Here is a 144179-nt window from a genome sequence, read left to right as displayed (position 1 = left end):
GTGACTCGACAAGTAGGCTCCAAGCCCAGTTAGAAAGAGCTTGCTGAGAGGAGGATGACTGTTCTAGAACCTAATCCCAGAAAGTGTGTCGTAGAAGCTCTGAACAAAGGGGATGAGTTTGCTGGCCAGAGAGGCCAGGATCTGAACCACACAGCCCTATGAAGGAGGGCTGTGGGGCCTTGAACCTAGGAGTGGGTAAAGAGGGCTCTTCTGGAAGTTGGGCTAAATTAGATCCCAAGAGAAGGGGAATATTTTAAAGAATTTTGAGTGTGATTGGATTATTTCCAGGGGACTGCAGTAGAATGCCATGCTTGGAGACGGCACCCTTTCTGTAGTAATGGTGCCACATATGACATCTTGCAAAAAAGCACTGAGGAACTTTGGCTTATTAGACAATAGTCATATTTTTTAAAAAGTAAAGGATTTCTTAGTTATATTTATATTTAACCTGCCACATAGAGCTGAGTAAACTTTGGTGTGTGAAACACTTTGCTAAAAAAATGCAGATTTGTGTTGATTAAAACATTTTGCAAATCTGTGTTGAATTCACCCAATTGTCTTGGCTGAGTGTTTTTTCCAAGAACTCCCAAATATTTTGTTTGATGCTTTCTGAAGAAAACATTTCAATTTTTTAAATTTGAAATGCCATTTAAAAACTTACTTCAGTTTTATTAACACTTCAAAATGAAATGAAACATTTTTGTTTTGGGCTGAATGAAACATTTTGTTTGACCTGAACCAATTTCTTCTTCTCTCGCGCATTTTAAAAAAATTATTTTACAGCCAGCAAACTGAAAAGATCTGTTCACACAGTTCCACCTCCAAAGTCAAAGTGCAGTCACAGCTACAGGAAAACCATCAGCCTAAGATTCCAGAGCTCACCAAAATCCAGATTAGTGTGTAAAAGCATAGTTCATAATACACTGTAGTCTCACTACTGTAGTGAGCTGTAGTCTCTGACCAGTTCAGCACATGCTGAAATCCTACTAACCTAAGCAAAGCTAAATGAGATCAAGCACTTTCCTGGAGCCCTCAGGTCAGAGTTGGAGGGGAAGGGTTATTGACCGTGTACTTCTGTGGAGAGAAACTGTAGGGCTCTTAATCTGGTACTCTTTATAAGAACTATATTAACATAAAACCCATCATAATTTATGTGCCCCAGATGTGATCTTCTCATGTCACATTCTTTTCTAACATTAAAAAAAAATCCTTTTCTGACAAACAACCTATAAATAAACACTTTAAACAAAAACTCCTTGCAATGATTACAGCCTTCCTTAATTCTAGGTCAGACCTGCTAAGGCCCCCATTCAACAAAGCACTTAATCCTGCAGTGAGGCACATCTTTAAATTATGCTTCAAGTACTCCATCAGATTATAGAATGATGGGTTTATAATGTATTCTAAATCTGTCACCAAGGATTACATAGAAAGAGAGAGACTCTCCAGTCCGTTGTTTCAAGAAGTTAATTCCTTTTTGTTTTTAGCAGCAAAATGAATTATTCTACACCTCTACCCCTGATATAACACGACCAGATATAACACAAATTTGGATATAACATGGTAAAGCAGTGCTCCGGGGGAGGGTGGGGCGGCTGCGCACTCTGGATCAAAGCAAGTTCAATATAACGCGGTTTCACCTATAACGTGGTAAGATTTTTTTGGCTCCTGAGGACAACGTTATGTCGGGGTAGAGGTGTATTTGGAAATGTGCAAACTCAATTTTATCTGGGAGGCGGTTAAATTCTATGGTGATAGGTATTGTAGGAAACCCTCACCTAAAGTTATAACAAGACATTGCATACTGTGTGTATGCTAGATAAAAACTCATTGTACTGGTGGCTCTCGGCTTATTATAATTAAGTGACCTTAATCCTTAATACAGTTGCAGCTATATATCCAGGGTCGGCTCTACCATTTTTGCTGTTCCAAGCAAAAATAAATAAATAAAAGCCGCTTGGACTGTGCCGCCCCATGACTGGCTGGATGTGCCGCCCCTTAGCATGTGCTTCCTCCACTGGTGCCTGGAGTCGGCCCTGCATATATCCCACTCCAGTATAATGATATCACATCATGCACACACCAATTCCTGCCCCTGAGTGCATTCAAACATAGAAGACAAGCAACACACAAAGAGTGGGTTGTAGGAGAGCTAGTAAATAGAAGCAATGCTAGGTGTGTATTTTATATACACTTTCTTGTAATAAACTTTATCAATTTTAAGTGAAATTCAGAAACTTCTCCCCCACGTAAGTAAATGTCACTTACATGGGCAAGCAATTTCCTGCACATAGACAGATACACAGGAAGAACTGAAGGTTATGCTAATGAATAAATGCCCCCAAACTTACCCAGCATCCCTCCTGGAGTACTAGAGGAGTGTGTGCTACAACAGCTATTCCCTGACCCTTAAAAGGGGGCAACATATGCTCTCCCTGTGTACTGCCAGTTTTTCTAGTTGTGGTTCCTCATACCCCTATGGGAGGCTATCACAGCTGGCAGGACTGGCCAGGAATAGGGCCTTTGTTGCCAGCAAGCACCTGCACTGGGGCACATGAGGTGGAGGAGGAAGACTCTGTGCAATTCTCTACCCACTTGCAAAGAACCAGCCTTTTTTGGCCCTATCGTGGCCGAGGGATTGTGTCTTTACTTGTTTTATGAGGCAACCAGCACACTTAATAAATGTGCTCAAAACAAGAAATGATCAGAAAGTTAAATCACCATTCATTGCTTTTACAAGAGGAGGATAGATTGACTCTGAGAGCAAAGGAGTTACCGGTATTACCTTTTTTAAAAGACAATTATTTTATGTGAGAAACAATAAAAGTTACATCACTTATTCAAAATACTGTTCCTACTTCCTTCGCAAACTAATGAGACTTCCATGCATTGCTATTCAGTATCAATCATACATAAAAGCCTAAATTGCCAAAGTAATATCAGCTATGGAGACTTAAAAAAAATTAAAACGGTACCATTTATGTGGATTATGGTACAGTCTTTAATTACGTGAACATGTACTATTTTTCACACAGGAGCCTTACCTCAATGAATGAATAGTGATTTAACATTTTTTATCTTCATGCATTTAATGCACACCATTTAAACCCTTTAGTGAATATTAAATTGCATATTTTCTCATGGGTGTTTATTGTGCTCAGCCCACTGTATCTGTGCATCACAAAAATGAATTTAACTACACAACATCCCTGTGAGATTGTGTTATCTCCATTTTACAGCTGGGAAAACTGAGGCACAGAAAGAGTAGGCCAAAATTGTCGGAAGGGTCCACTAATTTTGGGTGCCTAAAGTAAACTACTTAGGGCTTGACTGTTTGTTTGTTTGTTTCAGAGCACTTAGCACTTTGTACATTCAAAGCAATGGTACAGTTTATTTCAGTAGCAAATGAGAGAATTTAGCACTTCTACAAACATCGGCCTTCAGGTATCTCAGGTTGGACACCCAGGAAATAAGAAATGCACAATTAGTGGCTGCTTGTGAAAAAGCTGGTTTAAGTGAGTTGCCCAGCATCACACAAACTCATGGCAGAGGCAGGAATAGAATCTAATTCTCCACGGTGGCATTAAACCACCCTCTTTTCTCTTCCTGCAGTACCCTACCCCATTCACCACACACCTTTCAACCACTGCAACAATTCAGGCAGGGACAACAGCCTCTTTCATTGCACAGCCTTGATTCCATTCTGGAGGATGGTCCTTCCTCTGCATTGAATGACAGGGGGATCCTATGAGAAAAGTAGGATGTGATCATGTAATAAAAGACTGCACTGTAATACATACACATAAGGGAATGAGTTATGGTTGTCCAGGCAACCTTAATGGTGGCATTTCCGATTTTTTTTAGTGCTTGGTTTAGCAACCTTATGTTCTTTTAACATAGTTCTCCATATTGCTTTAGACCTTAACCATATAGAAACAGCTTTTAGTTTACCAGTAAATTCATATTGATCTCAACTAAGGTTTTGAGTGGATGTTTTCTCCAGTCCAGCATGGACATTTGAAAGCAAAAGATGCACCATGTTGATCTGAAAGTGGCCATTTCAGCACAGTTCCTACTTGTGAAAACCCTCAGAACATTTTGCTTTTTGTTTCAATGCAGAACAAAGACAAATTTTGAAATCTTGAAAGCTGCCATGAACAGCCAACTTCCAGTGACCTGCAACATACTTCCCTTTTTCTACTGAGTTTTTAAATGAACAACATGCACAGTAGAAAAGTCGGAGCCGCCTTCTTAGTGGCTGATACCTGGGCTCAGGTCCTAGTGACAGACACAGGGCAGCCTCTTAAACAGCCCTTGAGTGCTGAGGGGAAATCCTAAATCATCCTGCAGTTCAGCATTCCAGTCTCAGGCTCTGAATTCCAGGTTGTAGTTGGAGTTTGGCTCCCAAACTCTCCTGTCTTTCTGGGGTTATTTCCATTCCTTTAGTAAACAAAAGATTTAATAAATGATTACTAGACGTTATAAGCATGTTATAGATTGTTATGATCACCCCAGTGGGAGATGCTGTGAGTAGTTGTAAGTAACCTGTTGACCTCTTGGATGCTAATAATTTATTAACGTCGGTTAATCATTTATTAACCCTTTATGAACTCATTGTAAATGAAACCTTTTAACATATTTCAGTTACTCTTTATATTATCAACATTTCACATCTGATGACTGAGAGCAAGGGTGCATGGAAAGTGCTCTTAATGAGAACAGCACTGTGCCCGATTCTAGAGAGATGAAGAAGAAGATATTAAATCGATTGATGTATGCTGGATAAAGGGAAGGATAAAGTTCAGTACATCATGACACAGGCATTTTTTTTTTGCAATGGCATAACCAGGAACAATTTAATTATCTGCCAAATGATATTAATCTCTTTAAGAGACGCTTGAAGTGAGGGAAACACAAGCATATGCATTGTGATAACCATAGGGTGACTGTGTGTGCATGTGGACCTTGACCATGAAGAGAAAAGAAGATGATGGGGGGGTGGGGAGGGCGGTAGCAGAAGCTGAAAGAGAATTGAGCAATTCTATATTCTGAGTTCACTGAAGAAGAAAAATACAATAATGTAAAATTCTCAATTCACAGATCAGCTGGTGGTTAGACAGGTGGTGAACTGTGGTGCTTACTGTGAAAAGCTTGCTTGTTTCACTGTCACTGACTCTTCTCATCTCTCTCATCTTCGTTTCATTCAGCTGTCAGTATCTTGTCATAAAACCAAAATAATAAGCTCTTTTGAGCAAGAAGTGTGTCTCTACTGTGTGTCTGCACAGCGTTTAGCACAATGGGGCCATGAGCCCTGATCAGCACTACTGTAATACAATAAGAAATGCATTGACAGGTGAGAAGTTTATTTTAAAGAAGATCTGTTTACTTCAAGTGAGTAATGGGCATTAGGAACAGATGAAGTCCCAAGAAACAGAGATCCTGTTTCTGTGTGCAGCCCATAGTAATCTGAAAACCTCACCAGGAGAAACATAGATGCCTGAAATGTAAGCAGAATAGTGACTGAATAGAATATTCTTTGAGGCATCTGGAGGCTAGATTGATATTGATAATAAGGAAGTTCAGCAGTTTCAGGTAAACTTCTTTGAATTTCTTATACAGAGCAAACAGGCAGAGACCTAAACCCTCCTTCTTGTGAAAGAGTAACTCTCTAGATTTTTCTTGTTGAGATAGCCAGCAGATGCTTGGGCCAAAACGTTCAAACTTGAATGCCTAAAGTAAAAGCACCAAAACACTGAAAAAGATTTGTGGGTTGTGGGGGACAATCAACTGAACATGAGCTCCCAGTACTAGACTGCGGCCACAAAAATGAAAAACGAGTAATTTCTCCTTACATCCTTCTTGATAACTAACTTTATTATGTGATATTCTTTTCATTGCCTGTATCTAATTTATGATGATGTCTTCAACACTGAATTCCAGTCCTATAATATTAGGTAAGAACCCAACAAATTAATACACATAGGGGTCCGACGCAATATTTTCCTGCACCTTTTAAAGTCACTTACAACAGTCCAGCATGGATGGGTGTAAAACTCTTCCATTCATATTTGATAGGTATTTACAACCACTTTGCACTGGTGTAAGTGACTGCCCAAGATACAGGCATGGACATAATGGATCAGACTCTTTGTAGCTCTTCTTCTTTCTCATTTTCTTTAAGGGACTTCTCAGTCGGTTTTTGTATCAATTGGTGTTTGGTTATAAGATAATTAGTAAACAATGTTGAGTAGATAGGAAAACTGTACTGTTCATCATTATTGGTACTGACAGTCCATCGTTTCCTTTTCTTCCAGTGGTGAAGCATCTGCTAAAAGGACAAGGCCTACTGTTACAGAGATAGCACGTACTCGAAGAGTTGATAGCGGTGTTATATAGCAGGGGAAACATGAGCCTACCCACTCATAGTACCATACAGGATATCAGCTGAATATATAATATGGAAGACCTTTAACTGAATAGATGTAGGAAAAGCAGTAGACTGAAGGTCCCTTCAAATGGGTGTGTGACAGCAGAGAGTGGAAGAAAATCTTTTAAGATTAAACAAAAGGAAAGTATCAAGTCATCTAAAGATATGTGGCAGGAGACCCCAAAACATGCAAGTGCCATCAGATATGTGAAAACTTGTATGTATTAAAATAGCATATATGCTTAAAGCAGGGGTCAGCAACCTTTCAGAAGTGGTGTGCCGAGTCTTCATTTATTCATTCTAATTTAAGGCTTTGCATGCCAGTAATACATTTTAACGTTTTTAGAAGGTCTCTTTCTATAAGTCTATAATATATAACTAAACTATTGTTGTATATAAAGTAAATAAGTTTTTGAAAATGTTTAAGAAGCTTCATTTAAAATTAAATTAAAATGCAGAGCCCCCCAGACCGGTGGCCAGGCCCGGGCAGTGTGAGTGCCACTGAAAATCAGCACGCGTGCCATAGGTTGCCTACCCCTGACTTAAAGGTACCTGAGGGGATAATGAAACAGCAGTGGAACTTGTGGCACAAGTGTAGTCCATATTGACACATCAGCACTCCTGTTTCACCTGCACAGGCTATGCATCCCAGCCTGAAAACAAGGCTCTCCTCTCAAGGGTGCAGTAAAATGCTTAAATTGAATCCCAAGTTATTGATGCCTGCAATTCGCAGGAGCAAAATAAGGAGACTAATGGTTGTAAACCTGACCCATTCTGTGGAAGAGTTGGTGTGGGAAGTGCAGGCAGGGAAAGAGGAGCGGTTAGATAAAAGTAAGTGTATTCATCCTCTCTGGCAGTTACAATAATGCAGTGAGTGTAGCAGTGACTAACCTCATTAACTAGGAAGGCATCTGCTTTAATGCAGACAATCTCTGGTGGGGTGCTGCCATCCAGGTAATGTACAGTATCTGCACTTGCTCAGACACTCAGATTTGCAGCAGGCAACACAGGTCTCTTAACACCTTTCTCTGAAGCATCTGCCACTGACCTCAGACAGGATGCTGGACCAGATGGCCCGGGGGTCTGATCCAGAATGGCAATTCCTGTGTTCCAAGTATTTAACTAACTGCTGCCAGTTAACACAAGCATGCAGGTGTGGTATGACCTAAAGGAAGGGGTGTGTGTGTGTGAGAGAGAAAGAGAATTCTCTGTATGTGTGTCTCCTCACGCTATGTTTCATTCTACAATATTGATGTGCTATGTACGGGGAGAGATGATCAGATGAAATGCTGGACTTGGCACTCTGCTTGCTAGGGGTGCTTAGGTTAGTCTAGTCTGAAAGGGTTGTATCTAGGTAGACAGGCTGCCAAATGGCATCTCTGGAATGCCAATAGTTACTTCTCATGGTAGAGCAGCACTTTAGGTCTCAGGAGGGGCAGAGCACTGCCTATTAAGGTTGTCCAGCCCTGCCGACTAGACCTTATTTTCAGTTGCTTATAATTTTTTGGCAAACTTTAACTATTTGGGCTGAAATTCTTATGCCAGGTGTCTGCCTGAATTTTTGTTTTTAAAAAAATCTGCCACTAATGGTCAATGTCTTTCTGAGATGAAGATAAGTGGAAAAATACATTTTGCCCATCTTAAACTATTCTAGTGATATATTCTAGATAAAATGGTCTTTTTTTTTTTTAATAGCTTTGCCTTGGTGCCAGGGATGTGCCTTTTGTCATTCCTGTGAAAATTCATCCAAATTTGGCCAAATTATATGTCTTTGAAAAATTCAGACATGCTCAGTAGAGACATGCTAAATTCATTGTAGATTCCATGTGCACGGAGCATACTTCAGCCTGGGCTTGAGTGGGACTTGCTCTGCAATTGCAGCTCTGGGCCGAAAGCAGGTAGCCTGTTTCTCTTGTGCTCTCAGTGACCATCCCCTTTCTGGGCCCAGGCAGCCTAGAGGATGAAGCTGCTTATTTCAACTGCAGAGGGGACAAGAGCTGGATGTGTTGGGGAGTAGATGGCGACAGGGCGCCTGGGGGGGAACTGGAACTGGAGTCTGGCAGCAGTGGGCGGAGGGAAACACAGGCAGCCTTAATTCTGGCTTTTCCTAACTTTTTTGAATGACTGGCTTTGCCTTCCTAATCGTCTAATGCAGGTTTTCTGTTTTTGTTTTTCTCATGCATGTGTATTCGTATTTCTGTTTGAGATTTGGGCAAGAAACAACAAAGTTTTGCAAGCATCCAATTATTACTGAATGGGGTTTTGCATTGTATTGCATGTAAGCTTCAGCAGTGCTGGTGGAATACTCCTGAGAGACCAGGTCTGAAACAGCTCCCTGTCGTGTACTATGGGTTATGCTGAGACTCAGAGGTCCACAATCAACTACCTTCCAATATTCCAATAACATTAAAAGTCTGCCCAACATACACAAACAAGGGCATGATCCAGTATACAAAAATGCCACTCTGTTCTGCAAGAGCTATGTACTAGTAATGACTGCCTGATTGGATCCTATAAATGCATTAATCAGAAGTTTAGTAGACTCTTTTCAAAAAAGATGAACTTACTATCCAACACTTTTCAGCTACTAGAGATGCTTAGTTAGGTATCAAACAAATATGATAGTTTTTCAGATATCTTGTTGCTGGATGACAGCTTTATCAATACCACCTCTCAGACAGAAAATCCAAGTATTGTCACTTTTAGACTAATTCTCCAGTATCTAACTTTCTTGAAACCAGAAATATTTTCCTTTTTACGATTAACCATGACAGCTGCAACAGAATCAATCCCAGCTTTAACCAAATTAATTTTTAAACCCCTCTTGGGAATATCTCACTACTTTAAGATTCCCAGTTATGGATTCCAGCTTTGAGAACCTAGGGGCATCTCTCTCCATCTTAGCCTCCAAAGTGGGTAATCACAATAAAAAAGGCCTTTAAAGAAAGTTCCCCGGCGGTGTTTCCACATCAAAGGGCTTTGTACTTAACAGGTGTCAGAGAGAATGGAGAGACACTGCTGCTTTCAGCTGACTCCCTTTCTCCATTAAGTCTTAGCTTGAAGAATGGATCCAGGGAACACTTTTATTGGTGAGGCGCCTTTGGTAATTCCTGCTGCTTTTGTAGATTGTAAGAAATGGCTGCCAGGTAAATGAACCAAGAAGCAAAAATAACCCAGACTAGGAAAAGAACATGGACCAAATTCAGCTCATACTGACTCCAGTGTAAATCCACAGTAACTTTGTTAGAGTCAGTGGAGTTACTATGGATTAACACTGATGCATAATGAAGAGCAGAATCTGGTCTGATGAATCGATTATGTGCAGGGTTTCTCAAACAGGGGTCGCCACTTGTGTAGGGAAGGCCCCTGCCGGGCCGGGCTGGTGTGTTTACCTGCCCCGTCCACAGGTCTGGCTGATCGCGGCTCCCACTAGCCGCGGATCGCTGCTCCAGTCCAATGGGAACTGCTGGAAGTGGCACGGGCTGAGGGACTTACTGGCCACTGCTTCCAGCAGCTCCCATTGGCCTGGAGCGGCGATCCAGTGGCCAGTGGGAGCCTCGATCGGCCGGACCTGCGGATGGAGCAGGTAAACACACCGGCCCAGCAGGGGCTTTCCCTACAAAAGCGGTGACCCCTGTTTGAGAAACCCTGATCATGTGAAATTCTAATCCAAAGTACTGCTTCAGAAAGAATATATCAGATGCCAACAGCATCCGTTCTATGAATACATTACCTCACTCAGGTCTGTAACATTCAGTGTGCACATTCACCAGCTTAGCTCCCTCTGAGCACCACATTTAAATATCTATAAAAAGTTGTTAACACTCTAATGGAAATATGTAAGCAATTAGGGTGGGATCCATAAAGGGATGTAGGCAATGCAATGCTCAGTGTTGCAAAGCTTAACTTTTAGGTGCCTAGAAAAATTACAGGCATAACACTGCAATCTATAAAGCCAGTATACTAGGAGGGGAGCTGCCTAAGCTAGCCAAAAGGAGATGCCAACAAGAGGGGGTGTGTGTGTGCTAAACACTACTCATCTGTGATGGGGTATCCTCCTCCCACTTGCCCTGAAAGGGTTAAGGCAGGCCAGAGGGGCCAATTAGCCTATTATACAGCAATATGGGGGAATTAAGACTGAGAGAAGACTTAATTAGAAGCTCACCTGTACAGGAAATGGTGTGGCTTCTATAAAGCCAGTGAGCTGATAGCATGACGGGGCTGCAGGGAGGTAGTCTTCAGTTGTTCCCTGGGAGAAGGGAGTTGTGTTTGGGGCTATAGAGACAAATAGCCTATGGTTGTTGCCTGGGAGTAGAGAGGCTGACAAACCTCAGGGTGGGAAGTGCCTGGGTAGGAAGCAGCTCAGGGAGCAAGCAGCAATGTTGGGGACTGAACAATCCTGGCTGCATGTTGTAGGGTCTCTGGGCTGGAACCCAGAGTAGAAGGTGGGCCTGGGTTCCCCTGCCTGCCCCTGGGGAAGTGGCACTGGTGGGGCAGTGGACTGAAAGACAGGTTAGATCACTGTGGGAGTGATCGAGATTTTGAAGGACTCTACCCTGGAAGGAGGGAACACTGAGTGACCTGACTGGAGGGCTGAGTCATGAAGAGTATGCTGCAGTTGCTGGTGTGCGAGAGGGGCCGCGGACCAGAGAGAGAGAGAGACAGAATAATGGCATGTGATTGCAGGAAGGGGTGTTGACCTCATGAGCTAATCCCCCAGAGTGGCCAAGAGGAGGTGCCAGCCCAGTGGTGAGTGGAGCACCCTGGCACACCATCTCACAGGGAGAGGAACATATCTCTGTGTGTGTGATCCACAAATGAGAACATTATGCCTAGAGTCAGGTGGCTTATGCACATAAGGCACTTCTTGCAGGAATGAGTTAAGGGCATGCCTCATGCTGCACAAAATGGATGCTGTTGGAGGAGGAGGCGGTGCCCCCACTAGTGCTCACCTTATAACTGTTAGTCCAGTGGACTGAACACTTGTCTGGGATGTGGGTAATGCACCTCTGTGAGAGGCGATACCTATCTTGATGGGAGAAGCCCTCATGTCAACATAGCACTGTCTATACTGGGGGTTAGGTCAGTATAACTGTGGATTTTTCTCACCCTTGTGTGATGTATCTTTGAAAAGTCCTGGAAGATGGGATTGATTCCAGATGACTGGAAAAGGGCAAATATAGTGCCCATTTATAAAAAGGGAAATAAGGAAAACCCGGGGAATTACAGACCAGTCAGGTTAATTTCTGTACAAGGAAAGATAGTGGAGCAAATAATTAAGCAATCTATTTGCAAACATCTGGAAGATAATAAGGTGACAAGTAACAGTCAGCATGGATTTGTCAAGAACAAATTGTGTCAAACCAACCTAATTGCTTTCTTTGACAGGGTAACAAGTCTTGTGGATAGGGGAGAAGTAGTAGAAGTGTTATATCTTGACTTTAGTAAAGCTTTTGATACTGTCTCGCATGACCTCCTCATAAGCAAACTAGGGAAATCCAGCCTAGATGGAGCTACTATAAGGTGGATGCAAAACTGGTTGGAAAACCATTCCCAGAGAGTAGTTATCAGTGGTTCAGTCATGCTGGAAGGGCATAACGAGTGAGACTCCCCAGGGATCAGCTCTGGGTCCGGTTCTGTTCAATATCTTTATCAATGATTTAGATAATGGTAGAGAGAGTACACTTATAAAGTTTGTGGACAATACCAAGCTGGGAGGGGTTGCAAGTGCTTTGGAGGATAGGATTAAAATTCAAAATGATCTGGACCAATTGGAGAAATGGTCTGAAATAAATAAGATGAAATTCAATAAGGACAAATGCAAAGTACTCCACTTAGGAAGGAACAATCAGTTGCACACATACAAAATGGAAAATGACTGGCTAGGAAGGAGCACTGCAGAAAGGGCTCTGGAGGTCATAGTGGATCACAAGCTAAATATGAGTCAACAGTGTAACTCTGTTGCAAAAAACATCATTCTGGGATGTTAGCAGTAGTGTTGTAAGCAAGACATGAGAAGTAATTCTTCTACTCTACTCCACACTGATTAGGCATCAACTGGGGTATTGTGTCCAGTTCTGAGCACCACATTTCAGGAAAGATGTGGAAAAATTGGAGAAAGTTCAGAGAAGAGCAACAAAAATTATTAAAGGTCTAGAAAACATGACCTATGAGGGAAGATTGAAAAAACTGGGTTTGTTTAGTCTGGAAAAGAGAAGACTGAGAGGGAACATAACTGTTTTCAAGTACATAAAAGGTTGTTACAAGGAGGAGGGAGAAAAATTATTCCTCTTAACCTCTGAGGATAGGGCAAGAAGCAATGGGTTTAAATTGCAGCAAGGGAGGTTTAGGTTGGACACTAGGAAAATCTTCCTAACTGTCAGGGTGGTTAAGCATTGGAATAAGTTGCCCAGGGAGGTTGTGGCTCTCCATCACTGGAGATTTTTAAAAGCAGGTTAGACAAACACCTGTCAGGAATAGTCTGGATAATACTTAGTCCTGCCATGAGTGCCAGGGACTGGACTAAATGACCTATGATTCTGTGTAGTTATACTGATGTAAGTTTATAGTGTAGACTTGGCCTAAGGCCTCGATCCTGTAAAAGGCCGGTCTACAGAGGCAAGTTGTTTCGCCAAAAGGCAGCTTTTGACGACAAATCAGCACAGGTGTAAACACTGCAAAGCCACCCTTTTGTGCCAAAACTTCTCAGTTACAGCACTGTAACAAAACCACCCCGACAAGAGTCCTAAGGTTTTTTCATGCTGAGGCTTTAGAGCCATAGTGCCAGTGTAGACACCATTGATTTTTAACGCTGTTGTTGGCCTCCGGACGATTTCCCACAATGCCCATCCTGACCGCTCTGGTCAGCAGTTTCAAATCTGCTGCCCTGACGCCAGGTAAACAACTTTCTGCCCCTCCTCCTTTAAAGCCCTGGGAATTTTGAAATTCCCCTTCCTGTTTGCTCAATGTGCAGAGCTCACATCGCATCTTCCCAGCTGAACAGGGCGGCTCCACGCAGCAAACAATCTGCTAGGACCACGGGGGAGCTTCTGGATCTGATAAGTGTTTGGGGAGAGGAGGCCGTCCAGTCCCAGCTGTGCCCAAGCCATAGGAATTTTGATACCTATGGCGAGATTGCACGCAGCTTGCACAAAAAGGGATTTGACCGGGATATGCTGCAGTGAGGAGCATAGGTGAAGGAGCTGAAGAACGTGTACCACAAGACAAGGGAGGCAAACCATCACTCCGGTGCTGCGCCCCAGACCTGCAGTTTTTAGAAGGTGTTGGACGCTATCCTAGGTGGCGACCCCACCTCCACCACAAAGAACACCGTGAATACTTCGGCGGGTCTGGAACCAGTGGAAAGTGGACTTAACCCAGAGGAGGAAGTCATTGATGAAGATGTGGAGCCCACAGCAGGGTCACCTAGTGGTGTGTCCAGTCAAAGCTGTTCTCCACTGCAGAGGTGTCTAGCCAGTCTCTGCAATTGCTCTCTGGCAAGCCAGAAGCAGGAGAGGAGACCCCTGGTATGTGGTTTTGCTTTGTGAAGTTCTGAAGCAGGTTGAGGGCAGGGAAATGTAGAAGTCTGGCTTTGTTTCTGTGTGCTGGGCATTTTCCCCACACAACTAGGCAGTATGTCAGAATAGGGAGTTGATGCACTCCGAGATTTCATGGGAATCCTCCAGAGAGATCACTAGCAAACTTTCCTGGAGGTATTCAGCAATCGTCTGCCAGAGGTTCCTTGGCAGAGCTGCTTTATTCTTTCCCCCATTGAGAGACACTTTCCCATCCCACTCTGCAATTACTTGGGCAGGGACCAAAGCTGCACACAGATGAGCAACATAGGGACCGGGCCAGAAGCTGCAAGCATGTAGCAGATGCACCCTTGCTTCCCTGCTTATCCTCAGGAGCGAGATATATCCAATAGTGACCACTGCCTGTGGAAAATGGTGGGAAAGCTTAGAGTGTTGCGCGCACACACCCCTATAAGTGCCCTGCAACCTTTTCAGATTGCAATACACAAGGCCTCTACCCTGGAGTCCACTCACCATTCTTGGGGTCTTCTGCCTCATGTGTGCTTGTCTAGGGTCATTGAGATAGTGATAGGTATGTTACCAGCAGTGTATTAATGTTAGTGTTTAAGTGCTTTGTGGGTAGTTGACAATAGCGCTTCTGTTTATTGTGAATTATGCCTCTCCAGTCTTCACCTTGAGAACCAACCCTCCAACAGCAGCTGAGCATCTGTGCAAGATAAGAAAATGGCCAAGACGGACCTGGGAAGATACGTTCAGGGGGTGCTGCAGCAGTCAGAGGCAGAAAACACTGAATGCAAGAAGTGGAGGGAAAGCGACAAGCAGAAAAGACAAGAGAAGTATTCTTACAACAGGGATGCCACAGAGAGGCTGATTAAAGTTCTGGAGTGTCAAACTCTCATGTTCCAGACTCTCATAACACTGCAGACCGAGCAGATACATGCCTGCCCTCCCCTTCATAACATTGTCAACTTTTTCCCATGCACTGCCCAAACTCCCTCTGTGCATTCCTTTCTGCCTTCTGGCACTTTGCGCTTTCCTTTACACTCCACCCCCATGGACAGGTTTTCAAATGAAAGCTGGACCAATACTCAGCTCTGAAAATCAGCCCTCCTGCCCCCACCTTCTCCCCCACACCAACAGTGTGTATGTGTGTGTCCGTGTGGTGTAGTTTATTGGGCAATAAAATCAACGTTTTTTTTTTAAATTATAAGCACCCTTTATTTGTTTCTATACAAGATATAATACCTCATGATGCCTGAAAATCAACAGGCACTTTAATTAGTTCCTTACATTGAATCCTAGGCCTTAACAATCACAACTACTTCCTAGCCTACCAAATGTAATTAACCTTTGCAGCCCCATTAATAGCAACAAAAAATTGCTGGTTTTCATCTTGGAAGCATTGTCTCAAGGCATCCCTGATTCTTATTGCCCCTCGCTGCCCATAGCCCCGGGATCTGGCTGCTCAAAATCATCAGCCAGGCATTGTGCCTCACAGTTCACTCCTGAGTAAACCATTTGCCCTTCCCTTCACAAATATTATGCAATGTAGAACACACGGCTATAACCATGAGTATATTTGCCTCATTCAGGTGTAACCTGCAATATAGGCATCACCAGCATGCCTTTAATCAGCTAAACACACAGTCAACGGTCATTCTGCACCTACTCAGCCTGTTGTTGAACCTCTCCTTACTGCTATCTAGGTTGCCTGTGTACGGCTTCATGAGTCATGGCATTACGAAGTAGGCTGAGTCTCCCAGGATCACTATGGGCATTTCGACTTCCCCTATGGTGACCTTCTGGTCTGGAAAGAAAGTCCCTGCTTGCAGCTTTCTGTAAGGGAAGTGTTCCTAAAGATACATGGATCACGCACCTTTCCGGACCACCCCATGTTAATGTCAGTGAAATGCCCATGGTGCTCTACAAGCGCCTACAAAACCATGGAGAAGTACCCCTTCCAATTGATGTACTTGGTCGCAAGGTGGGCCGGTGCCAGAATTGGAATATGCATGCCATCTATTGCCCCCCTGCAGCTAGGGAAACCCATGTCTGCAAAGCCATCCAAAATTTGACGCACGTTGCCAAGAGTCACGGTCTTTCACAGCAGGATGCAATTACTGGCTTTGCACACTTGCATTAACACAGCCCCAATGGTTGACTTCCCCACTCCAAACTGGTTCCCGACTGACTGGTAGCAGTCTAGAGTCACCAGCTTCCACACTGCGATCGCCACACATTTCTCCATTGAGAGGGTAGCTCTCATGCAGGTATCCCTGCACCACAGGGCTGGGGAAAGCTCAGCACACGGCTATAAGAAAGTGGCTTTCCACAGCTGAAAGTTCTGCAGCCCCTGCTTGTCATCCCAGACTTGCATAACGATGTGATCCCACCACTCTGTGCTAGTTTCCTGAGCCCAAAAGTGATGTTCCATTCCGTTCAGCTCCTCCATGAATGCCAAAAGCAAGATAAGGTTACTGCTTTCCGTGTTGGATCATGTCAGGCAGCTGTGACTGCTGTTACCTTTGTAACTCCACTGCCACTCACGATGTGCTACTGAGAGCTCGGAGAGCAGTGCGGGATCCATTCCTGCTGCTAGATGTGGAGGGGAAAGCAGAAAACAAGGGATGTTGAAAAATGCCGTGAACTGAAAATGGAAGCACATGGAATGCTGGGACAGAAAGAAGTGCATCACAGGGCATTGAGCCCGGACCCACTATGCGCCACAATCCCCTCCACCTTCCCACAAGACCTAGCGGCAGAAGGGGGAGAGCTGCAATATGGAATAGCTACCCAAACTGCACTGCTCTTATTGGCGCTGCAAGCGTGAACACGCTATGCCGCCAGTGGAAGGCAATGTGGCCACACAACAGCAGTTTTCTTTAAATGCTTTTTTATCAGTGACAAAGCTCTTGGCGAAAAAACTCTGCCAGTGTAGACATACCCTTACAGTGTATAAAGTTAAGCATGTGCACACATCATTAGGGTTGGCACATTAGTTCCCAGTCCAGCAAGCCACTTGTGAACTGCTTAATTTTAAACATATGAATAGTTCCATTAACTCCACCAGACACTGCTTAAAGTTAAGAATCTGTCTGAGTCCATGATCCATCTAATTGTCTGCCTGAACAGCTACTTATGTCAGCATGGAGTCCCAATGAAAACAACAGAGCTCCACATGCATCCAAGGGTGAAAATGGAATAGAAGCATATCTTGTCCAACTAAAACTATGCAAACTTTGAATTGTGAACATCGGGTGAGTCATGAGAAATCCAAAGGCTGAATTATGTTTGCATAAAACCCTTGCCAAATTTCACACAATTAACAAGGTCCTGAAAATCATGATCTGATTGTAGATAATTTGTAAATAGTTAAAAAAAGCCTCCAGTAGATTACTAATTGGTCACTGGAGCTAGCTTGCCCATTTCTAGTAATTTTTTTATCATCACTGTAGCCTAAGATGGCTTCCTTTCATGCAGCAGCTTTTCAGGTTTGTAAAGGTACTGTATCTCTGTGTGATGCATCACAGGAGCTGTATGGTAAAATTGAAAGCTTAAGGCACTCCTTGAAGCTACAGTGGAAAGCTTTTAACTTTAGAAATGGTGTCAAATTAAATGTGTTTTCAGTGTCTCTGTATGTACCAGAGATGTTTTTAAAAAAAAAAAAACTTCAGTGAATACAATGAATTCAATTCACTGTTTTCTGCAACATTTGTCACGAGCAATTGTTCTTTTCCAGAGTAGTTAAGGCAGATTTCGTTGATTGCTAGCAATTAAACCCATAAATTATCCTACAGCACAAGATTGATTGAGTTTTCATTATGGTTTCATTGATTGATTCTTGCAGTAGATGCTCATGCAAAGTAAACAGCACCATTAAATAAAGATTTGTTTAAAATGTGATCAGAGGGTAATCTGTTTGCTGTTACCCTTTCTCCAGTCAAGAGAAGCTGCGGGCGAGAACCTATTGTTACATTAACAGTACTATGGGGACAATCTAAAACCAGCTGTTGTAGAAAATATTGCTTAACATGACTAACCATTAGAGATGTAGGGCCAATACCATCACTGGTGTAATTCCATACATTTCATTAAAAGCAGCAAAGAGTCCTGTGGCACCTTATAGACTAACAGACGTATTGGAGCATGAGCTTTCGTGGGTGAATACCCACTTCGTCGGATACATTTCATTGAAGCTCCATCCACTTACATGTCTGAATTTGGCTTGCTCTATTTAATAGCTTTTCCCTACTCCATCTATTTTCCTCTGTTCTGTCATTGTTTAAAACTGGCTCTCTTCCATCTGTTCTGGACTTTTTAATTTTTATTTTCACTGTGTTAGTTGCTCTCTCTCCTCCCTGCCCTTTTGGCGCTAGATGCTTGCTTTTATTCTACTATATTGTATTGCTTAATGCCAGGATATCATGCAGCCCCTTGGTAAACACAGGAAGGAAAAGAGACCCAGCTTTTCTGAGTTGTAGCTGTAAACTTCTACACCTTCCTAAGAGAACTTAAGGAAGAAGTATATATGGGACAGCAAGGGTGGAATCCATGGCATTACAACATTGAGTGTTGCAGCACCTAGAAAATCCAAGATATATCACTGAGGTCCTTGAAGTGGTTAGGCTTCTTGTTTGATGAATAGCACCCAAGAGTGTGATCTACGAAAACTAGCATGCTAGTGCAGAGCTCCCTATGCCAGCCACTAGGAGATGCTGACCGAGGGGGATGGGTGCTGAGCCCTGCCGCCATAAATTTTAACCTTAAATAGTAGACACTGAGTGAGTTTAGGCACCTACAACGTATGGATGGAGTTTTGTGGATTGCAGTGGAGCTAAAACTGGGATGTTGGCACCTTGGTACTTTTGTGGATCCCACCCCATGTCCTTACTTATTGCCAAATTCTGCTCGCATGCACATCACTGTAAATCTGTAATAAATCCCTTCACTTTAGTGGATTTAATCCAGGTTTACTCCAAGAGCAAAATTTGGCTCTAAATCAGTCCTTAGTCAAATGGCCCCCTGAAGCCAATACGAATTATGCCTGAATGGGGAATTCAATAACTGCTCAGTATGAATAAACTGTACCTGCTGGGATACATTTGCTGGGTCCGACTTCACATAAAACTGGAGGAGGATAAAATGAGGTTAAATGAGTTTTGCACTTTACAAATCCTTGGGCCAGCTGGGGACCAGGCTGGTTTCTAGTATAAATCAGAATACCCTCAGGACTGTTTAAACTTATGCCAGCTGCCCAGAGATCCAAGAGCCTGTTGTGGCAGCAAGGGATCAGTTGAATGCAGTAGAATCATAGCTCCCTTTCCCTCAGACATACACCTCTATACTACAGGTTAGGGAATGGTGTAGGTGTTACTACGATAAGTTAGGAGTTGCCTGTAATAACTGTAATAACTTAGGAATGCTGCATCTTGACCAGGTTATTGTGATGATTACTTAATCCATATTTTGAGTTAATTCAATAGCAGAATTGTCAGAAAATATACACAGGAAGGGGATTGGAGGTGGATCCTAATGTATACTTCCTAGAAAAGGACAATACAAAAAAGCAGATTTTGGGGGGGCAACTTTAACCATGATTCCAAGGGCTACTTAGGCACCTGAAAACTCTAGGGTTTTTTTGCAGATAGTTACTTAGAAATTAGCTGATAGGGCACTGTATCTAATTCCTATATAAAAAAAGAGGATTTAATAAATATTAGACCGACTCAGCTCTATACTAACATGTTCTCACATCTTATGTCAAGTCACTTAAAGGACACTGGTTAGGTTTAAAATTTTAATGCATATTCGTTGTTACTAATTCTTGAATACAACAATTGAAACAATTGTAGAAAAATCTAGATGACTTTCTATCACTTTTTTGCAGTTCATCAAGCTTGGAATAGATCATTCAACTTTGGAAACATCCTACTAGGGCAGGGGTTCCCAAACTTGGTTCACAGCTTGTTCAGGGTAAGCCCCTGGCGGGCCGCGAGATGCTTTGTTTACCTGAGGGTCTGCAGGTATGGCCGCTTGCAGCTCCCAATGGCCATGGTTCGCCGTTCGCGGCCAATGGGAGCTGCGGGAAATGGTGACCCGGCCCACATCACTTCCCGCAGCTCCCATTGGCCGAGAATGGCGAACTGCGGCCACTGGGAGCTATGAGGGCTGAACAAGCTGCAAACCAAGTTTGGGAACCCCTGTACTAGGGCAAGGCACCATGAGTTTATACTGCAGCTGCCTGGGGCTCTAGAGGTGTTACCTCACTACAAGTAATAGACTTTCAAGTCACTTTCACAGTATTGCCAATCCCAAATGTTCAAAAATCATGAATCAGGCTCACGAAAAATCATGAAATTGGCTTTAAAATAATGAGATTATGTAAAAATACCTGACTTGGGGTTCTTTTTATTTGATGTCTGCTTTTTGGGCCTTTAGGGTGCACTGGGGTCACATTTTGAAGCTGTCTCTACAGCCACAAGGACTAGAAACTTCATTTTTCTTTAAGAATGAAAGCTGAAATCATCACATATCCATCTTCTAGTCCTTAATCGAGTAAAACTTCTATTGCCATAAGTGCCTCCACTCATAGATTAAACATCACAGTGAACATGTGATAACATGTGTGGTCAATAACTATACACTTAATACTTAAATATCTGACCCATCTTATCCAAAGTTACACATCTTGTATGCATTGGAGCAGGGACTGGATTTTCTGGCATATTCTGAACAGTGCTGAGCACACAGATGGTGCCCAGTGAATAATGCAAATCATGACAATAATTGTTGACTTTATATGGACGCTGCGGATGCAGTTTCTGTTCTTTGTTCTGGAACAGGCCTGAATACAACTGAAACTCTATGAATTTGAGGCACAAACACATCTGATACTCATACAACAGTTTCTCATTCCTTCCTTTTCTCAAACTCAGAACAAAAAATGACCGAACAAAATGGTTTTAAGTTAAAATGTAAAATTGCACAGCATTGCTGTACAAGTCAGCATGGGCCAGAACCTGCCACACATTGGGAGTTAAGTGATCACCTTTCATCTGACTCTTATTCTCCATCCTTCCTAACCTCTGTGCTGCTTTTCATGCTGTCAACCATGACATCACTTAAGGGACACTGGTTAGGTTTAAAATTTTAATGCATATTCTTTGTTACTAATTCTTGAATACAACAATTGAAACAATTGTAGAAAAATCTAGATGACTTTCTATCACTTTTTTGCAGTTCATCAAGCTTGGAATAGATCATGTAACTTTGGAAACATCCTACTAGGGCAGGGGTTCCCAAACTTGGTTCACCAGGGTAAGCCCCTGGTGGGCCGCGAGATGCTTTGTTTACCTGAGGGTCTGCAGCTATGGCCGCTTGCAGCTCCCAATGGCCATGGTTCACCGTTCGCGGCCAATGGGAGCTGCAGGAAATGGTGACCCGGCCCACATCACTTCCCGCAGCTCCCATTGGCCGAGAATGGCGAACTGCGGCCACTGGGAGCTATGAGGGCTGAACAAGCTGCAAACCAAGTTTGGGAACCCCTGTACTAGGGCAAGGCACCATGAGTTTATACTGCAGCTGCCTGGGGCTCTAGAGGTGTTACCTCACTACAAGTAATAGACTTTCAAGTCACTTTCACAGTATTGCCAATCCCAAATGTTCAAAAATCATGAATCAGGCTCATGAAAAATCATGAAATTGGCTTTAAAATAATGAGATTATGTAAAAATACCTGACTTGGGGTTCTTTTTATTTGATGTCTGCTTTTTGGGCCTTTAGGGTGCACTGGGGTCACATTTTGAAGCTGTCTCTACAGCCACAAGGACTAGAAACTTCATTTTTCTTTAAGAATGAAAGCTGAAATCATCACATATCCATCTTCTAGTCCTTAATTGAGTAAAATTTCTATTGCCATAAGTGCCTCCACTCATAGATTAAACATCACAGTGAACATGTGATAACATGTGTGGTCAGTAACTACACACTTAATACTTAAATATCTGACCCATCTTATCCAAAGTTACACATCCTGTATGCATTGGAGCAGGGACTGGATTTTCTGGCATATTCTGAACAGTGCTGAGCACACAGATGGTGCCCAGTGAATAATGCAAATCATGACAATAATTGTTGACTTTATATGGACTCTGTGGATGCAGTTTCTGTTCTTTGTTCTGGAACAGGCCTGAATACAACTGAAACTCTATGAATTTGAGGCACAAACACATCTGATACTCATACAACAGTTTCTCATTCCTTCCTTTTCTCAAACTCAGAACAAAAAATGACCGAACAAAATGGTTTTAAGTTAAAATGTAAAATTGCACAGCATTGCTGTACAAGTCAGCATGGGCCAGAACCTGCCACACATTGGGAGTTAAGTGATCACCTTTCATCTGACTCTTATTCTCCATCCTTCCTAACCTCTGTGCTGCTTTTCATGCTGTCAACCATGACATCCATCCTAGGACCGTTTGCTGGAGTCTCAGAGATCTGGACGCCTTGGTTTTGCTCCCATCTATCAGAGTCCTCTTTTTTTGCAGCATGCAGCAGAGAGAGGGGCTGATCTGCTGGATAAGGAGCTAGCCCAGAAAGACCTGGGTTCTACTTCCCCCATGGACTTCCTGTCTGACACCAGGCCAGTGCTTTAAGGACAGAATTTCAAAGGTTTTTAGGCACTCAAAAATGCAGCTAGATATCTAGCGGGGTTTACAGAGCGCCTAACCTTCTAAGTGTGTTTGAAAATCTCACTAGGTGCCTAAATACCTTTGAAAATCTGGCCTTTAGTCTGTGTGTGTCTCAGTGCCCCATCTGTACAATGGGGATAACAGCACTGCTCTATCTCTCAGAGGGGCTGGGAGGAGAAATAGGTTAGACTTTGTGAGGCACAGCCTCAGATACCATGGTGTTGGGGCCACATAAGTACCACAGGTAGAGTGGGACCTTCTGTATACACTGCTAGCCCTTCCCTGGGTTTGACCCCTGCTTTTCACCTATGCCCCCAAATCTCCCCCTTTTCTGAACATAACCTTGGCTCAGTTCTTTGCTGTATTTTTTCTGAGTCCCCTGTGTTCTCTCTAAAACAACCCCTCCTCCTTCTCCCCCCTCCAAAGAGGGATTCCTTTTTTACAGGCTAAACTTCCATATCCTTAATTTAATCCCTAGCCCTTTCTTATCTTAATCACCCTGCCTCTGTTTGTAAACAAAATACTGACTTCCTGCAGGTTTCAGAGTGGTAGCTATGTTAGTCTGTATCAGCAAAAACAACGAGGAGTCCTTGTTGCACTCTAGAGACTAACAAACTTATTTGGGCATCAGCTTTCGTGGGCTAAAACCCACTTCGTCTGATGCATGGAGTGGAACATACAGTAGGAAGGTATAAATACACAGCATATGAAAAGATGGGAGTTGCCTTAACAAGTGGGGAGTCAGTGCTAATGAGCCAATTCAATTTAAGTTGGAAGTAGGAAATTCTCAACAGTTGACAAGGAGTGGAAATCACTTTTGTAGTGTTAATGAGGCCAATGTAAACAAGGTGGTCCAACCGTTTGAAATGATGTTGATCAGGGTAGCTCTACTCACTACAATAATTTGGCCTTATGTGTACAATTTTGGAAGAAGGTGGTTACAGAGAAGACCGCCAAGTGTTCATGCAGATTATGGTAAAATGAGTCAGATTGAGCTGCTTTCGGGAAGGTGATAATGGATGGCTTATCATCTTGGTTATTAAAGGATGGGTGTTTGGAAAAGATAATGAAAATGTTTTAAAGTGCTGACCAACAGTGGGAAAGGGGTAGACTTCCTCATTGGGATACAGACTGATTTGGCAGCAAGAGACATCTTTTTAGGCTGCTGGATCTAAACTGCTTAGCCATGTGTCACATTCTGGGGTGCAATCCAGACCAGCGAGGAGTTGTCTTTACCTGCCCTGTAACAATGGAGACTTAAATGCTCTGCTATTTGGCTAACAGCCTGGACACCAACAGCAAGAAACAGACGCACTGAATGCCTGTATGTTAAGCAGCTCTAATGCAGCAAATTTGATTTCAGCCACCTGCTTGTTACACCCCAGAAACACTCTGGTATACAGCAGCTTGGGTTACACCTAGAAAGGTGACACAAACAAACCCCAGTCCTGAATTTTCCTAAAACTGTATGTTCTGCAATATCCAGCCCTTAACACTGGATTAGTCAGAGGAATAACATGGTTCCTTTGTTCCTCTAAAGAGACAGAATGCATAGCTTATCACTTTAACTGGAATTAACCACTTCAATTCAAACACAGCAGAGGGCTGGTTCAGATTAAAAGTAAAACAAGTTTGTTAACAAAAGCATATACTATGAAGTAGAAGAAATAAAGTTAGAAAGGATAACAAACAAACAAAAGTTAAAATATGCATTCGAATGCTAAAACTTTAACAAGCTATTATCTCTGTATCAGATAAGATTCTTACTACACTTTCTTTCAGCGCTATAGCTGACCACCTTTCTGGTCAGGAGCTCTATCTAACCAAACACAACATGATCGGTTTCTGCGTCTTCTTGGGTGAAAGATAACTCAGGTTCTTTGCTCCTCTCTTTCATAGTCCAGTGAACCTTTGAAATAGATTCTTCTGAAGGCTACCCTCCAAAATGAAGTTCATTCAAGCTGTGAGAAAGAAGACATGGAGTCTGGTAGAGAAGGAAGTTCTATGCCGGTTTCTTCCACCACTGCCATTTGCTAAAATGCAAATTGATCTGTTCCTGCCTTCTCAGATGCAAATGATGGTCACGTGACATGTGATTGTTAATCAGCTCTGATGATACCTGGAGGCATTGATTTGTCCTTTGTCTTGGAGAAACCTGTTTACCCACTCTCCGGACTTGTCTGGTAAATACATTTTAATTCCATGTTTCCTTCTCTTGGCGATGTACCATACATACATCATGGAAAAATATGAATGATCAGTATGTTATTAGTTTTCCAGTGACACCTTATATGACACTTATCAGATACAGTTTATGAAATTAATGAATTGGGATACAATCAACTGGTCAAGCGAGCTGAAACTGGCTACCAGATACCAGCAAGCCTCTTGCATTGCTGTGCTGTGAGGGTCACACCTTGCTGTAGATAATATTTCCATACTCCATAAAGCAAGTCTTGTGCATCCTATTGGTCTTAATGGAAATCCTGGGAGGTGAGCGGACACAAGCCTGCCCACATCTAAAGGCCCCTCCCCAAGCCTGGCGGAAGGGACCACTGGACCTGGGAAACCAACTGAATTCGGGGGACAGCTAATGAGTAACAGGATCAAGAGTGAAGGTATGCATCTACTGGTGCTTGTAGTGTCCTGCTGGATGCGATTATATCCAATTATGTCTTATTTTGTTCTGTTTTTCAAAAGTTTACCAATAAAACTTGCTTGGATTTAGGATCTCCTGCACTGAGAGAGGGAGATTGTGTGGGGGGGTGGAGAATTGCTGTTAAGGTCATCTTTTGAGGGTCAAAACCTGAAGAGTGATGTCTGGGGAATGGGACCCCGTGCAGAGGTGGTGACAGCATCCAGTCAAGGGCACCAGACGTTCCAACCTGTCCATCGGCTGTTCTTTCTCAGAAAATTTAGGCAAGTGTTTGTTAGCTACTGTTCAGTGTCTGTTTGATTATTATACTGAAATATATGGTCCCTGAAGAAAAAACATAGCTTAAGTTACATTATTAGAATTGTTCTTGAAAATTAACACAATTGTCAGAGAGTGGCTGACTTAAGGGAAGTCAGGGCTGGTCTATCTGTGACACGGTTTGTTAAGGAGGACAAGCCCACCTGTAAGTAACTAATTGCCCAGGTGGCTGGTAGGCAGCTAATGACTAACAAGCACCTGAACCTAATAAAGGTTACCAGAACTCAGCTGAAAAATAGTGCTTCCAGGGAAAGGAATGGAGTAGCACCTCACAGATACTTGCAGGATGTTCAGGCTATGAGGAGCTGTATATTACTGGGAGAAGAGCTGCAGTTGGTAGGAATCCACTGGCTCTATTGAAAGAAATTAAGACCAAGAATACCTTGTAGGTAAAGGGTCTGGATATCGGACCAATAGTCTTAGATGGAGTCTGCTTCCCTGTTGAGAAGCCTGGGTGAAGGTCTTTCTTGGGTTTCTTTTGAACTTTCTGTTAATAAATCAGCCCATTGGAAGGGAGGTACTGTTTGGTGAACTTACTGGACAGCCAACTGAGAAAATTGTTGTAGTGCACCTGTTGTGCCGTACCTCTCCACAAGAGAGTGCATGGGGATGACAAATACCTTTTACAACAAACATGCATCTCTTTAGAGTGCTAGAAATAATTCATTTAGTCAAATTCTCCATTGGGGCCTGCCCCAATAATGTGCTAAGTATGGACAGGCCCTTCTGCCAGCCTGAAGCCCCATTAAAGTCTCTGGGTCTTGGCATGGGAACAAGGATAGACTTACATAGAATTAATTGTATGGTGCTGGTAAAAAAGAATTTGTGGAACAATTAAAAAAAAACCGCTCTTAAATCTCTGGTGTCTAAATAGTTGAAATTCCAGGGAGAGTTAAAACAGGCATCAAAATCGGATGCTAGTCCCACCATATCTTGTTTAATGGGAATAACACAAGCAGCCTCTTATTTTCCTTGTCTTTCAATTCTCTGTCATTGTCTGTCTGTTTCCCAGGATAGTTAACCCGGCTTTCTGTGCAGTCTCTGTAACCTGTCCATTCTCCATTGATCTGGAACCTAGCAGGTTATCTCTAGATCTTCATTAATTCTCTTTCATAGTAAGAGAAAGTGCTCTCACAGCTATAGAGGTGAAGGCCTAATAACATACTAAAATATAACAAATTCCTTCATAGTCCTGATTTCTTCTATGTAAAAAGCAATCCTTGGTGTGGTTTATATGTATTAAAGTACCTTGTTGTGGTGCGTGTAGATATAAAGATTTATATAATGCTCATAGCAGTGCGTCATTGCCATAGTACAACAGAGTCATGTAACACAATTGAACATGTTAATATTTCTCGAAACCACTTTAATCTGGGTCTTAGATGAAAGATTGCACTGGGAAAATAAATCCTGGGTGCTGGGAAATTAATCTTTTTTACAATGCTTATGCTCATTGATGGAATCCTTTCAAAGGGGATTTAGGAACCTAGATACCATTCACTTTCATTTAGGCACATAAATATGCAGATAGGTCCCTAAATCCTGTTGATTTCAAAGATTTACTGAGGGTGGGTTTTTTTAAATTCAGTGTTACAGCTGATACTTTTCAAATTGTCCAGAAAGAACTGGGACATATAAGCAATACTACTCTATAAGATTATGTTTTCATTTTACTGGATATACTTTCTCTTATATACAGCAATGACTAGGAAATAAAACTGCTTGTTTTAATTCCTTAGGCTTTTCTCTAGGCTTAAATTATATAAAAGAAGCTAGAATCTGATCACCAGGAATCCTGCTATCCCACTCTTGCAATAAAACAACAGAAATCCTTATGTGTTGACATGTCCCCTCCAATGTGTGACAAATAAATTACAGCTATGATCCTCTCTCCTCAGCAGCGGGAGGGAGGGCCTACTATCCCCCACAAGACACCCTCCCTTTCAGGTATAATTGTACAGTACTGGTGAGTGAGATGAAACACCTTTATGTAATGCAATTATTGTTAGAAGGGAGAGGGGAGGAAAAACCTTGTCTTCTAAAGGAAGAGATCTGTATTCTCAGTCAGCCTCCTCTTAGAGGGAGCAATAAACCAGGTTTCTGAACAACTGGCAGATTTGACGCCAGTAGGAGGATAAACCTAATGAAAGTTTATCAAGCTGTACAGAGGTATTAGAAGTTCACTCATGATCTAGGATGTGCCAGCCTTCTGCCAGCATGGTTGTGTGGGGAAGAACCCCTGTTTTTGTTTCGGGGACGGAAGACATCTCTGCACTGAGCATTTGGTTCCTGTGCTGGATGGAAGGGGAAGTGTGACACGCCCTGAAGTCTAGCTCTCTGCCTCTTCTCCTCCTTCACCCTATTATTTCCCTCTCCCTTGCTCCAGTCTAGGTGATGCAATAAAAATAAGACAAAAGATGGTGCTTGGGGGATCCACTGACTTTTGGCCTCCTGTGAGACCAAATTGTATTATCAAATTAGAGAATAAGTCTGATTATTCCTACTTCACTGCAAAAATGTCTAGTGCATCAGGCCCTGATTTTTTTTAGTGAGGAAGGAGAGTTGTCTTATTTTCTATTCATGCCACATGATTGGGGGTGGTGGTGGGGATACCATGATGGCCAAAACTTGAAAGACTCTGGTAGGACTAAGGTGCCAGATCTACGTTTTTGCAACATTCATGTTTTGGAGTGTAGATCTTTTTTGAGGGTGGGGGGGGGGTAAGAGTGAGTTCAGTAGGAACAAGTAAACTTCAACTAAAAAAAAAAGTGCTTAAGTGACTTACATAAAAACTGTCATACTGGGTCAGACCAAAGGTCCATCTAACCCAGAATCCTATCCTCCATGAATTTGTATAGTTCCTTTGTTGAACCCTAGTATAGTCTTGGCCTTCACAACATTCTCTGGCAAAGAGTTCCACAGGTTGATTGTGTGTTGTGTGAAGAAATACTTCCTTTTGTTTGTTTTAAACCTGCCTATGTCCTATTTTCAAAAGCAAATTGGGCACTTGGAAGTTTAACTCCCATAGAAAGTCAGTGGGACTTAGGCTCCTAAGTAGCTTAGGGACAGTTTTTCAAAGGCATTTAGGTGCTTTAAAATTGCAGATAGGCAGTTTTCAAAATCTCACTAGTCAGCTAACTCCCAACTCTAGAAACTTTTGTAAACCCTACCAGTGGACTATCTGCATATGTAGATGATAAAATGCCTTTGAAAGTCTGGTCCTTAGGCACTTTGGAAAATGTTATTGCTATTCTCTTTTCATGGTCAATTTGGAGGCTTAGAGATGAAGATCAGTAGGATCCACCTTTCCCTTTTATCCCTTGGGTATCTTGCATGGTCTTAATGTGTGTGAACTTAAATAGATATGCATCTACCACCATGGATTTGTTATGTCACCTGGATCGATGGGTCTTCAGCTATTGTTAAGACTGTGCCGATCACAACACGTCCACCATTCTTCTCGCATTCTTGCCTTTTTCTCCACGTTCATCCGAAACGTTTAACAGTGCCATCTTCCCATCTTCTTGGAGGCCAACCAGGTGGTCTTTTCTGTTCTCGTGGGTACCACTCGGTAATGATTGTGGTCCACCTATTGTCCGTAAGCCATGCTATGTGGCCCACCCATCGTACCTTATTATACCTGCTTTCCACGACAATATCTTTCACACCACTGTGTTCTCTAATTATTTCATTTGGGATATGATCCAGAAGGGAAATTCCCAACATAGCTCATTCCATTGCCTTTTCAGCTACCGACAGCCGCTGTTCCTCTCTCTTTGTCAGTGCCCACGTTTCACTGTCATACAGCATGGCTGGCAGCACTGTTGAATTGAAGATATTTGTATGTATGGTCTTGTTGATTTTTCCTTTGAGGACATCCTTGATGGAATTAAATACACACCATCCTGCCCGAATCCTTCACGAAAGTTCTCCATTCGTGTCTTGGTGCATATTAACTTCTTGGCCCAAATATGTGTACTGTTCCACTTCTTCAATTTCTTCTCCTGTTACCATTATTTGAGATTTTCATAAAATGTCTGATTGCATGTATTTCATTTTGCAGCAGTTCATTTTTAGACCAACCTGACTGCTTTTCTTGTTGCGTCTTCACAGCTTGCTCTGCAGCTGGTTGGTGCTTTTGACAATTAGTACGATGTCGTCATCGAATCTGAGATGAGATAACTGTTCTCCATATATGTTAACACCACTCCTCCAATTGATCTTCTTCACAACCATTTTGAGGCAGGTGGTTAATAGTTCGGTGAAATCGTATGTCCTTGCTTTACGCCTTTCTCGACTGGGATGTGGAGGGGAGTTTTGAGGAGAGTAATGTCTGTTGTACATCCAGTATTCGTTTCCTTCAATAAACTGATGTACTGCATGTTAATGCCCTGCTCTGTGAGCGCCTTTAATATTGCGTTGAACTTGACGCTATAAAAGGCCTTTTCATAATCGAGGAAAGCAATGCACAGCGGGAGTTTGTATTCCCTCACTCTTTCTAGGAGCTGGGTAAGGGTAAATATCTGGTAGATCCTGCTGAAATTTCTTTGAAACCCTGCCTGCTCTCTCGGCTGTTGTTCATCCAGACTCTGCCAGAGTCAGTTCGTTATCACCTTTGTAAAGAGTTTATAGATATGAGAGAGCAGGCATTTGTTATGCCTCCAGCTTTATTTTTGTTAATGAGTCAAAGGGGGGTGGAGAAGCTAATGATTGCCTACACCATGCCGGGCCACTGCCATCCACAACAGTGAGAGCACTGTGAAATATTATTTTCGCCCAGTCCCTGGGGGTATGTCTACATGGCAGCAAGGAGCCAGCCGCTCCCGGGAGTAGGCAAACTCGGGCTAAAAATAGCTGTGTGGACGAAACTCTTCACTGCCAATCCCATTAGCAGTCAGGAGGCGTGCGGGTGCTGAAGCCATTGCGCTGTCCCTCTCTTCTCCCCAAATTTCAGGCTCAGGAGGGGGTGGTGGGCAGGGGACTAGTGAATGCGGGAGTGGATCTGGAGAAGGTTTCGTGCCTCCAGGAGCAGTGGGTGCCCCCCAGGATGGGAGTGTGGGGCTGGCTCTCTCCTCCCTCTGGCAAATCAGCCCGAGAGGGTGGGGAAGGAGGGAGAGGGGCTTGCTTCGCGCGCTGAAAGTGGATGAGCATCCCTCCCCCGCTCTCCTCCTCCCCTTCTCCTCCTCACTCTCTGCCTGTGGAGCTGGGACCCGGGCGCGTTAGATGCTGGACTCCCTCTCCGCCTCCCCTCCGCCTGCGTTGTCTGGGATGTACTGAAGCGGGGGCAGCTCCCCCGGGACTCCCTGCTGCGCCCCGCTCGCCTCCCTTCGGGGCCACTTGTAACGCGTCTGCAGATTGAAGAGCCCGGTGAGTAACCCGGCCGGCCGGCCGGATGGAGCGCGCGGGGTGGGGGCGCGCGGATGCTCCAGGGTTTGTCCCCGCGGGAGAACCGGGCTGGGGGACCCTTCCCGACGCGGGTTGGGTTTTTTTTGGGGGGGGGGGGAGTTTGGGCGAAGTGGGAAAAGCCTCTCGCTGAAGCATGAGTGTGGGGCTGCTCGTGTGCCGGGAGGAGCTGTACGTGCCTGGCCCTGCGGAAGAGGGGGAAGAGGGACCCCTATAGACCCAGTCTGCCAGAGAGACAGGATGCTGGGGCTATATGTGCCTGTGTGATCCCGGCGCCCTGCCCTGTCTCTGTGTGACCCGGGCTATATGTGCCTGTGTGATCCTGGCACCCTGCCCTGTCTCTGTGTGACCCGGGCTATATGTGCCTGTGTGATCCTGGTGCCCTGCCCAGTCTCTGTGTGACCCGGGCTATATGTGCCTGTGTGATCCTGGTGCCCTGCCCAGTCTCTGTGTGACCCGGGCTATATGTGCCTGTGTGATCCGGGCGCCCTGCCCTGTCTCTGTGTGACCCGGGCTATATGTGCCTGTGTGATCCCGGCGCCCTGCCCTGTCTCTGTGTGACCCGGGCTATATGTGCCTGTGTGATCCCGGCGCCCTGCCCTGTCTCTGTGTGACCCGGGCTATATGTGCCTGTGTGATCCCGGCGCCCTGCCCTGTCTCTGTGTGACCCGGGCTATATGTGCCTGTGTGATCCGGGCGCCCTGCCCTGTCTCTGTGACCCGGGCTATATGTGCCTGTGTGATCCCGGCGCCCTGCCCTGTCTCTGTGTGACCCGGGCTATATGTGCCTGTGTGATCCTGGCGCCCTGCCCTGTCTCTGTGTGACCCGGGCTATATGTGCCTGTGTGATCCTGGTGCCCTGCCCTGTCTCTGTGTGACCCGGGCTATATGTGCCTGTGTGATCCCGGTGCCCTGCCCTGTCTCTGTGTGACCCGGGCTATATGTGCCTGTGTGATCCGGGCGCCCTGCCCTGTCTCCGTGTGACCCGGGCTATATGTGCCTGTGTGATCCGGGCGCCCTGCCCTGTCTCTGTGTGACCCGGGCTATATGTGCCTGTGTGATCCCGGCGCCCTGCCCTGTCTCTGTGTGACCCGGGCTATATGTGCCTGTGTGATCCGGGCGCCCTGCCCTGTCTCTGTGTGACCCGGGCTATATGTGCCTGTGTGATCCCGGCGCCTGCCCTGTCTCTGTGTGACCCGGGCTATATGTGCCTGTGTGATCCGGGCGCCCTGCCCTGTCTCTGTGACCCGGGCTATATGTGCCTGTGTGATCCCGGCGCCCTGCCCTGTCTCTGTGTGACCCGGGCTATATGTGCCTGTGTGATCCCGGCGCCCTGCCCTGTCTCCGTGTGACCCGGGCTATATGTGCCTGTGTGATCCCGGCGCCCTGCCCTGTCTCCGTGTGACCCGGGCTATATGTGCCTGTGTGATCCCGGCGCCCTGCCCTGTCTCCGTGTGACCCGGGCTATATGTGCCTGTGTGATCCCGGCGCCCTGCCCTGTATCCGTGTGACCCGGGCTATATATGCCTGTGTGATCCTGGCGCCCTGCCCTGTCTCCGTGTGACCCGGGCTATATGTGCCTGTGTGATCCCGGTGCCCTGCCCTGTCTCTGTGTGACCCGGGCTATATGTGCCTGTGTGATCCCGGCGCCCTGCCCTGTCTCTGTGTGACCCGGGCTATATGTGCCTGTGTGATCCTGGTGCCCTGCCCTGTCTCTGTGTGACCCGGGCTATATGTGCCTGTATGATCCCGGCGCCCTGCCCTGTCTCTGTGTGACCCAGGCTATATGTGCCTGTGTGATCCCGGTGCCCTGCCCTGTCTCTGTGTGACCCGGGCTATATGTGCCTGTGTGATCCCGGCGCCCTGCCCTGTCTCTGTGTGACCCGGGCTATATGTGCCTGTGTGATCCCGGTGCCCTGCCCAGTCTCTGTGTGACCCGGGCTATATGTGCCTGTGTGATCCTGTCTCTCTGGGTGGCTGGGTCCGTATGTCCCTGTCCCCAGCTGGGGTGAGTGTGTAGCAGGGTGGGCAGTGCTGGGCGGGGCCAGGTGCCCTCCTCCCCACTTCCTTGTGGGTTCTCTCAGGGGTGGCACTGCCCCAAGGCAAGGCTTTGCCGTGGATCCCAGCAGGAGCCTCCCCCCTTTCCCACACCCAGCATGTGTTCCACAAACTTCGCTTTTACCCACCCGCTTAGTCCCGCCTCAAGCTTCTTCTCCATGGAGGCAGTTAAGGTGCTCCAATAGTACAACTCTCGGGGGCCGGGGGGCTAAGGGACGGAAGGCATTGTCGTCTGAACTGTCGCTGCACCCGTGCACAGAGATGTCTCATCCCTCCTCTCTCTGTTCAGGGTCATTTCTGCTAGGACAGTGTCCAGGTAGCTGCCTCCTTCTGGGGGAGGGCGGGTTTTATCAAACAGAATTGGAGATTTCCCCTGCTGATAAGGATGAGTATCAAGTCTGGTTCGATCTTGCCTCACCCTAGTAGCTCCCAGAAAGATTGTCTGACAGGCAGAGAGAGATCGAGATCTTGTGCATTTAAACTGAGATTCCTATTTACAGCAATGTGAAAGCTGTTCTCTTTCTGTGGGAAGGGTGACAGATTTTGCAGTGTGTGTTAATGAGACACAAATCTCACTCCTATTTTTTATTTTTGAATTTAAATGATCACAAGTTGGTAGTGGTGGCTACAGATGTTTCTTTAGACACCCAGTCTTCCTACTCAGCATCGCAAGGAAAAGGGAGGTACCGGCATCAATAGACTCTTATTCTGTATGTGGGTGGAGAAATAAATGATCAAGAATTAATTTGTTAAAGGGACACTGCTAGGTTTTTTTGTTTGTTTGTTTTGTTTTGTTTTAAGGTCTTAAATGAAGTTCCTGGTCCCACACCTGCCCCTGAAACCACCTGCCAATGTCTGTGGCTTTACAATCACATTTTCCTTCATAAAATTATTATAAATGACTTTTTCACCCCTTCTGCCACCCGAATGCCTCACACAAATAACAGGGGGAACTGATTACACAAGTTGGGAAGAGAAACTGTCTATGGCAAAATGCTGTCAGATGCACTAAAAAAGCATATAGGGAAAATAGATGTTTTTCTTTAATCTCTTTCAGTTTGTAGATTCATAGATTCTAAGGTTAGAAGGGACCCCTGTGAATATAGGGATGTAATATAATTACAATAGGGGTCACTTGTAATAATAGTAGGTAAACAATTTTCAGAGAGACGTGTGATTTTTGTTTTGTTTAGTTTTTAAGTTGATGGTGTGTTTTTAACCACACCGGTGCCTCTGAATGAGGAGATGTGGAATATCATCTAATCAAAGACCTAAATCCTGCAGTCCTTGGAACAAAACTCCCATTCACTTCAGTGGGAATTGTGTCTCAGTCAAGAATCAAAGGATCTAGAAAAGACCTGTTATGTCAACCAGTGCACCTCCCTGTCAGAAATGGATTATCTACAGTAAATTGACACCTCCTCATTTATATGGCTGTTTTTTTAAAGGATAAGCCTGTCCTACTTGGTTTGTGAGAGTACTGCATAAACCTGATGTGTGTCTGCAACACTGTTAAACTTGTTTGTGTAGTAGAATGTGAGAAAACTGAAAACATGAAGGCTGTTTGGAGAATTGCACTTATTGTCGTATCCACTTGTTGAACCACTTTTATTCTGCATGAAATATTGAATACTTCTACGGACAGCTACAGCTATGTATGTCTGTAGATAGATAATATGTGGGTATAGATGATTGACAGACAAAGTCTTTTTATAAATAAGGTTCCAGTCAGAGTTTGAACAGTCTTCCCTTCTGAAAAATACTTTCTTATTCAAAATGTTTCTTATTTTTTTCCCCTAGTGCTCTGTAAAGAAAATCTTTAGCCATGGATGTATTCATGAAAGGGCTTTCCAGGGCTAAAGACGGAGTTGTGGCAGCAGCAGAAAAAACCAAACAGGGTGTGGCAGAAGCAGCAGGAAAGACGAAAGAGGGTGTTCTCTATGTAGGTAGGTGGGCAATAGAAAACAAATTGCTTTTAACCTGTTTGCTTCTGTTTGCTGAAATGAATGATCAGTGAAGGGACAAGGATCCAGAGTTACCTTGCTATAAGTATAGAGTAACTCAATAATAAAGCTACCACAATGGAAATGAGATCAGAACTGAGTCCTAAGTCTGGAAGTAAAACCTCTGTAAAGATGGACAATAATTATTGCTAAATCCATTGGTGTATCATTGCATTGTTGATAGCCACCCATTATTTTAGCATGGTGCTAAAACCATAGTACCATACCATAGATCTGTGCCATACATGGTACTGTACTATAGGAGACATGTGCCCCAAAAATGTGGCTCACTGTCCAAGAGCCCTAACAGTTTAAGGGCACACAGGCTGCTACAGTAATGAACAATATACAAAGTGTAACCCTTCTGCCAGGCCGAACTGATAGCAGCAAGGGCCGGGTTCAATACATAGGGGTCCCTTCCCTACAGCATAATGCAAAACCAGCTCGAGCCCCCACCCAGTGACCTGGAAAAATCTTACACACACCCCTGGGTGCCTCGAAGGGGCAATACTTCCCCTCTCACAAGCACAGAGTCTCGGTGTAGCAGAAAAGGTTTAATTACATGAGATAAACAACAAGCATTAAATTGGGAAAACACCTCAACTAGAGTTCAGAGACCAAACCGTGAGCAAAGACCCACCCCAGGAAATTGGGCCGTGTCCTTTTCCCTGGGCTCTTGAGTCCAGCAACCCCCAAATCACCCACAGTCCCAAAAGTCCCATAATCCAGAAGTCTCTGTCCTGGGTCAGTGCAGCCCCAGACTTCGAGAGTCTATCTGCAGAGGTCCCCCCGCCAGCCTGGGTAGAAAGGGGCACCTTACGCGGTCCGGGACCAATTGCCCTGCCTCTCCGTGGGGTTCTGCTTCCGCCTTCTCCACGAACTGCTCCGCTCTCCCAGCCACTCCACTCTGCTCCTCCAGCTGTCCTCACAAACTGCTCCGTGATCCGCTCCAGCCGTCCCCGCAAACTGCTCGGCTCCGCTCACTCCGTGGGCCGCTCCACCCATCCCACAGCTGCTCCGCTCTGCCAGCTGCTCTGCTCCACCAGCTGTCCCATGATCCGCTCCAGCCGTTCCCACAAACTGCTCCACTCCAGTCTGCCAGCTGCTCTGCTCCGCAGTATAGCTTCAGGCTCCCCCACTAGTTAGCACAGTATTCAGTGCTCTCAGCTCAGCAGTTCCTGCTCTTTAGTAATTTCAGCTCTTAGTGATTTCAGCTCACAGTAGGGGAGCCCCTGTGCTAGTGCACCATTAGCCCAAAGTGAGTTCAGCTCAGTAACCTGTATCTAGATTCTTAAGGGAATCAAAAATCAACTCTGATATTCCACAGTGGAGAGAGTAGGTGGAACTGGTGCTTCTGGCTCACAGAAGGCGCCTACACCACCAAGTACAGATACCTATCCCCAGCCTCTCTCAATTCACTGGGTTTTGGAACCCACGTCCCTTGTCTAGCAAGTGCTATTTAGTTGATAGTGAAATCCTTTATCATAAAACAGTTTCGTAGTTCCTCATTTACTTAATCAGGGTGACAACACTTTATTCCTCCTGCCCCAATAACAAAGAAATTGGGGCTCCCACAGCTGTGAAAGTAACCATTTTAGGCTGCTGTGGGCTATGCTAGGCGGAGTGGGTGTGCCTATGCAAACACAATCAGCCTCTGAAATTCTTTTGCACCCTCGCCATAATTCACTTCCAGATGTCAGGGTAGAGCTCATCCTGACTCTGCTTACAAAAGACAGTGTGACAGGTGGCTTTATAACCAGAATGCTACTGAATGTGGATTTTAAGGAGTTTTATTTTTAAGAAAAAGTCAGTTAATTTGGCAATTTATCCAACCCTATCCTCCCTCACTGTATAAAGCAAAAAGGATTCAATAGTTGGAAGGGAATATAATCAGTTGCTTTTCAAGATTTTAAATAAAGATTCCTGATATTCATCATTCTGTGTATAAGCATCTCATTCCCTTACCTCCCTTGACTGAGTTTCCTTAATGGATACTTGTTACATTGTAGGCCCACAGCACCTTCCTTCCATGGATCGTGAAGGAATGACCACAGCAACCCTTTGAGACAGGGGAATTACTATACCATTCTTACAAATGGGAAAATTGAGACAAGGAGATATCAAGTGACTTGCCCATGTCACACAGGGAGCTTGTGCAGAGCTGGGAATAGAATTCACATTTCAAATTCCTGTCCAATGCTTTAACCACAGGTTTATCCTCGTTGCTTAGCAGGTTCCTAGCTCTAGAGAACTGTGTCTTCCAAAGGCTGTGATGAAAAATTCATAGGAAGAGCCTGTAAAACACATGATGATTAAATGGTTGGTTAGTTAAAATAAACATATGCCTCTGTTTCCTCCTAAGTTAAATTAGGTGATGGAAAAATGTGAACGAAATAATATATTCCTTTCAGTATGTCCTTTCTCTTTTTTCATGGTTTTATAGGTAAATACTGGTACAGATGCTGTGTGTACCTAGGGAGTTGTGCACAGATTTCAGAGGATGGTTGAAAACTGGAATAATTTCCTTGATATGGAAGTATTGGGTTTGCCACACACTTCTTCCCCCTCCCCCCACCCGAATCCCAATACCCTTCCAGGTTAGCATTATTTTTGAACAAATTATTTCTGCTCCAGATACATTATACTACACATTTTAGCCCATCTTGAACATTCTTTTCCAGTTAAGCAATAGCAAATTCCATTCCCGGGTAAACACAGAAAGCAGTAATTTTGCAAACTAAATTTAAAATGAATATATGTTTCAATGTATGTAGGCATTTTTCACAATTATCAGAATATCTTTCAGTATTTCATTGTCTATTATTACTTTTCAGTGGTGTATGATTTATTTCCTTGTAGATCATGATAGCACTTCCATGATTTCTTTTTATTAGGTATGCTTATAAAATGTATGCTGAGTTAATCTTCATGCCTTTTCCATTTGCTGTGATACTAGGAATGCTGAAACCCAATCCTGCTTCCAGTGAAATCAATAGCAAAATTCCCATGGTCTTCGATATGCTTAGGTTGTGAATTGTTGGGGTTAGGGTCTGTATACTAATAATTAATAATAGTGCAGGAGTGATCCCACACTGAACTGATTTCTTTCATAAAGGAAACATAAACATATATGTAGTTTCACTGTAACAGGTAAGAAGCTACTGGCAAAAGATCCACTCTCCTTCAGCCCTTGAGTAATGATAGCTAGTGTGTATTGCCTCTGGAAGTTCATCTTCCCTGGCTGGAATTGTAGTTAAAAATATCAGCTGATCTAGGTTGGCCTGATTCTCCTTCATGCCCTGATGTGAAAAGAGAAGCCATGTATCCCTCTTTTTACCTCCCCAGCACAGGGCAGTGGTAACTTCTCTTTTCTCCTGTTCAGCCAGATCACAGGAAGAGGAGGAGAATGGCTAAATTCCTAAAGGATTAGTACAGCGGAACTCATTTATAATGGAGTGAAATGCATTGAAGCAGTTGAGGATTTTCATTCCACATGGCTGTATGTGGAGTTGCAGCTATAACTGGGTGCCTTACAAATGGGTTCTGTCATGCTACTGGTTGATACCTTCCTGAAAAGACTCTATTAAGAACAGAATTGAGAGGGTCTCGATAGTAATTTTTAAATTTCAGTAGTCAGCTAGTCAATGACTCTTTGCCATCAGTTCTTGGGGAGGAATTAATGAGAAGCTAAAGTTTTTTCTGTCCAAATTACAGCTACCTGTTATTCAGAGCATTGTAAAAAATATCTAGTGCAAAAAAAGATGGTGAGAGAATTCCATGGGAAAATATCCATTGTCTAGGAAGCAGTGGAATCATTGTAATGGCTTAATCTTCTAGGACACAAAGGAACATTTCTATTTGTGGGTCAGAGGGCTACGGAAGACTTGAGAAAGTTTGGATTTTATTCTTCTTCTTATCTTCATGCTGAATGCCGTTCTCCTCTCCCATTGTTTGTTTCCTCCTTTCTTAGCCCCTGATCCAATGTCCGGTGCAGTCATTGGAAAGTCCTCCCGGATGGGTTTTGGATTAGGCCCTGAGTTAGCTTTTTTCTTACCCTCTGTGTTCAGAGTCTTAGCTTGTGGGCGTCAGCATAGGTCCAGTGAAATAGATGGAGCTACACCGATTCGCATCAGAGCCTTCATAGTTATGGTATAACATACAAAGGAACCGTGCTGATTAGTGGTTACTAAGAGAAGGGGACTGGGATTCAGCAACCAAACCTGGGTTCTGGTTTCTGCTCTGCCACTAACTTGGTGCATGGCCTGTGCAAGTCACTCAGGCCAGATTGTTTAAACTTGAGTCCCACTGTCTTCATTAGAAGTTATGGGTGCTTTGCACATCTGAGTTTAGGAAGCTAAATATGGATCACTTAACCATGTTTATCTTTATGCAAATTTCATTTAAGTGAGTAAGGGCTAGATTCTGATTTCAGTGAGACTGTGTGAGGAGTGTGGTACTACTCAAGGCAAGTAAGAGTAATTTAATCTGACTTCGAGTATAGCTTTGATGCTCTGAATCAGGGACTGCAGTGTGCTAATCTTGGCCTCAAGCTTTCACTATCACCAGGGAAAGGGATGGGGCTTGTCAGGAGATGGCATGTGGCAGAGTGAAGCTTTGTTGCTCTGGTTTCTCTGCTTGTGTGTGATCTTGGTGTAGGACAACGTGCCCCCCTCTGCAGCTTTAACTTACTTTTGGCCTGGCTAGCTCCGTATCAGGTAGCTGGGAATGGATCCTCTCCCGGTCAGCTCCTACTCTCCACTGTACCCAAGCTCTGGTGTTCATATTTGTGTAGATTTGATCTGACCCACAGCAGGTGCACAGCTACAAAACTGTACCTTCCCCCTATTGTTTAGATCATAGAAATGCCTCTGCTGCAGCCTTCTCTCAAGACATATGTTGTTTTTCTTTGGCAGTAGAAAAGCTAGTGAGATAGCAACAATATTCCAATTCTGTCTGTTGGAATAATGAGCAACCTAATCCCTGCTAAAGTCCTTGTGGAAACAGTTCCCTATAGGAACACTCAGAAGCAGAAGCAATAATATCTCCTTCTCTCCAGTGGGGTCATGCTTCCCTGTCCCCAACCAGCTGTTGCTTAAAGTGGTGCATACACCACTGCAGAAAGGGCCTTAGCCAGCCCGATAGCTGAATGAGGCCCCAATTCAGTGAAGTGCTGAGAATACTCGGCACCTGTAAAGAAGTGCTCAGAAATTAACGCCTTGCAGGATTGGGCCTCATAGCCAGCACAGAAAATAGCTACTTAAGTTTAATAGTGCTGATAAATACTGTTGAAATGGGAAGGAAGGGTGGTAGCTACTATTTTTTACTCTTCATCCGGTGGTCCATATTCTGGCTAGTGCCTGAAAACAAGAGTAATGTCCACCCCACCCCCGCTCCTGTGTGGTCACATGAACAGAGTATACAGGAAAAGTAGTGTGCATGTGTGCCACTATTCTGCCTGAATTGTGTAATCTGTGCAGAGAGGCCATTGCTTTATCAGATAGTACATGCAGACCATGTTTCTTGACTGCTAGTTCATGCCCTTTATCACCCTTTCACGGCTCCTGTCAGACAGAGCATGAGGAGTGGCCAGAGTAAAGACAGCCACTTTCCGTCATATGCTCCCACTACTGGCTGCAACTTTACTTAGGTGAGCCCCTGTGCTTCTCCAGCCAGAATTTGTCCCTCAGAATTCAGCCGTTGTCCTTACAGAACCGTATTCTGACACTGAGCAAAGTCTAAGAAAAAGAGAAGCTGTGTTACAACACAGCACAAGTAAGGTATGAACATGAAGTGTGAAAACTGCATAGATAGCTGGCTACTATCTACTGCCAAGTATGAATTTGCTTATAAGAATCTGTACTTTGGGTGGATCCACTGGCCAAACTCTCATGTGGGCAATGGGCCCACTCCCCACTCTCCATAGACCTGATTCTTTATCTCAGTTGTAGTAGTGTAAATCAGGACTAACTTCACTGAAGTTAGTGGAATTATACCTGTGTAATGCTAGTGTAAGTGAGGTAAGAATCAAGATATATGGTATACTCCTTTCTGGAGATATCTACCTTTGAGAATTCCTCTGTAAGGATTTTTTGCTGCTTTACCCCATCTCTCCCCACCCCAGTTGAACAGTTAAACATAATTACCAGGCTCTTATGTACTTATGTACAGTATGTCACTCGAAGGATTTAGCCCACAGTAGCTAAGGAGTCAATCCAGCAAGGGGGTGGGCGCTCTGGCTCCAATCCAGCAAAGCACTTAAGCATGTGCTCAATTGTAAGCACGTGAATTGTCCTATTGAAGCCAGTGAAGTGCTTTGTAGGCCCTTTCTACAAGTCAATGGAATTGCTTGTATGTTAAAGTGAAACATGCTTTGCTGGATTGAGGCCAGAGCACCTATGACAGGCACGATCAAGCCCTGATGACCTAAAATGAATCCTTACACACTGAAAGCACTTCTTCCGCTTTGTTTTTAATCAGATCGCTCAGAAACCTTGCAATGATACCATTTGGAATGGAGTTTTTCCTTGCACAAATTGAAGAATGAATATAAAGAGGAAAGGACACCATTTCTTCGCCCTTTGTTCTGATCATTAGCTATTTACTTCATTTTCAGACAGGGAGACAATCTTCTCCAAAGTACCCCGGGCAAGTCTGGCATCTTCATTTTCCAGGCTAGAGCATGAAGTCATTTCACATGACACAAAGAAATCATTCATTCTCTCTCTCTCACGTGATTCTTATTCTGCTCTTACTCTTTAGTAACAAGACATTTTCAATGATGTAAAAGTTCATAAATCTGATAGTACAGATAATAAACCCCAGGGTTTAGGTTTAACAAACTGGCACCAGTAAAGTATGAAACATAATGCTGATGGAAACTATGTGCTGTTCTACAATATTTACATTTATATTAGTGAGGTGCCCTAATGTGACAACTCTAAGAATCACTGACCGTCTCTTTCTTCTAACACTAAACAAGAAACTTTATTAGAATAAGGAAAACGATATTAAACCTAATGCTACTTTCTCGCTGCTTCACTGTAGAGCTTCTGCCTTGAATTTTCCCCAGATCCTCTTGTTTGGCTTCCTACTACAGATTTAAAGAAACAATGCACATACACACCGTTGAAAAGCCCTGTACATAAAATAACATGCATATACTGTGTGTGTGATACATAAAAATTATCCAAATTAATAAAATAACATAGCTACAAGTCTCTAAATACTAACTCCTTGGGGAAATGTTTTCTTATATAATAATGCATAATAAAGAAACTAAATGCTTTTTAAAATTTAGATCTCAATACTGTCCCTCAAAGACCTAGTCCAATGGCATTATAAAGCTATTACTTTGGCTTCCATGGTATGTATCACATACCCATTCTCTGCACTGTAAATTGCTAAGCATTATAGGCCAGAGATGGGCTCATCCCCTTCATGTGTAGCTAAGTTATAGAACCAGAGAACTAGAAGTCCGGAATGGAAAAAGACATTGAGGGTGGGATTTTCCAGAGCACTCCCTGATTGGTTTATTTCTGCTCCCACTGACATGAATGGGAGTTTTACCAATGACTCCAATGGAAACAGAGCCCATTTCCTTTCCAATACAGGAGTTTTCCCTAAAGAGCCAAGATATATTTGCATATGCATCCCAAAATTGATTTGGTGTTTGTGGCTGCCACATCACACTATACACTCATGTCCTGTATTATATCTATTACTGCTCACTGTTAGCTCTAGGTATCTCTCAGCATAACTGTTTTCCAGATTCCACTCTCATTAAACCATTTGTTTCAGATTACTTCCCACAGAAATATTAGCTTGCATTTTTCCAAAATGAATTTCATGACCATGTTTCTATTACCACTAGGCCCTTTTATATCATTTTCCTGCCCTCACTCTTTGCAGTTCCCCCTGATTAAGACCAGAGTAAAGACTGCAGGATTGGGTTGTAAGTCACACATGCTAACCCCTCGGTCCTGCGGCTACACAGCCTTACTCATATGAGTAATTTTATGCATGTGCGACATTAGTGGAACTGCTCACATGAGTGAGGTTATTCATGTGCAAAAGTCTTTGCAGAATTGGGTGCTTACTTAACAAGCTGTTTACTAGAACACCTAACATGGATGCTTCCACCACTCCACAACTCAAAACGTTGCCAGTTATCTTCACCCTTTATTGATGGTTCTCCAGGCGATCTTCAGTCCTTATGCCATTGCTTACATCAAGCCCGATATGAATTAATTTTAAGCATTTTGTGAGACACTCTGATGATTTATTAAAATCTAGCTGTGCTATATTTACTGCTTTCCCATCACCCACTCACTTGTACCAGTATTTGCCAAGTGGTATTTCCAATGCTCATAACAAAATGATTTTTGCTTTGTTTAGGTTCCAGGACTAGGGATGGAGTTGTTCATGGTGTCACAACAGGTAAGCACACATGCACATTATTTCAACTGTCTTTTTGTCAAAATCGGATGGCTGATTTGTCATAATCTGTTAAATGGGGTTTTCGTCTTTGCACAGCCTGCACCATAGAGATTGACAGCCTTGTTTGGGCAAGTCTCTTTCTCCTTGAGCCTGGGCAAGGAAGGGCACCAGGTGTCGAATGTGGGAGAGGGTGAAAGGAAATGTATTTGGGGGATATGGGGTGGAGTGGGATGCTTGTGTATCAGTCAGGAGGACTGAGACCCATGCTGCCGGATGATTTGGGGGATGAGGGTGTTGTAAAGTGGGTGACGGTTGGCTTGGGGGCTGATGCTACCTGGGGATTAGGGACTGGGACCAACACGACCGATGGCAGGGAGTGGAGGATGCAGAAGCTGGTGGTCAGGAGGTCACTCATATGCGGGATTGTGCAGAGTGGGAAGGAAAGGCTGTAGGAAAGTAGGGAGCGTTTGAAGCATACAGTAGAGACCAGTGTCAGCAGTCAATGAGTGGTGGAGTGTTTAGGCAATGCTGGAGCTGCTGTGATGTGTGCTTTCACCTTGTGCAGATCTACCAAGGCCCCAGAGGAGAATACATCTGGGGTCTGTATCACAGGTGGCACCTCTGCTTTTTGATCCTAGCCATGACCTCTTTTTCTTGTACTGTTCTCAAACCTGAATGAGTCACAGGGTTTGAAACTCTTCCATGGCACTAGAGGATATGGAACTGGAGGATGGTTCTCTTTGCACCATTTCAATATATGAAGGAACACAGTAGAATTGGACTCATAAGGCCTGATCCAAAGCCTATGAAAATCAATGGAAAGAGTCCCACAGACTTCATGGGGCTTTGGATTGGGTCCATAATGAAGAGTGGAAGTGATATTTTCCCAATTTTCTTCATATGTCTGTAGAGCTATACCTGTCTGAATTTGTATACAGCAGGTGATCTTGTGTTTGTTTAATCCAGGGGTTGGCAACCTTTCAGAAGCAGTGTGCCGAGTTTTCATTTATTCACTCTAATTTAAGGTTCCACTTGCCAGTAATACATTTTAATGTTTTTAAAAGGTCTCTTTCTATAAGTCTATTATATACACTTCAACCTCTCTAACCACTCAGTGACAGACTTGAAGGTGGCAATTTTGCAACAAAAAAACTTCAAAAACAGACTCCAAAGAGAGACTGCTGAACTCAAATTAATATGCAAATTAGATACAATTAACTTAGGTTTAAACAGAGACTGGGAATGGTTGGGTTATTACACCAATTGAATCTATTTCCCTATGTTAAGTTCTCCTCACTCCTTCTATGGGTCATCTCAATTATCACTTCAAAAGTTTTTTTTTCTCCTGCTGATGATAGCTCATCTCAATTGATTAGACTCTTCCTGTTGGTATGCATACTTCCACCTTTTCATGTTCTCTGTATGTATAAAGCTCTCCAGTGTGTTCCATTCTATGCATCCGAAGAAGTGAGCTGTAGCCCACGAAAGTTTATGCTGAAATAAATTTGTTAGTCTCTAAGGTGCCACAAATACTCCTGTTCTTTTTGCGGATACAGACTAACACAGCTGCTACTCTGAAACCTAAACTATTGTTGTATGTAAAGTAAATAAAAAATTTAAAATGTTTAAGAAGCTTCATTTAAAATTAAATTAAAATGCAGAGCTCCCCAGACCGGTGGCCAGGACCCGGGCAGTGAGAGTGCCACTGAAAATCAGCTCACGTGCCGCCTTTGGCACACATGCCATAGGTTGCCTACCCCTGGCCTAATCCATTTAATCTATCTGAAACTGGAGTTCTAGCTAGCAGATGTGGGTAAAGGTGTCTAAGCATTTACATTCTATTGCTCTGTTTTCAACTGCTCAGAACTTTACAAAACTGTCACTTTTTGGCCTGAAATTTACCAAAATTGGCCTCTTCTTGGGGATGATTTTTTTTTCCTTGAAATTTTGAGCAAAAACAGTTCAGCCATTTTTGAGAATGAGAGGGGAAAATAACATTTCTCCCATTATTAAAATGATTGTGATTTTATTTTTAAGAAAAATCAGGTCTGGCACTGAAGTAGGCAGGAATAGGAAGCTAAAAGCTGACAGGAAAATTGCCTTTTGGGAGAAGTGCCTTTCAAAATTGTCATGAAATTTGGTTTGAATTTTTCACAGTTATGAAGATTTGAAAATTGTACTTTGCACACTTACAGTCTATTTCAACAACATTAGTACTTTACAATTTGAAAAATAGGCTTCATGGGGCATGCACATGGCCTTATTAGCTGTACAGTTTAAAAGTCAGTGAATCTGTGCATTAAATTGATTTGAACAATAACAGGTGTGGTAAGGCAAAAATCAGTAAGCAATATGGTGCAATAATCAGTAAGATGCAAAGTCAGTGAAACTCTATGATATCCACACAGGGCAGTTAGGACTTAAGCTTTTCAGCTGTTTGAAAAAACTGCATAGTACACTGAATTCCATGCAATTTATCTTCTTTGGAATAATTGACATGGGGAATATTTACACTGCAGCTGGGTGCGTGCCTCCCAACTCTGGCAGATAGACACACACTAGGTCTAACAATAGCAGCGAGGATGATGTGGCGTGGGTGGTGTCATGAGCTAGCCACCTGACTATGGGGTACAGCGGGCTGGTACTTGGGTGGCTAGTCTGTGCCACGAAATCAACACTGCTATTTTTAGCAAGCTATCTCGAGCAGATCTAGGGCATGTCTGTCTATGCATGCTTGTAGACACGCTTCCAGCTGCAGCATAAACACTCACTTAAAGGCCTGTGAAGATACCTGAGCAAGAATTTCAGAGGTTCTGAAGACCACTGTGAAAGTTAATAGCTCAGATAAGGAATTAGAAAAGAAAGAAGTTTGGAGTAAGACAAAGACTTTTTCTATTGCCTACTGCCCCACAGAGAAGCCTAGAGGAGATAAATAGGAGTTGATTGATGCTCAACTATACAAAGTCTACATTTTCGAAGAAAAACATATTGGGAGGCTTATTTAGCCCTGTTTAACATCATATGCCAAATGAATGGTTGAGGAATAAGCAAGGAGGGTGTTTTAGCAGCTAAACTAAAACTACAGCTAAGCAACCAGCTCTGACAACGCTGCAAAATTTAACCTTAGGACACATACTGAGGCATTCTGAGTTGGTACAAGTCCTTGATATAAGGTTTGCAGCCTGACATCAATCTAAGCTGGCCAGAGTTCAGTTAAGGGTTAACAGGAGGAAGAAAAGGAAACTCCACTTGAACTAGCAGAGGATCTGTGGTGACTTGTGTGTCTGATGTGTGGCGTATCCAGACAACCAGTATGGGCATCCAGATAAAAAAGTGGTGGTGATGATGACCAACTGGACTTGAACTTGAAAAGTCCAAGGAGACTTTGTGAACCTGTGGAATCTGTGGCAACATTAGAGTCTTTTTGTGCAGCAGCCTAGTAGGGATTAAAGCCACCTATCATGAAGAATGTAGAAATGATTCATTATGAATCCTGTGAGTACCAGTCTATCTCTGATATTCATGAGAAAGAGGATTCCAGTTGGATGCATTACATATTTGAGAGGTTTTGGGGGGGAAATGTTAAATTTTGTTTGTAAGACAAAGAACATGGACAATGATGCAAAACATAAGGGCATCAGTTCCGCTAAATGCTACTTCCATGAAAAAAATTGACCATAAAAGGATCATTATGAATTTTAGGCAAACCAGACTGGAACATCATAACTGACTAATGATAGGCTTCATTTGGCTCAGGAAATGGCTGACACCAAGCTGAATGGACAAGGCTTAGGGTTACTGATAGTAATTCCATAATATTTTTGTTTAATTCTGTGCAGTTAAGCTCCAGTAATAGACTTGGGTTGTTGAATGTAAATTAAAAATATGAAATGGGTAGTAACTTTGTGCAATTACAGTGACTAGAGCAAACTTTCTACAAAAGCTGGAGAATACAGGTTCTAAAGTGAAGCAGTATAGTTTCATATGGAGTAAGTGACTAGAGAACTTGCTCCCTCCAGTACAAACCGAGGAAATTGGGTTTAAGAAACGAACCTTTGATATCTGAACAATTGGTCTGGAAAGCAAAGATAGTGGGTGAATTCAGATTTGGATTTAATTATAGCTAATGATTGTATAATATATGCTAATAAGGTGTCTTGTAGACCAGTCCATGGAAATTAATCCTGATAAATCATGCTATTTTAATCTAAATGTGTGATTGAAATATTAAATGTAATGAGTTGTGTCATCTTGAATTGCATTGGAATGTTTCATGTAACCCTGTGTTGGAACTAGAGGGGAAGAGACTGACTATTACTTAGCTAATAATTCAGGCAAGCTGCCTTAAGTAGCTTCAGAGTGTACTCTCAACATTAGCGTCACCCTGGAGTAATTCTGACTCTCAGGTTCCAGCCAAATAGCTGATACAGCGAATATCTTGATTAGCATCAGAAGGCTTGAGGCATTTAATATACATTGTCAGCTGCTAGTACTGGGCGTAAGATGGTTTGATTTTATCAGTAATAGGGATGTATTATTGAGAAATGGCCTGGAGAGGACTGACGTTATAATCAGTCACTGCTGGTTGGCACTTTTTAGTCAGATTACCTGCCTTGGAGATCAACTTGAGGGGACTTTGCTCAGCCATGGACTGGCAGCAGCCAGGTGATTGTCCATGATTAATTTGGCTGCACCAGATCTGCAATAACCCCGTGGGGCTTTTAGACATGTAGAATAAAGCTGTACAATGTGGCCATGGATATTTGGCACTACGGACCCTCGCTGTCTAAGCGCGCTGTTGCTATATTACTGTGGGGGCTGATAGCTTAACAAGACTGCTACATAGAATCTAAATTACTACATAGAGTTTTACATAGGATATGGTTTGATCAACCTGATTAGCTTAATTTGATATTAATCCACTTCATTCTAATTCAATTTGTTTATGTTTATAAACAAATCAAATAAATGTGTGTGCTTTTGTTTTGTTATTTAGTATGGATAGTAAAATGATATCAAACGGAAGCTTGTGTGGTTTGGATGGTTCTTCCTTAGAGTTAGAGTCCCTGAGGAGTTCCAGGGTAATAAAAGAGACAACTCTTTGATGCACCTACTGGTGGTGCATAGAACTACCTTGTAGTTCTGTTATAACTGGTGCCTGAGCAGGAATCTTGGTTTCTGAGGGAAAATTGACTTTTGTATTGCCCATTTCTTTCAATAAGCAACATGGGCTCCAGAAACTGTGAGGGCTTGGGATAGACAATATGAGCCCATCAACTTAAAGGCTAACCAGTTCCCTGTAATCATATCAATACTCCTTACAAGCAGGTAAGAGGAAATGCTCACTCAGTCTTTCTCTGCTTTTAGCAGAGGAGGGGATGTGCACTTTGACATCTTCTCCACAACTGCAGTTTGCTGCACTTATGTGAAGGGATCTGAGAGATCATTGTCTCAGCACCTCTAGCAACTGGTCTAATGCCAGGAGACACCTAACCTGCGTAGGTGCTTTTGAAAATCCCACTTGATATCTAGCAGCATCTTCAGGCACATTTGTAAATCTGCACTAAGTTACTTTTAAAAATTGGGCTTAAGCCTCACGTACATGCTTTTGAAATTTTTATACCTGAATATTAGCTAAAAGCTATTCTTGGCAAACCCAGTATAATACTAACATGGTATTTCTGGGAGTGAACACGCTTTGGGTGGTATACTTTACTCATGTTCTGCAGAAATCAGCTCTGCTTATTGTTTTGAGATGGAAGCACTTCAAATGAATATTTGTCTCTGGAGAAAGCAGCTTTCCCGGAGAAAGCAGCTTTCCCCAGGAAAACTATTCAGCAGCCTCTCATGATTGTCGAGTTCTGTATCCCAGCCCAGATTAATGATTTGGCAGTGGTGTCTGAGCTAGTAAGAGAGAAACTGGCAGATGGGGTATTCTCAAGCCTTCAATTGTGTGCATGGAGGCAGGCTCACATCAGGTTCAATGCTCAGCATTATCATTTTCTTGTGCAATGTGTTTTATTCTTCTCCCTCTGAGCCAGCAGGATGCAATTACGCTGTGCATTTCTGTTAGTTTGTCTTCCTGTTTCTTTACATACACTGGATGCTATTAAATATGGACCTAATGCAACAATTTCTCCTGTAGATTGTAACAACAAGCTGTTTATATTGTTCCACAGTAAACAGTAAATCTCTTTAATGGCACCTATTGTGTGTCTTCTGTCAAATTAACCTTGATACTCGATAGTGAACTCTATAGCTACTCTTCTGGTTCCCATCTTTATTATATATTTTATGATTATATTACTAAACCCAGTGACAGCAGTAAGATTCCTTGTCCCTTTTCCTTGTTTGCATGCATGTACTAAGCCTTTCCTGAAGAGAAATGCATCCCTTTTCAGGAAAAGAAAACATATGCCCAGAGAGAAGGCTTTCTCTATACACTGTAACATTAGCAACTGTAGTCAGTAGGTAATCACCCTTGCTATACATCAACTGTTGTCACCTTAATGTAACCTAAGAAATGTGGTTTTAATAATGGCATTGTGTTCGAGCCATTGTATATCACAACTGCATTAGTACACCTGTGGGGCCCCAAACTTCAGTGTATTTTTCCTTGTTTTGTCAGTGATACAGAATTAATTGGGCAGGTCTTTAAATAGTGTAGATCTGCATGATTTGATTGAAGTCAATACAGCTATGCTAATAGTTCCACAGATTGACTGTGCGCTGTGTGAAGAAGAACTTCCTTTTATTTGTTTTAAACCTGCTGCCCATTAATTTAATTTGGTGGCTTCTAGTTCTTATATTATGGGAACAAGTAAATAACTTTTCCTTATTTACTTTCTCTACACAACTCATGATTTTACATACCTCTATCATACTCTGCCTTAGTCTCCTCTTTTCCAAGCTGAAAAGTCCTAGCCTCTTTAATCTCTCCTCATATGGGACCCGTTCCAAACCCCTAATCATTTTAGTTGCCCTTCTCTGAACTTTTTCTAATGCCAGTATATCTTTTTTGAGATAAGGAGACCACATCTATACGCAGTATTTAAGATGTGGGCGTACCCTGGATTTATATAAGGGCAATAAGATATTCTCTGTTTTATTCTCTATCCCTTTTTTAACGATTCCTAACATCCTGTTTGCTTTTTTGACTGCCTCTGCACACTGCATGGACATCTTCAGAGAACTATCCACGATGACTCCAAGATCTCTTTCCTGATTAGTTGTAGCTAAATTAGCCCCCACCATATTGTGTGTATAGTTGGGGTTATTTTTTTCCAATGTGCATTACTTTACATTTATCCACATTAAATTTCATTTGCCATTTTGTTGCCCAATCACTTAGTTTTGTGCACTCTTTCTGAAGTTCTGCACAGTCTGCTTCATTTGCATATACTTCCCACAAGCTGTCCTTTATTACCTAACTTGTTAATAAAATTTTCTAATGGGGACATTTGTTTGTTTGTTTTCCCCCAGCTATTGTCTGTTGATGTTATATAATCGCTTATAGTAATCTGTAGAATGAGCCATTTGATACAGGAAGCTAAAATTCTTTCAATAAGAAATTGAAGGAATCTAATTGCTGGAAGGAAATTAACATTGCCAAAAAGAAGAGCAGTGAGTCTGTGCACCACTTACAGGTAGGGTGACCAGATGTCCCGATTTTATAGGGACAGTCCCGATTTTTGGGTCTTTTTCTTATATAGGCTCCTATTACTCCCCACCCCGTCCCAATTTTTCACACTTGCTGTCTGGTCACCCTACTTACAGGGTACAGCTAGATCTGATTTCTGTTATTTTACTAATAAAATTGTGGGTGTGGATACATCTTGTGGGCCAGATTTTCAGAAGAGCTTAGAGACCATTTGGCCAGATAGATTTTTCCAAGAGAAGCCACCACATTAGATGCTGATCACTTTTGAAAGTCTGACCCTTGTTTAGGTGACTAAGTGGGAGATGAGCTCTTTTGAAAATCTGGACCTGTATCTTTAAAGCATGGAGTCCTATGGTCCTAATCCTGCTTTCTAGATTGACTTCACTACGGTGAAAGCTGCTGGTGCGGGAGAGCCTTTGGGAGTGAATGACCAGAAAAATCACTGTAAGATTCCACAGGACAGAATGGAGAACTATTGATGTGTATGTAGGGTAATTATATTGCCGTCTCCCTAGAGCCATGGGTCCGGCCACTAGTTTAGTTTGCTCTGGTAGCTTTGGTTTGGTTTGTATTTATTTTTGTGTGTGACCTGAGCTTAAAACCCTGCATTGGAGTAAAGATACATATAAACCTTTGTCTGAGAACGAGGTCTTCAGAATGTTACTCACAGGCTGAGAAACAATTACTCCTGTTTATTAAAAAAATATTTTTTAAAAATCCTGAGAAATTAATAACTGGAATTTGACTAGTTCACTGAACTGAATTGTTTGTGATTAGCAGTAACATACAGTCAGTGTGTTCTGTGAACTAATCAAAATGTGTTTTTTGCATTGCATTGAACGTAAATGTTATGAAATGTAGATGGGCATAATAAAGGGCATAATAAACAACCTCTGTCCCGCACAGTATAACCTGATAACTGACTGACTGAATGAATGAATGTGGTCAGTAAAGCCTTACCAAGCAACAACAGTTGCGCCACAAATAGATCCTTAATTCTAGTTGTGCTACCACTATTTGTATGATCAAATGATGATGTTTCATTGCTTATGATTCACTTGGGATGTACAGAAATTGTAATGGTCTCACTGTCTATCCATGGATGCTGCACTGTCGGCTTCTGTATTAATAAGCCACTTTATCCTCTCATTCCCTGACTAACCTTCATCTCCCAGTACTGTAATGTATTGTTAATCTCTTGCTTTTCTACAGTGGCTGAGAAAACCAAAGAACAAGTGTCTAATGTCGGGGGAGCTGTGGTGACGGGAGTGACGGCAGTAGCGCAGAAGACAGTGGAAGGAGCCGGCAATATTGCTGCAGCCACTGGCTTAGTCAAGAAGGATCAGTTGGCCAAACAGGTTTGTGTTAGTTACCAGATGTTTATTTTTGAAGGTGAGGAAGTGACCAAATCAATGGGGCCTCTGTGAATCCACCAATGTAAAGGACCTGGGTGGTGGTGATAGCTGGCTGCAGGCATGTACGTCTGTCTCTTGATCTGGTGAGGAGTATTTATGTAGTGAGGTTTACACTGCTACATGAATGAGAAATGAAGAAGCAAAGGGCTTGAGGAAGTTAGGGGCTTCAATAGGAGTTGAGCTGGTAGCTCCTTTCTGGTTCCTTTGAAAATCTCAGCCTACAAAACATTTACATGTACATTAAGGATGGTCCTGAATGCCTTCTGATGAGTCAAACTAGAATGCTGAAACTGTATATCATGGCTGCCATTTGGAGGATTGAATAAGTGACCTCCAGAGCTAAAAGCATAAGCTCAGGGGATCTCAAACTGGGGGTCGGGACCCCTGAGCGGGTTGTGAGATTATTACATGGCGGGTTGCGAGCTGTCAGCCTCCACCCCAAACTCCGTTTTGCCTCCAGCATTTATAATAGTGTTAAATATATAAAAAAAGTCCTTTTAATTTATAAGGGGGGTCACACTCAGAGGCTTGCTATGTGAAAGGGGTCACCAGTACAAAAGTTTGAGAAACATTGCATAAGCTACTACAACTTGAGTTCAAAGACCAACTCATATCCTCTGTGGATTGAGCACAGAAGGAGCGGTGTAACATACGCTCATCTGTTAATTACATTGGCATGCTCAAATGTTAAGAAAGTTTTGATCCAAATCTAAACTTTGCAGCAGACTGCTACCTCCATACCTATAATAAGAGGAACTCAAAGCTGCCTCTGAACCTCTCTGACCTCTGCAGATCAGATTCTTTTCTAGTGTGTTGTGTAAAAATAATTGCAGTTATTTTTGTTTCAGCCCAGAGGCTGCCATTATCAGTTGTTCTATACCACCAGTTCCCATATTTTGGTATCTGATACACTGTCATTATATTTCTGTACTTACAACAGAGAAAAAGTATGGTCTCAGATATCAAATTGTAACTGTTGGTAGATGATGACTTCTTAATGACGATCATTGTGTATATTGATCTCTTGGGACAAAAACAACCAAAAGACAGAAGTAAAACCACTCATGTATTATGCACAAATATTTTTAAAGTGATAGAAAAATAGGAGAATGTAAAGAAAAAAGCATTTGCAAAAGAATGGATTTTAAATGTAGGGCATTACACTGCACTTAGACTGAATAAATTGCTGTGTAATTTTTTCCCCATTTAATAGCAAGATAAGCTGTTAAAACTGAATTCTTTCCAGTAGCTCTTCTATATCCTTACTATCTGTTTTAAGACAGACTGAAATGCACTTTAATGAAATCTCTTTATTGTTTTAGAAAAAGAAGAATTACACTGTGAGTGGGCATTTGTTGCATAGGAGTAGGTTGGTCTCAAAACATTACATTAGTGGTTTTGTTATTTTTTTCAAGCAATTTTCATGTTTTATTTTTATCCTTTTAAATTCAAATGTAAAGAAAATGCTGCCTTAATGTGTCACAGTGCTTTCTACAACCTGTTTTGTAGCATTTAGAAAATAAAATACCTAATGAACTGTCAGGGGAATGAGATGAGTGAAAAGTTATAGAGCCTACACCCTTATTTTCTGTGAAATTTTGTTGTATGTCTTCAGTAGCTTTACAGAGAGAATTGCATTCTTTGCTGTTAGGTAACTCTTGGAACTTTGGAAGCATTCTACGCAGTGTCATAGGCATCAACTTTACTACAGTATATGACTACCATTTTACTCTTAGCCACTCCTAATGTTTGTGATTCCTGACTTTTAAAATTATAACTTTAACATTACATGAACCTACATTTATATTTCTTCCTTGTATTTTTTTTAAGAAAAGCACTACTCTGTACTGGTTTTACTGTCTAATCCCACTTTACATAGTGAAAAACTTATATAGCTATGAAACTCATTAGCCATAACAGAATAAAATCCTATCCATAGAACCAAAGAACATCTGTAGTGTATATTTATATTATTCCACAATCTTATAAATAGCATAATACATTCTAAGTGTAGTTGAGATTTTGTACTTTGGATGTGAGAACCAATTTTTCTATTTCTTACACTGTCATTATTTAGCCATTCTTATTTATTTAGGCTGAGGTTATTAAAGTCCTCTGGGCCTCTTTGGTCACCCATCCCATTAGCATTCAAATCTCTTAGGCAGCTTTGAGAATTTCTGCCTTATTGTTTTCGCAGAAGAGGAGCAGCCATCTAGAACTTAGCAAGTTACAAAGTTCAGATGTTTAAAATCTTTTTATAGCAATGTAGGGTGGGGGCTTCTCCTGTTATAATACAAAAAAACGAGTGAATGGATTTTGCTCAAATTTGTGAGGTAAATTTACATTTCGGCTGAGGCCAAGAATGAAACATTTAGTTGAAAACTGAGTATTTTTCAAATAGGACGTATCTCAGCATATGAAATTGGGGTGTACAATGGACATTTGGATGTGATTTTAAGTAGCATATATATATATATGTGTCCTGTGTCAGTTAAGTGGGTTATAACCCCTGTTTGGTGCCCAGTCCATAGCGAATAAGAACCTTCTACTCTTACTGGTGACCCAACTCCTTTAGCTCAATTGTTAGAAGTCTGTGCTTTTGTGTCCAAAGCTTCACTCCTCATGGATGACTGGTAATCAGGGATGTTACAACACAAATGATCTAATATCCCTGTGTGCAAGGTCCAAGCTTGCTTATTGCTCTCACAACATTACTCATTTTGTAAAGCTAGAAATTAAACCATAAAGAGGGTAATGAGCTGGGGTTCCTTTGCACACTTGAATACAGGATGTTTGCTAGTATGGTGTCAGCTTCTGAGTTTGCTTCCAACTTTGTGATAAATTGTGTCTCCCGGTTCATGTTGCCTAAGCGCTTAGGCATGGATTCCGCAGATGACAACATGTGAGCAAACTGATAAAGGCTCAGAGGGACCCCATGTGAGCATGGCACTCTGCCCACACACTTTCAATTGCAGGATCAGGGCCTATGAGACGGATGTGATCAGCTCTCTATAAATACCTGGCTGCAGGACTAAAACCGATAGACACTAATACCCGTTTCATATGACTGCTCTTTAAGGTTAGGAAGGGGGTTTTATTTGATCTTGAAGTATAAAGCAGGATAGAAATGAAATATCTCTGCATTACCAAGTCTCTCTTATTTGAACTGTTTGGACTTGATTCCCTCAAGATTTACAGTAGCAGTTGTGAAGGATTATATCACTGATTAACCATTTCACTAGCTAAGTTGTCGCTGGCATTATTCTCATGAGTGAACAGCAGTTTAGTTGGTCCTTTCAAATTCCTTGTTAGGGAGAGGAATCATAGGCTTAACAGAATGTATGTATGTTCATATGTAGCTGCAAGACTACTTGTGATATAGAAACTCTGGTCAGATGCTTGGGGAAGTGTTTTCTGGGTTGGCTATATCCATCTGAAGGTGCTAATATTAATCTTTAATAATACTTCCTTTGAAGAAGTTAAACACTGGCTGTGTATCATTCTGCCTGGCCTGGGAACATGAGAAGTACTGTTAGTACTCTAACTGGAGACCAGACTGGAAGGCTTCTGTTAACATGAACTGCAGCTCAAATTCTAACAACACTATATACCCAGGCAAACCTTGACTGGGAAGTGGTTTAGTGACAAATCAAACTATGGTTGACAGGGCTGATTTGTTTATTGTCAGTTTCAGTGCTGCCTATAGGTTTTATGATTTGAAAGGAATTTACTTGTGAATAGCAAAGCAAGAAGTGTCACTTTATATTAAGTTCATAAATAATTATAAAGGATTAGAAAATTATTAGAAAATGTTTAAATAAATGGTTAATCAATTCCTATAGATGGTTATACAGCCAAAAAGGTCAGTAGGTTGCTTATAATCATTGCCTATTGCCAGCCACATATATATCATCTATAACACATATTACTCATGTAAAGTGAGAATGAGAAATCAAGATGCTGAGTTACTGAGTTCTGTGTTTGGCTTCAACTTTTGTTTGGTTCCCCCATCTGTGTACTGTATGAGTCATGTTTGGTAATAACTCTTAATCTCATAATGATCAAGGAGAAAAATGGAGAAAATAAGATAATTATATTCACAGTAAGAGAATATGCTTTCCCTGTGTAGAGAAAGCCATCCAATAAATCCCTTGGGTGTCTGTTTGCTTCAGTACTCCCCGCATGTAGCTCCCATTAGCATCAAGGGAAGTTAAAGAAGGAGTACCATGGAGAGAACACACTAAAGTTGTGGTTTTTAACTCGGCTGGATTCAGCTTATGTTACAGCTCATAAACAAATCTCAGGGTGCATTTTATCTCTAGTAAAGGTAGTGGTGATTATTTATGTTGTGATTGCATCCAAAGGCCCTATTCAAGATCAAGACTCATGCTAGGCACAGTATAAACATATGTTTAGACATGGTCCCTGCCCTGAAAAGCTTTTTGTGTAATTAAATAGACTTGCATGCCTTCTCCTTAAGGTCTTTAGTGTTTTTATAGCTCATCTCTTGTAAATCCCACTGTAGAACAAAAAAGGCTTTCCACTTTCGACAGTGACTCTGAAGTGGCAGGCGGAATTGTGCTTGTGAGTCTATAAATACAGTACGTGGGGCTGGGTGATATAGCTCATCAGTGTAATTACCATGCTTTCACTGGGGGAAAAACCTGTTATGTGAGGATTTTGTTGACTTCGATGTTAAATAATTCTTTTCTACAGGAAACGTTATTAAACTAAAAGCCCTTATTAGTGTATATTGCACGTGAAAATGAATACAAAAGCATAAAAACAGTAGGAATTTTGCGAGTTCCCTTTCCTTTTTTCCTCCTGATATAATATGGCCGTCATTCTCTGCATTCTTCAGAAGAGTTTAATCATTGTTCCACATGGCTGTTCAGTGAAGGGGGACAATTAGACCAGCTGAAGAACACAACAGAAAAGCTACTGTAATTCAGCTGCCTATTTTTGTTACTTCTCACGGTCAACCAACTTTTTCCATATACCTGCTGACTTTAACCAGTCCCTACATCTCTTTTTGGGATCACCTTGACCAAATGACTCTACACATGGATCTTTGTTCCCCCTGTGTGCAGGGGAGCTCTGGGAGGCATTGTGCCCAATATGAGGTTGTGGCTAAAGTACCACAATAGAGTCTTATGTGTGGAATGTTCCTTTTAATGTTGATGAGACAGGAATAACTTGAACTAGAATTAAGCCAACAGGCACCATAGTGAGTTCCATGCACTTATTATTTGTACACTTGTACACAGGATACCAATTCTAATGGGCATTAGGTATCAACATCCCTTAAATGGCTTGGGCTTAATTTTTCATTTATGGAATGTTTGTTTTTCTTTTTCTTTCTCCTTTCTGTTAAACATACATTTTAAAAAAATGGGTGATGCATCATCTTTAAAGATTTCATCATCCCATAATGTGAACTAGGGCTTTTGGGTATTCCTTCCAATGTACTAATTAGCACTCCTGTAGCTGGAAGAAACAATACCTAGGTACACAGGATGATTTTAATCTAATTTAAAATGGATAGAAAATGCCAAAAACTGATCAGCAAACTCTTCCATGCATTCACTTCTGCTGACGATGTCAAGTAGTTTAGGCTCAAAATTTGACCTATAGTAAAGTTATTATCTCGGGGAAACTGCCTCAAAATTTGAAATGTCGAATTTTAAAAAACAAAACCAAAATCCCTGTGTATATATTAGCACTACAGTAAAACCCCAGCGGTACAAATACAGGGTTACGAACTGACCAGTCAACCACACACCTCATTTGGAACTGGAAGTACACAATCAGACAGCGGCAGAGGACCTCCCCCCCGCAAAAAAAGCAAATACAGTACAGTACAGTGTTAAATGTAAACTACATAAAGGGAAAGCAGCATTTTTCTTCTGCATGGTAAACTTTCAAAGCTGTATCAAGTTAATGTTCAGTTGTAAATTTTTGAAAGAAGAACCATGACATTTTGTTCAGTGTAACAAACATTTCAGAGTTATGAACAACCTCCATTCCTGAGGTGTTCGTAACTCTGAGGCTCTAATGTAGTTCTCCTCAACACTACATAGAATATAAATTACTCATTTATGCCCTGTTCCGAAGCCCATTGAGGTCAATGGAGTGAAGCCCATTGATTTCAGTAGTAATTCGATATCTCCTAAATGTAAGTAGAAAATATGAAGTGAGATTTTTCTCAAGTGCTCAAAACTGGCCTAACTCTGCTTGTGATGAAGCCAGTGGTGAAACACCCACTGAGTAAAATGGGAGCAGTTAGGTCTGGTCTACACTTCATAGTTGAGTCCATGCAAGACAGCTTACATCGACCTAGCCATGGAAGTGTCTAGACTTAAATTTGACTCCGGCTGATGTGTCTGCCCTGCTGTGCCAACTTAATAACTCCACGTTCACAAGTGGTGTAGAGTCAAGGTCGATGTAGTTAGGTCAACACATTGTCAGGGTAGACTCTGCATTGCTTATATCGACTGTTACTGGCTTTCAGGGGCTGTCCCACAGTGCCCCACACTGACAGTACAGTCAATACAAGTGCTCCTGGTAAGGACATGCACCCCTGACACAAGGAGTCAAGCATAGAAGAGTTAAGCCCAAGTATCATCACCGTGGCTTGGGAGTTCTTGTCATGGACCAGGAACCCACTGTGGTAAGCACTGACCAAACACAGAACAAAAGACATTCTTTGCCTGTTGTTACTTACAATCTAAATAACAGAGGGATACAGACAGATGGGGGAGTGCAAGGGAACAATATTGGTCAGCTTGGTAGGATTGTCAAGATTTTTGTAGGAGTCATGGCAAAGAGAGTTTGAAGGAGAACAGTGAAGTGGCTTTATGGAGCAGCATGGGAGAAAGCAGAATGGTACTTGTTTAACAAGTGAACAGTCAAGGCCAGCATCATGGGCCAGTCAATGGCAGGAATCAACCTTTCAGTACTGAATGAGAGATAATGGACATGCAGGAAATAGACTGTAAAGGGCCTTGAAAGCAAAACCAAGTAGCTTATGTTTGATGAAATAGAAAAGGGGGAGCTGGTCGAGAGGTGTGATGTGGTCAGAAAATCAGGCACTGAGGTGATATTTGCAATTATACTCTGAGTGGATACGGGTGGGGCAAGATGGCATTTGTTAAGGCCAGAGAGAAGGATGTAGCAGTAATTGAGATGATGAGAGTCTGGACACGAGTTTTAGCCTAGAGAGATTATGCAGAAAAAGTCAGCAAGATTCACTTATAGCCTGGATGTGAGGGCCTAGAGAGAGGTCCAAGTTGAAGATGATGCCCAGGTTACTGGCCTGAATGACAGGTAGGATGGTGGTGTTGTCCATAGTCTTCAAGAAAGGAGAAAGCAGGGGCATTTTACCATTCTATTCAGTTACCAAACACCACACCTGATATCTTGTTGGTAGTTAAAATTGTTTCAAAAGACAAAATGTAATTTACTGTATCCTGGTAGCAGAGATAGCAGGAAAAAAACGTCCTGATGTCTAATCCCATTGGAAGGAAAACATGAGAAATACCATTCAAGTTTCTTTTGAGAAATGACTTGATAGGTTGGTTAAAATGCAAATGAAGTTCTTTGCTTTTAGATGGCCGTCCCCACCCTACATACTATATTGCTGGCAACAACGTTTTACCAGAGTACCTGTAAAAGCTTCTCCATCCAGGGAGGCAGGACGGCATCTGGAGAGGGCAAATGCTAGGTCTTCTCTGCTTGTGTTTCAGCTGGTGTTGCTCAGGGAGGTTCAGAAGTGGTAGTGGTGGTGGTGGTGGTTGTGGGGGAGGTTGTGGCAGAATCTGTCCTTAGCCTTCCTGGATGATGAAGGATAGTGGGAAAGGATTGGTTCCTTCATGGAGGAGATTGTCAGTGCTTTCCTTAAGGAGGGCAGGATACCAATAGTTTTAAGGCTCATGATTAGCCTCTGTCCAGAAAGCCATGCCTTGATGTGGACATTCTATTCGGTTATTGACCCCAATGTAGTCTTCCATAGCTGTTTATAATCATTAGTAAGGTTTGGCAAGATAACTCCTGCAGTAACCATATGCCTTGGACGTCACTTGGACTTTGTTAATCTTGGAATGGACCTGAGTCTGGCATGGTGATGGCATAGCTTATACTGGTTCATCTCCTGCTGATGGATGATACTGGATAACATGCTGATGTTTTTTAATCTATTTACTACCTTAGATACCACCGACCATAAATGTATTATAGCAGTCCATAGTGGAAAAAGGTGGAATGGCTCTTGAGTGGCTTCATTCTGTTTTCTCTATTCTAGGAGTCCCAGATGCATTGTTTTAGGTGTTGTACAAACATGTAACAAAAAGTCAGTGCTTCCTTAAAGATCTTACAATTTAAGTATAAGACTGGAGAGAACAGAAAGGAAGGTTGGTCCCAGAGGTAGCCTGGGACTTGAGAATCCTGGGTTGGAGTCCTGGCTCAGCCACGTTATTTCTATGTGGCCTTGGGCAAGTCACTTAGTCTCTCTGCTTTGATTCCCCATCTGTAAAATGGGGATATAAGCACTGCCCATCTCAAAGAGATGTTGTAAAGATAAACACATTGAAAATTGTGAGGTGCCCAGATGCTCTGGCAATGGGAGGCCATATAAACACCTTATATTGAATAAATGGATATCACTATTTTTCTTTTGGTCTAATTCTCTCACTTTCTAGCTTCTTACATCAGCCCCTTCCCCCAGTACTCTCCTGCCTTTCTGGAGTTTGACTATCATTTGATCCATTGATGTATTTTAATTTTTTAGTTTCCATACTCATTATTTTGCATCCTGTGCTTTTTTTCACTCACTCATTCTTTCCTCTGGCCTCTGCTCCTCACTCCTGTACATTTAATCTTTGATACCCTTTCCAGTTAACTTAATTTCCTCCCAGCACATTACAGGCTGATGCATTTGTCGTCTCTAATTCTAGTCATACTTAGCATGTGTTATATAAACCTTTTCAGTTAACGTGGCACCAGTTCTTTTTCAGTGTCTCAGTCTTTCCTATGTATCCGTCTGTGCCTGTGTGTGGGATCTCATGCAAAGCTCACACAAATGTATTTTTCTTGATCTAAATACGGTAGCAAAGCCTATATTAAATATGCAGGGGGATGCTGCTTGCTAAGAGGGTGAATGTGTTCAAGTTCATTCAGGGATGATTCATATTCATGCCAACCATTGCTATCCCTTCCCACTGTTGCACAAAGGATTCTTGAACGGCCTCTGATTGGAAATAATTGTTTATAACCTACAGGGGTTGTGCAAACTTACTAGTATTATTGTCTGTCCTGGGTGCTAGAGGTAGGTTTACAAGCCTGCAAACCTCATCAGTTACAATAGCATCGTCCTTAGTTTCTCCTGCCTCTTACATATTGTGCCTATCTTGCTGACCTCATAGGACCAAAAATGTGAACTAAAGTAAGTGCCCTTAAGATTTGACATTTAACCCTGATTCACACGTCACTTGCTAGGACAGCAGTTTACATGGGATGCAGGTTGGTAATGACTGAAAAGTTGTTACCCTCTGAAGATGTGTAAAGTTAGTTGTTGCTCATTGTCCAGATCCTAGTAGATATGTATCCACACAATAAAAATCAGTACTTTCTGTTGGCAAGTGATGAAAATTTTGCTGGGCACTGAGGTCTCATTTCAGAGAAGCAGTGAAACGTGCTTGAGTCCATCCATCCCCATTCAGCAAAGCACTTCAATGGGATGTGGTTTGCTGAATAGATATGCAATGGAGAATTGGGGTCCTATATACCATGTTGATAGGTGCTGGAACTAAGGGTGTGGGAGGTGCTGCAGAACCCCTGGCTTGAAGTGGTTTCCATCATAAACAGGGTTTAGTTCAATGTCTCTCAGAACCCCCACTATAAAAATTGTTCCAGCTCCACTGTGATGATGGCAACATAAAGTTAGAGACTGTCTAAGCAAAGGCCATGGGTTGAGTGGACAAAGAGAGAATATTGAGAATACATTCTTTTCTCACTCATACAGCTGGCTTCTCTAGTTCGTGGTTGAATCAAGAGGAAGTAATTGTGTGGATGAACAGAATTATTCATGCTTTCAGAAATATCAGTCAAACATCATTCCTGAGAATTAAATTCACTACAAATTTAAACAGGGGAAAATGAGAACTTTAACAGTTGATTTATTAGGATAGATTTGACAACAATGAAGTTTGTTTATTTAGGGATTTGTATAACAACTCTTCAAACAAACATAGTTTGTTATAAAACATGCCTGTTTCAATCACCAAAGAGATCTCATGAGAGATCTAAATAAATCTTTGTATTCATAAATAAGAAGCACACATTTCTCATGATTACAGCTGTGTTATAGAAAGCAGCGGTATCCAGGTGAAGAGCAAAGCAATTCTGGTGCTCTGTCAGCTGTATAAAAGGCTACCATTGACCTATCTGTGCAAACTGCCTCCGGTGCTTTTAGCTGTATTTTATCTGGGCCTTTAATTGACACCTAAACAAGAGAGTAAACTGGTTTGTGGCAGGGTACCTGGTAGGTTGAGGTTTCCCTCCCTCCAATATTTCTTACAAAATGTTTGTGTCAAAAGCTCCCGGAATATGTCCAGGGATCACAATTCATTATTGAGGGAAAGTAAGTGGACTACATCACAAACTGGAATGGGTTACCTAGGGAGGTGGTGGAATCTCCTTCCTTAGAGGTTTTTCAAGGTCAGGCTTGACAAAGCCCTGGCTGGGATGATTTAGTTGGGGATTGGTCCTGCTTTGAGCAGGGGTTGGACTAGATGACCTCCTGAGGTCCTTTCCAACCCTGATATTCTATGAAACACATCAAATTTTACCATCTGAGAACAGACATCTGAAACCTTTTTATGTTTTTGGCTCTCTAATCTAAAATGTTACTTTTTGAGCAGCTGGATGCAATTATCAAAATGGGTCATTAGTTTACTGAAAATGGATATCTGTAAGAAACTCCAAATGAAACCAAACCAGCAATGCTGTTTTCTTTAGGCCTTGATCCTGAAAGTGACTGAGCACTCCAACTCTGATCCAAATGTGTAAGGATGTGCTTAACTTAGAGAACTGCTCAAATGCTGAGCTGGATCTGGGCTGGAATAGTCAGGACTGAGCCCAAAATGAGTGGATATAGCAGACACAGCTAATATAGAACCCCCTCCACAGCCTTAGATATTATAGTATCAATGTGCTAAGATGGTGGATTAACCCCTAGCCCTAAGAAGCAGCTCAAAGTTGGACTGCCACCAGGAACAGATCAGGGATTGACTCAGAGTGAATTTGGTCTCTAATCCTCCCCTTCCTTTGCTTCAGGAGGGGAGTGATCTTTATCAGCTAAAGGGTGCCTCTACAGCAACACAGCTGTGTTGGCCACTGTGTGGAGAGGGTAGGGCAGAGACTAAGGCTCCACCCATTCCCTGCTCACTCCTTCCACCTGCCCATGATGGGGAGTACTGGACCTGCAGAAGCTGCTTTCTTCTCTAAGCTGTGAGCTGTAATGGAGGTGGCCCAGGCAGATGAGTAAGGGGACGTTGTACGCACACTAATTCCCCTGGGTGGGTTTATGAGATGGGTAACAATCCTGGCCAGTGTGATTATATAGTTATAAGATGAGGTAGAAATCATGAGGTGAAAAAATAAATTATTCCTAATGAGTAGATTAGATGAGTATTTTAGCAGTGCAAGGATCATCTGCTCTTGGAGGGAAGGGGGAAAATAGTCAAAGGGAGAATCATCAACAATCCAAGTGGTAATTTGATGTTGCTAAAGAAATCTGTGCTTTTACAACTGCAAGTAGAAAATGCACACAGGGAAAAAATGACAGAGCTAGGTTAAGATATGGCCATTAGGGAGAAGTCTAAAGAATTAGAGGTTTTCTTAATTTCATGTGTACCTTGAGGTAGAGTGCTGGAACCCATGTGAAAGTATAAGTGGCTGTAGTGAGAGTGGATGCTGCCAGCATTCTGATCACATCTATAATGAAGCATTTATCATGGACAATGCTGAAACACTATAAATTGTTAACGATTAAGGCTGCAGTTCAGCTAGGCACTTAAGGCAAATGCTTAACTTGTAGCACACTGATCGCATTCCAAACTTCTTAGGTACAGAAATAATATAGCATGGTTTTACAGATAGACAGCAAATTAATTTGCTATGTAATTCATATATACAGTGTATATACTATAGAGAGTATGTATGTAATGTTTATACATAAATATCAATTTAGTTTCATAATTCAACATACATTATGTTAATTTAAAATGATACTGATTATACAGTGGGATTAAATCCTATAATTCATTACAGGATTTAATGCATGCGTAAATCATTTAAGCATTAATTCTTTTGTTAGATACTTGTTTAACCCAAGTCTTATTGAATTTGTGATTTGTATAATTAATGTAGAATAAATCTGTCTCTTTTTAAAACAGCATTACCCTCCAGTAGTATTAGTTTTAGTGGTTTGGTCGCTTCTGATTTCGCTGTTGACAGTATTTCATTTTACAAGACCCTCAAGACGTTATTAGAAGAGCTCAGATCGGCATACATGTATAGAAGTCTGTTGTAAGGAAGGGTCAGAGATTAACAAGCATGGAGACTGAATTAATTTCAATCCCTTGAGAGAGTTATTCTAACAGGTCAAGGGGGAAGTCACTAGAGAAGGGGGATGTAAATATGAGTGGCTTCCACTCTGCTCCTTATACTGAGGAAAGAGGATTTTTTCCCCACATGTTTAAAAATTTATCTTAAGTGAGTTTAGTTCATGTGAAAGGTGCTGGATTGACAACTCTGGAGACCAGAGGGCTCTATATTTAGCTACAGCATGGCTAGTGTCTGTCTAGGGGTGACATGGGGATACATCAGTAAGCCTCTCAAACCTGATCGGGAATACCAATTTACAGGGTGAGAAGGTAGTTTAGATTCTGTGCACATTACACTTTTTGGTCTTTCTGTTAAATCTGACAACCAGCTGCCAATTGTTATGCTGGTGTCTGTGACAGGGACATCAGACCAACAGGAACTGGGGGAAGATTGCTAAAAGGAGTTTAGTTTCTAGTCCCGGCCATTTGTTTCATTCTGCCAGCTCGTCACATCAAAGCTGAACTCTTTAAATGGTGATTACACAGCATTTATGCAACTTCACTTTATTGCAAATAAGTCACATGGGTTCATTTGTGAATATAAATGTAACAATTGATCATTCAAGGTGCCTTCTGAAGTTAGTATATTAACTGGTTTATTACAAGCACAGAAAGGGGCTTTTTTGATGGCAGGGAGAATGAGAGGAAATGTATCGAAACAGATAAAGTAATGACTCTGTATCTAAACTGGTACAGTGGAGGTATTGCTCTTCCTTTTGATTTATGTAGCATTTACTCACTAGTGTATGCTTTTTAGACGGATATGGGCTGAGCATTGGCAAGAGAGGAGACATTTTTAGCTATGTTTCTTTCCCTCTCCTACACAGCATACATCTATGAGACAAGGTTTTTAAATTTCTGGAGTTCCCTTGGCAGATTTTTCTCAGGGCTTCATTTCAGATGCGTGCTTTATATTAAGGTCAGGTGGAACTTATAAATTTATGCTGCTGCATAGGCTCAGAAATATGAGGCAAAAATGTTTCTAGAGCAGTAATGGGAATAAAATGGAATGACAGTGAAAATGAAAATAGGTCTGTTTTTGTTGGTTAGGCATTCATATTGAATGGTAAACTCCTTGATGATACCTCAGATGAGGAAACATAAATAGGTTTGCAGATATACCATTTGCTGTATTCTTTGAACCTAGCTTAACAATAGTTCCCAAGATTGATGAGTGATCCATGCACAGGCAAGGTAACTGGAACGAACCAAAGACTTCAGTGGGCTTTTAAAGGAGGGTCAGGTTTGTGTCCAGTGTTTGGTGATTTGCAGGTTAGCATCTAGAATGTGAACGAGGGGAGTAGGGGATCAGTAATCCCCACTGGATATGTAGGGGGATAAGATTAAGAGGGCTCTTCTAGTCTACATGTGGAGGGTGAGCAAGGATAACTGCGGGTAACCTTGTTTGTGCTATGTCAATGCTGAATTCCTTGACTAGTTTTTCTCTTAACAACTTTTTTGGGGAGACACTTTAGTTTTTGGTTTTTATAATGTTGATGGATTATATTGAACAGGCATGGTCTGTTCAGCGGTGCTCAGGATTGCTGTCTAGACTTGGCTTGGCAGGGAAAGGCTTATCACCTCTGCCAGCCATGTTTTTTGTAGTCTGTTCAGTGGGATGAAGTGCTGCCAAAATCTCCATTTACAATTGGGGCAGGGGAAGGGTATTTTTGGAAAATACAAGCGAGTGATGCTGCTGTAGAAAGCTTAGATTACAGGGCTCCTATCGTTTTTCTCTGTCCTTAGTCCTGGCATCTCCTCTTGCCCCCATTTCCATATCCCTTCCATGGAATGGTGGAGGGGGGGTTGTGGGGTAGATACTGGAAGGCTAGCAGCTCCCCCAATACATGTTTCATCCTGATGTCTCTGGTCCTGTCAGGGAACAGCCATTAATGCCATGGTGAGGAAGAGCTTCCACTTCACATGGGATTTTGAAAAAGCTCTGCACCGACTTAACTTTGCTCCCACTGCAGTCTACAATAGAACTCCCATTGACTTCAATGAGAGCAGAATTTGATTACTTTTGAAAACCCCGCTCCTAACAGTTTAGAAATGGACATCAGCATTTTATACACATTATTTTAGGAGGCTTTATACAGCACAGAAAGGCTTTGAGTGGCTGTTTTAGGGACTCAGATTCATATGAGACTTGGGTTTGTCTGAAGGGACTCGTCTTGGACAGACCTGGAGCTGTGTGTGAACAATCATATCCGCACAAGGAGTTGTTAGTTTACACAAGGCTGGCATATCCCTGCTTATCCTGATTTGTACTTGCCAACTCATGGGAAAGTGACTTATTTGGTATCTACTGATTTGAAAAAAATAACTGGGAATGGTTATATCCCTGGACAGCTACGGTGCATGAGTAAACATCATTTGAATGGAGTAATATGGGTGTTAAAGGGACAAGCCATTTTAAGTGTCGAGGAAGATTGGGAACTACTTGTTGCAAATACGTTTATTTAAATATTCAACATTTTGGTTATTTTCAAACTATAATATTTTCTCTAACTAGAGCTTGATCCTGAGGTAATAGTCTGCCCGATCGTGCATGAGAGCCACAGTCTTCCTCCCAGAGTAATCGTCACCGAGTCTCTACTCGGTGCAGCACACATTGTTCACATAGGAGAACAGATATGCCACCCCATTGGGCCTTGTGCTCCCTGCAGAGGCTGCTCCCAACACTGTGCAGCTACTCATGACTGGGCTAGCCAGCACGAGGTAATAACGGGACCTAAAACACCCCCAAGGCATTTTGCATGGCTAGGCAAGCAGAACATAATCTGCCTCTTGATATCCGAAGAATAAGTGTTGGCCGCCAGTCACAGGGGATCATGCTGAATTCCAAACCACGTACTACCAGTAAGATTAGCACAGTGTGAAGGAGACATCTCTGGCCCAAATACCATCCCCATGGAAACCCCAGCTTGATACTTTAGAGTGTCATTTTGTTTTTGTATCTTTTAGGTTTGTATCTCTTTATTTTGTTCCTCTCCTTTTTATATACATAATTTCGAAAGGAGAATTTGACATTTTCCTAGAAAGACACTTCTTTAAAGTTCACTCTTTTTAATTGCAGTTCTTCTCTGTTTCATTCACAAAGCATGACGCTGGATGCAGCATAAGTTGAACAAGTAGAATTTTATTAAACCCTGTGGACTGCTCTGTCCACTTGGCTGAGTTGCTTCTAGCTTAACTCTCCAGCATCCCCTGTTTCCATTGGTGTCTCATCAATAACAGTCAGAGTTTAAGGCCAGAAGGGTTCACCAGATCATCGGGTCTGACCTCCTGTATACCACAAGCTACCATCACTACGCAGCACCCGCACACTAAACCTGACAACCAAAATTAGATCCAAGTATGACAGCCCCCAGGAGACTAAACTATTATGTGTCACAGGCAGCGAATAGACAGGACTGAGGTACGCTAGTGGCTAGGGGCCCTACAGTGGCAGGGAAATGACTAAGTGAGATATACCAGATAATCCTGGCAAGTAACCCCCACACATGTGCTGCAGAGGAAGGCAAACAAAAACAAACCCAAAGTCATTGCCAATCTGACCTGGGGGGAAAATCATAGGTGCTGACTCTGTGGGTGCTCTGGGGATGGAGCACCCATGGGGGAAAAAATGGTGGGTGCTGAGCACCCATCAGCAACCCCTCTATCAGAACCTCCCCCTCCCCCCAGCACCTCCTGCCTACTGGTGGGCTCTGCCGATCAGTACCTCCCCCTCCCTCCGCACGCCTCCCAGCCACAATCAGCTGTTTTGCAGTGCGCAGGAGGCTGTTGGGGGGAGAAGCGAGGACATGGTGCGCTTGGGGGAGGGGCAGGATGGGGCGGGAAGAGGCAGGGTGAGGCCTTGTGGATGGGCAGAATGGGGTGGGAAGAGGTCGGGTGGGGGATAGAACATGCAGAGAGCGACCTCAGAGCCTGGGCTCTCCCCATCCCGTGTCTCATCTCCAACTGTAGCTTCTCCTGATGCTTCACAGGAAGGCAATAAAAAAACCAAACCGATTCAGAATACATTAGTACATTGGGACAGGAAAGAATCCCTTCCTGACCCCAGACAATGGCAAGTTGAACCCTGAAGCATGAGCTTTTAGGAAAATAAGACAAACCGTAAATGAGATCTAGGGCTGTTGAGCCCCTACTATCACCCTGTCATACAATTGCTGTCATACAATCACACTCATAAACTTGACCAGCTCTCTCTCAACTAATTAAGTTGCTTTCCCCCCACAACTCCTGTTGTGAGGCTGTTCCAGAACCTCACCCCTCTTATGGTTAGAAACCTTCTAATTTCCAGACTGAATTTGTTCATGGCCAGTTTATAATCATTAGTTATTGTGACAACATTGTCCTTTAGCTTAAATAGCTCTTCTCTCTTCCTGGTATTTGCTCCCCTAATGTATTTATAGAGTGCAATCTTTTTGCTAGACTAAAACAAGCCAAGATCTTCCAGTTTCCTCTTATAAGACAGGAACTTCATTTCCCTGATCATCCTAGTGGCTCTTCTCAGCACCTGTTTCACTTTAAATTAATCTTTCTTGCATGAGTGACCAGAATTGTACACAGTTATGCATCCAAGTTGGTATTGCCCATTGTTGCTTTCCTGAACCTGATATGCTCTTGGACTCGAGGAGAGAGTCATGATGTCATTACAGATGTCCGTTGTGCCATCCCCCTCTTATACAAGTCGACTGAATCTTTCTGAGATCATCCTTTGCTCTTGCACAAACTGCTAAAGTGGTTCAACTTGCCACAGTCCTTGCAATGCTGTCTTAGTGTGAGGCACTTCTTCTTTGCCTGCTCATGCTGCCTCCCATGGTAAATACATCTCAGTAAATGGGTACTATTGAAAAACCTGTGTCACTCCAGTTTCATTCTGCTTTGAGGAGCGCTAATCTGCAGGGCTCCTAAGACGGATGTGAGGTTTGTGGCAATGGTGAGCTTCAGAGTGCTGCAGTCCTCTTTGCCTTGTTCCCCAATAAGGTAACATGACTGTTGTCATCCTCCTGTATGGCCAAGTCTGTGTACAGCTCAAACTCCTGCTTCCTGGGGTCCATTGCTGGGATAGGCTTATGTCTGCAAACTCCAGGGCTCCAGGGGATTTGAGACTATGCTCCATAGCTCACGATGCCAGCTGGTGCACTTCAGAGAACTTGTAGCTCTGATGTTGCCACTATGTTCATTCACAAAAAGTGATGGTGAATTTAGGCTAAGCCGAACAAGCAGAACTATATTAAACCCTGTTAATAACTGCCAGTGCTGCAAACTGAATCTGAGTTGAGCTGGATTCTTTCCTTCTCATGAATCAGAACTATTAAGTGCAAGCCAAATTGGGCCCTGGATTACATTGAAACTTAAGATGAAACTGAAAGTATCCTTTGATGTGCAAATCAATTGAAGACTGATGGGGTTTGCAAAGGTGTGAGTGCATTGTTTGAAGATGGTGTAGCTGCATAGGAGTAATTTAAGGCATAGTTTGGCCTCTAGCATCTTTTATTAATGGTGATGTGTGGGAAGGAACGATCCCAGGTTGGCTTTCAGAGCCCAGGTTGAGTTTTCAGGGCTGGCAGTTATTAAAACCCATTGTTTTACCTGTAAACTGAACATATTTGATCCGACAGCCATTGAGAGACAATAAACACAGAGCACCCTGATAGCATTTTTACAGTCTACTTTTGAACAGAACTAAGTTTTCCATAATTTATAACTCGTGTTCTGTTGTTAACTGTTTCCTGCCTGGACGAGTCATTTTTGACACTGACACTAAAGTCATGGCTGAATTTCGAGTTTCTCTACATAATATATCAACAGTTGTTGAATTACAGTTTCTCATCTGCTCTCTCTTCCTTCTTGCTCTGATACCATCAAATACAATTCAAAGCATGATAGTTGAGATTTATTTAATTATATAGCTTAGGGAGGGTTTTGGGGGAGAAGGGAGAAATTGGTGATGGTTTGATCTTTGGACACTTTGAAATGCAGCATAAAACCTCCTATGAGCTCTATTTGTTGTTTGTGTGCGATCACTGGATGTTGTGCTTGCTCTTTTTAAAAGCAAGAGGGGAACCCTGCCAGAATGTCATTATGTGACATTGTGAAGACAGACTTGAGAAACTCAGACAATCAGCTCCAGAAAGACATTTTATGTCTGCATGGGAGTTCTTTCTGTCACAGTCAGACACTGCATGGGAGCTTTTCAGATAGTCTTTTCTCTCACTTTTGGGATCAATAACTAACACAGTTGAAATTTTGAACTTATGTTAGCAGGAACCAAAGCTAAATGAGTCTAGAAACCAGAATGCTTGGGAATACAGTGTTTACTAAAAACATGCCTACCCAATTATATGCAACTAGCAATCAGCTTTATCCAGTAGCATCAGACAAGGTTAACTGTTTGTTATGTTCATAATATTAAGTGCCAGAATCTCCCACTATTCACATTTAATAGTACTTTACTCCATAAGTGGTCTCACTGAGTTCAGCGGGATTACCTGTGAAGTAAGGTGCTACTCAGAGTAATGAAGGATTTGGCCCTAAATATCTTTTGCAGGGGAGACTGGTAGAGGCAGAAGAATATGGTAGTATAAATATAGACTGATACAGTGAAAGCATCACATTTGTTCATCACAAAACAGAATGTAATTCTAATAGTCCACCCCAGCTGTATTTTTTTCAGTCAAAATCTTTAAATAGATTGTTTAAACCAGCTGGCTACCCTGACTGAATTGTCTTGGGATTAGATATCTTTCCCTAGAGAACCCACAACTTGGAGATCATTTTTGAAAATCAGCCCTAGATCTCTTATGTACCTATAGATATAAAATGAGGATAGACACAATAATATCTGGTTAATATGTTATGAAAAGTGATAGGGGGCCATTTAGGGAACTGGGGTAACAATCTGTCTGAAGATTGGTCCTGCTTTGAGCAGGGGGTTGGACTAGATGACCTTCTGAGGTCCCTTCCAACCCTAATAGTCTATGAGAATTATCTTCACCCTATCTTCAGTATGATGAAAATGAACTGAGCTGCTGCTAGAACTGTTGTGGTATTGCTGCATGACTTTGAGTTGCTGTATTTCACCCCAGAGAGAGCTGCAATTCACTAGTTTGCAAAATGATTTCTATATAGACAATCAACTAATAAAGTTGTGCAACAAGAAAGAAAAAATCCAGTAATTAACCTTTGAGAACAAATAGGATAAAGGTAAGTTTTACCACTGATCACTATTGAATAATGATTAGAAATAAGTGTCTTGAAACTGGAAACAACGGGCAAATGTGTTTTGTCCCTCATTATGGCGTGATAGTATGGCATAAACATTTACAAACATTTTGTACGTATGCTGTTCTGTCCTGGGATCCTGATTGCCTTTTTGTCACTTTTTTCATATTGTAGGACACAATACAAGATATTCATAATATGGGCAGCATACACTCTTTGCTGATATCTAGCACCAAAAGCTAACTACCTCTTGTCAACCATGCCAATGCTAAAGGCCAGCTTTTAAAAAATATATAGGTACCTTCAGCCTGGTCAACACTAGAAAATTAAGTCAGTTTAACTATGTTGCTCAAGGGGTGAAAAATCTACACCCCTGAGTGGCCTAGTTAGGTTGACCTAACTCCCAGTGTGGATAATGTTAGGTCGACAGAAGAATTCTTCTGCCAACCTAGCTACCTCCTCTCAGGAAGGTGAATTACCTATGGGAGAACCCCTCCAATGGGCACAGGTAGTGTCTATTTTGATGCACCACAGCAGCAGCTATATGATTGTGCTGCTGTAGCGTTTCAAGTGTAGACAAGCCTTAAGTATGCAAATAGGAGCCTAGTGAGACTTTTGAAAAGTGCCTTGGCAAGTTAGGTTCCCGTCTCCTATTAATTTGAAGGGTACTTGGGAAAATTCCACTAAGCGCCTATCTGTGACTCCAGGTGCCTAAATACCTTTGAAAACTTGGCCCTAAGACAGAGGTGGGCAAACTATGGCCTGGGGCCCACATCTGGCCTGCGGGACCCTCCTGCCTGCCCCTTGAGCTCCTGGCCCAGGAGGCTAGCCCCCGGCCCCTCCCTTGCTGTTCCCTCTCCCCCTCAGCCTCAGTTTGCTCGCTCTGCCACTGGTGCGATGCTCTGGACATCTGGGCTGCGAGCTCCTGGGGCAGCGCAGCTGCAGAGCTTGGCCTGACCTAGTGATCTGTGCTGGGCAGTGCATGGCTGGCTCCAGCTGTGTGGTGCAGCTGGAGCACTGCCAGCCACTGGTGCTCCAGGCAGCACAGTAAGGAGGCAGGGAGGGTGTGTGTGTGGGGGGTGGTGGATCGAGGGCAGGGAAGTTTGGGGGTGGTCAGGGGCAGGGGTGTGGATAGGGGTTGGGGCGGTCAAAGGGCAAGGAACAGGGGGGTTGAATGGAGACCGGGGTCCCCGGGGACAGTCAGGAAGGTGAGGAGGAGTTGGATGGGGCGGCAGGGGGCAGTCAGGGGTGGGGGTTCCAGAGGCAGTGAGGGGACAGAGAAGGGGTGGTTGGATGGGGCAGGGGTTCCAGGGGGGCAATGAGGAAGGAGAGGAGGGGTTGGATGGGGCAGTCGGGGGCAGGGGTCCCGGTGGGGCAGTCAGGGGACAGGGAGAAGGGGTGGTTGGATGGGGCAGGGGTTCCAGGGGGGCAGTGAGGAAGGAGAGGAGGGTTTGAATGGGGTGGCAGGGGTCAGAGGACAGGGAGCAGGGAGGGTGGATGGGGCAGGAGTCCTGAGGGGTGGGGCAGTCAGGAATGAGAGGAGGGGTTGGATGGAGTGGCAGGGGGAAGTCGGGCAGGGGTTCTGGGGGTGGTCAGGGGACAGGGAGAAGGGGGGGTTGGATGGGGCTGTGGGGGCAGTTAGGGGTGGGGGGTCCAGGGCAGTTAGGGGACAGAGAGCGCGGGGGGTGGATGGGGCAGGAGTCTTGGGGGCGCTGTCAGGGGGCGAGAAGCAGGGAGGGTGGATAGGGGGCGGGGGCCAGTCCATGCCTGGCTGTTTGGGGAGGCACAGCCTCCAATAACTGCCCCTCCATACAATTTCAGAAACCCAATTTGGACCTCAGACCAAAAAGTTTGCCCACCTCTGCCCAAAGAGCTTGTCTACATTAGGGATTTTTGTTACACTGGTGCAAACTCCCGTTTTCAGACTGGAATAAGACACACCAGCATGCCTTCAGCGTATAGCTGTATCAGTGTAGCTACATGGATGGGGAAAAAAAATCCCTGACCTAGATAAGCCATCAGACAGGGCCGGTACAACCCATTAGGTGACCTAGGCAGTCGCCTAGGGCACTAGCATTTGGGGGTGGCATTTCAGGTCCTTCGGCGGTGACTGTGGCAGCCGGATCTTCAGTCGCTCCGGTCGTCGTCGTCGGCGGCATTTAGGAGGAGGGATCTGGGTCGGGGGGCGCGGGGAGGGCCGCCTGCAGCAAGGGGGGGTGGCATTCAGGGGAACCGCTCCCCGCCCCAGCTCACCTCTGCTCCGCCTCCTCCCCTGAGCATGCCGCCCCGCTCTGCTTCTCTCCCTCCCAGGCTTGCCGCGCCAAACAGCTGATTGGCGCCGCAAGCCTGGGAGGCGGGACGAGAGAGGCGACAGCGTGCTCGGGGAGGAGGCAGAGCAGAGGTGAGCTGGGGCGGGGAGCTGCCGCACGGGTCCCTGGGCCGGGGGGAGCTGCCGTGGGGGGGCCCCTCAGGGCGGAGGGGGGAAGCTGCTGCGGGGGCGGGGGCCGCCTCAGGGCAGAGGGGAGGGTGGAGAGCTGCCACAGGGCTCGGGGAGGGAGAGGGCGCAAGGTGGAAGTTTCGCCTAGGGCGTGAAACATCCTTGCACCCGCCCTGCCATCAGACGTTCTGAGAGAGCACTCTGTGAGAATATGGCCCACCTTGACGCATGTCAGAGCTTCTCCAGATGCTTCTCAATGTTGATATATGGCAATTGTGTTGAATACATCAAGGAACCTCTCAAGAGACTTGTCCTGTGATGGGTAGGTGCAATGGCATGTTGTTCTGGTGTCATAGTATAGCTCATGGTGGCCTTTGTTTCTGGAGAGACTGAATGAGCTCCAACAGGCATATGGAAGCAGCTTTCCAATTAACAAGTCAATGACTTAAAGTATCTGGGTTAGATATTTTTTTGTAGAAGGCTCATGGGCTTTAGCCTGAAAATCCAAATACTCCCCCCCAAAAAAATTGAAAGCTATAACAAGATGTTGTACATATATCCCCATACAAAAAACTGGAATAATCCAGTGTTAAAAAAACAAGTTATTGGCTGATTTATACTGCCATAGATTATATCAGCTCAGTGGGAGGAAAATGTTAACACTTAATTTTCCATTTCTCCTTTCATCTTAGTCCTGTAAACATGAAATGCTTTGTTATAGTCAAGAATTGTACTTGCCAGACAGATGTTCAAGTTAATGATGCTATTGTAGGTGAAACTCAGTAGCTGCTTCCTGTGGTGTTGGGATGTATTGCGTGGCTGTGCAAGTGCTAACTATTCTGAGCATGCGTGAGTACTAGTATTCCTGCCAGGCACTCTTATGTCTTTGCTCTATCCTGCATCTCTTGGTGATGGTGAAGCTCCTGAGGAAGCGATGGCATGTTTGTGTCAGGGAGCAAAGGACAAGTCACTGAAGGTTATAGGGTGCTATTAGTTGGGTGTCACTGGCATTTCAGTTTAGTAACCTATGCCAGATGTGAGACCTTGGAAGTGTAGAAACTTCAAAAGACTACTATAGTGAGATTTGCCAGACACTATGGGCCCAAGGAATATTCATAAACTTTCATAGGTATTATATAGGTATATGTGTGTGTGTGTGTGTGTGTTCTCTGCCTTTGGGCAGTAGGAATTGTATTTGAGCTCCATGGCAGGGGAGGATGTCTGAGCTTTTCCAGGAGCTAAAATCAGAGGAGGGGGTAATTACTGCAGATCCTGGCTTCAAGAGGCTCAAGAGATAAAGAACCTTTGGGTCAGCCTGAACTGACTCGGAAACCTTATTGGATCCTCAAACTAATATGAAATTAACTCAAACAAAACATGGTTAGAAGTGTTTGAAGGGTCTCCACGCCAGGGTCTCCATGGGGAATATGGGAGGCACCTAGTATGTATGGCATGCATGTAGACTCTTTGTTGTTTTATTTGATGTTCTCTCGCTAATGCTTTTGGTCCTAAAATACAAATACTGTGCTTTGTGAAAGCAGGTTGGTCACTGGTCAACACAGTTATTGTTCCTGAGAGAGCGTGAACCACAGGTGTTGGACTATGGTCAGACCTGTGGGGATAGTCACAGTGGATTTGCAGACCTAACTCCCCAATCTGGAGGGAGAGGGATGTGGGTCCCCACCCATACAGAGGTAACATCTAGAGGCCTGAGACCTAAGAGGCACCTTTAAGCAGACCAAGGAAGTGGCAGCGGGGGCAGTTAACTCTGGATCTGGGACATAACCCATTTGAGGTGACAGGTGCTGTGAATTTAATGTTCTCAGCTTTCTCTAAGTGGATGTTTTTCTTCCAGTTGCTTTATTTTGGCAGCAGCACATGCCAAAATATTTTAATGAGAGCTCAGGAATGGAAAGCATGTTGTAGCTAAGGGCTGGAAATGCTGAGCAGAGAATCCCACTTACCTGTCTTTCATGAAGGCTGTTTCTACTCAGGGCTATCACTCTTCCCTTTAAGAGAATTTTGTTTTCCAAGATTTGGGGGGAAATAAGCATCAGAGATAATTTGTTGGCTGGCCAGAAACCTAATTTGGCATTTTATTCCGCTTCCTGATTGGCAGTGCTGGCGTAACTGTGATACTAGGGACTGAGAAATATGAAGTAGAGAATGGGATGTTCTTATCAGTGCAGAACTGCTTGTTTCTTTGGCTGTGAATACATGAAACAACATTCAGGCTAGTACTGCACAACAGTGCTTCCCAGTTGCTACAGCCTAAATCCTAGTAGCATGATTCCTCAGATATTCTGTGGTCTTGGCATGTGCTTCCTTGAAACATTATTTTGTGTGTAATATCCACTTATATTGCATGTCGTATGGTCAGTAAAGGTGTTCAAGGTCTTGCACATCATCAATATGACTGAACTGTATTTTCCTTGCTGGAAGACCAGCTTGTTTCCTACCTGAATGAAGGCTTTGATCTTTTTACTAAATAATAATAAAAATGGTAACTTACTACGTCTGTGTTGCTTTTGGTTTTCCTTCTTCTTTCTCTTTTTCTCCACTGCATCACTCATGTATTTTTCAGCATCTGGATTCCCTAGTCTTTTATAGTGTGCTAGATCCTCATTGCACTTAAAGAACACCCACTACACTGGGCGGGGGAGTACGGAAGCAGCCAGGATTATCATAGGGGACAGAGTGAGATTTGGGTCCCATGCCGTTTTTTTTTAAATACATTCTCTCTCTTTCCCCGCCCCCCTCCTCCCACCCACCCCCCTTAAAATTCATCTTTCTCTTCTTAGGGAATGCTCTCTCCTTCTTTCCTCTTTCTCTTTCAGACTGTCCTTTCTCTCCATCAACTTCTCTTTCTGTAAAGGGTGGGTTTTTTTCCTCCCAGGCCAGTGCTGCCTCCTGTTGGAACCTGCAGTGAGGTAGTACTTGTGTGCTTATGACATCAGTCCATTGTTTTGGAAATAACTCTGAAGTCAGAGTCTTGTATTAGAGCATCAGTGTCAGAGCATTAAGCAGAGATGATAGGTTGTGAGGAAGGAAGCCCTGGCTTAAAGATAAATCGGGTCTGATTTTTCACAATTGCTGAGCATCCAAATTTCCAGATGAAGTCAATGGGGGCTGCAGGTGCTCAGCATTTTTGAAAATCAGATTAGACTATCATTGGTAAGTATGGGGCCAAATTCTCAGGAGGGATTGCTGTCAAAGGAGAAAAGCTGCAGGATTTTATCCATGGTAATCAAATATATGCAATCTGTCACAGTTCAGGGCAACTGCACCTGTATTTCCCTTAGTTGGTCCAGCAAGGGCAGACACTCTCAGGTTTCCAGCTCCCCAGCTGTTGCTTCTCTTGGGTGGAATCTCCCTCCCAGCACAGACAGGTTGCCCTAAAACACTGACTTAATTTCTCTTCAGAGACAGATAATAGTGTAATTATTGCAGATATAACTCATCACCCAGATCTTTCTAAGCAAGCACATTTTATTCTTAAGGTAAAAGCATTACAGAGAAAACATGAAAAGCAACAAAAGAACGCCCACACACGCTAATAAGCTTATCAGAGTGCATCCCAACTCTCTCATGGGCTCTGGCAGGTGCAGTCTTTTAATACCCCACTCTAACAGCCTCCTTGTGGTTACAAGTTCATCAGAACTTCAGCTCAGAACAAGCACCCAGTCTTATGAAGCCCCGGTAGGACAAGTCCTTCCAATACTCCCTTAAAGATGGGGGCCATCTGTTGACCAGAGGTCCTGTCCATTTGCTGGAGCAGGAAGAAGGCCCTGAGGCAGGTTAAATCCCAAGATTTTATTCAGTTTGAAATAGTGTGTGTGTGTTTCTCTCTCTCTCTGGTGGGGTGACTTCAGAGGGTTGATAATGGAGGAAGTACATTAGCATCCCTCATCCCTATTAGAGAATGTATATACAATGCCACAGCAATGCATACACAGTTGCATTTTAATACAATGTACCCCAAAGATGTTAAACCTAATTCAGTAAGATGTACCTTAATTTAATAACACTTAGCTTAATTCCGTAAGGTTTGTTCAGTATATTACAGGATATTGTCAGTCTGTCACACACTCCATCCACCTTTCAGTCACTTTTAAGTTTTCAGTGAGAAATATGGTAAGGTTTTCTTCAGTGTCATAAATCTTCCAAATTTCACAAGGAGAATATCTTCTGCCATGCCTTCCAGTGCATACTAATTCTGTCTGTGGCCTCAGGATTTGTGTAATGGCTTAATACCTGGGCTTTACTTGATTAAAACATTTCACACATGAGCTTATTTCCAGCAAGATGAAATACATTAGCAGCATTGTTCTGCGCATACTGTCTCTTGACAATATGTAAAAAGGAACCTCCAAGATATTGACCTCCGTGCATAATTTCTGATTTTTCACCAGTGTATAGATCAGAAAAAGGGGCTCTGTCCCTTTCTATAATAAAGCTGTGAAGAACTTGCAAAATTTTAATTCAAAAGTTCGGTCTGTGTTAAGCCCAAAATGACTGATCTTCTTTAGTTTTAAGTAAGGTGAATAATATTTAGACTATCTATCTCGTGCATTTCAAAGACAAAGTTCATTAGACATCAGAAGAAGGGAAATCTTTTGTACCTTTCTTTTTGAAAGCAATACTATTTACGTTTTTCATTTAAGTGGAAAAAGGTGCTCTTTGTAAGGTCATGTATTACTTTTTTAACTACCCTTTCAAAAATATATGTGCAATTGATTTATATAGTCTGGAAAACGAGTCTAATTAGTACTGCTTCTTTAACGTGTAAAGTTAGCCTAGAGTTACAATATTAGCTGAAAATGATTCATCATGACTTTTAATTATTTTATGACCACTAAACTACTGCTCTCATAAACTTTAAGGTCAGAAGATACCATCGGAATCACCTAGTCTGACCTGCACATAGCAGGCCACAGGACTTCACCCATTAACTCCTGCAATAGACTCCTGATCTCTAGCTGAGTAACCAAAGTCTTTAAATCAGGATTTAAAGACTTCAAGTTCTAGAGAATCCACCATGTTGTTAATATTTCCACATTTTTTGAGAACCTTTCTTCTACATTTTGGTCTGTTTCTGTCTCCTGTTGAAATCTTTCCTCTGACTTCAACATCAGCTTTGCTGGACTTAGAGAACTAGATCTTCAGCTGGTATAATTTGGCATTGCTTCATCAATTACCCATTCCCATCCCAAAACATCTATAAAGGAATACATAAATCATCAGTAGTCTCATTTTGGCCAAATAGATCTCTGTATACTTACCGTTGGTGTTTTTTGGTCAGTGTGGTGTGGAGCATACTGTGATCATATTTGGGGTTGAGGTGGGATGACAGGCCAGAGACAACCTTGCTTTCATTTCCACCTCTCCCTGGAAGGACTGGGGCACGGGTTAATCATGAAGAGCAGGAAATCCTTGCTTCTCTCACTCAAAGGATCCAGGGAGGTGAACACTAGTGCTAACAAAGAGGGAGGAGAAAGAAATTGCAATGGAAACACATGAATATTTCAGGCCACAGACTGAATTAACCCTTGCTAGGAAATAACTGCCTTTGCCTTGGAACAAGGGAATGCCCCTTTTACAGGAACTCAGTGTTATTCAATGGAATTTGCCTTGCAGGGCAGACAACCCACAGCTGAACTTGTGGCTCTTTAAAATCCCAGCCCAGGCGCCTGCTTATCCTCTCAGTTGTTTCTGCCCCAAGTGAGCACAACCCATTCTGTGGGCTGATACAGGCCACAGCCCTACCTCTTCCTTCTGAGGAAAAAATGTACATAAAATATTATTTGAAAAAAATAGTATTATTGAAAGAATGTATCATATTATTATTAGATTATTTGTCCAGTTCTAGTGTGTATCCTCCAACTACTCTCACACACATCTATACTCATGCTGGAGATCTAGGCATCAATTCATCTTACAGAGGAAATGCGTCCATTTTTGTGAATTTGTTATCTTGAAATATGAAAGTACATATTTATCACACAGAGTGGTAAAATAGTCTCATTCAAAGCTCTGTTTGCTTTTTTCCCTTTATTCTCCATCCCATGACTGTCGGCTATTTATAATAACTTGCTTTGTATGAAGAAGAACTTCGAACTCTTCTCCCTTCACCCTTTTTCCTGGGGTCTGCTAGCTTAGATCAGATCTTCTCATTCCTTTACCGTGTACCTTTGATGTTCAGCAACAGTGGTAGTTGCTATGACAACCAAAAACTCCACCCAGCTCAGAAAATGATATTTTGAGCGGGTGTTTCTCTGCTTACAAATGTACATCTGACACAAGGGACAAGATGAGGCAAGTGTGATCAAAATAACCCAAATCTAAGCCTCTTTCAATCCCTTTTAGTCTTTGCATTTTTCAAAGCTTTATATGGTTCACTGTTTTGAGGGTTTTGCATTGTTCAAAGGGGACATTTCACAACAGAGCAAACCTGGAAGAAACCTTTGTATATAATAATAAATTAACTTGGACAATAATTTTTTGTATTCCCATTGCCATTATTGGACCAGATCCTGAATAGGAATCTCAGAAGTTGGAAAAGGGGGAAAGGATCATTCTGTCCTTCATTTTAGGCTATGTCTGCCCTGCAGCTGGGGATATAATTTCCAGCAAGAGAGCTAGCATGCTACAATTAGCTGAGAAGCAGTGGCTACACAGGTGGTGGCAAAAACTAGTTGTTTTGAGTACAATTCCACTTGAGCCCTTGGGAATAAACCTGGGTGGCTAGCCTGTGCCACTGCTCATGTAGCTGCAGCTACCCTCCTATTTTAGCATCCTGGCTTGATCAGAGCTAGAGTGGGTACGTCTACCCAAGCTGGAAATAATGCCCTCAGCTGCAGTGCAGCCATACCCTCAGTGAGGATTTCCCCCTACAGTACATTTCTAGTGTATTGCTCAGTTCATTTTTAAAGACTCAGGCAAAAGGGAGAGAAGTTTAGCTGCTTTTTGTGGCTACAAAATCTCTCTGAACAACTTTGTCTTCTAAGAATTTGCTTATTATAAAAAATTATTTGGTGAATGATTTATACCATGACAATTGCTTGGAGTTCGTGTTATCTGTAATTTGCTGTTTGTGCTATGTGATTGGTCACCTAAGTCACATAGTAATATTCAAGCTCCTTGATTGGAGGACATCCAAACCCATGTGTGAAATGGCTGTGCAAATACTCTGGCAAATAAATTATTGCATGATTATTTGCATCACACTTCCATATGAATGGTAATAGAAAGTAAATAAAAGGAGTTCTGAATGCAATTGAAGTGAATATATAATTTTTTGCATCAATGTTCTTGAATATCTTCTACAGTATTTTTTCAGCCCTTACGATAGGTGTTTTTCAGCATCCCTGCTCTACAGGTATCTCTCCTTTACTCCAAGACTATGAGATTGGAATTAGTATTAATTGTCATTTTCCCTAGATAAACCTCCTTTAATTATTTTATGTCCATGTTTTTAATCCCAACAAATAAAAGCCCCACATAATCTAAGGCAAACTGGAGCTAAATTTGGTTGTCATATTTCCTGGATTCTGTGGCAATCTGGTGCAACAGACTGGAAATTCTGCAGAAGCTTCATTTAAAATACAGCTTTTCAAATAATTAAATATTGAAATGTGCAATACAATTAGGAGTGTAGCTGCTGTGTTATGTGTGTGTTAGTTAATTTTATGCTATCCCATATTATCAGTGTACTGAAGAAGTTTGTATAGATGACAAGTTACTGTATTGTGAAAGTCAAACGGAGTTTTTTGGCAGCTGGGATGGAAGAAGCTGAGGCTTTTGGCACCTGCAGAGGAGTGGGAGGAAGTTTGGGATTGTGAGATACGTGCATTAGAGATTCCTGGTGAAACAGATAACTATGCTGACATTTAAATTGTCACCTTTGGATTTCAGACTTAACCCAGAGAAGTGAATGGGAGAGTTTACATCTCTCAAAGGTGTCTTCAAACTCAGGCTGAGATTACTACCTCAGATGCATCTGGTTCCCATTTTCAAAGATTTTTTTTTCCCCCAACCATAATGATGTTACAAAAAAACTTAAATTCTGGAGCACACCGCTTGCAGCAAAGGGTGGATTTTGGAACAAATTCTGCAACTGTGGAATTGCAGAAGGGCTCTGGCTATAGGGCTCTGTATTCTCACTGGTGTTCACAGTTTCTCCCAATTTATTACCACCAGTGAATTTCATTAAAATGCTGATTACTCCTCTTACAGATCTTTTAATGAAGACATTAAATAAACCCAGTCCCTGCAGTGAGCCACTAGTCACCTCCCCTTAGCCTGAAACACTGTCATTATTATTACTCTTCCTTTGCAGTCTTTTAGCAAATTTTTAATCCACATGACCTTGTTTTTATGTAAGCCAATTTGAATGATCTTTTCAGTTAAGATTTTGTGAGGCACAGCACTGGATGCTTCATTAATATCCAAATCCATTAACTCCTGCCCATAATCCACTAATTCAATAAAAAAAAAAGCAGTCTGATCAAAAAAGATTTGTTCTTATAAACCCATGTGGCTTACTGCTGAATTTTCTCAGGCTTCTTACCTTTACCCCGAGCTTTAAGCCTTTTTAGGGGGCATGTGGACCTCCCGTGTGAGTTATTCTATTCCCTTCTTGTAGCTCAGTAAAGGGAAGGTTTCCAGTTTTCATGGGGCTTTCTTCTTCCTCATGAGGCTCTGTTTGAGGAAGGATAGTAATACTTCAATTCAACATTGTAAAAGCACCTACTAGCACGTGATTCAATGAATATCAGTGGGTGTTAGTTATAAAGGACAACTGTACATTATGGGTCATTGGAACAGATCCCTGGCTGGCTAGCACTAAAGGAAAGCATTTTTAAAGCTAAAAGGACATTAGTTCTGAACCTTTTCAGAAAAGGGAAACTTACATTACTGCTTATCCTATTGTGTTTCTGTTTGTACTGAGTGACACACATGGTAACCCTTTGTTATTGGCTATAACTTTTTATGTACAACAACTTAAATAAAATATTTTGGGAAAACATAATTAAAGTATTGAATTTAAGGTAGTAATTAAAGGCAATGGCCGTGATTTTCAAAAGTGACCAGTGATTTGGGGCTCCTCCAGTTAATGGGGGCCCAATATGAAATACCTTAAAAGGGCTTAATTTTCAGTAAGTACTGAGCACTCATCCAACCACACTCTGAAAATCAGGCCTTTTAAAGTTTCTCAAATGGACACCCACAAATTGATGAATCCAGAATCACTAGCTACTCATGAAAATCTTGTTCAACATGTCTGAGAAAAAGAATTCCTAGAGCTAGTGTAAAAAACCCCCACTTCCACAGAATTGCATACCATAGATAAGCAACAGTATTCACTCCCACCTCTATAAAAGTAGAAAGGGAATAAAAAGCTCGAAATAAAGATCTCATAAATGGCTCCTTTGTTAGCATGGAGTGTGTAGGAGCTTCTCTAATACAGGGGATTCTCTACCGCTTGAATAGTATTGTACAGTACAATGAAAGATTCATGTAAAACGTAGTCTGAATCTCTCTAAATACTGCATTATGCAGTTTGTTAGAAACTGTGCCCCTTGGTATTTCATTTGTAGGACATATTGTTCCATAAACTACGTTAACCTTTAAATTGTTGCGCTTTCTAGGGGAGGAAATTAAATAATAGCGCAGCTTTCATTCCCATGAGCATTTGCTAGAAATATATAAGTGGCTCCCAGTCTCAAAACAGAACCATACTAAAGTATTTTTGACAGAGACCAGGAAAGAGAGGACTTCAAAACATAGGGTTTCCTAAAATGCCTACATATACCCAAAACAGAAGGGGGGACTTTGACTTGGGAAGCACTTCAGCACATATTGCACTCTACGTTGGTGTATTAATTTTTGTCACTTTGCTAAGAAGTTACTGAATTTACATCTTCTAATTAACTCCTGTTCCACTATAAACATCTTGATGGCTATATATACATCTCTTAAAATGACAAAGTATCTAGCTTTATCACTGTGGTTGCTTAGTCATATCTTGTAACTGTTTGTTATCTATAAGGGGTGCTGAATTTGGAGTAACATGCACAAAAATCCAGAGGCAAATTCAGAAATGGAACTGTCTCTAGGAGAGATTAATTCACCTACAGTATGCATCTGAGATGGAGTCATCTGTAAGCATCCTAAAGAAATATAACCCAGTGGAATATTGATTGAAAATACATTAAACCAGTGAAATATGGGATAGAGACATTTCATCAACAGAATACTATCGTTTTCGGAACAAACCTTGGAGTCAGCAAACAGTTACCTACTGAAGCATTGTCTCAGAGTGAATAACTTCCTTTGATGATAGTACTCTTACATGGGGTGAAGGATGTCACACTCATATATACTGGGGGTGGAGGTAGAATAAAGAGAGAACCATCCATGTTAAAAATCCAAATGGCACAGAATCTAAGAAATACTCCTGTGAGTCTCTTTTTAAAAACAAAAAAAGGAAGGGGTAAGATAACAGCAGCCTTTCACAGGGATTGCAGAAATAACTACAGCTACTGTACTTAAAAGAGCAGTGAGTGACTAAAGATAAGTAATTGTTGGGCTGTGTGCTTTAAGGACTGGATTCCTGTGTTTGAAAGGTCTGTGTGGGGGCTGAGTGAACAGCAGAAGTTGTTACTCACTCTTGATAACTAAAGTGTGTGGGGGGGAGAGTTGAGATAGCCATAAAGGCCTGTGACTCAAGAAATGGCGCAAGGAGCAAACAGACAAACTGGGGAGTTCAGAAGGAGATGTGAGACGCAGAAGTGCCTGGATGTATACGAGTTCCATCAGAGGTGAAATCCGAAGAAGTGAGCTGTAGCTCACGAAAGCTCATGCTTAAATAAATTTGTTAGTCTTTAAGGTGCCACAAGTACTCCTGTTTTTTATCAGAGGTGAAGAGATTCTTAGAGGTAAAAACGTCTGTGGGATACAGAATGGCCACCAAAGGATGCAGTGCAGTTCTATGTGTGTAGAGGTGATTGGAAAATAAGTTTTCTCCCTGCCAAAAATGTAGACTTTTGGCACACAAAAAAAATCAAACCCAGAAAATTTTCAGCCCAAAACTTTGAGTCAGAAATGCTGCTATGGTGCTTTAAGTAGTTTGACGCCCAAATTCACCCCTCTATGTGCCAGGATCCATGGCCAGACTGCATCTTCTATGGTGTATGTTTTGTGGACCCATTGTGGTGCATCGTGTGAGATACAGTTCAGCTGGGGAGTCTGCCCCATAGAAAAGAATGGGACATGAGGCGACCAAACTACAGCTCCCATGAGTTACTGCAGTTGCCATTCTGAATAGAAACTTTTTGATGTTCAGGTGTGTGTGGCTTTGCAATGAAAAGTCAAAATTTTATATGGCAAGCAGATGCTTTTCATGCAAAAAAAAAATTTCAGTCAAAAACCCAATTTTCTGATGAAAAATGGATTTGGTGGAAAATATCTGTCCTACGTATGTTCTGTTTCTCTTCCTGAACAAAGAGCAGGGCGGGTATGTGTGTGTGATGCACAATCTGGCTTCCTTCAAGCAAGAGAAGATGGAATAGTTGAAAGAATGATTGAAGTCACATTGAGAAACCATGGAAGCTAAATGGCCTCCTGAATCAAGGAGCCATCAGAGACACTGCAAGCTGAGTCCATGCAAGGGATAGTTATGGAGGTGACAGAATGAAGTTAGAAAAATTTACCAACTAGGGAGTGTAACAAAAAGAGAAGAGGGGAGACCGCAATGAAGCATTGCAACTTTGTCGACAACAGATATTCTTCCTTTTAGGAATAAGTAAACTGAGAACCAGACAAAAATTAACAGTAGCCTGATTAATGACCAAGAATCGAGTAATAAAAAGGAGCCTTCACAAAGAAATAGGCAGCAACATTCCTGATTGGTAATTCCATAGTGAAGAACCAGGACAAACAGGACCCAGGATTGTACGCTTCCTCCCTGGATGCCAAAAGTGATGATGTGACAAGAAGGGTGTAGTGTATCTTAAATGAGTGCTGAGGAATTTCCACTAATTGTTGCCATTGTGAGACCGAGAACAGTACAATTCAGTTAAATCAAAGATGAGTTCAGGAAGCTGGGAAGGCTGGCTCGATGTATATGAATTTTCCTAGATCCTTCCAATACCAAGAGTGTGTGAAAATAGTGGATGACTGATACTAGAGACAAGCTGATGTTATAGAGAAGAGGGTCTTTTATTCATGGATCATTGGAATGCCTTCAATATGAGAAGAGACTCAAAGAACAGATTCCTCTTAAGCAAAAGTATAAGACACGTTTTAAACTAGTCTGGAAATTGGATGAGGTATTGTTTTCGCCCACTCCAAACAACATGACATAGTAAAGTTACAGGTTGAGTTTTCCTGAAACAGAAAGTAAAGACTATGGAAGGAGTCTGTGAAAGAGGGAAGAAGAACTTGAAGTGATATTCAGCACCGGAAAACATAATGAACTGGGGTTTTAATGAGTTGGTGAGATTTTCACAAATGGAATGACAATTAAACAAGTATACTCTATTCAGAGAGACAAAAAGCAAAGACGAGGTGGGAGGGTGGTGTGATCTGTCAAAGGTTTCTAATATGTTCTGCCAGCAAGATAAAATTTGGTTGTGGAAGAAGTGTGGTAGTGAAATTCTTGGATAAGAGTATAAGGAACGAAGGGAGTGGAGGAGATGAATTTCAGGGAGCATCTAACTCAGATTGCTAGGGCTTGAGAAGAATGAAAATAAAGCTTTCCAGAACTATCTGTCAGGATTCCCAAAGCCACACTATACTCGTGGCACTTCTTAGCTATCTAAATATCTGAGTAACAAATGCAGCCAAATGTGTCGCTGGCCGTTTCCTAAATTTCACCAAATATAAGAATGGCTATATTAGGTCAGAACAATGATCCATCTAGCCAGTACCCTGTCTTCTGACAGTAGCCAGTGCCAGATGCTTCAAAGGGAATGAACAGAACAGAGCACTTATCAATTGATCCATCCACTGTCATCAAGTCCCAGCTTCTGGCAGTCAGAGGTTTAGGGACACCCAGAGCATGGGGTCTCATCCCTGCCTATCTTGGCTAATAGCCATTGATGGACCTATGTCCATGAATGTATCTAATTCTTGTGTGAATCCAGTTATACTTTTGGCCTTCGCAAAATCCTCTGGCAATGAGTTTCACTGGTTGATTGTGTGGTGTGTCAAGAAGTACCGGTACTTCTTGACATGTTTGTTTTAAACCTGATGCCTATTAATTTCATTGGTGCTCCCTGGTTCATGTGAAGGGATACATAACACTTTCACTTTCTCCACACCGTTCATGATTTATAGACTTCTATCATATCCCCCCACCCCCTGTCACCTCTTTCCTTAACTGAACAATCCCAATTTTTTTTATGTCTCCTCATGTGGAAGCTGTTCCATACCCTTAATCATTTTTGTTGCCCTTCTCTGTACAAGGTATATAGTGGCATTATCATACTTTCTGTCTTTTTATCTATCCCTTTCCTAATGGTTCCTAACATTGTTAACTTTTTTGAGTGCCGCTGCACATTGAGTGGATATTCTCAAAGAACTATCCACAATGACTCCAAGATCTTTTTCTTGAATGGTAACAGCTAATTTAGACCCCATCATTTTGTATATATAGTTTGGATTATGTTTTCCAATTTGCATTATTTTGCATTTATCAACACCGAATTTAATCTGCCATTTTGATGCCTAGTCACCCAGTTTTGTGAGATTCTTCTGTAAGCCTTTGCAGTCAGCTTTTGAATTTAATTATCCTGAGTAATTTTGTATCATCTTCAAACTTTGCCACCTCATTGTTTATCCCTTTTCCCAGATCATTTATGAATATGCTGAACAGCATTGGTCCCAGTACAGATCCTTGGAAGATGCCACTATTAACCTCTCTCCACTGTGAGAACTGACCATTTATTCCTACCCTTTTGTTTCCTTCTTTTAACCAGTTACTGATCCACGAGAGGACCTTCCCTCTTATCCCATGACAGCTTACTTTGCTTAAGAGCCTTTGATAAAGGATCTTGTCAAAGGCTTTCTGAAAGTCCAAGTACACTATATCAACTGGATCATCTTTGTCCACATGCTTGTTGACACCCTCAAAGAATTCTGGTAGACTGGTGAGGAATGATTTCCCTTTACGTAAGACATGCTCACTCTTCCCCAACATATAGTCTTCATTTACGTGTCTGATAAGTTTGTTCTTTACTATAGTTTCAACCAATTTGCCTGGTACTGAAGTTAGGCTTACTGGACTGTAAATTGCCAGGATCACCTCTGAAGCCTTTTTTAAAAACCAGATTTTACATTTAGCTACCCTCCAGTCTTCTGGTACAGAGGCTGATTTAAGTGATAGGTTACATGCCACAGTTAAAAAAACAGGAGTACTTGTGGCACCTTAAAGACTAACAAATTTTTTTTTTATGAGCTTTCTTCGTGAGCTACACTTCTCTTCTGCAATGAAATGAATGACACACAGGAGATATTATACATAGAACATGACAGAAGAAGGAAGTATGCATACCATAGGCAGACAGGCAGAGTCTAATCAATTGAGATGAGCTATCGCTATCAGGAGTGACACCCACACATCATCCACCTCAATCACACCATCACACCATCAGGGCTACCACACACACCTGCACCAACGTGTGATATATATGCATGCCAGCAAAATGCCCTCTGCCATGTACATGCCAAATGGCCAAACCGGACAAAGAAAAAATAAAAAAAACACAATCTGACATCAATCATCCATCACAAACAAAAAAACCAAAAAACCTTTCTAACCACTCAACCACAGACTTGACAGTGGCAATTTTGGCAACAAAAAACAAAAAAAAAAACAAAAAAAAAAGAGAGAAAGACTGACTGAATTAATATATAAAACTGATAAACTAGATAATGGTTTAAACAAAAAAACTGGGGGGGGGGGTCATTACAGTGTTAAGTTCTCCTCACACCTTCTATGGCCCATCTTATTATCACTTCAAAAAGTTTTTTTTTCCTGCTAACGATAGCTCATCTCTATTGATTAGACTCTGCCTGTTGGTATGCATACTTCCACCTTTTCATGTTCTCTGTATGTATAATATCTCCCTGTGTGTGTGTCCATTCTAAAATAAATTTGTTAGTCTTTAAAGTGCCAAGTACACAAGTTTTTTTTTTTTTTTTACACACTACGGCACTGCTACTCTGAAACATGCCACAGTTAGTAATTCTGCAATTTCACATTTGAGTTCCTTCAGAACTCTTTGGTGAATACCATCTGGTCCTGATGACTTATTACTGTTGATCAATTTGCAGACAACATTACTATTGTTATTTGTATTGCAGTAGCACTTAGGAGACCCAGTCGTGGACAAAGACCCCTGTTGTGCTAGACATTGTACAAACACAGAACGAAAAGACTGACTCTGTCTAACACGGCAGCTGCAGCCACAACCAGAGAGAGTCACTCCTCCAGTAGTAGAAATCATGGTCTTAGGGTTAAGGCAGTTGACTGACTTGGCAGATCTGGCTTCAATTCTTGGCTTTACCACAAGCTTCTTGTATGGCCCCGAGCAAGTCATTTAATCTTTATATGGCCTGGTTCCCAATTTGTAGAATGAGGAGTATCAATATACTACCTTTCTGTCTTACACATATATAGATGTTAAGGTCTTTGGGGCAGAGGCTTTCTCTTACTATATGTATGTGCAGTGCATAATGGGATTCCATTTTCAGTTGGGGCCTCTGTGTGTTACCATAATACACAGAGTAAGTAATAAAAATGACATCAAATGCTGGAACATCAGTGGGCTTATTTCTAATATACGGGGCTTAATTCTGATCTCACTTACACCAATGTAAACCAGGAGTGATTAAAATCTGTGGAGTTTTAACTAATGCAGGATAAGGATTAACCCCCTTGTGATTTGTGCCTTGTGGTCTCTTTCTGTTGAAGTGATTCACTGAAGACAGTGCACCAATATGTTGCTTCACACCAGGGGCGGCTCTAGGAATTGCGCCGCCCCAAGCAGGGCGGCACACCGCGGGGGGTGCTCTGGCGGTCGCCGGTCCTGCAGCTCCGGTGGACCTCCTGCAGATGTGCCTGCGGAGGGTCCGCTGGTCCCGCGGCTTCGGTGGACCTCCCGCAGGCACGCCTGCGGATGCTCCACCGAAGCCGTGGGACCAGCGGACCCTCCGCAGGCATGCCTGCGGGAGGTCCACCGGAGCCGCCTGCCGCCCTCCTGCAGCACGCCGCCCCAAGCACGCGCTTGGCGCGCTGGGGTCTGGAGCTGGCCCTGCTTCACACATTATTTGTATATCTGTGAAGCACACAATGAACATTGTTGGCACTTAACAACATTAGAAAATAACTGAAAATAGAGTGCAGGGACTACACACACAAGTGAGGGCAGTATGGCTAGAATACTGGGGATGTGTTGCAAAAGTCTAACTATCTTTTAGTTTTCAGTTCCCCTTCCCTTTTGTTTGTTTATAAATAGCCAGAGTTCTCTTGTTTTCCCATTCAGCTTGCATAAATATTTCCCAGCAGAAAGTAATAAGGAACTGCGCAATCAAACGCAATGACACACCTGCTATTAGCAAGACATTTCCTTTCATTACAGCATAGAAGTTGGATTAGTAACGATAGCTTTTGTCAGTTTATTCCTTTCACGTTCATTGTACGCAGCAGGATTCCTAAAGATGTGTTCTCTTGATACCTATACATTTTCTTTTAACATCTGTTATGTTTGTTTTTAATGCCATCATTTCCAGTATCAGATTCTTAGAGCAAAAGATAGCACTGGTGCCAGCTTAGCTTTGCCTCATGCCACAGGAATTGCTTTACATGGATAAATATGGCCACTGCTGAGTGGGATATTTAAAATATCTAGCAGCATTTTCTTTACAGGAAAGGCCAAAATCCAATCCACAGTACTATATTTGAAACTCCTGTGCAATGCTGCAGAAACAAAAGTGCCAGGGAAAAATTACCTAAAAAGTTGATGGAAAATGGATTTTTAATATTTAGCAATTACAAGGCCTTCTGTGTGTTGATCTGATAGCATTTTGTAAAGTCTTGTTATGCCCAATATACAGATGGGGAAACTTCAGAGCAGGTGACTTGCCCAAGGCCTCAGAGGAAGTCAATATCAGAGACAGGACTGTGACTTAAAAGTCACTCATTCTTTGCCTTTAGCAGAGAACCAGTTTGTTCTCTTTCCATGGATCTGGCTACTTTTACAGGTCTCTTATTCTTGGCAAATCTCTCATCAGGCCCCCTCCACTAGTAGAGGCACTTCCTCTGTTGTTCGGCTTCTCGCTGAGCATGAAATTCACCCTAGTACACAGTGATAACTCAAGGCCTATGTACCAATTAAGGGGTGAATAGTGCACCCCTTCCGTTTTCCTTGAAACTCCTGGCCCCTATAACCTCTGCTCACACGTTTGACACTGCAGAACTTTCCAATATCACAGCTACTTGCCAACACTTTTCACTAACACTTTTCATCCGGTACTTACTGGCACACTAGTTGTGAATTTTGGTAGTGCCAGCTTTATGTGTGATGCAGATAAGGTGTGATGAGACTGTCCACTCCATGAAAAATGAAAAGCCCACTGAAGTCTATGGGAGTCATTGTACCAGGCCCATAGGCCCCAATCCTATATTTTGGATATCACAATTAGCCTTACCTGTTTGAGCCTTTACAACTCCAATCAATAGAGACTTATTTTATTCATGGTGATATTGCAAATTGTGGGCTCACAGTTAATTTGAAGAGCATTCTTAACATGTTTTGGGAAGCATTTGTGACTTACCATGTTGGATACCAGATTTGTTGCTCAGGCTATTGGGTCTCATTTAGAGTGAGTCAGTGCAGTGGACCATCACATGTCTCATATGTCTATTTTCCCAGTAGAGTTTGTACTTTGATATCTTATCACTGCAGAGGTCTGAGATAAAGATAACAGGTCTCCTCATGATCTGTCATCTTTCCTAGGGTTTCTAAAAATAGTCATTAAGTAACTGGACATGATTTAAAAGACTGGCCAAGATTTTCAAAAGTCACTAGTGATTCTGGAGAGTTCAGCATTTTCTGAAAATCAGGCCTCCTTTAAGGAGTGTCAAGCTGGGGAAACAATAACTGAACAGCCACCTTCTGAAAAACAGGCTCCTTTAAAGATGTCTCAAATTGGATAGCCCAAAAAACTAGGCACCCAAAATCGCAAGTTTCACTTTTGAAAATCCTTGCACCTGGTATTTCTTACTCACATATTAGGTTCTAAGTTCTAGGCAACTGAATTTGCATTATATGTTGTAGATAAAGTATAAAGGCTTAATCAAATTCCTAATGCTCAGGCAATGCAAATCTGCTGTGCTGTAGACTTAACTCCATCACAAAACATAATTTTATATATGTGATTGAGATGTCAGAAAGAGAGAGAAGAATTATAGGCTAAAAATCTTCAGTGCCAAGTTTGGGGGGGGCAAAGTGTGTTTTTTAATATATTAAATAAGAAAAAGATTTTTGGGTCCATATTTCTTTCACCAATATAATTTAACCAACAACTTCAGAAGCCGGTGAGTTAATTTTTTATTTGACATATCAAATAAATGTTTTAATATATTTTTAATATTGCAGTTACTTCTATTTTTCTGTTTCCTACTGTGGATAAATGTGTTTCCATACACCAGACACCCTGGGAAATCTCAATGCATAGAAATTGTTAATGAAAATGGCCAAAAAAAAAATGAAGTTGCTACATTTAAAAAAAATAAGCTCAGGCTTGCAGCCACATTACAACAATGCACAGAATTCATAAAATAGCTCAGTCAACTCAATAGTTCTTGAAGTGTGTGTTAGCACTAAATTCTCCACAGAAAGGAAAAAACAAAGAAAAAGGAATGTATTAAAAATGATCAAAACACTTTTTTTTCCTTCATAGACCAGTGGGAGAAAAATAATCAGTGTTATAAAAAATAATTTGTTAAATGTCAGTATACCACATTGGAAAATGCAGAAAATAAAATAAATGCAATTCTGAACAGTCTCTCCCCTAATGAAAACAAAAGCAAACCATGGTCCTGATTCTGCAAAGACTTGTGCATCTGCTTAACTTTATGCCTCAGTAAACCCATTTATTTCAGAAGTGATATCTGAGTGTGTAAGGTGTAAATGTGTGTGTAAGTGTTTGTGGGATCAGGGCCCCAAGATGATCTGCTTTCATTGATAAGTATCCTTGCCCAAAGGTTTTAGCTTGCTGTGCACTGAGATTTCTCAGGATGTTTACGGTATGCAGACACATTAACAAAAAAATTAATGTGATTTAGTTAGGGTGTGAGAGGGCATTGGATCAGGCTCCTAATGCAGAAAAGAGAAAGCAAAGCATTGGGAATATACAGGTGAAGGAAACCCTTGAATCTTGCATGGTTTTGAATGTAAAGTGATATCTTCAACAAACTTTGAAAAGTTTGTTTGAATTAGTTGAGCAGGATCGGGGGAGGGGAGTAGAGGATATTAGTACAATGATCTCAAAACTGAGTCTAGACTTTCTGAGATTCATGGCCTGACTTGGGGGTGGAGACCAGTTTAAGCCTTTGTTGGTTAGGTTAGGACAGGTTGACAAAATGGGTGAAGGAAAGCTTACATTGTAGAGATGCTGTGTGACCGTGAGAGTTGAAGCTGACACCGGGCAGATCCAAATTCTACTTGCCAAAGGGGAACAAAATGTCCAGCCCAAAAAGGGCAAAGGACCAGAATTACAGCTTGAGAGAAAGATGATGGAGTTCAGGGTATTGACTAACCCAGAGAAGCTGGATCTTGATGACTGGAAGGAGAAAACCCTAAAGACTTATGAACAGCCCCAAACAGGAGCGGCTCTAGGCATTTTCCCACCCTAAGCAAGGCAGGCAGGCTGCCTTCGGCAGCTTGCCTGCGGAGGGTCCTCCGAAGCCGCGGGACCAGCAGACCCTCCGCAGGCAAGCCGCCGAAGGCAGTTTGCTTGCCGCCCTCGTGGCGCCGACAGAGCGCCCCGCCCCCCACGGCTTGCCGCCCCAAGCACGCACTTGGCGTGCTGGGACCTGGAGCCGCCCCTGGCCCCAAATAAGGGATAATGTGCAGCTACACTGTCTCTCAGGGAGCTCCAATACCCAATGGCTTAGAGAGCTCTCTAGGATGCAGGGGGAGTGTGCATGCTACACCATCCCTTAGGATGGTGGGGAGGCCTTGAATAAGTGTATTCTCTCCAGGGAAATGCTCCGGCCATAGGAGTTTGTCTCAGTCTACACTACAACATGCCTCTTTATTAGATATTGTTAGACCAATGTTATAAATGTATTATATTTTTAATGATATCTATGTTTTCATGGTAATAATACCATTTAATGTATGATTAAACTACAATACAAGCCGTTCAGTGCACATATGTTACCATACTTTTCCCAGACCAGAAATAAATGTTTATTTTGGATGATTCCTGCACTGATTTCCCTCCCAGCACCTCCATTTCTGATTTTTATTTTATTTTTTATGCTCTAGAAATCTGTACAAATGAGAATTTTTCATCCTTATAGGTCCAGTTTCAGAAAAGCAGCTCTGTACAGGGAAGGCACTCAAGCACACACTTGAATATTTTGCTTAAGAAGGATGGACTTAAGCACGTGCTTCAGTGCTTTCTTGACTTGCAGCCCTGGGAAAGCAGCTTGCAGATCTAGTGCAGACACACTTCACCTTTCAGTCTAAGGAGTGAAGATTGCATTTTAAAATCATTTTTGAAACAGGAATATCTGACCCTTTGGTTAAAACATTGCTAACTGCAAGCTGCTACACCAATGTGGTCCTTTTGCAGGTATCACCTTGGTGTCTCTTGGGACCCTAAAAAGAAGCACCAAATGGGTAAAATGTGATAGGAAAGCTAATAAAACAAGAGGCAGAGTCTCATAAGTGTTACCCTCCTATGAGACTATAGGATACTGATGTTTTTTTTTAAATAAGTGGCTACAAGATAGTACAGCATGATTTAAAAACATAACCTTTTCACTCAGCTTGTTGCTCCTTCTTCCATCTTCCTCATTTTACTATATTTTACTGTGGTTTTCATTTTCTGTTGATCGCAGTTATCTTCCTTTTGGGAGGTTACCAAAAAAAACCAACAACCTACCAGCCATATAAATCTGATGACCTTTAACAGTCACTGTCTAAAGGCCAGATTCAATACAATTCAATTCTGCAGTTTATGGCATGGGAGCAGACCTGTGCAAATCTGGGTGGCTTTGGTTTGTGGGTGCTGGGGGTGTGCAAACTATTTTTCTTTTCCCAGCATCTGATGGGGTGTCCCTGGGCTGGCAGGGAGCTCGACTTTCACCATGTGTACTGACATCCATGCTCTGAAGGGGGAGGTATGTGATAGGGTGCGCACACCCCATTCCTGGGCTGACAAGGAAAGAATTAACCACTTTCCCTAGAAAGGCCTATAGCTGTTTGTATTGATTGCAAAGACCCTCAAGAGCGGTGGAGACAACTGAGAGGAAGGGGTGGACTCTATGTAGGAGGTCAGTTGCTAGAAGCACAGAAGGAAGTGCGTACTGGGAAGGATCCCTTCAGTAAGGCTCTCCAAAGAGTTGAGCCTGGGGAAAGGGCTGAGGAGCTATTTGTGCAGAATTTTTTTGTTGGCTTTTCATTGCCCTATGAACAGGGGGCAACTTTCATTTGTTTAGCCAGAGGGACAAATCTCACTACTGGCAGATGGGAAACTGAGATATGTTTGTCTGGATGATGGGATGGGGTAAGCTCACCTACCTACACAGTTCGTATGGGATTTGCTTCCCTTAAGTTTCAGGTTTGGGTTTTGAACAAAATTCAGCTGGTTCTTTGGTTTCTGGTTGAAATCACTATATTTTATAATGTGTTGAAAAGTTTATGAAAAGTTCAAATTTCCTACACTTCAAGGCACTGCACAGTACTCTCTGGGCCTCTACTTTATAGACTTTCATTTTAAGGAAGGTGGGACCATTAGATATCTTGTCTGACCCGCTGCATAATACAGGCTGTCAGTTTTCATCTAATTACTACTGTATTGAGACCAATAATTTGTGTTTTCTAAGGCGTATCTTCAAAAAAGGCATCAAGTCTCTCTTTGAAGACATCAAGAGGTGGATAATCATCATTTCCCTTGGTAGATTGTTCCAATGCTTAATCACCTTCACTGTTAAAAAAAAGTGCCTTATTTATCTGTCTCTAATTTCTATCCATTGGTTCTTGTTATACCTTTTTCTGCTAGATTAAAGAGCTGTTTAATACCCAGTATTTTCTCTCCAGGAAGGTACTTGTATCCTATAATCAAGTCACATCTTTATCTTGTTTTTTATAAGCTGAACAGTTTGAACTCTGAGTATTTCACTGTATGGCATCTGATCCTGCCTTTGACTCACTTTTGTGATGTCACTCTCTGTGCCCACTCCAATTTTCCAATTTGCTCTTTAAAATGTGGACACCAGAACTGAACACAGAATTCCATTATCGGGCTCACCAGTAGCATAGACAGAGGTAAAATCACCTCCCGACTCTTACTCACTGCTCCCCTGATTATACATCCAAGGATCACATGGTCCCTTTGTAACAGCATTGCATGGGCAGTTCATGTTCTGTTGCTTCTCTGCAATGATATAAATCTACTTTGGAGTCACTGCTTTCCCGGATACAGTCCCTCATTCTGAATGGGCCCAGCTTACCAAGCAACCCAGATCATTCTGTATAACTTCACCATTCTGACAATCGTTGTGTCCTTTACAGATTTTATTGGCAGTGATTTTATATTTTCTTACAGATGATTTTCTTCCAAAATATTGAACAACATCAGGTTGAGAACTGATCTCTGAGGGGACTCACTAGAAACACTCCCATTCAGTGATGATTCTCCATTGACAACTTCTATTTGAGATCTGGTACTACCACTTCCCCCTCTCAATTTTGGGTGGAATGAGGCAGGTGCAAAACTCATTCTTCCAAGAAGCGACTTAAGTGCCTAAGCTACCTCCGTCCAGGAGAGGGTTCCCAGCTGTGGCTTGCAAGCAGAGATAGGTGCCTACCAGTAGCCTGGATTTAGGTGCCAAACTCTGAGGGGGGTGAGTTTAGGAAACACCCATCCCCTTGGCATCTCTCATTGGCTAGCTTAGGCAGCCCCTTGCCTAGCATGCTGGCTTTTGTGGAACTGATTCACAATCACTTATCTCTCCCCATTCATTGTATAGGAAGCCTGGGCACCTAACTCAGGCTTTGTGGATTCCAGTGTTGTTCCAGTGATTTTCTAGGCACTTAAAAGTTAGCTGTTGTAATACTTAGCATCACAGAGACTACGTCCCTTTGTGGATCTGGACCCAAGTGCCTTCTCCAGATGCACAGCTTCTTAGGTTCTCAGGAGACAAGCTGCTTCCTGTAGGCCTCCTAAAATATGAGAGAGACTAGGCATTCCAGTGATGACAACCCAAATAGTTCTAGAAGATTGGCACCAGCATGCATACATTCTTTGTTTTGTAAGCCAGAAGCCCTGGAGTGTGCAGTGCTTGCTATTAATTTTTTTTTACCCCCCGTTTTTAAAAAAACAAACAAAAAAAAACCTAATTCCATTTTTAAAAGGCTACTGTAAGGATGCCCAGGTAAGAGAAGCACTCAAAAGTCCGGAAGGGCCACACGGTTCCATATGCAACTTTAACTCCATCAGAGTGGCCAGCTCTTGTGATTTTTTTTAAATTGCAAGCCTCATTATGTTTGGTGTTTTTCTTAGAACCCCAGTTCCTATAGTCGTGATTACATGACAATTTCAGTTTTCATTAAAAAAAAAAAAAAGTTCAACCCACAGGATTACAGAGAAAAGCTTGAAAATAAGGACCCTAATGGCTCACAAACGAGAAGTTAAAAAATGTTTTTTTTAAGCCACTCTTGTTGTTTTGGGGATTATGCTTTCATTGGCAGTATTGGTACCTGTGGAGTCAGATACACACCAAGGGCCAGATTTTCCAAAAGCAATCCTCTCCTGTTTAGGCACCAACCCCAGGGGGCCAGATCTTTGAAAACAGCTAGGCATGCTGAGGGTTAACCTCTTTTGTACATCTGGCCCTAGTTGTGGATGCTGAAGACTTTAGAAACGTGGTCCCAAGACCCAAGTTTAATGTTTGATGTAGAGTGTTTGAATCGGGCCCATTGTGTCTGGCAGCCATACAAGGAAGGTGAAATGCAAAGCCCTAGAGCGGATGCACGTTATTTCTTGCTAGTCCAAGTATAGCCTGCATCAGCATCTCATTAACAGGAGTGAAAGTTTTGTCTCAATTGCCGAACTTGCAGCATTTGGTACTACTCAGCAGGTTCACACTTTTATTTTTTTTTTTAAACAAATGAACAAATTATTAGAAGCAGAGCTTGTGTCATGGTCACATTATAGCAATTACTGTCACTGCACAGTACAGAGCAGCATCCATCAGGACTCGCTTGGGCCTGGCAGGCACTGAGTTGCATTAAGAGTGGCGCAGGTCTGCACTGTCCAGACGACGTTGTGTCTCAGGCATGCACCATGCATCCTGAATCTACTAGGAACACAGGGCGAGTTCACCCAATGCTGCTCACGTTATTTGGATGTAACAGACGCTCTCCACCAAAACCAACCAGTATATTGTTGACCTGAGCCTGCCTCCTCTTCACCTCGCAATTATAGCACTGCTAGCTAGGAACAGTCCTTTCGCTTGTGGGAGTCCACGCACTCCTTGTATCCTCCTCTAGCTGAACAAGAGCAAGGATTCCAGCCACACTCTGACCCTCAGCCTGGGAGCAAGCCCCTTGTCACCAAGTTATAATGTCTTTATCACTCCAAAAGTAAGCTTTTCATATCTTTGACAACATTTCAGAGTCAGTGGAGCCATGTGAAATCAATTGATTCCTTCTGCAATAAATTGTTGCCAGTATCTTAAGAAGTGCAAAAGCACTCCGTATGACTAACGTCTGACTCATATGGAATCTGCATCACTAACAGTATCTATTACAGTCATAAATCAGTACTTCCCTTCAATTTAGAAGATATTTTGGTGCTGTGTGTGTGTTAGGGAGGAGGTACTCATAGGCCTATGTAGCTGGTGCAAAATATAATCCTGAAAGAAGACCAGAAATGAGGGACTCATCAGGAAAACAGGGAAGCACTTCAATAATTGAACTGAAGAAACAGCTGTGAAAGAACATCACAGCTCCCCAGACTCTGTATTAGCTGGGGGACAATGTATGTTGTAGCACCCGGGTTCATTCCAGAAAGATAGTGTTATCTGTGAAGGACCTGATTCTCCACCTCTTTACACCAGTCTTGTACCATAAAAATTCATGATCTTTGTACTTGGGGGATCTTACTTTTCAAACATGGGAGGGAGTGGGCAATTTAATGCTGAATTCAATTGCTGATCTCAGTGTCCCTCTCTCTAATACTTCCATCCCCTGATGTCACACATGCATGGTCTGGCATATTCTTTTGAAGTGATCACTTGATCGCATGTGTTTTGTTTATCCATGGAACTATTACCTTTCCCCCAATCTTGCTTTAATTTCATAAGCCCGGTTGCTTTGGATTTTGTGCTGCCAGTATAATATCAGTTCTTAGGGAAGAGAGAAAGAAGCACTTTCCTCCAAACCAAGTCAGCAGACACTTTTCCCTTCCACTCTTCCCCACTCTCATTTTTTGTTTCTCTTTTCAACTCCCCTTCCTCTTTCCTGTCTGTCCCTCCCCCAAGTATATCAACAATTTGGAAAAAGTTTGGAACTAGTGGTTAGGGTGTTAATCTGGGACTTAGAAGACCCGGGTTGAAATCTTTGTGCTGCTACAGACTTCCTGGGGGACTTCAGGTTAATGATTTATTCCTCTGAGTCTCAGCTCCGCATGGGGATAATTCCTCACCAGGGTGTTTTTGATAAGCCCATTAAAGATTGGTTAATGGCTGGGCACATAACTTCAGATCTCTTTTACCTTCCTTATATCTTTTCTGTTCTCCTTATTTAGGCCCCAGTTCTGCAAAACCCTTAATCACATGTGTAACTGTAAGTGTGTGAATAGTCCTGTTGATGTCTTTGACTTCTTTAGGACAACTCAGGTACCTGATTGCACACTTACTCACATGCTTTGATGGATCCGGACCTAAGAAAGCAGCACTCCTGAAAAGAAAATGTCTGTTCCTGTTGCTTTTCCCCAGGGATCAGTCAGCTTCTGGCCCTGATCAGCCTCTGTGGTCCCAAGACACCATGGCCCACTGCAAATGTTAAATTTAAAGTTCAGTGGGACACAACAGTGAATGTGTTCTAAAAAAGTCAGGACCTAACCAACACATGCATATACCAGGAGATGCAAGGGGGTGAAAGGATTTGAACAGGGGTTTCTGATACCTCTCAGGAGTGTGCCCTCACTGGCCTATAAAATACTCACTCTCTCCTGTTGAAACTGTTCCACTGGGTCTAAACAGAGTCCCTTGAGAAGGGGGACTGGACCCTCTGTCTTCCATGTCCCACAGCTGGGTTGGGAGTTCTTTGAGATGTGTGCTGCCTCATTCAGCTGCATGCACCCATCTGATTTCCCTATCTAACAGCTCCATGCACCAGTGCCTGTACTGTGAACAGACGTAGATGGGAATGAAGTATTCTGTGTCTACCCATGTCCATCTGAAGGGATGTAGGTCTCTGTACACAGGCAGGTGGGGGAAGCATTGAACCATTCCTCTTTGGCTAGAGGGAGGCTGCAGTTGCCTGCCTGGAGTTCAGGGCTTTGCAGCAGAACAGCACTCAGATGCAGGTGTGGGGGAATTAGCCCCTTACACCTGCACACAGCAGGAGCGCTGCATCAGGGTTTTTTGTGGGCTGGCTTTGACAGTGTGAGAGGTTCCTTTTCCTTCAAGACACTCTGCTGAAGTGAATCACACTTAGACTTGTGATTTGGACTGGGCTGAAAGTAGCCACATTTTTACCTTTGTTGATTGAGGGTCACCACGTCCTATTTGTCTGGCCCTTAAAGGGACAGACCATTCCTTTCATGTCCTGTTCTGCTTTACAATAAGGCACACTAGCAAGGCACGTCAAATCGTGGTTTCCCCTCTAGCCTGCCTGTCACATTCTCCCAACAAGGAAATATCCCACTGCTTAAGTCTAAGTCTCCCTGACTGCTCATAGGTCACAACAATATATTTTGCGGTGGCAACCAGCAAGTCAGATTGGTAGATGATGAAAAACACTCAGTTCAAGCTCTAAACATCCTGAGTTAGCTGCATCCAGGAAACACAAACACAGTAGAGTGAGGTGGGGAGGAGGGGGCAGAAATCTCTGCTGAGTGAAGTTTTGTGGGCACAAGAAAAACACTCCAATGGTTTGGGCCAGATGCTGTTTTTCACCAGCTGAGCATCTGGTCTGATCATGTATAAACTCTGTAGCCATTCCATAGAGAGAGAGATTTTGCAATAGGGGTATATCTTGCAAAAGTACTATTTAAATGTTAATATACCCATTGTTTTAAATGTTTTTATAGGTTTTGTACCAATGAAATGCAGTTATACTGGAACAATAAAGACATTAAAAATAAGCAATGGCTAATATTTCTTACATGCCAAAAAGCTGGCATCCAAATAACTTGTGTATTAGCTATGATGCTAGGAAGGGAGAAAATAGATATTTCCCCAATTTTTCACAGAGCAAAGCCTGGCCAGTGATTAACAACCACAGTCTGGCAATTAACATATTGGAGGGGTTAAAGGAATGAGTTTAGTTCCTCTCCTAGGGTCTGTCTCACCCTACTACAGTACTTTACACTTTATTGCTTTATGCAGTTGTTACCCTTGACAATACTAGAGTAGTACAGTGGTTAATCAGAGTTGTAGTATTTAGGAAATATTTAATAGCTGTTTTCATGGCTTCCTGTCTATACCATATTGTTCATTTGCTTTGTTTGTTTTTATGTAACTACTGTTCCTGGGGGTTTTATATCCTTTCCTTTATTACTTTGACTTTCTCTTTTATAAACTAGCCAATGGATGACTAAACATGTGGGCCAGATTCCGTTCTCACTTCTACATCAGCATACCTCCATTCACTTGAGTGGAGCTACTCCTACTTTCCACTGGTGCAAGTGAAATCATGCAGAATCAGGGCCTAGAAAATCTGCTCTGACCTCATATGATGACATAGGGAAGTACATATGCCTAGTCAGGACAGTCTCAGCACTACTGGTATCGTGTACATTGTAAAAATGAAACTGCTTGGGAAACGAATGTGTCCAACAATTCAATGGTTGGCCAATCTTTCCCCAAAGCCACATCACTATGGGTACGTCCATATTACCCGCCCGGGTCGGCGGGTAGTGATCGACTTCTCGGAGTTCGATATATCACGTCTCATCTAGACGCGATATATCGAACTCTGAAACTCCTCCGTCACTCGACTCTCTCACCCGCAATGGCGGTGCAGAGTCGACGGGGGAGGAGCAGACGGACGATCCGCGTGCGTGAGGCGGGGGTAAGTACTCTTACGTACTTTCTTCAGCTACACTATTTTTTTGTGCGCTGAAACTTGGAACTGAACTTGAACCCCCCCCAGTGGTGAGCCTATCTTACTTTCAAGTTGGTTAATGCAACACCTGTGTGTTTAATTAGAATTCTGTAACAATGTACAATTTACTTTTCAAAAGAATTGGCTGGGTTAATAACTTAGCATTAGGGACTATAATGGTTTAGGACAAATTAAAACCTTAGTTAATATGCAACAGTTTCTGTACTCTGATGTAAATGGAGCTAAACAGATTTACACCCGCTGAGGAGCTGGCCCTATATGCTAATAAAACAAATATCTTTAAGAAGAAAAGTGACTTATGCCAAAAAAAAAAGTTAATCATGTGCCAGAGCTCCTATCTCTAATATCTTATCTCAAACAATAAATTGCCAAAAACACTAAAAGGGAAAGTTAATCCATTAGTCCCAGTGGTGGATATGTTTGGGTCTCAGTCGTGACTGATAGTGGGTCTGAAGTTTTGGCAGAAAATGACTTAATGGACCAAATGGTGTAAATTGGTGTCACTTCATAGACGTCAATAAGGTTTTGTCAAAATATGCTAGCTGAGGATCTAGCTATCGTGTGTGTGTGTGTGTGTGAGTGAGAGAGAGAGAAACCTATTTTAATCTAGAGTATGAGGCCGAACCAATGTAAAGAAGTAATTTCTCTACTTGGAAACAATAAAGTACAGAAATGCATGGGAATTAAACTGCAAGGCCTGAGTTCCAGGATTTAAAGACTGAATCCTGTTGTGAAGGTAGGTTACATTAAATGAAAATGAGTCCTCCTAATAATTGCAGTAATGTAATTAATACTTCACTTGTATGGACCGTTATCAGATTCCCAGCATCTGGCAAAGGTCTCTCTGAGCCACAGCCATGGTGGAACAGAAGGGAGAGGTGCTTTTCTAAAATAATGGAGGAGCTGGCCAAATGCTTCAGATATTCTGGGAAGGCCATGCCTAAGAGAGGCTGTTACTAAACCTGGAGCATATGCCCAAAGCTGCTCTGTCAGTCATGGCCACACTCCTGTGCCAGCCCAACACATTCCTTCAGGGAGCCAGAGTGGTGCTGTCAATGCTGGTTGGCCTCCTCCCTATTTCTGCCAGAGCACTTGCAATTAAATGATGGCAGCCTTCTGTACCCTTGTGCTAGATGGAAGGGACCCCTGTTCTTTAATTTAAACCTACATAAGAACGGCCGTACTGGGTCAGACCAAAGGTCCATCTAGCCCAGTATCTGTCTACCGACAGTGGCCAATGCCAGGTGCCCCAGAAGGAGTGACCCTAACAGGCAAGTGATCTCTCTCCTGCCATCCATCTCCATCCTCTGACGAACAGAGGCTAGGGACACCATTCTTTACCCATCCTGGCTAATAGCCATTTATGGACTTCACCACCATGAATTTATCCAGTTCTCTTTTAAACACTGTTATAGTCCTAGCCTTCACAACCTCCTCAGGTAAGGAGTTCCACAAGTTGACTGTGCGCTGCGTGAAGAAGAACTTCCTTTTATTTGTTTTAAACCTGCTGCCTATTAATTTCATTTGGTGACCCCTAGTTCTTGTATTATGGGAATAAGTAAATAACTTTTCCTTATCCACTTTCTCCACATCACTCATGATTTTATATACCTCTGTCATATCCCCCCTTAGTCTCCTCTTTTTCAAGCTGAAGAGTCCTAGCCTCTTTAATCTTTCCTCATATGGGACCCTCTCCAAACCCCTAATCATTTTAGTTGCCCTTTTCTGAACCTTTTCTAGTGCTAGAATATCTTTTTTGAGGTGAGGAGACCACATCTGTACACAGTATTCAAGATGTGGGCATACCATGGATTTATATAAGGGCAATAATATACTCTGTCTTATTCTCTGTCCTAATGATTCCTAACATCCTGTTTGCTTTTTTGACCGCCTCTGCACACTGCATGGACATCTTCAGAGAACTATCCATGGTGACTCCAAGATCTTTTTCCTGACTCGTTGTAGCTAAATTAGCCCCCATCATATTGTATGTATAGTTGGGGTTATTTTTTCCAATGTGCATTACTTTACATTTATCCACATTAAATTTCATTTGCCATTTTGTTGCCCAATCACTTAGTTTTGTGAGATCTTTTTGAAGTTCTTCACAATCTGCTTTGGTCTTAACTATCTTGAGTAGTTTAGTATCATCTGCAAACTTTGCCACCTCACTGTTTACCCCTTTCTCCAGATCATTTATGAATAAATTGAATAGGATTGGTCCTAGGACTGACCTTTGGGGAACACCACTAGTTACCTCTCTCCATTCTGAGAATTTACCATTAATTCCTACCCTTTGTTACCTGTCTTTTAACCAGTTCTCAGCCCATGAAAGGACCTTCCCTTTTATCCCATGACAGCTTCATTTTTGTGAGGGACCTTGTCAAAGGCTTTCTGGAAATCTAAATATACTATGTCCACTGTATCCCCCTTGTACACATGTTTGTTGACCCCTTCAAAGAACTCTAATAGATTAGTAAGACACGATTTCCCTTTACAGAAACCATGTTGACTATTGCTCAACAGTTTGTTTTTCTATGTGTCTAACAATTTTATTCTTAACTATTGTTTCAACTAATTTGCCCAGTACCGACATTAGACTTGCCAGTCTGTAATTGCCGGGATCACCTCTAGAGCCCTTTTTAAATATTGGTGTTACATTAGCTAACTTCCAGTCATTGGGTACTGAAGCCGATTTAAAGGACAGGTTACAAACCTTAGTTAATAGTTCTGCAATTTCACATTTGAGTTCTTTCAGAACTCTTGGGTGAATGCCATCGGGTCCCGGTGACTTGTTAATGTTGAGTTTATCAATTAATTCCGAAACCTCCTCTAGTGACACTTCAATCTGTGACAGTTCCTCAGATTTGTCACCTACAAAAGCCAGCTAAGGTTTGGGAATCTCCCTAACATCCTCAGCCGTGAAGATTGAAGCAAAGAATCATTGTAGTTTCACCACAATGACTTTATCGTCTTTAAGCGCTCCTTTTGTATTTCGATCGTCAAGGGGCCCCACTGGTTGTTTAGCAGGCTTCCTGCTTCTGACGTACTTAAAAAACATTTTGTTATTACCTTTGGAGTTTTTGGCTAGCTGTTCTTCAAACTCCTCTTTGGCTTTTCTTATTACACTCTTGCACTTAATTTGGCAGTGTTTATGCGCCTTTCTATTTGCCTCACTAGGATTTGACTTCCACTTTTTAAAGGAAGTCTTTTTATCTCTCACTGCTTCTTTTACATGGTTGTTAAGCCATGGTGGCTCTTTTTTAGTTATTTTACTGTGTTTCTTAATTTGGGATATACATTGAAGTTGGGCCTCTATTATAGTGTCTTTAAAAAGCACCCATGCAGCTTGCAGGGATTTCACTTTAGTCACTGTACCTTTTAACTTTTGTTTAACTAACCCCCTCATTTTTGTATAGTTCCCCCTTTTAAAATTAAATGCCACAGTGTTGGGCTGTTGAGATGTTCTTCCCACCACAGGGATGTTAAATGTTATTATATTATGGTCACTATTTGCAAGTGGTCCTGCTAGAGTTACCTCTTGGACCAGTTCCTGCGCTCCACTCAGGATTAAATCTAGAGTTGCCTTTCCCCTTGTGGGTTTCCCGTACCAGCTGCTCCATGAAGCAGGCATTTAAAGTATCGAGAAATTTTATCCCTGCATTTCGTCCTGAAATGAAATATTCCCAGTCAATATGGGGATAATTGAAATCCCCCACTATTATTGGGTTCTTAATTTTGATAGCCTCTCTAATTTCCCTTAGCATTTCATCATCACTATTACTGTCCTGGTCAGGTGGTCGATAATAGATCCCTAATGTTATATTTTTATTAGAGCATGACATTTCTATCCATAGAGATTCTATGGAACATGTGGATTTGCTTAAGATTTTTTACTTCATTTGAATCTACATTTTCTTTCACGTATAGTGCCACTCCTCCCCCTGCACGACCTGTTCTATCCTTCCGGTATATTTTGTACCCCGGCATGATAGTGTCCCATTGATTGCTCTTAGTCCACCAGGTTTCAGTGATGCCTATTATATCAATATTCTCCTTTATCACAAGGCACTCTAGTTCACCCATCTTATTATTTAGACTTCTAGCATTTGTGTACAAGCACTTTAAAAACTTGTCCCTGTTTATTTGTCTGCCCTTTTTCTGATGTGCCAGATTCTTTTTTATGTGACTGTTTATCATCTAATCTGGCCCTTACATTATCCTCTTCCATCCTCTGATAACCTAAGAGTTTTGTTATCTCAAATACAGTTGCAAGATACTTTTTTTTAATGAATTAGCATTATTTTAAGAGTGCTCTACATATTGACATGACTCATCCTATTCATAAGAGAGAGAAAGAAATTCCTCTATTGCAGTACATTTATTCCCCACTGTTGTAAGATGGTTGGAGGGTGTGGAGCCAGCCGGCCATATAGATGGACAGACAGACAAAATCTACTTTGTGTGGGAGAAAAGTGGAATGGGTGACTTCAGACATCTAAACTGAACTTTCCCAGTGCCTTTCTCAAACCGGCGAGTCATATAGTGCCTTGTTTTAGAATGTGCTGAGAGATTAAGTTCATACTTTTACTATTTTCCTGAAGCATAAAGTCATTTTTAAAACACTGCATTCATTATTTACTCTTTTACACAGGAAATTTCAGTGAGGCTATGATACAGGAAGATTTTTGTTGTTTGTTCGTTTCATGTTATTGGGAATAACTGACTGCCATACAGTACAAAGATGACTACATGAGCATTTATTGATGCACAAGTGGATGTTTTTTAAAGTAAAGTTTTGGAGTAAAGTGGCCTTTTCTGAGCCTCCAAGTGGTGTCCACTATTTGGCTCAAAAAAAGATTAAGATTGAAAGATATTTCCCCATATTACCCTCATATTCTGAGGTTTTTCATTCCACTCTAAGCCTTACAATGGTCGTCATTAAATCCATGTTTGTTTTTGCAAGACTGGGGCCTTAATTATTAAGGGACTAAGGTCCTGAGAAGTGTTGAGTACCTGCAGCTCTTGTTAGTCTATGAGAATGGCCCACGCTCACTACACTTTGAGATCAGGGCCCCAAACCCTTAATAGTGTCACCTCTATGAGCTGATGCCAGGAAAGATTCAAGTCTCTGCTAAGCATCCGAGAACACCCTCCACTATTTTGATGGAGAGGCTGTATGTGAATCCTCTTATAAGAAAATAATGTTCTCAGAATGCATATAGAGCCTGATCTGGGGCCCTGTGAAGTCAATAGAAGTCTTTCCACTGCCTTTATTGGACTTTGGATGAGATCCATAGAGCTCAATCCTGCAAGGTGCTGAGCATTCTGGCCCCAATGCAGCAAACCATTTAAGCCTGTGCTTCATTTTCAGCTCAAGATCAGTCACATTCAACTCAATGTACTTAGCATATAGTTAAAGTTAAGCAGAGCCTCAAATGCTTTGCTGCGGGGGGCAGGGTGTTCAGCATTCCCTACAAAATCGAGGCCATTAATTACAAAGTGAATGTTGTGGTGATGAATGAGAGTTGAGTGGCTCTCCAGCCATTACCTGCAAGGTGTTGGGCAGGAATAAAGGGCAGAGCTTCCTTGTATTAGGTTAGCACTCACGGTGTACTGTGTGATGCACAAATTTGTTGTGAGGCAGAGTCATTGCCTCAAAGATCTTCACAAGCTGCAAGACAACTCCTAATTCTTTTGCATTTAAATGTAATTCTATTTTTTCTATAAAAGGTGATGAATAATGTCATTTCTCAACCCTAATGCCATTTTTGTTGGGGAAATCTGTACATTATTTATATTAATACTCAAGTTCATTCATCAGAACTAGTGTCAGGGATTAAAAATGGTTAAGCAATCAAAAAAAGGACCTTCTTTTCAATATTTAAACTAACTGTTTAATGATCAAAGTCTGTTATGATTTTAAAGGAGCAAGATAAAATGGGTTTACAATTTCTAATATTTGTAGTTGTGACAGCAGCAGTAGGAGATGTAAAGTCAAAGACTAAAGTCCTCCCACTTTTTAAATGAGCTGTGAGTCATTGTCACAGGCTAATTTAGGACAAGTTAACTACCATTACTGTCTACGCAGGACTTACTCCAGATGACCAATGAAGGTATCTCTCTGACAATACAAAACGCAGGAACGTTACTCTTCCTTCCTCCCTCCTTTTTTTTTCCAGAGAGCTAATCATTGACATCACATAGAAAAATCACATTAATTCCATAGGTGTCCTATATATGGAGAAATATACAGCTGAAATATAGGAAAAATCATTCTCTTCTCACATTTTAATTAAAAAATATCAAACTAGATTGTCTATGATTTGCATAAGTTCTTGCATCTTCATAGGTCTTCTTATGAACTAGAGAATATACTTCGAATTTCATTTCTTTATATATGATTTTTAATTTATTCCTGTAATTTTCAGTGTGGTCATTTCATAGAAAGGACAATAGGTCAGCCCTTTTGTTGGTAATTTAACATGTATAAACACACATAGATAAGGCCAAGCCTGTGTATTTCAGTGGAAAGCGGGTTTGCTTCATATTTAGAAGGGCATATATTTAACTCATAAGTGAAGGTTTTGCTTTTATTTATTGTTACCAATTGGTGACAATAAAGTAATCCTTGGCAATATCCTAAAGCAGCAAGCAAGCAAACAAAACAATCAGACAACAGTTCACCTATATAAAGTTATAAAGGTGCTTGATTCACCAGTCTGTTACTCGAGTATTATGCCTCTGGAAATGCACTGAATTAAACGGGACTGATTCCTTGCTTAAAGTTAAGCGTGCACTTAAGCCTTGTTCCATCCAAGCACTTACATGAGCTAAAATGGGTTGCTTGGTAGACCTTTTTGGTCTGTGAGCAATCATGGTAAATGTAACACAAAAAACTATTACATTATAGTGGCATCCATTGTAGTATTCCATGAAGAAAACACTTGTAGATGTGTTAGTTCGCAACTGAACTGAAATGAAGATGAGTTGTTTTAAAGCCAGATTATTTATCGGTGATTAAGCACATTTTAGTAGTGGATTTCTCTGTGTGTGCACGCACCCGTGCACACACCACATTTATTCTTAGCCTCATATTCCAGGTAACCTCATATTCCTGCCTGTATCTATGCCTAGGCAGACCCAAATCTTCTAAAGTGCATATGTACATAACTTAGCTGAACAGCTAACTGATCATTTTGCATGTGCTTTTACTCCTCTTGGGCAACCAGTTGTGGCAAACAGGCAAGTAAATTGTGCATGTTCCTTTCTGAATACATGATTTTGAAGATTTGGATCTTGTGCTCTTATCTGAAGGATCAGCAGTTAGCATGAACGCAGAGGATGATCTTTAAAGTTGCAAGAAATGAAAGCAAGCAGAGTTTCATGTATTATTTCAAACTAGATGTACTAATGTCAATTGCAGCAGGAAATCTTTTGGACTTCTAATGATGGGTAAACTGATCCTGTTACTCTTGTCCCCCACCCCCAGCCCTGAATATCAGAGTAAACATGTAAAATACAAAAGTGCTCTGCAGCAGCAACAGTGAAAGCTTAAAAACTGAAGCTACTATATTGCTCTAGACAGCTTGTCAGTACTGATCACATCAACTGCAAATGTGACGTGTAGGAGAAAGAAGTGTGGTTATTAGCCTCAATTATTTAGTGCTGTGTGTGTGAACTACATACTCTCTTCCACTCTACTTTTCATCTGCATGTTATACACTCTATAGATAGAAGCCCATGATAATTTCTTGTATTGCATGGTAATGGGGAAGGTTACTCTTGCTCAATTTCAGTTAAACTGTTGTAGATTAGCTTTAATTGAGGTTCATGCCATGAAATCAGAGGAAAAACAGGTTTTTTTTCTTTTGTCTCTCAAATATTGGAGGCACTAAGCACACCTCCGAGGCTAATACTTTTCCTTTCATCCGAAAATATTTGGCCTGTATCTGTCCTGTGTTTTAAATGATTGAACGGGTATGAATACTTAGTCTAATTTATATTTTTAAGCACATATCTCACTGCCTAACAAACAAATACTTTCTTTGTATCCCTTCACAATTGGAAACACTTGGGGACGTATTTTTCATTGTGGTGCAGCAGCTACAGTCACAGTTTCTATCCATGCCCCCTTTCTTCTGTATGGGGCTTGCAAGCACAATGACTATGTGCTCATTTTTACAGACCCACCTGTTACAGCCGTGCATGAACACATGGCTCTTTAAAAATAAACAGACAAAAGAGCTCTATAATAGATAATGATGGTTATCATTGAGATCGGGACAACCTATTTTAGTTAGTATGGGCTATATGAGGGGTCCCAGTAAATGAAATACAGAAATGCTCCCACCCTGCCCCAAAGAGTTGAATTATCTTTCTTAAAGGCAGTAATTTAGGTACTTCAGCTAGATCAGAGGGAAACAGGACACTACACTATGCTAGTAGGAACCTAGTTTTCCCAGCCATTCAATGCCATACTCTGTATGGTGCAGGGTGCAAGGACTCTTGCCCTTTGAGCTACTTGATCAAGGCTAGGCACCATCACAATCTGGCATCCAGGAGAGTACAAGGATTGCATCCTCCTAGTACATGGTGGGGGGTGCATATCTTATACCATACTTGTCAACATATCATCTGCAGGTAGGGTACATGCAGGCCTATGGCCCCTTGCTTTCCTCCACGTAGAGAAACACAGAAGACAGCACATACACGGTACTATCCTAAGGACATGGTATGTGTCCGGCCTTTTATGCTCCTGGGAGCTGCGGAAGGAGGGGTGGAATGTCCTGAGGCAGCACCCGTTCTTCGTGGAGTTCTCCCTGCAGTATCATGACTTGAAAGGCTGTTTTGTATGCAATGTGTAGAATCTGGCCCTAATGGTCCCATTTGGGGATACGGTTGTGGCTAATAACAGACGGGAGAAGGATTGTTCTAGCTAATCTAATTATGAGCCATCATTTGTTCCTCTTAGACTCTGTAGAGGCAGATCTAAACGCTAATCTTAAATGGGCTTTATAAACAGAAGGCTCTTGCTGGTGAAGGTCAAGCTGTAGCAATTCCCTTGGAAGACCCTGTCAGTGGCTACATTGATCTTCTCACCATGTTGATTATGCTGTTATCCCAGCTTGGGTACCTCTGGGTCTTGGCTCTCCTTTTGCTCCAACAGTTTGATATTGAAAGCCTGTGTCGATATCCTTGACTCTGCTGATTGCATCAGGTAGCTACAAGTGCAGGGGCAGGAAGAACTTTTTATACTGTTGCTGTCACTATTAGAATAAAGGGGAGCCTAGCGGGAGTAAATTACTATTGATGTGCTGCCTGTATTTTAACAAAGAGCTCCCGCAAATATTTCCCTGACTGTGTGATAAATCTTGTGTTACAGCTGGTTGGGAATTTTCCATTCAATTTTTTTATGGAAAATACAGCTTCTGCAAAATCAAAATATTCCCTGAGAAAATTTAGTTTTGCTGAAATTTTCCATTTTGGGTTGGGTTGACCCAAATTGAAACACTTTAGTTTGTTGAAATGTTTTGTTTCATTCTGGGTCAATTCAGTATTAATCTCTGTCTGCTTGAGTTGCCTAGGCGCCCCATGATATTGTAGTTTGGCTGCCTTGTGCCCCCTTTTCTGTGGAACAGAATCCCTGATTCAAGTACATATCCCATGATGCACTATAGTCTCCCCTCTGGCTGAATTGACACAGTGCATCATAGGAGTCTCATTAACACAGTGCATCATGGGACATATAGTCCGCCTGGGGAGCACAATCCGTAAAGCAGAATGGCAGCATGAGGACACCCGGACTACAACTTCCATGAGGCACCATTGCATCTTGGGGGAACCCAGATTAACGCTGAACCAAGATGAAATTAAACATTTTGATTTAAGGAATGTTGGAACAAAATTATTTGAATTGGAATTTTTAGGAACTTTCCATTCTGTGAAATATTTGGCTATTATAACTCTTCATCCTGATTTGGGACAAAAATGAATCTGGAAATACTGGAATTTTCCATGTGATGGCTCATTATGTACCAGGGGCTATGTGTGCTCAAAAGAGCAGAGGTGAGGGAATCTAATCACTTATTCTGTCATTTAAATCTAGATACTTGTTCATAACCAAGGAATGAGGGAGCAGCACTTGCAAACAAACCTATAATACTGTAAACTTCTTGAGAATACTCTTACTTTGTCTCTGAAAACTAAATTGACTAACATGGATTTATAATGAAAACCATTTTTCTATCCTTAACTACTGCAGAGTGGTTGATACTTTCAATACTATTACTGCCGGATGTATCACAGTGTTTGCCTTGTTTAATTTGAAGTAGGGCATGGGCCGTGGGTTATCCTCGGTCAAAAGATGCATTTATATTTTCAAAATACCTGCCATTTGGCCTATTCCAAACTGGAGGGGGGAGCAACAGAAGAGGTGTAAAAAGACTCTCATACAGAGACCACATGGGCATAAATCCAGAATCAGTTCATTGTGCTCAGCAGAATTATGCCTCACTTTCTGCTATTGTAACTGAGATCAGAATCTAGCCTGGAAAAGACTATTCAATTATCAAAGCTACACCCTTCCAGTGCAGGGTGGAGGACATAGGAGATACTCATCAGATACTGTATTCAATCTGAAACAATATATGTAAGTAACAATAACATCTGTTTGTTGTGATTTACCTGTTGTCCCTCATTTTATATTTAGATTGTAAGCCCTTTAGGGGCAGAGACAGTCTTTTTTTTTTCTTCTGTATACATACAGTGCCTAGTACAATGGGACCCCCTCTCTGACAAGGGACTCCAGGCACGTTTACAATAAAATAATCTTCAAAACAAATGTCAGCATAAATGTCTTAGATATTTTTCATGAATGGCTCATAAGCATTAAATATGTCAGTATAAAAATGACTTTGAGGTTGCCCTTTGCTCCCTCACTAAGAAATACATCCTGGCTAATAGACACTTCAGCATCAGAATACAACTATTACCTTGTAAACAAAAGCCAGCCCTAAGAATCATCTGAATATATGTGATCACAGCACTTTTTCATCATTCTTAATGGGAAGGAAAATGTGTCAGGATTGGAAGAGTTAGTAAATTGTAACTTTGAGGGAGCTGCTGTACTTACTGATATTACAAATTTAACTTATTTCTTTTATAAGCTGCTTTTGTCAATGAGTAGAAATGAGAACCTATTTCTGACTGAAATAACTTGCATTCAGTGCAGTTGCATTCTACTGAGACTCTGAATGTGTTTTATTAAGCTGACCAGCTACCCACTGTGGCAAAGTTCCTCCTCTCCTCTAGTAGGTCCTACACTTATTGGCAGATTTCTTCCCCTCAGTGGTTTTCCCCTTGGATGAAACCCATAGTCTGGATCAACTACTCCTATGTCTGATTAGGAGTAGCGGGGCTAGGGGGGAACCCGGGCCCGCCCTCTACTCCGGGTTCCAGCCCAGGGCTGTGTGAATGCAGCAGTCTCTATAGCTGCTACTAACCACCACTGACCTGCCGCTCTCTCCTCCTGGGCTACTTCCCATAGCTCCTCTTCTTCTTCTCCTCACTCACCCTCCCACCTCCCTCTAATGCTGCTAGATTGTATGGTGTTTTCCTCAATCCTCCAGTAGTACCCCTCTCAGTTCTTAGTTCCTTGTGTCTCTCCCAGCCCTCCTCCCACACACTTTTTCTCTGGCTCCCTCCTCCCTAGACTGGAGGCTCCTTTTATACCAGGTGCCTTGATTAGCCTGTCCTGATTGGCTGCAGGTGCTCCAATCAATGTAGCTCTCTCCGGTACCTTCTAGAAAGTCCTTAATTGGCCCCAGGTGCCTTGATTAGCCTGGAGCAACTGCCATTTTTTTTTTTCCTATGGTACTAGGGATTTTTGCCTGCTGGAGAGCTAACCTCAATCCTCAATACTTAGCCATCCGGCCTTGCTCCATCACACCACATGGTGCTATAATAAACGTGACAGGACAAGCAGATTGCTCCTTCTATTTTCCATTGGGTAGCCAAGCCTAAATAAAATCTTTCTTTTCTCCAAGAAAACACTAGATTGACTTTACCAGTTTGACCAATACTTTCTGAAAAAGTTGGTCACTGGAAACTTCCACGCACAATGTTTGCCAGGTTTCTCCCCCCACAATGTTATTTTGCCCATCCCCAGAAAGCAAGGTGGACTTTGTAGTGATAATGCCATTGAGGAATTTTGAGAAACCTTTACCTGGATTTTCTCAGCTGTAATCAAATACAATTGTAACTATTAATGGATGTAGAATGTAGTTGGAATCCATGATATGTAAATACACTGTATTACATTGTTAAAGAGTGAAATTATGACTCCTTGCCCACTCACCTGCATGATTATGGAAGTGACAGCATTAAATGGAATGACTACCATTCTGCTGTTTGAGGGGGCCAGGAAGTGGAGAACACCAAAAAGGACTATTATGCAGCTTCCTTTGCACTGCAGAACCATGCACAGTAGCAACCCCATACACAAAGATGTGTAATGGGGCATGTAGGCAGGCTGGTTGGAGCATGGCCTGTGAGTCTTTGAACTGAGCAGATCCACTAGCCACAGATTCCGCCAAGGCAGGAGGAAGGGGTGGCAATATCACATCATGGCCACTACTACAATCTGGAAGCTTTAGCAGTAGCCATGGAATGTCTATGTGAGTACTTCACATTCTGCCTCATGCCTAGGTTAGGACTCTGTGCCTCCACCTCACGTTTTGGACCACAGAGACTTGAAGGAGGCAATGCCCATTTCACCCAATGTCGTTAACATTGTAGCCTTGTAGAAAAGCCAAGGTTAGCATTTCTGGTTACTTAGAGCTGGTACTACGGGGCAAGACTGAGTCTTCATGCTCTGCCTTTAACAGCATGCTTATCACAGCTTTACTTTTCTGTAAAATACCCTCATCTTAAAAAACCATTTCTGTGCAAAAGAGCAAGCTTTTGTATTAAAAATAGATGGTCTTCAAGAACCCACGTATGTGAGCTTTTTAAGGCTTGTGATGCAAAGATTTCCCTAAGGATTCAATGTTCTGTGTGTTTTCAAAATAGAAGAATGTTGATTTTTATTGGAAAATGTTCTGTGAGGAAGTTTCTGATAACAGAACTGAAATATCAGAAGCAATTCCCTTTGATAAATGAATGGGGATGTTAAATTATTAGCTTCATCATGCAGGTAGGTAGGGAAATGATTTTACGCTCCAAGTAAAGCTGGTGCATTTATTTATATTATTACACTAAATAAATAATGATCCTGGACACACCTCCATTATTGTAATGTTTTCAGGGACATTGTTTCCTCTTCTTGCGTCTTAATTGCAGAGGGGAGAGATGGCTTGGGCAGCGATGCTGTCATTAAAAATAAGTGTGGGAACCTGTAGAACAGTGTTTCAGTGTAACCAATTAGAAATGTGACCTTGGGGTGCACCATTAGCGGTTTAACTAAACGCCAGTTCTGTTCAACTTGACCTCAAAATGGATTTTGAGATGGCGGTTACAAATGGACGACACTGATAAACCTTTCCGAGGCAGCCAGCTCTTTCATTTGTTTGGTATCGTGGCTATGTTTTTGCTTCTTTAAAAGAAAAAGAGCGTGAGGTTTAAACTAGAGTAACTTGGAGTCTTTAAATCATGATTTGAGGACTTCAGTAACCCAGCCAGAGGTTATGTGTCTATTAGAGAATTGGGTGGGCGAGGTTCTGTGGCCTGCAATGTGCAGACTAGATGGTCTCTTCTGGCCTTAAAATCTATGACAGGGGTCGGCAACCTTTCAGAAGTGGTGTGCCGAGTCTTCATTTATTCACTCTAATTTAAGGTTTCACATGCCAGTAATACATTTTAACATTTTCAGAAGGTCTCTTTCTATAAGTCTATAGTATATAACTAAACTATTGTTGTATGTAAAGTAAATAAGGTTTTTAAAATGTTTAAGAAGCTTCGTTTAAAATTAAATTAAAATGCAGAGCCCCCTGGACTGGTGGCCAGGACCCGGGCAGTGTGAGTGCCACTGAAAATAAGCTTGTGTGCCACCTTCGGCATGTGTGCCATAGGTTGCCTACCCCTGGTCTTTGAGGCATTAATGTTGTTCCGAATGCCGCTTTGTGCTCTGTTTCACCAGCTCTGTTGGTTTCCTGGGCTTGGAGCTATAAAGGAATTTTCCTTCCTCTGAAAGAATTTCCCACTGGGCTGGCAGGAAATTTGGTCTCTCTTTAGGCATTCTGTCCATCATAATCCAGATGGGCATTTCAGGTCTGTGATAAAGATACTTAGCAGACAAGCTGCTCATGAGCTGTGAAACCCTTCTTAAAACTCTGTTGGCACACCATTCACTTCATCTTTATTAATGCAGTTGGCAATTTAAGTTGCTTTCTGTTGTCCTGTTACAGATAACTTTAGCCTGCGCGCCTTCTTTCTTGTGCAGCCTCAAGAACAATTTCAGGCACAATTTGACTTGGCAGATGGATTACTAGCAAAATCTGTTCTTTAATGATAGGGAAGGCAGAAATGAATGTTCTGATTCTGAATAAAAGAGTGCAGTAGTTGGAAAATATAGGCCCTAAATACTAAAGTGCTGGGTGAGGCGTTAAATAACACCTTTTAAATTATTCATCACAAGAACTTTGATCTGCTTCAATCAGATTCAGTGTAGGCCACTTGCTGGGGAACAGTCAGTGGCAGCTCTGCCTTCAGGGTAGCTGTGGGCTGGGGCATTGCCCTGCTCAGAAAAGCAACAATAATTAAAAGACCTTTAAAAAGGTTTAAAAGTTAGAGTCTACATTTTCAAAGTGATGAGTGATTTTGGGGGCCTCAATCTTTGGGTGTCCTGTCTGACACCTGTAAGGGGCCCAATTTTTCAGAACAATGCTTTGAAAATCATTGTCAGGTTGGGAACCCAAAATCGTTAGTCACTTTTGAAAATGCCAGGCTAAATAAAGATACCAATAATATGGCTTGTAAATGTCCGGTAACAGCTTCTAGGATTGTGGTGCAGTGGCTCTAACACACATGGTTGCACATATCAGTTGGAGTCCCTATACAGTGCAGTTGCAGAGAGCGACACAGACAAAGCACTAGAAAGTTTCTCTTCAGTTAAGGCAAGCACAGCTAGAGACCTGCGTGGAACATTGAGAAGTGTCCAGGATTGACCTAAATCTGTTGTGCTCCAGTAGGAGCAGTGGGGCTGATCACAACGGTCCTGAAGGGGGCACATACCTTCAGACAGAATATTTTATATCCAGGATGGGCAATTTGTCTCTGGCATAATTTTTCTTCTTGGCATATTTGATGGAGATGACTGCTTAGTAACTGGAAGTAGAGAACAATGAACTGTGCAGGGAGACCCTCCCACCCACACACAGTCTGGGGAAGCTGGGATGAGGGTAGTGCCTTCCGTCACCTATGCCATTTGGCGTTCAGGGGAGAAACAAGCCAGAGACTCCAGCTGGTAGGATCAGAAGCAACCAAAGCAGGGAACTTTGGACATTCAGAGAACTGTCAACATTTTGGAGCAGTCTTTCTCTGCCCTGTGCTGATTGACTATTTACAGGGGCGGCTCCAGGCCCCAGCATGCCAAGCGCATGCTTGGGGCGGCAAGCCGCGGGGGACGCTCTGCCGGCGCCGTGAGGGCGGCAGGCAGGCTGCTCTCGGCGGCTTGCCTGCGGAGGGTCCGCTGGGTCTGCGGCTTCGGTGGACCCTCCCGCAGGCAAACCACCGGAGGCAGCCTGCCTGCCGTGCTTGGGGCGGCAAAATCCCTACAGCCGCTTCTGACTATTTATTCCATCCCTCCCCCTCTTCCACCTTCACAGTCTCTGCACCTGAGCAGATATTACGTGACGCTGCTCTTACCCTTTTCTCCCCTGTCCTGCCCACCCCATTTCCCTTCAGTGTTCCTGATCCCTTCACTTTTCTTTCCATTTAACTTATCCCCTCGTAGCTAAACCCCTCACCAAATATCTATCTATCTATCAACTGACATGCATTTGCTGCCATGACAGAGTTCACTCTCTGTGTTTTATCTCTTTCTCCATCCTGTGTCTGTCTTGTCTACTTTGGCTTTGTCTACACAGGAACTTTGTCGGCAAAACTTTTGTCGTTCAGGGGTGTTAAAAAAAACCGCACACGCATACCCCAAACGACAACAGTTTTACTGACGAAAAGTGCTCTCCTGCGAACAAAGCTGCTGCCGCTCGTGGGGGGTGGAAGATTTTTGTCGGCAGGAGAGCTTAGACAAAGCCTTACACTCTAAGGCCTTTGAAACAGGGACTGTCTTCTAATCTGTTTATAGATTGCCCCATTTTTGGTTGGTCCTTAGGCACTACGGTAGTAAACATGATTAATGATAATGAAAATAACAACTTACACACAGAGGGTATGAAAGTGGGGTCCTTTCTCGTGCTGTTCTTGCAACACAGGGGTTTCCATGCTGAGTGCAGGAGATCTGTTCCATTGATCCTGTAGCTGGTGATGTCAGAATACAGCGTAAAGAGGAAGAGAAATTCAAGTTAAGAGAACAAAGAAGACCCACAGAGTTTTGTTTTACGAATACTTGCGGCTAAAGTTTGTATGATAGTGAAATGGGTTATGAAGTCTATTGTAAAATGTGCGTCATTTTGAAGTGTTGCGTAGATGTTTAGATATGTGACTCCCTTAAATCACAGAAGCATGTGCTGCTAAACCCCACGCAGCACCACAGCACTTTGACACTGTGTTCCTTTATTTCAAATAATTCTAGGAAGAAAATTAATTTATTAATTGAATAATAGATTATTTGAAACTACTGTGTTGCATTCTTAAGTGCACCAGAATGTTGCATTTTTCATGTTACACTTAAAAGAATTCCCAGGTAACAGACCCCCATTGGGTTCACTACTGGTGTTTGGGTTACCATGCCCCAGTTAGACTCATCTTTGATGACAATGAAGTTTAAAGTCCTATGCCTAGTTTCAGTTCCCTTTATGCATCTGTTCCAAGCAGCTGTGACAATTGTGGATATGGGGCGGGGGGAATTCTCAGAATCCAGATCTCAGAGTGTTCATGTCACCCTCATGGTTCCATCAAAAGTCATTGAGAAATGAATCATGATGATAGGATACCAGGGTATAATGCTACCCATTTTATACATTAGTTCCAGAGGCAGCATTTCAGGATCCGTTAGTCTCTAATCTGTATGAGCCTGGGAAGATGTGTTTTTTGGATTTAAATATAATTGGTTTTCTACATTTTATCTGTAGCATATATTGGCTTTAGCATGGCTGTCATATAAATCCTAGGCTATCAGTAATTGTCCTTTTAGATTGGTCCATGGGGTTTTATTTTTACATTAAACTCCATATTGCAAGTCTAGAAATTATTGAGTGAAAATATTTTGTCAATTTCCTTTAAAGTCTATGTAAACGGATTTTATATCTATTTCAGGTTTATCAACAAGTGTAAATCTGCATAACAGCATTGATTTAACAAGAACTATGTCAAGTTTATACCAGCTAAGATCTGGTTCTTGGTATCAAGAGTTGTGTATCTTTCAATTTAGGACCAACTTGCTCAGGCAAAACTCTTATCTGTCTTCATTTGGAGTTTTGCCTGAACAAGGAATAGGGGATTTGGCCCATACAGAATAGGCATTCCTGAGAATAGTCACTCTTTTTCAATTTATTGTAGATACTAAATAATATTTTCAATTATAGGGTTTGAATCCAACTTCTTTGACATTGAGTTGCACCTTACTGTTAATCCATATGAGGAAAGATTAATAAAACTGGGACTTTTCAGCTTGGCGAAAATAAATAAGGAAGTGTTATTTACCACTTCTCATAACACAAGAACTAGGGGTCACCAAATGAAATTAATAGGCTGTAGATTTAAAACAAACAGAAGGAAGTATTTCTTCAGACAACACACAGTCAACCTGTGGAACTCTTTTCCAGAGGATGTTGTGAAGGCCAAAACTAACAGGGTTCGAAAACAAACTTGATACATTCATGGTGGATAGGTCCATCAATGGGTATTAGCCAGGATGGGCAGGGATGGTGTCCCTAGCCTCTGTTTGCCAGAAACTGGGAATGGGCCATAGGGGATGGATCACTTGATGATTACCTGTTCTGTTCATTCCCTCTGAAGCACTTGGCATTGGCCACTGTCAGAAGACAGGATACTGGGCTAGATAGACCTTTGGTCTGACCCACTATGGGTGTTCTTATGTCCTACTAATTCTAATGGAACTACTCATGGAGTAAGATTCTATTTAATATGCATGAATATTAGAATCTGGCCTATAGTATCCTTAATTTTGTGCCATGCTCTAAAATTGAACCCCCCCCCCACAATGCTGTGTATTTTGATATGTCTTCCTTCTGACCAGATTGTTTGCATATACTGTGAACATGTTAGAACTGTTATTAAGTGATGCTCATGTAAATAGGACTGGTTCACCGTCTATAACATAATCTTTTTGGAATAACCACTTGCCTTATTTTTATCCTAAAACCTCCCCTACTCTAGTGACCCAATCCTGCAAATGTTTAAGCACATGAATAGTTTTACTCTCTCAAATAGTTACATGGAACTCAATGGGTCTACTCAATTGACTAAAGTTACTCATAGGCATAAATGTTTCCAGGATTGGGCCCTTCCAGTGTAATCCTCAAAACATAAATTATTTGCTGATTTTGAGCTAGACAAGTCCCCATGGTACTGGAAAGTTTCTCAGGGAAACTCCAGAAGTTGACACTGATATCATCCCCATGAAGTGAGCAGTTTCTGGACACATCCATGCGGGTGGAGGAGTATTGGGGAAGACGGGGGTGAAGTTGTAACCCTCCAGCAATACAGGGGAATTCAGCAGTATTCTTATGGTACCTGCTATCACAGGTGCTGACTTTTTTCTCTTTGCTGGTGGGTACTCCTCTCCACCACCTCCCCCCAACGCTAGCAGCAGGCAAGGCTTTGGGGGGAAGATGCCAAGTGGGGCTAGGGCATGGGTGGGGCCTCAGGGGAGGAGGCAGAGCATGGGCAGAGCCTCGTGGAGAAGAGGTTCAGTGGGGGCAGGGCCTTGGGGCAGAGCGTAGGTGTACTGGGGAGCAGGGGCATGGTCCAGGCACCAGGGCCCACAAAAGATTAATCTGGACCTGGAGGTGCCGAGCACCCCCTATATTTTTTTTCAATGGGTACTTGAGCCCCAAAGCACCCACAGAGTCAGGTGCCTACGCCTGCCATGGTCATATGTTTGGAGAGTCAGTGCCATCTTTGACTTGGCAACATGGCTCTTCAATAAGATGTGCTGCCATTGGGTCCTGGACTGCTCCATACTTACTATCAAGCCTGGGTAGAGGGTACAGAATTTGTAGACATGAATTACGACAAGGACAACATTAATTCCCATGGGGACTTTCTGAGGTCACTCCATGGGGCTGCCTGGAGATGATGCCACCTAGAGCTCCACCACCAACTGTCTATGTCCCCTAGCCAAAATACCCCCACAAGCTGAACAGTATTCATAAAGGACAACTGCGTGTTAACATGGAAGGGTGATACTCCACTGGCTCCTCTTCCCCCGTCTCTGACTGTCTGGGATCCACTGTTCTGGGATTTCCACAGGTTTCGTTCTCCTGTTGTCAAGCCGCAGAGGGGACGATATGGCCCTTTGCCTTCACTAACCAACTACTCTGTTCTTAATGGGAAAAACAACACTGAAATAGACACATTTTTCAAGGTGAATTGTAAAGAAACCCGTGACAACCTGTTGCTTTTCTCTCCTGTTTTAAACATTAGAATGAAGAAGGAATCTCGCAGGAAGGAATGATGGATAATACAGATATGCCAGTGGACCCAGATAATGAGGCATATGAAATGCCTCCTGAGGTAAATCTTCCTTTGCTGTGCTCTTTGAATGTATGTGGCTAATGGACATCTGAGCATTTAGCACGGGGACTTTATGTCGAAGTGATCCAGGTGCAGAAATGTAATGATGATACTTACATGGATGCACAGAGGGGTGCTTCCCCTCTATGGGTGCCTAGTGGCTGAGAGGTTGCAAAGAGGAGGCAGATCCATGACTCCAACCCTCTTCACCCCAGGCTGTGGAGCTGGCCAGCCATGCAGAGGTATATGAAGCTGCAGTTTAGTAGCAGACATGCAGCCTCTGTGACTAGGATCTCAAGGAGTCAGAATGCATCCCTAAGGCAGCACACCCACCTGGGGCTCCACACCATCCATTGATTTGAGCCAAAATGGCACAATCAAGCCCAACAGAGGAGATTTGCATCAGATTCACACTTGGCTGTAGGACTCTGTGCATAAGTGCTCTGTTATGTAATTAATAAGTAATAAGTGAATCCGTACTATTTCTGTGTGATAGAGCCCATCATTAGTATGACTGCCAACCCATTGTTTTGTATAGCCAGCTGCCTTCAGCAGGAAACTTTAATTCCAGGAAAATAATAATTCTTTAGGGCCAGATGTTGTCCTTGGAAGCATTCTAACAGCTCCTAATGAAATTAACGGGAATTGGTCATTCATTGGAAGGCAAAGGGTGGCTTTTAGTACTGTAGCGGCGGGGTACAGAAAGAGGGGAGGCCACCCAGTCTAACCAAACCCTTTTAATGCAGCCAGAACTCCTCCTTTCCCCCACAATAGTACCTCCCTAACCCAGTGCATATGCAGCACCACCTCTTGCATTTCTGATTTCCCTCACCCAGCTTCTCTCAAAACACAGTATTATATTAGTAAATATTTTCCTTGCAGTAATGATATTTGAGAGAACAATTATACTTACACATGCATGCACGCACACACAAACACACACATTCCAGAATAATCCACAATAATTTCCCTTTTTTCTTATATTTGGTAAGAGATGGGAGGAAATCAGACCTTTGTCAATGTATGAGTTCAAGAGAAAAAAAAAGTATGTTCACAGTATCTTCTTTCAACAGTTTCCTAATTTTGTGGATAACATTTTATAAGACACAGCAAATCACTATTGCTCCCTTTGGCTCATGCAATCAAGAAAGTAAAATCTTTTGTCTCGTAGTTTCCTTCCACTAATGCTGAATTACTTTGGTCCTACTACATATAGTATTGCTACAATGCATGGGGTACCACCATGAGTTATCAGACTGGTTGTTTCACAGAATTGCCATGCATGGGCTTGATCATGAAAGGCCAGGAGCATCTAGGGCCTGATCCAGCAAAGTACTTAGATATATAATTAACTTTAAGCACCTGAGTAATTGGAATCAATGGGGCTACTCATATGCTTATAATTCAGCATATGCTTAAGTGATTTACTGAATCAGTGACAGTGCCTGCAACTCCCACTGGATTTCACAGGGCAACAGGAATTTCAGGTACTCAGGACCTCGAAAAGTCATGCCCAATTACTATAATTGGACATATCTTGGTAAAGGAATAATAATTTAAGTCCACAAATGTAGTGATTGCCACTAAGACCCTGATCCAATTCCCACTGAAGTCAGTGGAAAGTCTCCCATTTAGCTCAGTACAAATTGGATCAGGTCCCCAATGAATACGAAAGATCTGGATGACGTTAATTCACTATTGAGCGTGAAAATAACTTGAAGCGTACAGCCTGCTTATCTGCCATGACATTTCAGACGTAGATTTTCACAGTAAACTCTTCTAAAGCAGCAGTAGGAGAACACTTCAATCTCTCTGGTCACTCAATAACAGACCTAAAAGTGGCAATTCTTCAACAAAAAGCTTCAAAAACAGACTCCAACATGAAGCTGCAGAACTGGAATTAATTTGCTAACTGGATACCATCAGATTAGGCCTGAATAAAGACTGGGAGTGGCTGGGTCATTACAAAACCTAAATTTAATTTCCCCAATACCAATTTCTCCCTACTGTTACTCACACCTTCTTGTCAACTGTCTGTAATGGGCCACTCTCTTACCACTTCAAAAGTAATTTTTCTTCCCTTGCTATACTGCTGTTAATTGATTTATTTCATTAGACTGACCTTACATGAAAGGATGGGGGTTGCTTTACCAAGTGTATTTATACCTGCTCCTGTATTTTTCACTCCATGCATCTGATGAAGTGGGTTCTAGCCCACGAAAGCTTATGCCCAAATAAATTTGCTAGTCTTTGAGGTGCCACAAGGACTCCTCGTTGTTTCTTCTAAAGCAGTTTTCTGTCCTAGGTACTGATCTTTCCAATACAAACTCATGTGCTTAATTTTTAAGCATACAAATTATCCCGTTGATTTCAGTGAGACTGTTTAATGAATTTAAAGTAAAGCGCATGCCTAAATGCTTTCCTAGATCAAGGATTAAGACTGATGATATGTTGCCACTGAAATGAGCAGCAATGAAGCTTTTCCTTCAACACATTACAGCAATGCATAAAGGTGGCTTAAGTGCATGTTATATACAGAAATATGATTTTCTCTTTGCTCATTAGTTCTCTTGGGAATTCTCTAGATATCAAAAGCTGTAAGTAATCTTAGCCAGTGATATGGAAGGTGAACGGCAAGTTAACCTCAGGGGAAGTCTAAACATCTTTTTCTTGTAAATTAAGTACCGGGTGTTTGGAAAACAAGCTAAAGTAATGCCAACCAAATAAAGATAAATAGCCAGATTGTGTTCTAAATAAAATCAGTGACCTTTTTTCCATTGACCCCAGTGAGAGTAGAATTGGGCCTAAAATGAGACTTTTTCTAAGTGTTACCAATTTTGATTTTTGCTATCCTCAATAGGAAGAGTATCAAGATTATGAACCTGAAGCATGAAAATCTCTTCCCTCTTTCTATCTTCTGAACTCTACTAACAAAGACGTCCTGTCCTGTACAAGTGCTGAGTTCCAATGTGCCCAGGTGTAAACTTTTTTTTATAGTTTTTGCAGTGTATTTTGAAGTCTTCCATCAGCAATGATTGGAGTGTCTGGGTCTGCACCCTACTTTCATTCCAGTGATTCCCTCCCACTGAAATGAACAACTGGGTGGCAGGGCCATTGTCGTGCTGTGGATATTGTGGCTTCAGGTTTTAAAAGTATAAAAAGAATAATTTTAAACCACCTAAGTGTCTATTGCTTATTTCTAAAGCTGTACATGTTTTATTGCTAGATTGTCAGTAATTTGGTATTGTTTCTGATACAAGGATTTTTGTTTGTTATTATTACTCTGTTTTGGGGTTAACTTATTGTGAGAACTGTTTATATATACATATATAAAGTAACTGAGCATGAACTATGCACCTATAAATATTAACTTAACATTTTTATTGTTTTGTGATGTGTTTTATTAATGTATGTCTGTAAATAATGGTGTTCAACTGAAGCAAATAAAATGTAATTCACTAAAAAATAAACTTTCATATTAGTGGTGATTTACAGCACATTCTTTCCTTTCTAAGAGTATATGTTAAATAATTCAAGATAAGTATCTCATTGTGAAGGAGTTGCAGCAAACAAAATTATACTAGGAACAGTATAAAAGATGGGAGGATGGATTATATGCCAGCTGAAGATATGGCCCTCTATGCTTGTGGGTGTGATTTATTAAATAAAAGTTTACAAAATAGATGTTTTGATAGTGACAATAAATTTGCAGTCATAAAGAATCAAGAAACAAAAGTGGCCATCAACAATTTAATGCAGCAGTTTATCAGAAAATTGTAAGAACCTATGAAGAATCATTGTCTAGAGGTGGTTAAAATACCAAGATATGGAGAAACCAGCTGAGTGATGGATTGGTTGCATCATATTTGTGTCAGGTAAAATTTGACTATAATTTGTTTTCCCAAAAATAGACCCAATTGTATGGTTACTGTTTTACAGCACTGAATTTTATTATTTATTAAAGCTAGGTATCTCTATATTCACTGTGCTGACTGGGTACACTTCTCTGTAGTGGGATATATAAATATAAAGACACATTTTATTTCTCTTTCCCTTCTTATTCAGGCTACTCTTTTCTCTTGGATTCAAGTTTTACCTCTAACCTGCATGACAGTACTTTTTAATCTAAATTTTTATTTTGCATATTCTCACAAGTAGGATTTTTACCTTTCCTCATACCCTCTCTTTTCAATAAAACCTTGCTGGGATATAATGCTTTGCATGTGTAGATCTTAATGCAGGTAAATATCATTATCCCCATTTTGCAGATGAGGAGACAGAGTCACAACGAGGTGATGTGACTTGCCCAAGGTCACAGAGTAGGTCAGTAGCAGAATTAAAAATAGAACCCAAGTCTCCTGAGTCCTGACTCAGTGTCTTATCTGCCAGGAAACACTGATCATTTTTCTGGTATTGGCATTCCCAGAATTAAAAGTAAAAGTCCTGGCATGGTCTCACTAGAATTGTGTACTTGATGTAATATCTCTGCAGTCAAAAAATAAATCACATTGGCATTTTGCTTTCATTTTGCATTGCAACCTCACTTTTAATTTCCTGTCTGCTATCACTCCTAAATCTCTTTCAGCAGCGCTGCATTTCTAAATAAACGATTGAAATGAGAGAGAATTGGAATAGAGGACTTTTTTATAAATGACATTTAAAATTTTTCTCAATCATTTCAGCTCATGATTTTTTATTCACAGTAATGTTCTTTACTGAAACCCCAGAATTTAAAAATCAGAAAAAGTAATAATATAGCTCCTGGTCTACAGCTCACTAATGTTAATTTGAGGGATGGGGTTTACTCCATAGTCTTCACTGGGCTTTGGCTGAGGACCTAAATCATACTCAAAGTGTTTAATAAAATCTCTTACTTATCCACTGGATTAGGGATTCCCAGACATCTTCATAGTATGAACCGCATCACAATAGAGTATCTTAGACTAGACACCTACGTTCCCATTGAAAGTCCTTTTTCCTTCCCATTAGCTGTTGCATAACATTGCTAGGGCAACTATAGCAATTGCATCAATGGAAAATTGATATCAGAAGAATGTTTAATGTAAGTTTTATAATTATGATGTGGTTTGGCAGACAGAAGCAAATGAGAAGATCCAGCACAAATGGAGCCAAGCCGACGACAAACACTCCATGGACCACCAGTGGGCAACAATTTGAGAATGACAAAGCTACCTAGGGGGATCAGATGCCTAATTCCATAGGAAGCTTTGAAAATCTGATACATTTCTGAGTGTCTTCTCTTCCCTGCACGTCAGATGGGGGTAGCCTTAATTTTTCTGAGTCAGGAAATCAAAGTGAATTATTTAGGGAAGATATGTCCAGCTGCTGGGGGTGAACCCAACTCCTCAAACAAGCCCTGGGACAGGCTCGTGAAAAATATGAACTATATAAATTCTCCCCTGAGATGGGCCAGACCTCTGTGCCTCTAATTCTTTCCTTTCTAGCATCAGATCAGTAAATCATTCATAGTATAATAACATTTTTAATATACTATAGGTGATATCTTTAGTTCACGTATCTCTTGGAAAACATGCCCTCAGATGGCCTGGAAGGCCCATAAGTTCACTGTTGCTATAGCAACACAGTGTGATCCAGTCATATAGTACTGTGCTGTATTTTAATTAGCTTCCTCTAGGGCTGCCTTACCGTCTTTTCCAGGTACGCTAAATGCCAATTTGTCTTATTTCCTGCAGTGCAATGAAAACAGATGTGTGGACTGCAAATGTCAGAACTGAAATTAGACCCTGGTAAAGCAAGATCTAAACAAATATTACAGTAACATGATCTTAAAAACAGTCTGCCGTGTGTGTGTGTGTGTATTTAAAAGCAGTAGTGCAATTGTGATACTGTTTGCTTAAGCAATATCTGCTGGTGAATAGTGTACAGTTTAAAGTGAGTAGAAAGTAAAAGCTCTCTCTTTTCCTTGACTTAGGAGTCTGGTTTCCAGGTTATCAAGGGAACTGAAAGCAATACTCTATCCTCCGATTAAATGATCAGTAACAAATCTCTCCGTATTCCATTCTTCCAGGGGAAACAGTGTGATGCTTTTGTCCTATTTTGACAGCCTTAATTGCTGTTTTAATGACTCCAAATTAGACTCATTAATTGTTTTTATTACTGTAAATCATGGTGTCATTAAGATTTGCTGTACAGGCTTTTGATGCAATGGTTTTGAGAAAACTATCTGCCAAAGGGAAAAATGCAAGAAATGACAACCACAAATAATGAACTGAGACTTCAGCCGTAACTTTCCCTCTAGACATTAATATGAGGTTAGGGTAAATTGCAATGTCCTGTATCTGGAAAAATAACTTGCATATGATTAACACTCCTCAGGATGTACTTGTTTTACTCACTGGGACATGCTTTCCTGGGGTTCTTTGGTCCTTGATTCACCTCCACATTGCATTGTCTTGAGTGTTAATGTAAGTAATAGTTCTGACTCTTTTGCTCTGGCAAACCTGATAGCAAACCCAGATGTTTCCTGACTAGCAGGGAAACTCTTTGGGTTACATTCATCCCTGGCTTAACAGCAGCGATGAATGGAGTATAATGACTCAGATATCAAAGAGTAATTCTCAAATACAGAGCATCAAAAGTGGAGGCTACTGCCTCCAAAGGCTTTGGTAGATATGCTAAGCGCTATTTGTTCAGTTGGTGGAGCCCTTCTTGATACTGTCCACAACTGCACTTCTTGGTCTTGCCTACAGGGATCTATACAATATTTATACATCATGCAAAGTTATCTGGCTACTTTGGGACCTGACCTGATCCAAAGCCCAGTTACGGTCAAAACTCCCATGGACTTCAATGGCCTTTGAAACATGCCTCATCTTAGTGGCTTCTATAGCACCCATAACATATCTAAGCTCTTCCCAGGCAAAGCAAATCAACATGGTGAGGTCCCAGTGGATTTCTAAGAGTTTCCTGGTCTTCTCTCCGTACTGGGAAGGGAGGAACTGTTGGAAGGGCAGGGGGATTAAGATACCGTTTGTCTAGGTAGTATCTTCATCAATAGTGGAATGTGTTGGCAGGGCTGAGACTGAAGCCTATGACTTTAGAGAATGTCAAAATGTGTGGGATGTGTCATCGCTCCAGCCCCTCTTATATTGACCAGCTGTCCCACTGCATCTGTTTGTCAAATGTCTAGCGCGATGGAGCTCTGATCTCAAGTGCAGCTTTATATGCTGCTGAAATACAAACAAAAATAAATACATGCCCAAGATGTGAGTCGCATATTGACAGATCGAATGCTGCTCTCATTTATACTGCTGCGAATCAGGCCCAAGGACATTATTTTCAACAGTCACTCCTAAATTACCAGTGCAATAGAGAAGATTTAGCATTAAATAGCTCCATGTTTTTCTTCGCATAGTGTTTGTCATATTCTTAATCTGTATTTGATGGTTCACTTTTTTTTTAATTTAGTCAATATAAAGAAGGGGTGCAACCATCACACACTCATAATGAGCATTTTTAAACTGCTTAAAACCAGCCATAAGCCTTTTTGCAACAAGCCTGACATTCATTGTATAATTCAAAAAGGCTCCTTTGATCTAAAAAAAATCTAGCAGATGGAGAAGCAGCAGGTGGAATCACATACAAGATCACCAGAAGGTAATTAATGAGATAGGAAAATGGGTCTGCTGATACCTATCATGTTGAGGGAGGTTCTTTAGAAATGTATTCTTCAGTGGAAACACAAAGGCTGACTTTGTCCTTTCCATTAATGTTTGAACATATCTATATGCCAGACCCTAGAAACAGCCTGTACCCTGTGCAGTATATTTCTCTGGAAAGAGGGTAAGGGAGTAAGAATGATACCTGGTTTGTTTGGTCTGTCTTATCCATAAGAGAGAGATTTGCAAAAGAGCATGGCATCTACTCATTTCCATTATTTGCTGAAGATCTTTGCTAAAGAGAATGTTGTTGATTGGCAGCACTGACTTCATTAATAATGTTGGACTATTCTGACACTTCTGCCTGCCCTCAATTTCTCTACTTTCTCCCAGTTTCCTTTCTTCCTTCTCTTCCATTCTTTTCCCTCGCCCCACTGCCCAGTTGCAGTTTCACTGGAATGCATTGTTCCAGGTGAAATGTTCTAGAATATTGTGAGGCGGCTGTAGCAGGGTCGAGAGAGCCCATGAGGAAATGGGCAAGGAGACAATTGTGCCTCTGAGCAAAGCAAAGACCACAGTTCATGCCATCCTCCAAAGCCATGGAGGATTCCCTGGCTGCACAAATGCTGTACGTGGGGTGGTAGGATCTGGGAATACACAGCACATTTGCATCGCAGAAGTTGTATTTTACAGGGACCTGAGTGGGGTCAACATGGGTATTAAGAAGGCAAAGGAAGAAGTTAGTGTCCAAGATTGGAGATAAGAGCCTGGACAAGATCTCTGGCTGTCAGGCAGGGAAAAAAGGATAGGTGACCCCCTCTCCACCTTCCTTATACTGCACTAACTCCCTGTGTCCATTACCTGGGGGAGGCAGATGTCTCCGTACCTCTTAGGGATTCCCCTAGACACATGTAATCCCCAAGCAGCCACTTAAACTCAATTTAGGGATGTTTGCTCAACCAGAGCACTGCAAAGTAGCCTTTCTATACCAGAGTATTTTCTCTATCATTTTCTATTTCTTTCTCTATTTTCCCTCTCCCCACCAGTTCTCTGCACAACATGAATAGACCACAAAAGGATATTTGAGAGAATATGGCAGGTTACATATGCACACTGTATATCAGTAGCACTGAAGAGGACTGCATAATGCAAATATGAATACAATGCTGTATTGTCCACCTTGTTTTTATTCATACACAGTGAAATGATAAACCACCTAAAATATTTAAAAACTAAAATGGATGGTCAGCAAATGTTAGCATTTGGTAAGATTTAACCTACCACTCAGTGAAGCCACCCTTAAGTCATCCTGATAATCAATGTTAGACAATGTTAGACAAATGTTAGACAAATACTTGCAAGCAGCAACCCTAACTCAAAAGACAAAACATTTATGTTGAACTGCTGGGGATACATTTTGTTTGTTTATGGTGCAAGTGTAAAGAACAGCCATTTATAAATGCCATGTAATGAGGTCAGAATAAAATCTTGTCTCACTTCCCAAACTAAGTGGCAATTTTAACTGGCAGGGGAGATGTGACAATTTCTTCAAGGCACTTTTGCATCTTGAAGACCTGCTACTCAGATTGCACTGGGGCTATGTAACAAAACTGAAATAAATAAAAGCTCAACTTTTCATTTATCACCTAAAAACACCCTGACCAAGTATTGCACAAAAAACATCACATTTCATCTGAATAATTGGATGTTCTTAGGTGTGAACGAAATGAAGATAAATTCGACAACCTTGAATTTTCTTTTTCATTCTCAGTCTCATGAAAACCCAGCAAAATCAAATGTGATAATAATCTCAGGCTGTTACAGTCTGTGAGGTAGGTGATAATCTTGCAGTGCACAAAATGGAAAGAGCTCCTTTTCCAATATATTAATGCATTTCTTGGACAGAGGGATTCTTCCCTGCAGACACCTGTTTTTCCCCCATTATATTTGAGATCTTTAGTGTCTACATGTTTATAATTTTGGTTTATTGTTGAGTGCACGAGCTGGAGAATTGCAGGAACTTTTTGAAAACATGGTTGGGCAGAGTTCATGGAGTCTGGAAGTATTTCTTCTCTGATTTTCAGAAATGCTCTATATGTTAGTGTGCATGTGTCCAATAACAGATACAGTTTTAAATACCTTCATGAGGACAAACCCTCTTGGAAAACTTTTCTGTCTCCCTAATTGTCCTTCTTTTCTCTTTTCCCATAACATTTTTGCATGCTTTTCAGAGCACTCTATTTTTACAGGTAGGTCGAGTCCTAAACATTTCTGTAGTGACATACTTGTGTGTGTGTACAGATCCGTTCAACCCAGTGGGCATCAACTACCATTATGTATGATGTTTGCAGCAATTATAGTAATTGTGGTATTTCTCAGAATGTGGAATTGTCACAAATATTTAACACAATAATGCATTTTAAGGGCATCCAATGTACATTTTCAAAAGTGACATAGAAGCCTCAGTCCTATTCTCAAAAACCGTTTAGGATAGGTCTATACTAGGAGTGTTTTGCCAATATAACTGCACTGACAGTTGGTGCCCAGCTATGATGGTCAGGGATCACCTCTCTTCCCATCCCTGACTGACAGCGATGACAGCAAAAGTTTTCAGTGTAGATCTGGCTTTGTGCACAGAGTAGCCTTTGACTTTCATGCGGTTTTGACTTTTTGCACATGACTTTCCATGGGACTGAGGGTGCCAAATCTCTAGGTGTATGTTTACCCTTCAGGTCGAGGTGTGATTGCAGCACAGCTAAAATAGTAACATAGACACAGCAGCACAAGCTGTATAAGCACAGCAAGGATCCCAGGTATGTACATGCATTGCTAGTTCACGCTGAAGGCCATGCCATGGCATCTTCACTGCTATCATTAGTATGGGTATGTTGGGCTAGCAGAGTTGGCGTTTAGGATATGTCTACACTGCAATCAGGTGATTGCAGTACATGTAGACATACTCAACCTAGATTTAGTCTAGCTAGCTTGGGTATGGATAGCAGTGCATCCGTGGCAGTGCATTACCTCAGCAGCTAGCCCATGCTGAAGTATGTGCTGCTGTGGCTTCACTGCTATATTAGTATCTGGGCTAGCTAGAATAAGCTAGCTCAGCTATGTCTCCACGTGCTGCAACTACAGCCCCTGACTGCGGTGTAGATCTCGCCTAAGTCACTTCTAAAATGTTCACACAATTTCATATTATAGCTGCTCCTGAAGTTCCTGTTTGTGACAGCCACGAAAGGATTAACTTGCAAAACGCAGCTCTTGGAAGGCGTTCGATACAGCATTGTACCCTAATCAGCCAGCTAGTGCAAGTTAGCGCTGATGAAACCAGAGTGAGGCTGACTGTTGCCCTAAGGGAGATGGGTAGAGATGAAGAAGGGAACTTGGGGTTGGCTGAACAGAGAGGAGGAGCAGTGAGGAGGTTATATGTGGAAGGCAGGGAGAAAGTGTACTTAACTTTTGGCAACTTGTTTGTTGTCTGTCTTTAGCTGGTTGTCTTATCTTTTAGATTGTAAACTCTTTAGGCAGGGACCATCTTTGATTCTATGACTATGCAATGCCTAGTCCTGTGGGGCGTTTAGGCACTGCTGGAATACAAATGATAAATAATGACAATGATACATAATGCTTTTAAGGTGGAGTTTCTCCAGGTGAGTGTGTTGTCACTAGATACACTGCTGGAGGATGTTGTGGATGGAGTTTTGTAGGGGACCAGAACACACACTCAAGCTCCTGCAGTGCGGTTATGCAATTCTTAAACTGTTATTTGTCTAATTTGCCTCCAGGCTCCTAATTACTGTGTCTGTAAACAAAAGGCAGGTGTTGCAGCCTTACATCAGATTTAAATTTACTTAATTGCAGAAACGTTTAGCATTGTTTAAGGCAAGTTACCTGAGATGCTTCTCTTTCATTGCTGCATTTCCAGAGGCAGCTTTCTCCTACTGCCTAGCAGAGACTCAGCCCCCAGAGACCATGCTGACATACCGCAAGGTTGATCCCGGCCCTGATCAGGTGTGCAAAGATGGGAAGAGGGCACAATGAGCTCTCCCTCAGACACGCCCCTATGCATGGGCTGGGCACAATGACAGCCCTGAACCCAAGTCTGTGTGAGGCCTGCACAGGCTCCTTTATAGACCTTTACCTTTGGCCAATAAAATGAGGTGGACAGAAGAGAATACTTGCTGCGTTGTTACAAAGGGTTGCAGAGCTGCTGTAGTTTCTTGAGCTCTGGGAGGCATTGTGCTTCCTTGAGTCCTTTCAGTAGTGGTATACCCATGCACTGCCCCCAGGGGGGCCTGGTGGAAGGAAGGTTGTGAGTTTAGAGCTTAGTCAAGTCAAGACTGGCAGCAGCACATTTTAAAAAAAACAAAAGTTCAGCTTCTCAGCTTAGCTTAGCTCTGCAGATGACAACACACCCTTGTACACAACCTTTGTGCTGAATCTGGCTGGACAAAGAAAGAATCTACCATTTACTCACTGTCACCATGGACAAGACTGTTTTTCCCCCTGTGAAACGGGGATGGTAACACTGGTTAAGTGCTCTGACATCAACAAATAAAAGTATAATTTTCTTGTTATTGAAGCAGGATCTCAACAGGTGCCTTAGACTGATGTGCCTATTCGCATCCCTAGACACTCTGCACTAGGGAGGAAGGGAGCAATACAGAACTAGATACAGATGTTTTGCCGTTTCCATGGTTTGTCTTTTTTTAAAATCTGTTAACACTTTTCATCCTTTTTTAAAACTAAAGTTGAAGGGCTATACTCATTAAGGAAAGCACAAAAAATAAGTGGAATTAAATAAGAGGACAAGGTAAAATCAACTGAGTTTGCAACTGCCAAATTTGAAGAGCGAGACAACATGCTGAGCTATGTTATATTGGTGTTCGTTGATGGAGTTCTATCCATATCCTCTCACGGAAGGCTGACTTTAAAAAATCATAACCTCAAGGTTTCTGAGATTCCCATTTGTCATCCTACTTGAGGCAAAGTAGAACAGAGGACAAGGCCCCGGTTATGCTGTGTGAAGACAGACTAATAACTAGAGCTGGGCAAATATAGCAAAAATATTTTCCTTGAATTTTGTTGTTTTTTTTTATAAAATACAAATGTTAATTTGTGCAATACAGAATCATTTGGCTCTGTTCATGCCCTTTTGATTCACTTTTGAGTTTACTGGTGGCAGGAATGTTAATCCAAGCACTGAATTTAAGTGAAGATTCCAGAACATTTGCTGAAGGTAAATATTTGATTTTTTTTAATTACAAGTGATCACCAAGGAAACATGGTTATAAGAGTTATGTTCATGCAATTAAGGAAGTGAAACATGTCATACATTGTGCATCCATTCAAATCAGCTCATTTGCATACTGAATATTCACAATGAAATGCTTACAAGCCAACTACAGGGCAAGAATTATTTGATGACTAGCTTTGAAAAATGAACGCACATGAGAAAAATCAGACTGTACATGGCTACATCATCAACACAAAAAAGGTGAAATTCAGTGACCAAATTGTTCATTAAATTAATCTCTCAATTCTTTAATGTTGTAATTTCACACACCAGGGCTGGCTGGCTATTATATTGTCAAGCATTACTGGTTTTGAACTATGTTTACAAGTGTTTGGAGCACAGATGTAATTTTGATCTGTTGTAATAAAGATGCTTGGCTGGTTCACTTTGTTACAGTCAGTCCAATGTACAACTTGATTGACTGACTCTCAAAGAAACCAATAACTCCTGTTCTCTGAGATGCACATTTCTTTTAATCAGCCTCCCAGGGATCCAGGCACATAACTGCACTAAAACTAGTACCACAACTAATGCTAACTTTTACTACTGCTAGCTAAGTGAGAGTGGTGGTTACACAATCTTTTTGCAAATGGAAAAAACAATAACTGAAGATGGCTATAGGTGCTGGGCTTTTTAAGGTATGTCTACACTGCAGTTAGACACCCATGGCTGGTCTGTGTCAGCTGACTTGGTCTCGTGGGGCTCAGGTTACAGGTCTGTTTAATTGCACAAGGGGGGAGGGTCCCAGAGCCCAGGATCCACCCTGATCCCCAACATCAACATCACAATTAAACAGCCCTGTAGCCCGAGCCCCATGAGTCCAATCCAACTGACACAAGCCAGTTGTGGGTATTGAATTGCAGTGTAGACATATCGGCACCAGAGACTGTTGGGGTAGGTTTGGATGTTAGAAAATACTATGGGTATCCCCCCGCCGAACTATTCCATGCCTCACATTCATGGTGACAGCCTTTCAAATTGGCTCTGGAATGACAATATAACAAGGGCTCCAATTACTGGCAAGTAATCTCACTGTTCAAGCTCCTGCCTCAGTCACCATACCATTTTTCTCTTCAGGCTTATCGCCTTATCTTACCTCAGCCTTTTAGATCTTGCTGACAAAATCAATAGGGCTTGTGGTAAGATTAAAGGGGGGGGGAAGCACCTCGTTAGAATGTCAACCAGGGGGTTTAACTGCAATTATCAGATCTCCCCTTCTCTGCAACATCAATAATAATAAGAATTCTGATTCTGACACTCATTATAAACAGCAAGGGACCAGAGGACTGTTTGCCACTACATGTCTGTCATTCCATGAGAAATTTTTTTTAGCAGGGAAACAGGTTCTCCTGTTAAAATGGTTTTATACCAGTCTAACTCCATTGACTTCATTGCAGTTATTCTCACTTTATACTGGTGTGACTGAGATGAGAATCAGATACTCCATTCACTTCTTCTAACTTTTATCTAAAAGAACACACACTTGTTTGTTTTGTTCATGAGGGTTGTGAGACAAGCAAAAAGCAAATTCAAATGGCGAGTGAACATGATTTTGGTACTTACAAGGACCTTAATGTAAGAACTCACCATAAAGAATATAGCAAAGCATGCCATGTACAAAAATATATCACTGCTTCCACTTAAAGCCTGATCCTTCACTATGTGCACTCCTGAAGTCACCTGGAAGATTTGAGTGCACAGAAAATCCAGGGTTGTGCCTTTTTGAAATGCAGTGACCTAAAATTGGTTTCTATTCTTAATGCTTAAGTTTAAATTGCTATTATGCTGTGAAGATGTTTGTTATCGGTATTACGTTGTTAGCTAAAACTCCAGGCAACTACACTGGATACCTCATTAACTTGAATAACTGAGAAGAAACAAAATGCTACAGAGACAGAGCAGAAAGACCAGTAACGTTAGGGCTTTTCCAACAATGACTCCAGTTACTTCTCCAAACCTAATCATTTGCTTCAATTATTATTTATTGTATCATGGACTTTGGCCCCATTGTATTAACTGCTGTAAATATCAAGGTGACAGCCAGACACTGCCTCCAAAAGTGAGGTAAGGATCAAGCCCATGTCCTTTCTGTCTTAAGGCATCTACAAGATTGTGGGTGTCATGCAAATGACAAATATTTTGGGGGGGAAGCTACAATAATATCTTAATACCTCTTCCACAATTCACTTCAGGCTGAATGTGGGACAAGGAATCATTAAGGATCATATGAAAAATAATGGCCAGATCCTGAACTTACACCACCTGGGGATCTGTCCCTGACTTAGCACCAAGAACATGTTTTGTAACATCATTTTCCCTATTTGTGATATAGGCACTTGCATGTGCCATATTTTCTAATGAAACAGCTGGCAAGCTTGAGTAGCACCACAAGATGTCCTTCTGGAGAAACGGGCATTAAATAATGAAGCCGCAAGTGAGGCATCAAAGTGCTTATCTTCGGCACAATATCACAGAAAGGCCAAGACCCTATATGATTTTTGAGAGTAAGTTTTGTTGATGCAACGTACTGTAAGTACCATAGTATAAAATTGATTCTGGCACTCTGTAGTGCTTCAGTAATTTACCTTTGCTACAATGCCTTTTTTTTTTTTTTAAGTTTAGAACACTGGACTGTAAAGAGTTTTGTGTCTTATTCTAGCAAGAATTATGAACTGCAATTGTATCTTTGCTCACTAGTTCTAACATGATATAGTGCCACCTTGCACCACAGTGCATTATACTATGAAGCTTAGAGCGAATACCCAACTGTGTTTCCAATTGTTGGTTGAAGTTATAGTATTGCTTTACCATAAATGCTTTCTTGCTTTGTATTGCAGACAATGAAGGGGGGAGGTTACAATGGGAGTGGTCATAAATAGCATAAGTGCACATTGGAAACAAGCAATCTAATCTTGCTGTTTGCCCAAACATTGGCATGTGTGAGTTATAAATGCTACTGCACCCACAGTGATTAGTCCTATGCTACACTGGTTACTCTTACAAATTTGCCTGCTGCCTTTGATAACTAAGTGAAACATGCTATATTCCCTTTAATGACTTTAGGTAAGGATAGATAATAATGCAAACAGAGCCTAATCCTAAAGTCATTGAAGTCGATGGAAGACTCCCAACAATTTCAATGAGCTTTGGACCAGGCCTTGTGATAGGATATTCACCCCACACCAGAGAAGGAGAATAAGGGGTTAATAGAGGCCTCCTGGGTCTGCCACACCCTCTCCCAGAAAGGAACAAAGGAGATGCATCATCCAAGCAGCCTAGAGTGGCTGCACAGGAGGCAGCCAATCAGGGCCTAGAGGGCTCACTTAAAAAGAGCTTCAGGTCAGAGACAGTCAGTTGCTCTGGGGAGCCCATGGGGTGAGTACTGTGTTCCTAACCTGCTGAAAGAAAGCACCAGGGGCAGGTCAGTTGCTGCCAGGGAATAAGCAGCTGAGTGCCCTGAGGCAAGGGTGAAGAAGGTGCTGGGACCATGGTGAAGTGGCCCTGGGGATCTCAGCAGCGGTGAGAGGAACTAGAGGTACAGTATGAGGCTGCTATCCACAGGATCCTTGGGCTGGGACCTGAAGTAGTGGGTGAGCCCCAGTTTCCCCCCACACACTTGCCACTGGGGAAGTGGCATGTTTATTGGACTGAGACACTAACTCCTGGAAGGTGGGAAACATGGATGGTGATACAGCCGGAGGGTTGAGTCTCAAAGAGGATTCTTCTGTTCCTAAGGTGGAAGGCAGATGCAGAGACGGAGATAGTGTGCAAGCTGTGGACAGGGAGTGTTGGCCTTGAGCTAATCCCCAGATTGACCAGGAGGAGGTGCCAGTCTGACAGTGAGTGATGTGCCCTGTGACAGGCCTATACTGAGGTAAGTATCTATTTAGCAAAGATAACACTATTAAAAGTGACCACTTTCCTACTGGTTTTGAATGAACAATGTACTGTACATTTAAAATGGAAGAATCAGGAGGAAGGATGTCTGGGGAAACCAGATGCAACATGTCTGAATTTTATATTGTACATTCAAATAAGTACATGCATGTTTAGTTGAGTATTTGAAAAGTGGAAGTCTACATTACTTTACGCACCATTTCCACCTCACAACTTAGCTCTTTCCACTTCTATTTTTTCTTAAAAAAAACCACACAAAGCTAAGTGTGAGAGAAATAAATGCACAAAAGGTGTTAATGAAACATTGCAGTTGCAATTGGAGCCATAAGTTTGTTTCTCCTGGGTTGTGCATGAGTATGATTGTATTTAATGAAAGAAAACAAATAAAGCCCCAGTCCTGCAATCATTTATACATGTGCTTCACATGAAGTCAAGTCAATGTGATTACTCGGGCATAAAGTGAAACACATGCATCAGTGTTCTCAGGAGTGGGGATTAATACAATGACTGGAAATACACCATGCTGCAATAACCGTCAGTACTGATAAGAGACACACCAGATGAAATTCTATTAATGGCTATTAGCCAGGATGAGTAAGGAATTGTGTCCCTAGCCTCTGTTTGTCAGAGGGTGGAGATGGATGGCAGGAGAGAGATCACTTGATCATTACCTGTTAGGTTCACTCCCTCTGGGGCACCTGGCATTGACCACTGTCGGTAGATAGGATACTGGGCTGGATGGACCTTTGGTCTGACCCAGTATGGCCATTCTTATGTTCTTAGGTGTTTCAAAAGTTTATGCACATCAACAAGAAACATATTAAGTGGTACACAGATGCAATCATTTACCCTACAAACTCAGTTATTGAATGGGTTTTTTAAAAATAATCTTTCTTTTAAAATGCTCCTGCTGAAGCTCTGCACCATCACCATTTTTGGCCACTGTCGGTAGACAGGATACTGGGCTAGATGGACCTTTGGTCTGACCCAGTATGGCCATTCTTATGCTCATGCTTTATATCTTGTTTTCTGCCATCATCTGGCATTCAGAGGAAGGCCATGTACACTGGTGGCTGAGAAGTGGAGGGGGAGTGAGTCAGGTTATATGGGTTCTAAGCTTATCTAAACCACTGATTCAGTGCATGGTCCTTGTACCTTATTTAAATACAGTTGGATTGACTGACTCTCAAACAAATCAGGACCATGCTGGGAACAAGATGTTGCATTTGATCTCTATTTACTCATCAGTGTATCTCTCTGCTCATTGCTGCTGTTGCTTCTCCTACCCCATTTTCCAGCCTACTTTAATAAACTTGATGGATTCCCAGTTAGCCCATCCTTCAGATTACTTCTTAAAGCCTGCCTGTTCTGAGAAGTCCATCAGTGATAAATGCACCAGTTTGTTCACTGGATTGTACCATTTCATGTCTCCATTTAATAAGTGTTGGAGAGCAGGAGTCTGGGCTCTATTGGTCACATGAAACCTGTTGTAAAGTGCCAGGTATGGTTACAGAGCTCTGTGACGTCTGAGGAATGTAATAAGTTCTGTAGATACCGTGATGATGGACACATGTTCTGGAAGAAGAACACTTACAACGGACCCAGATTCAGCTGAAGCAGCATCAGGCATTATTCCTAGACTACAACACAGCACCTGGTGGGTAAAGAGCAAGGCAGCCATAGCACTGAGCAGATGCTGCAGGCTGGTCTACGCTAAAAAGTTAAATCAATCTCGCTACATCACTATGACATAATTAAGCTGACCTAAGCTCCAGTGTAGACAGTACTAGGTCAATGGAGGAATTCTTCCATTGACCTAGCTACTGCCTCTTGGAGAGCCTCTTTCATCACTATGCTAGTGTCTACACTACAGTATCACAGGTGAAGTTGTCACGGTAGCATTTCTGGTGTAGACAAAACAAGTGCCAGTCAGGGTGAGCTCTTTTTTACAGAGCCAGCGTGGGCAGCAATCAACAAAGGTAAGCTATGCTATTTAATTACAAGTTCTGCACAGGCTGCATGAGTTTCTTACAACATTAGAAATGCAAATAGCTAGCAGTGCCTTTATAGACAGAATCTTTTGTCTGAGCATCTTTCTGTGAGACAGCTCAGTACCATGTCAGACAGCTTAGTTTGGTCCCTAAGAAGGAGTTGAGCTGGTTTGAAAATCTGGCCTCACAAATTCTGGCTTCAAGGGGATCAGGGCAGAGGCCAGTATAATCACTTTTAATGCAGCTGTTTGATGCATCTTCTTTATACACCAAAGGTTACATTGGACTCCTTACTCAGTCTGATTGAAAACACACACACACATTGAAGAGTGTACTCTTGCTTTTTAAATTCCTGTTTATTAGAAGGTGCTAGCATTCTGTCATGCACAGTCTGTGGCTCAGATGGAAAACAGCATCTGCTGAGATAGAAAAAGCAGACGGGCTCTGCTTAAGCATTATTAACAATCCACATTTAACTCCACACTGAATATATCAGAAGAATTTATTTCCCATTACTGAATTAGTATTTCTTGCAGCGGCTCCTGACTGCCACCGAGTTTCCATTACACAGTGTTCATGTGGCCCTTTGAAACAGGAGCTCTCTGGCTCCTTAATATAATTTTAAAGCAGATTTAATTCCATGCAAATGGAACTCCAATTTGTTAACAGGTCGGGAATACACATTTGAACTTCACCCAGAGCATATCTTTTCCACTTTCAAAGAGGATGTGATAAGGTGCGAAGAGAGAGAGTGCCTGTAGAGGGGAAAGGCAAAATTGATGCTTTCTCCTTCCCAGCAGACTGAGAAACTTAGCATAGCAATAGCCAACAATGCAAGATCTCCAGTCTTTAAATTCCTTTTTCTCTTTTGAGGTTTCTAGTCCCCCTCCTTCCCCACCCTGCCACTGCACTGTTACCTCCTTGTGACCCTTCACAGGCCATTTATCTCCCCCATCACCGTCCCCAACACTCCATCCTATGGCCAGCTCCTTGCTCATAGACTCCTGTCCTTCCCTTAACCCCAGCACAACAGCCCTCCAGTATTTCTCTTTCATCTCTTCTTTTCCCTTTAAAAGTTAACAACAGGATCCAGCTGCTTGTCTTGGATTCCCAGCAGCCGTGCACAAGTCTTATACACTTGGGTGCACAAGGCAGTCTCAGGAGCATCTCATTTGGGAAGCCCCCAGAGTTTGCTAGAGCTCAGGAGGTTTGATTGCCACTGGTTTTGGGGCCCAATATGCAGCCAACTGGACTTTGAAACAAACATTCAGAAATTAGCAAGGGAAAGGCAGAGCCACAGTACCACAAAGGAAGTAGTAGGTCCTCTGAGTGCGTGTGTGGAGGGGGGGGGTTGCAATGAGCCCTCCACCCAAAGGGGAGGTACAGCAAAAGAGCCAGAGAAAGGTGCATTGTTACAGAGGAGAAAATGGAGGATGCTCCACCTTTTCTCCCACCCCCAGTTGTGAACAATAGGAGCGGCTGGTACCAAGCACTCTTGCAAATCTTGCCCTTCATGTTCAATGGGAAATGACTGCAACCACCAATGCATTTACATGCAGGAAACGAAAGGGGCATACAATGGCAACAACTTTCAGCCATTCACAAATTGGGCTGGATTCAGACTGGTGACCTAGCATTGGAAAGGGCTCCATATCTTGTCTGGTGATACAGCACTATATTAGTTTCCTAACCCATCTGCAGCCTGATTTTTCACCCCATCCCCCATTAAATTTCCTGGAATGGTGTGGCTCACATTAGCAAAAATAAATGAAGTTACAGTGCTAACAATGAACTGCTGGTGGCACCCTGGGACATGACCTTCAGCATAAGGCAGTACAGGGCTGTGATGTAATGAAACAGCAATTGAGAATAAAATTTCAGCATGGGAAATCAATAATTGCCTCTTTGTTACAACAGAAATGAATGCCATCTGAGTGAGTCATGTGG

At 42.1% G+C, this 144179-nt stretch overlaps 1 protein-coding gene across 1 annotated transcript; it reads left to right on the top strand.

Annotated features, from left to right (window-relative positions):
* The first annotated feature begins 30544 nt into the window (after positions 1 to 30544).
* On the top strand, positions 30545 to 126839 carry SNCA (synuclein alpha). Its single transcript, XM_039539353.1, has 6 exons — positions 30545 to 30993; positions 34887 to 35032; positions 43484 to 43525; positions 52398 to 52543; positions 123316 to 123405; positions 126266 to 126839. The coding sequence occupies exons 2-6, from the start codon at positions 34912 to 34914 to the stop codon at positions 126296 to 126298; spliced, it is 432 nt and encodes a 143-aa protein (XP_039395287.1). The 5' UTR covers positions 30545 to 30993; positions 34887 to 34911; the 3' UTR covers positions 126299 to 126839.
* Positions 126840 to 144179: the final 17340 nt, after the last annotated feature.

The sequence above is a fragment of the Mauremys reevesii genome, linkage group 5 (assembly GCF_016161935.1).
Source record: "Mauremys reevesii isolate NIE-2019 linkage group 5, ASM1616193v1, whole genome shotgun sequence".
In the NCBI taxonomy this organism is placed as follows: Eukaryota; Metazoa; Chordata; order Testudines; family Geoemydidae; genus Mauremys; species Mauremys reevesii.
Note: the sequence above shows the minus strand (reverse complement) of the source record. Positions and strands in the feature narration are given on the sequence as shown.

What these genes read in the sequence shown, in the direction of transcription:
- SNCA (XM_039539353.1), top strand. Translation starts at nt 34,912, where the DNA reads ATGGATGTATTCATGAAAGGGCTTTCCAGGGCTAAAGACGGAGTTGTG. An exon ending in AGGATCAGTTGGCCAAACAG is followed by an intron (nt 52,544 to 123,315) that starts GTTTGTGTTAGT and finishes TTTAAACATTAG; the next exon opens with AATGAAGAAGGAATCTCGCA. An exon ending in CATATGAAATGCCTCCTGAG is followed by an intron (nt 123,406 to 126,265) that starts GTAAATCTTCCT and finishes TATCCTCAATAG; the next exon opens with GAAGAGTATCAAGATTATGA.